The sequence below is a fragment of the Trachinotus anak genome, unplaced genomic scaffold (genome assembly GCF_046630095.1).
Source record: "Trachinotus anak isolate AG129_WGS33_773 ecotype Australia unplaced genomic scaffold, CSIRO_AGI_Tana_v1 ptg000002l, whole genome shotgun sequence".
In the NCBI taxonomy this organism is placed as follows: Eukaryota; Metazoa; Chordata; class Actinopteri; order Carangiformes; family Carangidae; genus Trachinotus; species Trachinotus anak.
The window spans coordinates 6,927,683-7,071,253 of NW_027273853.1; the positions used below are offsets into that span (position 1 = coordinate 6,927,683).

A 143,571-nucleotide genomic window follows, 5' to 3' on the forward strand; every position below is an offset into this window, starting at 1 on the left:
AGCTATAACTGCTCTGAATCAGTCCATCAAGTGCCCCCATAATCTGCCCGACTGCTCCTGTAACTGTCTCACACAACTGACTTCACATACGTACACATACTGCACTACACCACCAAATAAGCTGTACAGCACACAGGGGTCCACTCTCATCCATTGTGTGTCACTGTCTGGATACTGTGCTCAGTATCTGTCCCTACGACACAGTGACAGCTGCTGTAATGAAAAACCTCAGGGTCGAAAACCTTCAGCCATATTGTGTTTTTATGACTTCTCTGTCTACACTTCAGTACTGTTGTGGTTTTGTTGCTGCATCGCACATCTGAGCCATTTCTACTACTTACTACTGCCAGACACTGTTTATACTGTTTACACTGTTATATGCTGTTTATACTGTCTGACACTAACTAGCTACTCCTCCATACTGGATTGGCTTTGCTTCTGTATCATACATCTGAGCTGTTGCACGATTTATTACTTAACTTTCTGTTACACTATTGTTGTCATTTCATCTTATTTATCTTATCCTTTGCTGTGTTTTCACCTCTGCCAAGAAGAATTTGTTTTCACTGGTGTCTGTTTGTTGGTCAGCAGGATTACGCAAAAAGCACTGAACTGATTTGCACCAAACTTGTTGGAGGGACAGGGCAGGGGCCAGGGAAGAACCAATCAGATTTTGGGACATATCTGGATCATTTACTAAGAAAACAGATTTTTTTGACATTAGCCTTGGCAGAGTTCTGCGCTCTCTGAGTGCCCATCTAGTTACCTTATTTATTGTTTACTTAATTTTGTTGTAGGCCTACCTCTGAAAGGACAATAAAGATAAGCTATTCTATTCTATTATATTAAATTCTAGTCTAGTCTAACAAGAAATTGCAACTAACTTGATGGTCTTGAAAAAAACAGATGTTTGTCATCCTCCCGTCTCAACCTTCAACTTCTCACAATGGTCACTTGGGGGCATACTTGAACCGACAGACTGCTCTTTCTCACAAACTCTGGCTTGTTGTGACACACACGTGCACACACACACACACACACGCACACATACACACACACACACACACACACACACGCCCTCACTCACAGAGGGCTCTGACATTCACTCTCACACAGGGAGACACCCCCTCTCTTTTGAAAATACACAATCACCATTCACTCTGCAAAATCCACACACACCACGTCCTGTCTGCTCGGGTACACTTTATCAACACACACACGCTCCCACACACGCACTCTCAGACACACAAACACACACACACACACACACTTCACAGAGGGCCCCTCGCCTTGTTGCCTCTCCATTTGGCTGGTGCCATTTGTTCCACACATTTTGTCGGTGGCTGAGGGAAAGCTGCTCCGAGCTGGTGGTGCTGTGAGGCCACATGATAGAAGTGCTTGTCCTGACTTGTTGAAGACTTATGTCATGACCTGAGACTCAAGTAAGCATTTATCTATCAGAACTAATCCTTTTCTAACAAAGGAAAGTTTGATGAATCTTCTGTTAGAACAATGAAGCTGTGACAACACGAGGATTTCAAACTTATATCACTGTTACTGAGAGCATCAGTGCCTTTCTCTGTCTGGAACAAAGACTGAAATTAAAGAGGAAACCGCATTAAAACAGGTGTTATCTTTTTTTACTCCAAAACACATCTAATCATGTAGATGACTTGACGTCACATAAAGATGTTCCCAGCACTATAACAACCACGTCGCAGTACATTTTGTCATGCCACTGTTAAATGTCAAATTGATTTAACTGATCTCAGAACCAAAGACTGTTACTGTGTAGTTCCTGCCACACTTCACTTTTTGCTCTCTCCACCTACTGAATGCAACAGTTCAGGGCCCTTCTCTGGGATTGTTGAAGGCCAGTTTGAGAAGTGTATGAAAATGTAGAGAATAAACAAGATGAACTGAAGGAACATGGGTACACCAAGGGGAAAAAAAGGAAGGGGAGTAGTGTTCCCTGCATCCAGAAGCAAATCTGATGTGGCTGTTTTAAGTACACTTGACCCATTTGATAGAGTTGGAATGAAGGTGCTTATGTATCGTGTAAGTTGTAAAATTTTGCTGCTTGACTTTCTTCAGAGCTCCAGAGGTGGAAATCACAAATGTCTTTGCTGATTTAAATCATTATCTTCGTCTTTCAGTTTCACTTCTTCTCAAGTGTGACTGTTCAAATACACTTCAGTGAGTACAACTCTGACTGACTCCATCACAGTAACATTCAGTCCAGTACAATACTGGCGCATACAAACACTGTACATAAGGTTAATAGCTCAGCAGCCAAAGATTAGTTGTAGGTTTACTGAACAGATAATACAACTAAAAGAGTCTGTAAAACTAACAAGGTTTATGATTTTTTTTTTTTTAGATAGTGAGAATATTTAAGATTTTATCCATTTCATAAGCACTTCTATTCATGGTTGTGGTCCTTCTAAGCACACCAAGATGTCTTAACCTGCTATCTGTTTTTTGGTCTTATCATCACACATACAAACACACACCCAATTTCCATCACTGTCTCTGTCGTTATCTTTTCTCACTCACTGCTTGTGAAAAGCTACATTTATTGTTTTCAGTGTGTACACATGCAGGCACGTACAAGAAAACCTCCTGATTACGCTCACACGAACTGGACGGACCACACACCAGCATGCGTGCACACGAGCACATGTGGTGAACACACACACACCTGAGCCACACTTGACTCAGTGGGTGGTGGAGAACTCACCAGATTTAGCCCCTTTAACAGTGTGGCAATATTCAACGAGATGGAGAGGGGTGGTGCTGCTTAATCGGGAGCTTTGAGAGTGAGAGTAAAGAGTTGGCATCTTGATGAAGGTAAAACATGCTGCCGCCTCCACCGCCCTCTTTAAAGTGTTTTCAAATGTGTCTTTTCTTCTTTGTTTTATTTGCTTACATTTCTTTTCCTCACATGTCTTTCCAGCAGTAAACCTGTATACTTGCAGCAACGGATAATGCAACCACCACAATGAAAAGTTCTTGTAAAATGTTAAAATATTCCCATTAATTGATGAGAATTTAATAAAACGTCATCTTGTGTTCCTGAAAGAAATTTTTTTAAATAATAGAGACGCATTTATTTCTAACATATTACACACATAAGTTCACATGCATCTAATTTGCAACAGCAACATTCACCTGCAACATATATTTCCAGTGTGTTTATGTGGAAAAGGAGGCGTAGATACTGTCTTTCTGGAAAGCCCCAATCTGCAAACCATCCGGAGCAATGAGAAGATTCCTGCACAGAAAGTTGTATAGACTGAACCTAGTGACCCTTGGCTTGCACTGTCCCTGCAAAAACTATGTAAGCTCTCTTTGTCCTGGGGTTATGTGTTTCAGCGCTGTCTTGTTTTTGCAGAACATAAAAACAGGGAAGTTTCTGCATATTTGTATGAAAAGGAAAGGAATGCCTGTTATTCAGGGTTTTTTTTCATGCAAGAGAACCGTACTGAGAAGACAGTATTTGTGTTTTATAAATACAGTGTTTGACACTGGTTTTGTCTCTGTGTAGCAATGCCACTAAGAAACTGATTTGTTTACACCTGTCAGATGTAAAAATTTATCACCTATAACTAGGATTTCCGCACATGCTGATGATGTCACCTGATAAAACAACTTTTTTTTTTTAATTAGCAAGAATTCTGTTTTTAAAATGTCTGACACTGAAATCTCCTTTTCTTTTCTTTTTTTTGACACAGAGACAATGCATTATCTGCACCAGTGGTTCCAAATCTCGGGGTTGGGACCCTCTAGGAGGTCCTAAGAATGATCTGATGGGTTCACATGAGGATGAAAGGGACTTGGGAAATAATTTGTAACACAATCATCATGTTTTTTTCTCATAAAATACAGGAAACTTTAACTTTGGGCCTCTAAAAATGACTTATCATCATCATAATCATTCTTTGGTTCATTTTAAAAGGGGTCAAAAGTCATAAAGGTTGGAAACTGATCTAAATATATACCTTTTCAATAAAATACGTGTATAAAAAATACAGCAGCTCATTTTGGCATGATTTCAATCAGTTAAAGAGCAAAACAACTGAAGCAAAACTCCTCTTAATGTCCTAAAATGACTCCGGTGGATTTATGGAGCACACAAATCAAATGATGCTGATTTGTCCCTGTGCCCTCTCTCCCATCCCCACTGACTCTCCAGGAACGGCTCAAGGATCACAAGGAGAGTTTTTTGGGGGATTGAAGGTAAAAAAGGGGGAATGAATTTGGGGGAGAGACAGGAAAGGGGGGTGCCCACGGTGTCTGGGAGCAGATGGCGTGCCTCTCCCTCTCGCTCTCTCTCCTTTTTGGTGACGTCCGCTGGGAATTGGAGAGGCCTTTAAGCATTCCTTTAGAGGCCAGAGACAGATAAGTGAGTTATGCAGTTCACCACCATCTGGGCTCAGACAGTGCCTGGCCTGCAGCTGACAAGTGTGTGCGTGTATGTGTATACTATAGTAATAGTAGTGGGGAGGGGTATTGGGGCGTGTTTCCATAGCGATAGCTCCTATTCCTGGAGAGAGGTCTGTGCATACACTTGCACAGTGTCCTCCTCCTTGTTGCTGTGTCGTCATTGCTAACTCAGATGCTGACTCTGAGAAAGTTTTCTGTTTTGTTTTTGTTTTTTTGTGTTGTTTTTTTTTTTTTTGTTCCCTTTTTTTGTCCACCATCACTGTCGACAAATTTCGGGCCATTCTTGTGCAGCTGACAGTGTCTTCATGGAACACAGCATCTGTTGTGAAACAGAGGGAGGGAGCGAGGGATGATGGCAGGGGACCATGTTAGGTTTGCCAATTTCCCTATTCCCATCGTTGAAGGCTTTGTGTGCAGTGTAAGATGCTGCGCCGCGCTGCCAATTCTGATCTGCGCTTGACCTGCTGCATATCTGCCTGTTGTTATCCATGTCCAGGTCTTTTGTTTTACTCAGGCACAACACTGTGCAAATCTGTGTGTTCACGTCTGGAGACATTTTGAACACTGTGTTTTATCCTGTAGCTGCCCTGTGACTTAAAGGTCCCATAGTTTACTGTTTTACTGTGTTTTATTTGAAGTTTAATATCCATAAGAAGATATATTTGTGGTTCTAAGCACCCAAAACCATCTCAGTGTAGTTTTACATCTCCACTCTCAGACTTCTCTCTGCAGCTCTAGCAACAACAGGTAATTGAGCCAATCAGAAAAATGGCTCTGAGATTCTCTTCTGATTGGCTGAATAAAATATATGAATAAAAATATAAGGTAAACACTCAGAGAAACCAAATCCTGCAAGGTCAGATGGTGGGTCCAGGTGGGTGGGGCTTGGGGCATGGCTGAGAGCGGGGACATCACAAAGTTTCAGAAATCCTGACGGCTCATTTTAAGGCTCAGTTTCTGAATAAAGGCTGTGTGCATTTCTCATCAAGAAAGACATGGAAATCTCACTTTATACAAAATGGAACCTTTAAAAATTTTATCAGTGAGTGGTACTGTTGCAGTTACGGTGAAATAATAATAAAGGTACAATCATTGCTGCTGCTTTAATCACTATGACTAGATTATTACAGTGAACGATGATTCATGGGACAAGCGCTTCCTAGTAAATAAATCAAGCTAGTTAAATCAAACTCGCCAAATGATATAGGCCTACACTGAGCAAGGGAATCTTTGAACTAAATATGAGTTCACAGCCTGCCAAAAGCTTTGAGCAATTTAATGCTAAAGTGCTTGAGCAATTTAATATTGCATTTCCATAAAGTAGGGTGTCTTACCAGAGATGGATTAAATCAAAGAATGGTCCAAAATCTATACAGCTGAGGCTGAGATAACCCAACTTTCAGACATGGGTTAAGATCAAATTCCAAAAAGGCTAGATCCTACACTTCCCACAGTGCAACTCAACGTTGGCTTTTATGAAATCATTAGGGTTGTTTTGTTAGACTTTAAAAACTTCTGTCCGGAGCTGCAGAAGGCATTAACAGCAGTGAGAAAAAGTTCAAATGATGAGAAGGCTGTAAACCTTTATGTCAGAAATCAGTGGAATGCCCCTTTAATATCTAAGCAGTTTTATTACTGTTAATTATTAAATTGTTAATGACAACAACACCTTATCATAATGTTGATTTTTATATCATTTCTAAAACAATCGTTACAAAAACATTTGTGCAGATGATCAATAATATTCAAAAGAGATTGCATGTTCACTTTCAGTGCATTACTACAATATCAGTCACTGCCAACACATCGTGAAGGAGCTTCTTCAGCAAAAATCCCTACAAAAACACTACAGGACATTTGCATGGTTTCACCCTGTGAGGGATTTAAATTGGAAGATTTTGGCCATTTTCATCTTTGTCCAGCATCTGTTGGCATCCTGACGCTCTGCTGTGGTACAGTGCCATCTCTGTGAAGATAAGCTGCTGCTCAGTCCCTCGATACATTGATTTCCATGTACACAATATAGGCTGAATACCCACTGTGTAAGTACAAAACCCCAAAACACACATTGAGACAGTTTCCCTTTCCCTTCAGTCTCCCTCTCTCTTTCTTAAGTCCTCTTCAAAGCAGCCCACCGCCACATCACCTGCTTCTCTTTCTCTCCTCAGCCAACTCTTCATCTATTCATCTATCCATCCATAAACATTTATATGTGTGTCTCTATGTGTGCACACATGCTATGTGTGTGTGTGTGTGTGTATGTGTGTATCTAAGCAGGGTTTTCCTGCTGTGTAATTGCAGGCTGCGTATCAGCCCATTGGTGTTGCCCCGCATGGAGACTAAAAGATGTTGCTAATCTGCCAACAGAATATAGCAGGTCAAGCGGCCAGCGGCGTCTGAATTCAACTCCAGGACCACAGTCACAAATTAGGACAGGCTGACAAGGCCCCACGGCATTCTGGGTATTGTTGTGAGCTGCCAACGCGATTCTAAAGCTTCTGGCGCTGTGTGAAGGAACAGCCAAGGAAAGGTGAAGATTAATAGTGGCTTGGTGACCCAGGGGTACAGCTATAAATCTATATCGCCACCAGACACTCATAGACACACATAGTGCACGTCTGTCTAACTGTGTGTTGCACGCACGCACACACACACACACACACACACACACAGACACACACACACACATACTCTCATCAGAACTATGTGAAGGTTGCAGAAGGGCTACTACACCAAGAGATCCAGCACAGATCAAGATCAAAGTTTCTGAGAGCAAACCAAGCAGAACTTTGGATACTTCAGATTCTCCGCATCAACTTTTTTCAACTTGCAAGTAACTGTTTTTCCAAATAAAACAACCATGATTACAGGTCCCGCTGAAAAGACAACCATGCCCGAACATGATGCGAGCAAACGCAAGCAGCTGAGGGCTAGCAGGATGAACCCAAACTCTGCCACTCCTCGGTGCTTTGCTGTCCGATGAATGATGGTCCTTTGTTGTGTGTCCCATAAAGGGTGCCGTGGCCATCCCTTTTCATAGGACCTGGCGAGCAAATGTGAGGCGTGAATAGCATTAGTCCGAGTCAGTGCACCCATAGCAGTGTAGCCAGCCCTGAAAACACAGCCTGCTAGCCCTCCTCCCCAAGTTTTATGAGCCAAGATGATTGAAGGAGAAGAAAACTGCTCTGGCAGTGGAGAGAGACAGGAAGGAGAGGGGCGAAGAGGAGAGGTGTCAGAGATGGATGGATGGACAGATAAAACAGAGACAGCAGCCGCTCGACAGAGGACTCACATCCCATGCAAGAAGGGATGTGAAGGGGAACAGGTTTGGCTCAGAGGGACTGAAAAGGATCCAGACAAAGGGAGAGGGCAGAAGAATGGAGGTGGAGGACTCTGGCTGTCAGGACTGGCGCTGGGATAGAGTTAGATCTCATTTCTCAAGTGTCATCGCACTATCTGTGTCTCCTCCTCTCTCCTCTCTGTCCAATTACCCCAACAATGAAGCAGACCCCTTCCTGTAGAGCTACATATGGCTCTCTGGTTGTAAAGCTATCACTCCCAAGTAAAGCTATGCAGTTTTTGATAGGTACAGTATGTGTGAAACTCAAAGGGCCACAGTAGGCTGTTGTTTGACTGAGTGTGAGCTGCTGCTGCGACCACTTGTCTCTACATGATTTCCTCTGAATGCTGACACGCCGCCGCTCTATCGCAGACCACAAGTTACGGTGCAAGATTAAATCATTTACTGTCAGCCTCAAGGGTTGGTTTTATTTGATTTTCTACATTAATACACTTGCTTTTTTAAAATAGGCTGACCCTAAATTTGGAGAAAACTGCAGTTCAATAATAAAGGGCAGCTCTGAGGAAGAGCTTTTAAAACACTCTCCGTTGTTATGACGACATAACAGTTTTTTTTGAGCCACTTATGAGAAAACATATCACTCTCATATTTATAGGCCTCCATTTGAGTTTTGCCCACACTGTCTGTAGTTTCTCTGTGTGATTAATATTTAAAGGAGGGACCAGTTTCAGTGGCTGCAAGGCACTTTTATATTTTGGTTAGACTGGAATTCCCCTGACATCTGTGTGTGTGCAGGCATCCAATGATTGCATAGCATCACTGGCCGTGTTGATATGTGGCTTCTGTGGGAATGCAACACTCATAAACACACACACACACACGCACATACACCCAACAGATGCTGATGGTGATCTATTGATGGTGCCACAGAGACCAGTGTTTTGTGCGACTGGTCAATCAACGGGGGAATCAGTGTCTCTCTGAAGCGCAGTTTGGACACTTGGACGGCTGCTGACACGACATGCCGAGTTGTTTGTTGTATGTTTTGTATGCTGATGTCATTAAGAGTGTGCTGCTTTAGATGATGATAAGTCACCCACGTGTAACATTTCATTCATGAATTCATTTAAGACTATTTGCTTTAATTCCTCACACTATGCTGTCAGTACCAGGGTGGTGGATTTGTGCATGTGGGGCCACCGGCCATACTGTATATAGAAGTAAATTAAATGTAAGTACTATAAAAAGAGAATTTAAGGTACACCCTGCCATGACAAATTATAGTGTGTGCTTGTGTTTGTGTTGTACAATGTGTGTGTTATAATATGGAACATGTTAAAGAAGTGAAGATAAGGATATGAAAAAAAGCAAATGTACATTTTTCGTCAGTGTGAACATAGACACATTCACATTTGAATAAACTGTTAACATTGTGGGTTTGCCTGTGTGGGAATGAGGATGGTGGAATCAAGAGCTGTTTGGCGCCAAATCGATAGTTTGACCTTTTCACCTTCCCGGGCAGCAAAACAAGTGGCCCTGCAGAGGGCAGACTGATGCACCTTACACTGGAAAAAAAGTCCAGGTTGAGATTTTTTATTTTTCCAGATGCCAGCAGATGTCAGCCCACAGTCAGAGAAATACCTCTATTGCTTTTTCAGGAGAAGTTTATCTTATTTTTATAAGAATATTTGTTTATTCTTATTTTTTTTAAAGCCATTACTTACAAAGAAAAACAGAATGATACGGGGTAAATATTGATTAGCACTTTTTTTTGCAGTGTGCATGCATTGATTGCGCCAAATTATTGGAAAAGCCGCAGCAGGTTAATATTGACTCCTGCGGAAATGCAACGAGGTCACTGCAGCCTTTAGGCTTCTGTATAAAATATTGATTAAAGCGTAACTTCAAAAATATGTACTTTAATTGACAACTGTAGGCGTATTAATCTATTTTAACACAGGAGGGGAAAACTATGGTTTTATCCTCCACAGTGAGATAGAACATCGTGTCATTGTTTACTGTAGGCTACTGTGTACATTCCCACATGTACTCTGATCACATTTTGCAAGATTTATCTGCATAATTTTAAATCCTTATCAGTTTTCTGATACAGTAGCTGTATTTCTGCGACATTTAGCTGCTCGCTCCACCACATAGAGAAACATTGTAAAGGATCTGCTTTGCTTTTTTTTCTTCGTTAAATCCGATCCCCTTGATGCGTGGGGAGAGCAAAGTGAATTAGAGATTGAGGTGGGAGGCTGATTAACCCCCCCCCCCCCCCCCCCCCCCCCCCCCCCCCAACCGAGACCAAAGTCGCGATGCAAAGAAAGGGAGGAGGCAGAAAGGAGATGTTTGAAAAGCTGCCACGAGTTCCCTGTCACACCGCCTCCAGCGTGGATTGAGCCGTGCTCTTTGTTGTGCACAGGCATGAATACTGAGTGGATGTAAAGAGAGAGAGAGAAAAAAAGGCCCATGAGGAGAGGGAGTAGAAAAAAAAAAGAGGAAAACATTGGGGCACGTCTGCAAATGGAGGAACCCAAACTAAAAATAACTTGACCTACAATACTTCTGTAACACTGAATAAAGGTCCCTTCGTAATTCCTTTAATGGTATTCCCGAAATACTGAGCAAATATTTCAAGAGAAGATGACATAAAGTGTTGATATGGAAGCTCCTGTACCCTAATATTAAGAATGTATCATCAACATTGGTGTTATTATAACATTATAACCCTATGATAGTCTCATTAGAGAGGAGTGCGGAATAGTTAGAGAACTTTTACTTCAAATCGTTAAAACTTATGTTGTGTAACATAATATTTTTAGGACTTCATCAATGAAATTCGCTCGACATTGACTTTTTAGAGTGTGTATTGGACTGTATTACCGGATGCGTCACTGTCGTTTCTTGTTCGTGCACAGTTTATGGGTTTTCAAACGGTAAAACTCCTCTAAAAGTTCATATATACAGCTACCTTTACTGTTGTTATTGTACAGCATTTAGATTGATTCGACATACATCATTAATTCGTCTGTGAGACACACACACACACACACACACACACACACACGGATCCCTCCTCCGGATACAATCCACCTTTATGCAAACGCGTGGGTCTGTCTGCCGGCTCCACTCCTGAAGTGGAGGGGGGTGGGGTGATGGGGGTGGCACAGGTGTCCAGCAATCTAACAACCACCCACCACCCCCACCTCCAAACCGTCCTCTGCGCGCGCACACACACACACACACACACACACAGACTTTGATGTCATGACCGCACTACAGATCGCGGGGCTTCAAGGGGAAACAAGCAAGAATCATTTAAATATTTTGATTAAGAGTCTGAATTAATTTGGGGTTTTTTTCTGCACTAATAGTGACATAAATGTGAAACCCGTGAAAGAAAAGCGCTAAAGGAAGACAAAGCAGGCATTTTTGAGTGACTTTTTTGTGCGTTAAGTGGCTCCACAGGCCCGTTCCTTAGGAGGTCACAGCCTGCAATGAAATATATCCACATTTACATCATTCATTCTGTGTTTCAGTCATTAATGTCATTTTATTCCTACATACAACTGAAAACCATGGCCAGGTGACCGTTCACTTCCTCATTCTGCCTTGTTTCAGACAAAAAAGCTCATCTTTATTTTAGAAAATTCATGAAACCCACACAGCTGTTCTGGAAATGTGCATCTGGACTTCACGTTTGTTTTCAAAAAACAAATATTAAGACTCCATGAATGGAGAAAAAAAAAACGGATGCAGAAAAGCTATATTGTTTGCACTTTGTCAATAATTCCTGGACAGTGGAAGTCTGCAGCTCCTCAACATACACAGAGCTGAATTCGGGCCTCCATTCGTCACGCTATAGGTTAAAAAAAAAAGAAGTCTTTTTTTGGGGAGGGGGGTAAAGGGGGTCAGGGAGCTTTAACTCGGTGACAAAGCCTCATTTGCAGGTCAATGCGATGGCACACTCGCCTCTCCTCTCCATCCAGCTCGCCTTTGTTCCCTGTCGCCTGCGCCGATGCCAGATGGTCATGGAAAATGCTAATTCCCCCTGGCTGATTTTCCCCCTTTCTATATTTAATTGCAGTCTTTGCAGACTGTCCCGTTAATTGTGTGTGTTGAGTGGTTTAAGTTTGTTTTTTGTTTTTTTTCCTCTCTGAAATTATATTTCTAGTTGTTACATTTGCATGAAACCCATAAGACACCTAGTAATATCAGAGTGTCTGCAACTACCATTTTCCACTTCAGGCCCGTAAAGGAGCAACATTTTGGATGAAGCCGGCGCGTTTTACTGAAGACTGACAAGATGTTATTCGCAGTCAACACGATTAATTACCAGAGACAGAGTTATCACTGAGGGTCCCCTTTCATTTTAAAGATCGAACGACTCAGATTCATGACTTCAGCTAATTTATTCGTTCTTTTTTTCAAAATAAATGAGACAAAATAAAAGCATTTTGCATTCCTCTTTTTTTTTTTTTTAACACACATTTTCGGAGAATTTAACTTAGTTTCATTAAAATTTCACCTGATTAAATCAAAGAGATAACGGTCTGTATTTCAAAGAAAAAAGTATTTATTCTCTGAAATTAATATTGATACTGATAATCAGCTTTTTCATCACCATCTAAAAGGTCAACTAGCCTACATTTTTAATGCGGCTCTGAAAATGGCATAATTCCCGAAGTTGTAAGCGACATAGATGCAGATACTTCATACAGACCCTGAAGCTTTAAGTAACTGGTTAAAGCAAATAAATATGATTTCACTGATGACTGACTGTGACAAATGAAGCTGTGGATGTGAGTTAGTTAAAGGTCAGATTGGAGACTGAAGGGCCCATGAGGCTGATTCTCTCCATCAGCAGCTGGTTGTTTAATCATATTCCATGGTAATGGGCTTGTTAATGAGGTCTGTATGTTAGCTGTCATCTCTTTCCTTTTCGTCCATCGTACATACAACAGGGCTGAATTAAGTCATAATTGTCATACTGATGTTCTGTGGAGGCCATTTAAACTGTAAAAGCCCAGTCCAGTCAGAAAATATTAAGGCCTTGGCACAGAGGCTGGTATTATTTGTGATAAACTTCATTTATTATGCATGGACCGTCTGATTAAATTGATTTACTGTTTAAAATACAACTAGAATTATTTTTTTTTTATTGTTTAAATAGACCCTTGCTGTTTGAATTTCGTGCCTTAACCTATGACCTTTCCCACAATGGCTCGGATTCAATACCTTTTTGAGAAAACGAATGGGATTTTAAGATCTATTTATTGGGACAAATTCTATATAGTTACACAGCTGTAGAGACAAATAAAGGAAGATGACCCCTTTAACTCTGGAGGGGGACTTGAGCCCCCTGAATGTGTCCAGTCTCCAACATAGAGGGGACTTCATTAAAGTAACACATGAACAGCTGTTGTCTTTAACATGTAAACTATTGAGAATTTAAAACTACACTGAATGGCCTCGCAGCTCCCCGTGGGCATATGGGCGTTAATTAGCTGGATATAGCCATAGATTAATTATAATATTTTTTTCGCCCATTCGTATCAATAGAGCAGCCAGACAAAGTGTCTTTTGTTCTCTGATGCAGGACATTCTGTGGCTGACTGAATGGGTCTTGGCTATGTCTACATGGATTTGCCATATGGCAACAAAAAGGAAAGAATGGAGCCGGAGAGCGCTTTGTGTTGGAAATCAGAACAAGCCCGTCAGAGCTTATGGCTGTATAGAGCTGACAAAGTCACCCTGGCCATCAAAAGTCTCCATTTTCATCAAAACATTAATGTCAGATAGTCAAAGCTATTCAGACAAACCCTGGAGAAACTTATGGAGAATTATGAAATGTGGCTTTGTCTTCCGCGCACTGACAGTGAGTCCAGGCCCAGCGCGCATACACACACACACACACACACACACACACACACACACTCAAACATACACACACACACACTGCTGCTGCTGCATTTGGCTTCTTTCAATTAAGGGTAAACTTGCAAGTATGACCTGTTGAATGGTTTGTTTCAATAGACGAGGACAATTACAAAGACTAGTAGTTTTCTTTTTCCAGCTCTGGCAGGTGGCCTCCACGCCCGGTGTATCCACGGCGGGGTAAACAGTTGTGTGTGAGTGGGTCTTTAGAGGAGCTTGTTGAGTGCGGGTGGATGTGGGGGTGTCTTCGTGGCGGACAAAGCGGGGATCCAAAGGCAGCTGCTGCTTCTTTAGAGGGGCGAAAGGGCCTTTAAATCCCAGCCTATATCCCGCAGCTGCCACGCTGCACAAGGTTGCATGTCTGAATGCGTTTGTCCCCCCGCAAGGTAGATACGAGCCCCACAGGAGCAGACACACACACACACACACACACACACACACACACACAGACACGCGGAGCTTAATAGAAAGTAAAAAGCTACCTGCGTCATAGGTGGAGTCAGAAATGTTGTGATAACGCTGTTTGTTGTGCTGTCATATCATAAATCCTCCTCTAAATATATATTAGAGATTTTTTTAGAAGCCAATGAAGTGAATGCAGCCATCTTTAATGGAACCTACAATAAAGCCTTTGTTCTTATTTGTGTCTAAGTTGAAGGAACCAGACAATGTGAAGTCTCCTTTTCTCATTTTCACTTTCAAGACTAAATTTACCTTCAAGTAGTTTCAAAACACCCCGACCTCAACCGGACAAAAACATACCAACATGTCTGCTTTAAAGTTGAAGTGAAAAATATTTTATTCTCATCTTTTGCAAGACATAATTAGGGCACTTGTATGAAAACACAAAATAGAAACGGCTCAGAAACACAAAGAAACCTTTTTTTTTTTTTCAAGTGTGGACTACTATGGGGAAGCTACATGATTGCAAAACATCACAATAAAAAATGTAAATAATAAAATAAAATAAAATAAAATAAAAACAAAAACATGCCCTTTGGCTAAATCAACAAGGCATTTAACAAATATAAAGAAACATAAATAAATTATAAGTTAGAATAGTCTTAAAAATATACATTTACAGAAAAACCAGAACAGAAATAAACATTTATAGGCTATTGTCTCTATAAAGCTGTACACTTTTGGCCAGTGTAGACATTTTTTTTTTTAAAGTAATTTAGGATTGCACAGATGTTAAAACATTTAACACTGTCGAGTGGCTGTATGCAAAAGCAATAATGAATGCTACATTTGTACTGGATAGAAGTCATTCGGCGAAATTTCCTCTCCTCTCCTCTCCCTCCCCCCCAAACCGTTCAGTCCTGAGAGTCTGCTCCGGTGTTCAGGCTCCGCTCCGCCGGGGCGCACCGAGCCGGAGCAGCCGGCCGGGCCACCGGGCGTCGTCTTCCCACAGCACCGTCCCACCGTTTTCTATCCTCCTCTCCAGCGTTTAAGTGGCGGGGACAATCTTCCCAATGATCCTCAAACATGCGCAGGAAAATAGTGCAAAAAAAAAAAGACCAAACGACACCTGAAAGAGGAATAGAACACGATTAGTTTTCTGGAGAAGTTGTTCCGAAGAAAGACGCGAGTCAGCTTTCCGAAGAAACAGGAAATGTAGCCTCAGCAGCAGGCGTCACTCTTTACCCCAGCCTTTTCCCGCCATATCGTGACGCACATCCCCCTCCCCCAACCACTAGTGTTACTACAGCTACTACTATCACTACTACTGCGATTTCACCACCACAAACTCTCCCCACCCCCTCTCCCTGATAAGCCTGTCTGCGCTTTTTGGCTCATGTAGGCTAATCCTTTACAATTAACCCAGGAAAAACAGAAACAACTGGTTATAATGAAACAAAGAGCGTAAACACAACAAATGATATTCAGCATGATCAATATTTAAGGTGGAATAAAGTGGCACTGTCACATTAAACTAGATTTAAGTTTGTTAATCGGTTTATTAAATTGGATAAATCTTCATACCTTCAACGGATCCTCTTTCGTGGAGTTTGTTCCACCGGGATTGGAGACTTGGAGAGGTGGCAAGCGCTCATATCATTAGATTTTCTATCAGCAGCCTTCTTTCGTTTCACGAAAAAGTCTGTAGAGAAGAGAGGAAACCGTTAGTTCACACGAATCCACCAAATCTGAAATTGCGCACGGAGGAGCGACAGACAAGGGGATGATGTGGATGCGGGGCGCAGCCGAGCAGTGGAGCCGGACTGGATGTGAGATTCAAAGCGTCTTATATTCACCTGTGATGTGTGTGTTGTTGTCAGCAGCGGCTGTCCTCTTGCGTCTAACACACGGGACCTGCCGGTGAGTCGGCTTCCCTGAGTTGAGCTTGTCCGTGCGGTTCTCCTGGTTGACCTCCACCTGGCTGGGAGCGCCGCTGCTCTCGGGCACGGCCAAACGCTCCAGTACATCCATATGCGGCGTCTCCGGGAGGGCAGAGTCCTCGGAGGGGTCCTGCTTGACGGGCGTCGCGGGCACCCGGGTCCTGCCGTTTTGTACAGAGTCCTGATAAAACACCGGGGTCTTATCCACGGGCACCTCTTCCCACTTGTAATCCCCATCCAGCGGGGTGTTGGCCTCGAAATTAAAGTTCCATCTCTGCTGGTCGCGCTCGGAAATCTCCCGCATCTTGGCTTTCATCTCCCGGCTCAGTTCGTCGTGATCCACCGGTCCGAAGAGGTTGCGGCAGACACTAGTGCGTCTGTGGAGAGGGAAGGTCCTCCTGGCCACCAGCCTCTCCAGCGCGCTGCTCGACAACTGGACGTTGGACATCTCCAAAATCTTTCCAAGCAAGGCCCAAAAGAATACAGAAGAAGATGCACGATGTGGTTGACTGATCCCTTATGAGTGGCTGTTGTTGTTGTTGTTGTTGTGCCTGAAGATTGTGTGTGTCTTTCTCTCTCTTTCTCCTCGCTCCTGTGTCTCTCCACAGCACACAGATCGGTTTAAATGTACCTTCGTAGTGAGATGTGGAGTTTATAACCTCCCAACACGTCCTCAGTCGCAGCAGCCACCTCGGACGACTTTCTCATTGGTTGCTCTAAGTCCAACCCTCCCCAGAAACACACGCACACACAAGTACACACAAACACACACAACCCCCACCCTGATTTCCCGTCGGCCATCGGTGCCAATTTGGCTACGCGCCGAGCAGAACGCAGAGTTTTGATTTCTCTCTCGCAGTGTCAACCTCGGGACAACGCTGGACTTTCCCGATGTCAGCGTGAAACTGTTGGAGCTGGACTTTCAGGTCGCCACTGGGTACTTACGCTGACCCCTGCATCCATTATCGGACAGGGCTTCCTCCATCCTCCGCACAGTTGCTGCTGTGCTGCGCTGTGCCGTGCGTCCGATAATAGGACGATAATGTTAAAAAAAAAAAAAAAAAATTGCACAATCACTCCACATGGTTTATTATGACGTTATAAACAAATGAAAGAGACGTTTAATCGGGCCAGTTAAACTGCCCGATGTTTGACCCCTCACGCTCATGCACACACACCGTGACACACACTCCCCGCTTTTCTCTCTCACCACAATAACAACACCTCGGCTTCTCGGGTCGTGTAGTAGGGCTATCTTCACTCAGCAGAGAGCTGCTTTAGTTTTACGCACAGAAGCAAAGTAAACAACACGAAGGGAAGGCGCGGTCATACATGAAAAGATTTTCGGTGTAGCCATAAACCCAGCTGAGCAGTTTTAACCCTATAAACAAAACGAGACACCTTGTGAAGATCAGACCCTTTTATTTTTTAAAAAGATTACTGTAATCCAGTTAAGTAGTGGATTACATCCCTCTGCTCTCCAACACTAACAAAGACTCTGACTGCAGTGGAGGAAACACGTTTGACTGAATTTCATGTAAATATATATATATATATATATATATATATATATATGTTTTATATATATAACAACATATAACAAAGGTGCTCAGATGGAAGAGTAAGGTTACGCACGACGGGGTGTATCCCAAGAGCCTTTCTACAAACAGGCTGTCATCACCGATGTGTGTGTGTGGATTCACTTCATTGCGGGGTAACACACGATAACCGTCCTCCCTGTGTGAGGCTGCCTGGTGCCTGCAGAGTCTTCAGTCAGAGAGAGAGAGAGAGAGAGAGAGAGAGAGAGAGAGAGCACCGCAGTTTATAACAGGTGCACAGCGACGCCCTGTGGTTAAACACCAGCACTGCAGGATGCACTCGTTAACAGCCAAGTGACCTACGTTGTTAAACGTTTGGCCTTAAGGCAGCAGTTACTGATATGTTTGCTATGAAGTATCTTGATACTGATCTGGAGGAAACTGCATATTTATTTTATTTTTACCCGGTCTGGGGTGATAAACTGAGGAGACATATTCCTCCCCTCATTTGTTATCTGGGTGTATTTTTTACATTTCTCGTACCTATTTCTGTTTCTAAGACTATGGTCCGTTTCTTGTGCTGCTGTATGTTAAATTTCCCTCCTCTTGTTTCACCTTTTATTTTGAAGAAGTAATATATAAACAGCTTCTTTGCTGTAATTAAAGAAAATGACTCATAACACTTTTATCCAGAGGTTCGGTGAGGAAGTAGCAGCTCAGGAACACACTGTGTGATGTTTGAACCTGTGACCCTTTGTTTACACTCTCCTGTAAGTTACTCTGACCTTCATGTGACGCCGTGATGTCACGTGAGGATCAACATGGTGGATAAGGTCACAGTGTCACATGAATTACAGTGTGAGACCATGACGGGAGGGGACATCACTGTAAGCAGCTGCCTGTCGTAATGATTCACCCATTCCCAAGGTCAGGCGCTCTCTGGTGGTGATGTCCCTTCACCAGGCGATATTCTGGATGGTGATGGGATTCATCTATCATCTATGATGCTGCAGGGCATACATGACATTTCATTTGGTGGTGAGCAGTTCACCTGAATATGCACAAAAACAGTAATCTTATAAAGATTGCCCCTGGGGGGTGGGGGGCAGGGGAGGGGCTCATCTAATGTGAATTTTCTTATGTCTTTCAATTAAATTTAAGGCAGGTTGTCTTGATTGTTGCTGTTTTCGTTAAAACAAAACGAAAATGACCAGATCAGATTTTGAGTGGGTTAAGTTGAGCTGTGACTGATGCCACACCTATCAGGGGATTATCATTTTGCTTCTGATCAGAAAGATGAAACAGAATCATTCACTCTCTGTGATCAAGGAAGGTGAGGATCTCTGCGTGGCGTGTTGGCTCCCTCCAGTGGTGGAAGGTATTTACTAAAACTTGGCTTTTGTTATCAGCCTAATTTATTGCAGAGCGTATCTGGGTAAAAAGTCAATGTAACTCAGTAAAATAAACCAGAATTATTTTATTAAATACCCAGTTTGATCTTATATAATAATATGTCTTACTAATCAATGAGGTGTATAAACATTGTACACATTACGTATAAATGGATTACCGATCCTGATGATGATCTGTGAACCTCAGTTCATCAGTTTGATCATAACAGTGCTTTTGTTTTGATCATTTACATAAAACTCTACTCAAACACAAACTGATCCTCCCTGTCCCATCTTGTTATTCAGTTTCAAACCGGTTACAGATTTACTCTGAGAAGTGGGAGGAAGACTTCTGCTTCTCAGGGGTCATTTCTCTTTCAAGCAGATATTATCAGCTGCTGTTTGAGAGACCGTGAAAATGCAACAAGTAAAGATCTGAATTCATTACTTTAAAAGAAACAGATTCTATCAGAGCGACAGGTGAGGTCAGTCAGCTACTGTGACGTCCTCCAACCTGTTTGGATTCAGTATGATCAGCATTAGCAGTATGATCCTTTCATCTTTTAACATACACACACACACACACACACACACACACACATACCTGCACTGGATTAAGTTATATGTTTGAAACCATCCACCTTATCTAACCACTTATGAACCACATCTTTTTCTTGTCTGCAAACTGAAGTGCTTTGTGATCTTCTTTGTCATGGCTGCTGTGGGTGGGTGTTTTTGTTTGGTTTTTATTTTTTAATCTATCAAGGCATTAACTTAAAAAAAGGCCATTTCCAGGGTGTTGCTATCCACCCCCACCTAGACCCCTCACCTGAATGAACTCATCCTTTTGATGTTAAAGAGGGGCTGCAGGCATCGCCGCAGGGCCCTTAGGAAGAGGATAAATGGTCACTCGATCCCACAATCCCATGCGGCACCTATAAAACTGTTTTCTCTGCATGCTGCCTTTCAGCTTGAAGTTGGCCATCGTTTGACACGCCTGCCTGGGACGATTTCCTGGATGAGTTAACAGCTATTTCCTACATAATGACCCACTCCACCAAATTATACATGTGTCTACAAGCTCATCAGAAACTTCCAAAGACACACATCTTTTTAACAGCAATGAGCAGTGCAGACACGGTGACGTGATTCTTTCATTATGTGTTGTTGTAGGATGAAACTTCAGCTGTGCAACTGATACATTTGGTTAACTACAGAATCAACATTACAGCCCATCTGTTATTTTGTGACCACAAGTCTGCTGAGTTAAAGAAAGCTTAACCAAGGCAGTTCATCCGTTGCATATATTGTGTAATGAAGTGTGCAATGCCATCAGCATTTGATGCAAATGCTGCTTGAGTTTAAAGCCCTGCAGTTACTTTTCTGTGTCCTCTTTTATTTTCATTACATTCTGTTCCTTGCTGATGACTCAGGATTTTGTATGGGCTGTAATAAAGTGTGACCAAATTCTGCTGAAGTCTGGGTGTATTGATAATGACACATCCTGGCTCCCGTGTGGACTTATGTGTTATAATTTTTTAATCCAAAAAAACTGCTCATCAAAGGCAACAGTCATTGCCACTGCTTTTATTCACAGATCTCTCAATTAAAATAAAGCAGAAAATGCTTCCTGCAAAAGCTATTGGCATATTGTCCAACATACAACAGGCTGATGTTTCAGCCAAAACATGCACTGAAATAAACCTGTACCCAGTGCTTTAAGAACATCTTGTGCAGAGTTAAAAATAGCTCTTGAAATGTTTTCGTAACGTTTTTGCAGAGGCAAAGACCTAAATTAAAATATGTGATAAAGAGGGCAGTCATGCGCTGCTGGCACCTAACTTGTGCTGTTCCTTTCAAGATGACACTTCACAGCTGTGTGCTTTTGTCTCGCTGTCCCTTGAACTAGATTTGAACTCTGCCTCTCCATTACTCTAGCTGTGTTTTATGGTCTGTGAAGGCCAGACTTATAATGTTGTTGTAAGTTTCGTAGTTTTTAAATGAGTTTGTAATTCTGGGATTTAAAGAGGTATGTGCTCTGAATCTGAAACTGACAATATATTAAAAGAGAATCTGTTTGTTAGAAACAACAAATGTGTTCAAAGGAGCAGCATCACTCAAGGGGCTTTTGCTTTTGAAAGCAAATTGTTTTATATGCCATGTAGTCAGCCATTATAAACTGAGTTTAAACAAATACTAAAAGCCTGGGGCTACTCCTGCCATTCATTTACCTTTGCAATTACAAAACCTCTGTCCTCACAGTTTATGATCCACAGTGGCCCTTGTGTTTCTCAGCCCTCAGTGTGCCTCATCCAGCCTCTGGAGAATGTTGCCTTTGGCTGCGGGTACAGCAATGCCAGTCATTTTAAATACACACACACACACACACACACACACACACACACACACACACACACACACACACACACACTCATGAACAGGTGACAATAGCACTTGATCACACTTTTCTCTATCTTCCTTTACTTATCCATAAAATCAAAGGCTAATCACAAATGAGCTAATCAGCAAAGAAGACCACAAGTTAGAACATTATTTTAGGGGTTAATTCAATATACTAATATTTTTGGTGGCTACTTTGGGCAGAGGCTGAAAAAAAATCCTATAAAAACAACTCTAAAACACTTGGGTGTTGAATTCAAAACTGTAAACATACAGAGGTTTCAGCAATAAATCTACATCTATAACTAAACGTATTTTGAAGAATGTTTCGTTGAGCGTTGACCTATGGATGTAAAACCTAGTTTTGCAAAGATTCCAGATAAATGTAGTGGAGTAAAAGTGTAACAATTACCTCTGAGATACAGCTGAGTCAAAGTATAAACTCTCCCAAAATGGAAAACTCAAGTAGAGAAGAGCTTTTCTTTGTTCCTCTGGCCTGGAGTCCCCAACTCTGGTTATGCAAGAGGGAGATAAAGGTGGTTTTGCCATGTGTTTTTCCCAGTCTCGAGGAGGATCTTCTGAATGGAGCTTTGACAAACCAAACTTGATAATGTAGTCTAAGCAAAGGTAATAACTCAACAGTGAAAACTCTTAAAAGCCTCTGTAAGCCTCACTTGTTGAGGAACAGAGAGTGGCTCCATCTGTGGGTAAATCAAGCTGTTGAGGGCTGTTGGGGGAGTTTACACCATTGACAAAGATTAACTCTTCTCCATCAAAATAACTACAGTCTTACAGAGAAAGTAAAAAAGCCCATCTAAAGTGGTTCTGTAACTAATAGTTTAATTAAAGGTCGTTTCATACTTTACACATCAGTACGCCTTAATAAGAGCAAAATATGGGTTGCTGGGTTGTGAACTGTTGGCTGGTTTTGAGCATGGCTTGGTTTATCTTTCTACTTCTATCATCAGGAAGTCCCCATCCAAAGGACAACTTGCCTTGACTAGCTTCTGGAAAAGAGCTGCAAGGAATGTGAAACACAAACTATTTATTAACATTTACAACTGCAGGCTTGATGTTTCAGCAGCGCAGGGATCGACAAGTAGTTGATGAAACCCTTAAGTATTTTTCAAGATTTTGTAACCCAAAAGTTGTTTTTGTCAGTGCTCATGCCTGCTCCATATAGCATTAGAAAAAATAGTAGCATAATTATTAATAAAACTATTGGTTATGAAGGCTATGAATTAAAGGATGCTCATCTTAGCAAGTCCCTTGAAATTCATGTCCAGTCTGCACTGAGTTTTTCCTAAAGTTTCCAGAATTGTGAGTGTGACTATCAAATTATTTATTTGCTTGTTTATTTAAAAAAAAAGAAAAGTTTTCTATCTTCTGATGTCGGGTGTAGCTTAGACGGAAGTGACGACATAAAAATGACTCAAAACCTGTTAAGTACACTATTTTTGAAACCATGTTTTTACAGTATTGCCCATTAAAAAGCGTACTGTGGTGGATGTACATGTGGTCCGTCTATTATTACTATGGGATTTTAAAAGCTTTAACACCAACTCCGCGTTCATAAACAAAGCGTATAAACGGATGATCCTCAGCTAAACCCGACAGATAGGTCAGGCTGTCACTTTAGCGAAGGAGCGGAAATTAGTAGCAGTACCACTTCCGTATTTAACATTCAGATTTCAAAATAAAACCCTTTAAAGTGTGATTTTTAGGTGTGCGTTTTAATTTGAAGGGCTAGACCGGATGCGGTCTTGTTATCGCTGTCACCTTCACACTAACGACGCCATGTGATGCGTGTGTCTGGTGTGTGTGGACTGTACTGTGTCCAGTCTGGAGCTGTCTGTCTGTCTGTGGCTTCAGCAGAGGTAGTTTCTAGTCTAAGTGCGATACAGTCAACAGCTAAATGTCTTTTCTTTCTATTCACAAGGCGGGTTTCAAGCGTCTGTATTGATGTAGCGTTAGCAGCTCCTGAACTCATCCGGACTGCAGCCAGTAATCCCAAAAAATTCAACTGGTAAGTAATGTTAGCTTAATTTTAATACCGTAAACATTTTAAACACATTAATTGCAGAATGCAGTCTAGAAAAATGATGGCCTCTCGTCGCTAAATTGTAAACAAGCCAGTCAGTGGACTTTGCCTTGTCAGCATGGCTACATAGTCAAAAATAAAAACAAAAACCCTGCCACAAATAGCTAACGCAGTTAGCCGGGTAGTCTGTCATGAAGGCTTCGTACTCATTTCATTGCAGATACAGTGTTTGTGTAGCACCTTATATCTATCGATTGTATACTCGCACAGTGTTTATGCCACAAAGTGGTCGCCATTGCTGGTACATGACAATCTCCGTTTAGTTTTGTAGAAATGCGTTGGTTGATGTGAGTAGGCGGCATCGGGGAAGAAGTCCTGACTACATATCTAATCTGCATTAATGAGCCGAGCCGAGCCGAGCTGTGGTGAACAGTGCGGGGAGGTGTTCACAAGTCAACCTCTGCAACCACCGCAGGACGTGATTTTCAGGTTATTCTCTCCGCCCTCGTCTTCGTAACGCTCATTTCCTCCGACCACCCCAGGATGCTGACAGTCATATGGGTGGGGCTGACGCGGATGACAGCACACGGCAGCAGAGCTCAGGGATAAACCAAAACCGCGCGGGACTTTAAAGCATCCGGGGCGGTTGGTCTGCTGAAGCCATGACCAAGCCCGAGTCGAAGAAAGGCGGCGTGGCCGCGATCCACGCCACCGGCAAGTGCGCCACAGCGTCATCCGCCGCCGACCAAGTCAACAACGGCTCAGTTGAACCGGGCTGTCCGGATCACAGCACACCGAGCAAGTCCAAGGTGATGAAGCAGACCTCCAGGGAGAGCCTGCACCGGAGGAACACGGAGTGCGAGGTCTACGACGACGGGACCAACACCTTTTTCTGGTGAGTGCTGTCTGCCAATGTCAACAGTGTACATGTCTCATACTGAATGCTGCACCATCTGAAATGATGGGGTCGTGTTGTCGCTCAATACAAGAAAATATTTCCAATTCATAGTTCTTGCACAAAGATGCATGTGATTGGTAGCAGGGTGTGTTATAGGTTTCAAGGTGAACTGAAAGACAGGCCCAAGTGACCTCCATTAATCACAACAAATACCGTGACCTTGTTCCGTGCCTTTTAATGTACAGTGATTTATATTGTAAGTTTGAGATCAAGCTGAAATGTGTTTTGGTGAAACTGTTCAAATGCAAAATGATAGCGAGGAATCTCTAAGGGTTACTCCACAAGGTGTCAGTTTCAGAGGTGCTCTGCTAATATTTGCAGTGCTGTCGTGGGGGCTTACATTGCACATCCAAGCGCAGAGCTTGTTGCTGACATGAGAATTGCCAATATCCCAGCCTGCACCTTCAGCAGAGAGAGATCCATGACAGGCTGGAAGTCAAGACCGATATTCATGGTCATGCGGTAAACTGGAAGAGTGAGTTCTGTATGCATACTCCCCAATGATGCAAATTCACACACAGAGACAGATTCTGGTGACGTGCAGAATGCAGGTGTGTTGTGGTGAGGGCATGAGGCTAGTCTGGAAAAGTGACATTCTGTTCTGCAGCCTTCTTTAATTTATAGTTACCATGGCCCTTCAACCTGTCGCTCCTGTGTGTCAAGCCTCTGTGTTGTGCTTACAAGATGGGGCAGTAAAAAATCTGCTAAGCTGTCCACTGTCTTAGTTTGGAAGCAGAGGAAACTGGTTCTCCCAGAGAGAAACCATAATGAGGATTTCTCATTACTGTGATACAGCCTTGGAATCCAGATTTACTGTTATTCTAATATTGGAGGGATAAAGAGGAGCTAAGATGCCAAGATACTTTTGTGTTTTAAAGCAGCAGCATCCCGCAGTGTGGAGATCGGTTTCTGTTAGTGTAGACTAAATACTTGAAACGCTTCTTAGTTTATGCAGTATAATTTAACACAATCACAACATCCGACAAATTGACCATGTAGTTGAATCAACACCTCTCTGAAACAGTTCAACAAATTCTGAATATTATAACTTTCATGAAGGTAGGATTTGTTATTTATTTGTTGTATTGGACTGCACTAGTTTTAGCTAATAACTGAGTGTATAGACAGATACCAAGATGCAATGTGAAAATATAGCATCAAATTGTTAGGATTTTGACTAGGTTCTGCCTCAAGTTGGTGACAAATTGACCAGTTCTGGCTAATATGTGATTTATGTGACTGCTGTAATGGAATTTGGTCTCACGGTGGTTGGTTGGCATAATGGAGAACTGATAAAGAAGAATGGCTTTGTAGCTGTTTGCCCAGTGGTTAGTGTGAAAACTTGTGGACATTGTAAATCATATGACATAGAAAATATAACGTGTTTGGGCAGGTATCACATCCATAAAGATGTTGAAAGCAAGAAGCAAAATACTAGTCTCTGAAAATGTGTAGTATCTTAGCCTTAACTGTCAGAAGTCACCATAGATTTCTCCATCTCCTCAAAAAACAAACAGCTGTGTGAGAGTTATTATTAAGAACTGTTTGTTGATGATGGCAGATTCCCCTGGTTGTTAAAGAGGGTAACCACGTGTCATGTAACTTTGCTTATTAGCACAGATTGGAGCTGGGGAAGTGTTTTTTTTTTTCCTGAGAAAAGAGGAATCATGTAGATGGACCCTATAGAACTCTGAGTGATGAAGCTAAATTTTGTGCTGACACACTAATTCAGCTTTTTTCCTTAAATAGATTTTCTGCACAGTCATTTCAGTTCTAAGAGACCTCTGAGATTGCTTTGTGCATTTAGATTATTGATGGTGTCATGGAAAATTTTATGTTTTTAAATGTTATTTAAGAGAACTAAATTTAGGGTAGTAATATCACTCATAAGAAACTTGTGCTCAGAACAGGATTTAATGTTATCTAAGTGTCACGAGGCCAAAAAATCTGTGGTTCATAACAAAATTAGATCATGGAAATAAGAGGCTGTTGTCAAATGCACAAAACTGAAAATCGAGCATGTTGTATTAAATGAAGTCACATTTTTAAGTCGAGTAAAGACACAAACTGTATTTGTCAGCCTCAGGACAAAATTAGGATATTTCTGTATATGTTCCGATTGGTCAGGAACTGTGTTTAACCAATGGCTTGTTTTAACTGGGTAATCAGCTGCAATCTTACTAGCAAATTTTATTCTAAGCTTAACCTGCCTCTCACTTGCTCCAGGCTGGCATTTCCGCTGCGTCTTGTTGCTCCCAGTGGTGTCGTGTGGTTGTCAGGCAAGAGAGAAGCCAGATCCTCCCCCGTGTCTCCTGCCAAACAGGTTGGATAAGGAGGTAGAGCAGGGAGAAAATGCGAATGGCACCTGGCTTGTCGTCTCTGTGAGTCAGACACTGAGCTAAAGGGCTGGCAGAGGGGGTGATGTTCTTGAGTTTGATGGATGACGTCAGTAATCTAAACACAAATGAAGCTTTTAAGCCACTGATATACATGCAGTATCCATTAAATGATAAGACTAGTATTGTTTTATCTTTCTATTAACAACCTCCCCTGAAGAGACCATTGTCTGTGGGTACAGCCTTATTATAGCTTATAAGAATATAGCTCATACCTCAGTCCCATTGACCTCCACTGCTGTCCCAAAACTGTGAAAAGCTTAGAAAGGAGCCACACTATTGCACAAGGTGACATTTTTCGTTAATCTGTCTTTATGACAGCAAACACGGACAGTGTATTTATTTTGAAACAGCTACATGGAGGGTAGCTCTGTCAGTCAGACATCACTGAGCACACTCAAGGACATGGTTTCATGTTTATGCATTGCATTAATTATTTTTTTGGCCTCTGGGGAGCACAACAACATCTAAAGTAGCTGACAGATACACAGCCACCGCATATCGTTAGGTTTAGAGGTTGTTCAGGCATACTTGCAAGCAAACCAAAAGTTGTCTCCTGCTGAGACGGCCTCCAAATGTTCTCATTTTTGGCTACCTATTGAACGTAACGCCCAATATTCACTTTTCCTTTCGCGTTATTTTAGCCCCTTACCTTCTGTATGTTCTTTTGCTTATGAGAAAATATCTGAGTGTCAACTAGGGCCTGACCAAGATATGAGCATCGCTGATATTGTCAGCTTTTAGTTTATCCCAGATATATCAATATTGGCATGTATGTTGATTGAAAAGTAACAAGCAATTGCAGGACAGAAGGACATGTTTAACGTAATTGAGAAACTGAGTAACCATTACATAGTTTGTCTTCAAGAGAGTGAAGTAAAAGTAAAATGTTCACAATGCATGTATTGGTCACAGTTCTTTAAAGAATCAAATTTAAGGAATGTTTTGCTAAAGTTTTTGGCTATGTTATGGGTTAAAAAACTAGTTTTAGTATTGGCTGGTGAAGAGTTTTTGTAAACTTTGAAATGTCAGTACTTAATTGGCTGCAAAAACTTGATAAACTTTGTTGCTTGGTGCTCGACAGGTGCTATATAGTGGAACAAAATACTAAAGTTCAGCAACAGTTTAAATGTGTTACCTGCAAAAGTTACACATGAAATTACTTTTTAATTCTCTCTACCTGGAGCGGTACTGCTCACATCACTCACTGGTGCACATTGAAGCCTTATTATTAGGTAAATTGACAGTGCTGGCTGCTGTTTATTTACTTAACAATGAGCTTTAGAGTTCACTTGCTCATAGTGCTGTTTGGTGTTAGTCAGTGTTTCAACTGTGTTTTTGACAGCCTGCGTACCATGAACAAATAAAGGATCTGCAATAGGTCAAACTTTTACAAGTGACTGGATCGGCTCTGATTCTGTGGATTTCTTTGGTACATCCTGAATAAATGATAAAAAAAAAAAAAAAAAATTATACTGGCTGATTCCAAGGTCCGTCCGATCAATCCAAGCACCTTAAGTATGCTATTAAACCTTGACTCTGCCAATGCTCCCACCATCCACCTTATTTCTCTCTCTGTCTATGAATGATGTTGCTATTATTTCCTCATCAGCTTTCCAAACACCACTCAACTGCTTAATCGTTTCCCATCTTTCTAATTACTATTACCTTCTGTATGTTCTTTTGACTCTACTTGCAGTACATAAATGCAAGTAGATAAATAAAACTTTGCCCCCTCAGCTGAGATAAATCCCACAGATAACGTGGATTTATATCTGAGCTACTGGAGTGTGTAACTCTCTGTAACAAAGGCCAAGGTTTGTTTCCTGCCATAGGGTGATATGAGAGATATGAGCCTGTTGCCAACACCACAGCCTTCAAACAGCCTGCCAACCAAAGTATACAAATGTTATTAGTCATGGCCAGATACAAACTGCTGGGGATTTTTACACTCCACAGTCAGGCAGGTCAAAAGTTGTTCTTATTTTTTTTAATTCTTTTATTTTTGTTTTGATTGTTGCATAACTTTTTGTTACTATTTTCAACTGAATTAACACAGTTTCCCAGCAGAGATTTGTTTCAACACATGTGTTTTATCTTATCTCACTTTTCTTCACTTCATTTTTTCGCCTATATTTAGATTTACAGACACTTAGACACCTTGTGTGGTAATCACTGACCTGTTCTCACCGCAAATTACAGTGCTTTAATATTGCTAAACATTCTCCCTTGTTGACATCAGATAGCATCAGAAGGTTTTTTTTTCTCTCTCCTTTGGTGGCTTTTATTTTGTTTTTTTGTATTAATATCCCTCTCTCTGTCCCTCTTCTCCCTCTCTCTCTCTCCAGGCGAGCCCATACTGTCACAGTGCTGTTCATTCTGACCTGCGCTCTGGTCTACGTCACGCTGTTGGAAGAGACCCCCCAGGACACGGCCTATAACACTAAAAGGTCAGTACGCTGCGTTCGTCACTTCCTCTGTGTCCCAGCAGGCAGCCCCAAAAAAAATCCACTTAATCCTCTGGGGCCTTTTGATTCAACTGAAATGTGATACAATAATTTTGGCATGTCTTTAGCTTGAGAGAAAAGTTGCTTTATTAGTAATCAGCATCTCTTGTAATTTCAAGGTTTATTCTATTTTTAACTTTTGAATGTTTAAAGCCTGGGTTAGATGTTGATTTGTGCCCCTGTTTCTGTCATTTACAACAAGAAATTAACAGCCACTTTAACCTAGAGTAATGTTCTCTTAGTCTGAGGAAAGGCTGGGAAATTGCACAAGCGTGTTTGTCTATCTTTTGTGGGTCATGTCACATCGTCATTCAAAGCCCGATGAGTAGGTCATGTAACAAAACCAGCCAATAAGCACAGCAGATTTAATCATATTTAACAGCACTTAACACCGGTAGAATTCCCCTTGAGTGCAGCTGGGCCTCTTTCAAGGCCACATGTAGCTGGATGTAGCTTTTAACAGAAAAATAAAACCCTGATGACCATGACAAAGAAGAGCATGAACACCAGGTCACCATTTGATTAGATTAAAAACTGGCAAGTGTGTTTTATTCTTTAGTCTGTCTTTGGATAAATGCAAAATGGCTGATCCAGTTTCCACATAGTAATTGCCAAATCATACCAGAAAGTGCCACAGTGACGTTGGTGGCCCTGGAAGCTTGGTGGTGACTATACTGACAGGTTCTATGTCCCTGTTCAGACCTGGTATTAACGTGTGTTTTCAGTGATCCGATCACAAGTGGACAGCTCTAAGTACATCTGTTCACAGCAGTTGTGATTGTATCCAATTCCCCGCTTCATATGCAAATAAACAGGTATGTGGTGTTATTTTGAGAGAGCGGTATGGAGGGGTTGAGCGAATCAACGCCTTGCTCACAGCTCTACAGTGAAATAAGGGTTTAGCCATTAAAAACAATAAAATATTTTCAGTTCATGAAGAAACTGTGTTGTGACTAATCAGACTGTGACAGAGGATGTCAGTAGAGTAGGCGGTCCTTCATTGTGGCCAGGACACATTTGTGTTCACGCTGCTAAAAGAAAGTGGCCACATGTGGCCCAGACCACCTCCGAATGTGGTCTGAGTGATCGTATCTTAAATGTAGCCTGAATGTATCCCGGGTGCGTTCACACCTGAACTTAGAACTGTCGACTTGAGAACAGATCGCTCAGGACGGATGTTAGTACCAGGTCTGAACCGGGTCTATGCTTCCTGAAAACAGTAAAATAAAAAAGCAGCACATTTTCATATGTATACATGTATGTATCAGTACACTGACAAATGTACTGTCTGGCTACTTGTGCTTTGTGCAGTTGCTACCTATTGGTATTTTTAACTCCCCTGTTTCCCCTGTTCTCTGAACTCTCGACGTGGTTTGTGATTGGTTAAAGATGTGTGTCAAAGTTCACCAAAGTACGGTAGAACTCTATGGTAAAGCAGCATAAGATAAGTCAGTTAGTTCCTAGTTTTGCCACATTACTGCAGGTTTCTGTTGTGTCTGCGGATTGTTGCAATGGTGAAGAGGGAGAAGAGCTGGGAGGGAAGTGACTGAAAGAATGAAACTGTGAATGCAAGCAGCTGAAATGAGTCGCCTGTAAGGTGGCTGGACTCACCAAGAGGCAGGGTTAAGGAGCTCAGACATCCAGAGAGACCTCAGAGTAGGGCCGCCGCTCCTTCACGTCAAAAGGAGCCAGTTGAGGCAGTTCAGGCATCTGAGCTCCTTTCTGTTATATTAACTAATGATCTGGCTCTGATGAGTGTTTAGAGGCTTAATTATTGTAAGAACATGCTGTTAGTTAATGGATCGTGTGAACTACAAAAACATTCCTTACTTTGAGGCTTATGATAATGAGCTACATTCATTTTTTAAAGTTTCATTTGCTTTTAAGAAGTGGGGCTGTATGTGTGGGAGTTTAATTGGAATAGTACAAGCACAGGCGAGCTGCATAAATGATGTGAGTATTTGTGACAGAGACTGAGTGATTGTAGGTTGTGTTTGTGAAGGATTGTGGGATTGCTCTTAACAGGATTTGCTGCAGTCAGCATAGTCCGGCTCGTCGGGATAAAGACCCTAGATCTTCTTCCTGGCAGCGGCATATGCTCACACGCACAGTCTGAATCTCTTTCCTGTACTCATTCACACACTGTTGGGCACACTCATCCTCACACACTCATTTGAAAAAAATAAACTGGATTAATGGCTCACACTCACTAGTTCACACACATGTAACCTCATTTTGACACATAGTTGTACTCTCAGAATCATGCTCACTGTCCTACCTACACACACAATCAATCATTCAATCACACACACACACATGCTCCCACACTTGTTGGCAAGCACAAGCTGTACCGTAATCTCATTCCAGTCCGTGCCCAGAGTCTAAGCTTCTCCGTCCATGTGTCAGTTCAGAACAGCGTCTTCGTCTGGTCTCTGGTTTTCAGATCTCTGCTCATTAACAATTAGACAATTAACGGTGACAGAACCTGATGACAACAGGCTAAGAATGGCTTCATGTCTTGTCCATGTCCAGCTGCTGAGACAGGCCTCCAGATCCATGTTATATCAAATTATGCCCCATTACAACTACCCCCTTCCACCTCTTTGCACCTATGTTTAGACCACTTATATCACAGATTTAGATATAAGTGGGTCTTTATCCCAACGAGCCGGACTATGCTGACTGCAGCAAATCTAATTGTGCTCCTTTAGGGGGATCATAGCCAGCATCCTGGTGTTCCTCTGTTTTGGTGTGACACAAGCCAAAGATGGACCATTCACCAGACCACATCCAGGTAAGATGAGTTCATTTATCACATTAACAAATCCATTTTTCTAAACCTGCTTTTCCCACAATTCCTTGTCTTAATTTCAATTTATTGCCATACATCTCAGTCAAAGCACGTTTGTTTTCTCTGTCTTTAAAAGTTTCAGAGTTGGGACATCCTAGTGTAGCAGCTGATAGTTACCAGCAAAACTAAACAACTATTCCTGACATATCTGCATTTCATACCCCTCCCTCTCTCTCTTGGCTAACTGTGTGTCTGTCTATATAGTGAGTTGTGTGTGTAAAAGTGTAAAACGCCGAACAAAAACAAAAAAAAGAGCTGATAGTTTAGCTGAATCACATCCAGAATATGTCAGAGTGACTTTTGTTTGCCCTGTGTATACTTAACAGATAAGTGCATCTATAAACAGCCTCCTAAGGATTAAAAAGCACATGTTTACAAACTGAGTTATTGAAAATTCATCAGAATAATTGACAGGAACTTAGATCTGTTCATATAGCATGATATTATCAGTAGAAGCTCAGGTGATCAGTCTTTTTTAATGTGTCATTGATTGTTTCTCCTTTGCTCTCCTGTGTAGATGGGTTAGAAAACCTAAGAGCACTTACCTCTTACTCGATCAATAGCAACATCTGAGAATCTCATGTTGGCTTCTGATATGATATTTAGATCCTGTGAGCGCTGGGAATCAATACACAAAGGCTAGCTAAATGTAATTGACAAAGTAAAGGGGACATGTGAGTAAATGAAGGATTCTGTTAAAAGCAGGCGAGGTGTTTTCCTGGCATGGGTGAGGTCTGATCAAAACAAGACAGAGACCCGCAAACAAAAGTCTTCAGTTAGTTGAAGTCTTTCCAGGCTCATAGCAACGACATCATAAGGACTGGAGTGATCAGTGAATAGTTAAAACGTGGAAATGATGCACTTAACTCTAACAGGCCCTATTGAGTCCAGCTAAACACACAAACCTCTCCCATGGATCAGAGAGTTGCTGTTTAAATGCACAGCGAGGACAAACATGTTTTTGTTGTACCTGGGTGGTGCACGTGTGTAGTTCACCCGCAGTCAGGGTGAATATGAAAAGGTCATTTATCTATCTAACTCAATATTGGCTATTTAAATCACTCTTCTCTTTCTTTTTCCTCTTCTCGGCCCCTTTTGCCTCAGCCAGGTGTTGCCACATGACTTTTAGCCTTTGTTTCAAATTAAAAGTCCTCTGCAGAGTCGTGTAATTGGGACTTCATGACTTTGCTGCAGTAGCATTAATTTTGCAGCAGCGGGAAAGGAGACAGGAAAAGTGACTTGTCAGATAATATCCTGCACTTACACACACCCAGGATTTCCACGAACACAGAAATGTTGAAGGCTGTTAGAGCACTTTATAAACGCTTATATTGTTCATAAATCTATAATTACTGCTTGCTAGGTTGCAATAGATAAATCTTGTGGTTCAGGTTAACACAGAAATTAAACTGTATGGTGCCTGAATGCAGCAGAGGCACTGTGGCAGTTGAACATGTTCTCATGAGTCTGCATCATTATTGAATGTGAATCTTAATGTTTTTCTTTACTCTGGAGTTTAAGCTTATCGTTTATTGGTTTTTATAACAGCATCAGCTGCAGTATGTTTTTATGAGTATAATTATTTTCTAGACTTCATCAAAATGCTGATCCTGTATGACATGTTGAACCATAGTAGGTGTGGCTGTGTATAATAGCCAAACCATGACACCATGTAAATTTGGCTATTTAGGTTTTAACCAGGTCGTTTTGTAGGAGACACATCTCATCTCTCACACAACACATAACTAACTCCAGAGGGAAGGGAAGGGAAGGAAGGAAGGGAGGGAGGGAGAAAGGGAGGGAGGGAGGGAGGGAGGGAGATAACAGGGAGTGCAGGACAGCTCGAGGCACACACTGAATATTGTTGGTTCATGGAGGCGTGAAGTGGCCGGGCAAGAATTTGGGCCACTGTCGTTGCATTACTTGTGCTTGTACTTGTGCCTTCTTGCCCCCTCCGTTTGTTGCTGAAAGACAACGGGGTTTTGTTTTTGTGTGTGTATTGAGTAATTACGTCATATACCCTGACTTGTTGATCCAGCCGTTTAGGCTGAGTTGTTGTTCACGTTATTGCAGTTAGGTTGAAACAACACAGGTTTGTATCTTGGGAAAAGAGCCGGAGGGGTTTTCAGATTTACACCTAGCAACTCCCACTGGATCACCGGCTGGGAGTGTCACAGCAAACTGAGCTTATAAATATATATTCACAAGCTATGACAATACCAGTAACATTTGAAATAATTAATGTAGCTCAAGGTGCTATTAAAATAGACCTTGGCTTTAACCACAGTTTATATTATTGTTGAATTTATTTTATCCTCGGTAGAGAGAAAACACATTATAATCTATGTATTTAGATACAGTTCAGGGGAAACTCTACAAAATTAAGATCATATCTCAGAATATTGCTTCTGCAAGATTTCAGACTGTGTAACAGATACATATATTTTTAAAATCTATGCCCTTTAAACTACAGAGAGACTAAAACTGAAGTCATATTATTTCCCAGATGTGATTCAACATGTTTTGTATTTCTCTCTATCTCTCTCTATCTCTCTCTATCTCTCTCTCTCTCTCTCTCTCTCTCTCTCTCTCTCTCTCTCTCTCTCTCTCTCTCTCTCTCTCCATAGCTTACTGGCGGTTCTGGCTTTGTGTCACTGTCGTCTACGAGCTCTTCCTCATCTTCATCCTATTCCAGGTGTGTGTACTGATGATGTTAATAGCTGCAACACTCACATTAAAACATCAAGAGGAGGATATGCATACATCAAAATATGCTCATACAAATACATTGCAGAAGTAAAAATCAGATAGCAATCCATGCACATTGACAATTTTGATGATGCGGTTCCTACACCCAGAACAAAGCACCAGAGCTTTGATGCAGCTGTCAATTTTCTGGACGTTCACACCGACCTTTGGTTTTAATCACGGATTGTTTAGAGGAACCAAAGCAATGCAGCTACATCCTGAAAAACCATGTTGTGGAGCATCTTAAAACCACGCCTAACTCTGGCCAATATAAAGGATTTTGTTGAGAGTTCTGTTCCAGTCACTGGTGATTTATCTGCTGTGATCTGCTCCCACATCTGGAGCCCTGGAAGCCTCTTTTCTCTCTCTAGGTTTAATTAAAACGTCTATCAGTGAGCAACACTTTAAAGCTGGCAAACTACATCTCATCAGGCCTGGACACTGTTCAAGAAGTTTAAATACTTAAACCATCTGCCTTCTTGACTTGTGCAAGGAAAATTGGTGACGATATTCTTTTTTGTAATTTCCTTTGTAGTGCTTCACAGTTATAGCTAAAATTATTTTTCCTTTTCATTTGGTAAATTGTGGTTAATTAGTTAATAATCAGGATTATTAGACATTATGATTTTTGGAGCTGAGTTATTTTGAATTTTGACAGTATGATTATTTACAGCATCGTTTTTTTTGTTTTTTTATTAAGATTTTAAACATGTTGAATATGTTGTTTTCTTTAATGATTTGTTCAAACTACATTTTTCTTGAGCTCTCGGTCTGGCTCTGTGTCTCCATGAAGCTACTTCTCGGGGAGAATAAGAGCTGACAGTTTCTATGCATCTCCTCTAAACCCTTGTTACCCAGACGGTGCACGATGGACGACAGTTCATGAAGTACATTGACCCTAAACTGGGGGTTCCCCTCCCAGAACGTGACTATGGAGGAAACTGCCTTATCTATGACCCAGGCAACACTACAGACCCCTTCCACAACATCTGGGTGAGACTTTTAATTTGATTCATTTTATTATATTTTGTTTTATGTCGCCCTGTCTTTTCAGTTATGAAGGTCTGTATGACTAATTGTCATTGGTATTTCTGTTTGAAATAGATTTTGAATACTCAGTACCACTCATACTGAGAGTGTTGTAAGAAGAAATTAAAATGAAACTTCTGACTGGTCCTGTCATTTATATTGTGCTCAGTTATCACTAACAAGGAAATGACCCAGATCTCAAACATTGTGGGAGACTTAACGCGTCTGAAAACTTCCCTCTGCACTACTTTGAAATTGAGAGACTGCATTATTTCCCTCTTTCCGAGTTTCCTGTCTCTTTCTCCTTTGCTTTTTTTTGTCTTTTTTTCTCTCACGCATACACACACACACACACACGCATACACGCACGCACGCACGCACGCACGCACGCACGCACACACACACACACACACACACACACACACACACACCCAGAGTTAGTGTGGCTGTATGATGACTGGCTCTAGAGGCTTGTGTCTGATGCAGATTATAGCCCATCACTTAGAACCAGGCCTTCTTTGTCTGCTGGGGAGAGTCTGCTGCTGCCGCACTGACCAGGCCCACGTCTCCTCTGCTGGCCTGATTTCAGCCCCTCAGAGTGGGTCAAACCACCCACCACTTAATTACAGCCAATCTGTAGAAAAGCTTTTTCAAAATGTCAAATTATGACAAGATAATTAATAATGCATTTTATTTTAGAGAATAACTGGTTTTGGTTATATTTTATTTCTGTGCTTTATGATTTCCAGCCAAGTTTTGTGCCATTCAGAGACCCAGTACTCGCTGTGCTCATCTCTGGTTGGGACCAGTTTCACACTGGTTTCACTACATGTGGTGCTTTATTACAAGATAGATCATTGTAATTAAGTGCAGACCTGCAACTAATGACTATTTTTATTAATGATTAATTTGATCATTTATTTTTTCAGTTAATCATTTGTTCTATGTAATGTCAGAAAATAGTGAATACTGCCTGTAATTTCTCACAGCCCAGTGTGATGTGTTCATGTAGCTTGTAATATTTAACCAAATATGACAGTCACCACCACCTGCTCCCAGCAAGAAACCATGTTCAGCAGCAGAGAAAATTTACAAATGGCTCCTTAAAGTGTGTCATGGATATGTGTTTTTAAAGCTGAGTTATGTTAGAGACATGTCATGTTTTTACTTTGGCATTCAGCAGCTGACAAACTGAAGTTTCACCTTTTCATAGCTAAAGTTTATGGTAGTTTTATGTTAGGACTGAATTTGACATAATAAATAGGAGCTTAACGATATGTGTTAAATTGTTTTGTTTCTGCAGGACAAGATGGATGGCTTTGTTCCAGCTCACTTCCTGGGATGGTATATCAAGGTAAGCATGGAGCACTGAACGTGACTGAGCATTATACACTAAAGGTGCACCAGCTGACAGGCTTCAACTCCACTGTTAGTGCCCACTGGCTGTTTAAAGAGCAGCTTGGCAACGGTTCAACTGCCCAAACAGCAAAACAAAACAAACTTTCCATTTGCTTCACCATGAGAACAGCTGAGCATGTGACATAAAAATGATTAAGTCTCTTCGTCCTTCTTATTGGCACTCTGAGAGTGACAGTTTCTTAGTCAATAATTACAGATGGCACACGTAAATCTGATCCTCAAAGATTCCAAACACCTAAATCCTACTCATGTTATTACAATATTGGGATAAAACCTTTTGGCTGATCGGTATGTTAAAAAAAAAAAAACTGCCCTTTAAAACTTCATTACACTTTTCTGCTATAGACTGACAACCATTGTCTTCAGCCGGGTGTGGTGTGAAACACGTCGAAAGCACAAGTGTTCTCTGTGGCATTTTTCAGCAATGTACAATATTAACTTTCTATGGTCTATCCCCCTGACCTCCTCCCACTCCCTGCCATCCTCCTCCTACCCTCCTCTTTTGCTCTGTTTTCTTCCTCAGACTCTGATGATCCGGGATTGGTGGATGTGCATGATAATCAGTGTCATGTTTGAGTTCCTGGAGTACAGCCTGGAGCACCAGTTACCTAACTTCTCTGAGTGCTGGTGGGACCATGTACGTACACATATATTATTGATCTTCTCCTTTACATACATGCTACTGTGCTACACTCTTTTATTACTTTGGTTATTATGTCAGTGTTGTTTATGCTGGAGTCTGCACTGAGACAGTACAACATGTGTTCCCTCATGACAAACCTAATGCGAAGATAATGATGTGTTAAAACAGACAATAAGTAGATTTAAAATGTGATGTGAAGCACCAACATGTATGCTCACTTAAGTCAAACTGAAGTAGAGAATCATCTGACACTGTGACATATTAGAGACAGCAGATTGTTCACAACAACTACACACAAGCAGACACTAACTGTGGTTGCTGCAGACTTGATGCTGGCAGCACACTCTAAACTAAATCAAGTTTGGCATGTTTTCAGACTGGTGTTAGATGGAGATTCCTGTGAGCCACCACGGGAACAGACAGGGATTGAGCAGACTTAGACAAATTGTAGGGCTGGGGTGCAGCAAATGAGGCTGAATTTGAATAAGTAACACATTTTATACAAACAAGCTTATTATGTGCACACACTTTGATATTATAGCTAACCTGTAATTTCTTTGCATAAGCAGGTAGATGAAGACAGAGTGTGTAGCAGTGTCCTATTTTAAGAGCTGAGGGAGCGTTGTGATTTTTAAAAAAATCCTGGTGCCTGATGCCTGCTGTTGTAGCATTAAAGCTGTTACATTTTAGCTATTGAGATTTATGATAGCAATTAAATTCTCATTTGTTTGTATGATAAGAACCTTATATCATACCAGTGGGAAACTCTGCAGGCTAAGCAACACAAATGGTAGCAGTGAACACTGGAAGAAAACAACAGACAAATAGCTAGGGTATTACATAAGGATAAACTGTTGACTGTAAAAAGCATATTAAATAGACTGCGTCAGTAGACGCCAGGGCAGTTATTTAATTTGTTACACTAACAACTGCTTATTTACAGTTAATACATTACATTATAAATACACAGTACATACATAAATATCTACTATATATACTCTTGAAACAATCTTAAAGCAATGATAAAATGTGAGTTTTGCCTCCCCATAGTTGAAACAAAGCTAAAAGGAGCATCAGGAAGATTTAAGTCAAGTTCAGTCTGTACACACCCCCACACAGCCCTAAGAAAAAGTCTTAATCTCACAAACTTGTGTAGGTGGATCATGGTTGTGTAGGAGCATCCCTGTGCCCTTTTTTTTTTTTAAGCCCTTGATGAAATTGTTGCGTTTTCTCTCTCCAGTGGATCATGGATGTGTTGGTGTGTAACGGTCTGGGGATCTACTGTGGTATGAAGACCCTGGCCTGGTTGTCAATGAAGCCCTACCAGTGGCAGGGCCTGTGGAACATTCCTACATACAAGTATGACTTTACACACTCTGCACTAGAGAAACTTTCTTGCATAATGATATAATGTTCTCATTTACACATAGTGTCTAGTTTTTGACAGAACAGCTTCTTTGCCTCTTGAAATAACTTTAATTAGTGGGTTGGTTTTGTCCCTTTAATTACAGAAATATCAACATTGCTGTGTTAGAAGCTTATGTATGTTTATTTCTAACTGAATCTCTGCTTTGTGCCTCTCAGGGGGAAGATAAAGCGTATAGCATTCCAGTTTACACCGTACAGCTGGGTGAAGTTTGAGTGGAAGCCTGCTTCAAACCTTCGTCGCTGGCTCGCTGTGTTAGGCATCATCTTTATGGTGAGAAATATCCTGTGTTTTATTGACATAAAGAGGAAAACTTTGTGTCATAATGGCAACAAAGAATGAGATTATGATACCTGTGAATGGAAAATAAAAATTAAACATGTACCCTCATCATACATATCCTCAACATACTGCACATTACCATCAACATTGCTTAAGCTTCTTAAACCTAATGTTCAAATTTGTTTTCTGCAATGAAATTCAACAACCGCAACAGCTTTTTTCCATCATTTCTGCAAACTGATTTAGTGTAATTAAGTCTTAAGTGTAGTGGTCAAGCAATTAGTTTATTGGCAGGAAATTAATCAATGACAATCAATTTGTGTCTCTATTTCTTATTGTAATGGGATTACAGTTTTGATTGTTGGTTATGTAATAAGCTTATATCAGGTTTTAAAACTCACTCAGCTTTTTCCTGAAGCTATTCAGCTGTAAATAATCAAAAGCTATTAAGAAAAGTAATTAGATCATATTACTTATAGTACCAGTATTAGTTGTATTCTTAATTTATGAATGTAAATTTTTACCTTTTTTTCCTTTGTTTTGAAACAACATAACAAGAAGTTACACACATGGTCAAATTAAATATACACCTTTCTTATAGTGCTGTCCTGGGATGAACACATATACAAAACAAAACCAACCGATCAAAACAACCCACACACGAGAAAAAGAAAAAAGACAAAGTGGGGAGAAAATTACAACAACAGATAGTTCTAAATGAACAAATTAAATCTAGTCTAGTCCAATACAAGTTAATGCTGACCACTCACAACCAAAATACGTACTGAGAGAGGACCACTCTTGCAATACACTGGATAACCTTTCGTAGAAGAGAATTGACAGTAATTTATCATAATACATTGATAACGTAGGTGGATAAGAATTAAGCTGAACCTGCAGGATTGAAAGGCATGCAGCATACAACATGATACTTAGAAATTTAGCCTTTTGACCAGAAAAGGCACCAGACAAGACAGTTAACATAATTATTATTAACACATGAAAAAATGTTTAGCCATCACCCACAAATGTAAAATGATTAAGTAATTGGTGGAGGATGTTAAAGGTGTCTTCCTCTGTTTTATTCTGTTCAGTTATGAATTCATTACTCCAAAACTGAGATGCGTGTTATTTTGTCTTCTCTCTTCCAGTTCCTCCTGGCTGAGCTGAACACCTTCTACCTGAAGTTTGTGCTGTGGATGCCTCCTGAACATTACCTGGTGCTGCTCCGCCTGGTCTTCTTTGTCAACGTGGGAGGCGTAGCCATGAGGGAGATCTATGACTTCATGGATGACCCGTGAGTAACAACAGCAGCATGACGTTGACCACTGGAGGGAGTGGGGCAATGGCTGGATTTACAAGTTGATTACATGTACAAATAGAGTGAGTAGCACTTAGCATGAGGCACACATTCGTAACACACATGTACTTCAAGTACTTGTAACTGTAATGTTACTGTCATATAAACCAGTCTTGACTCGATAGCAGCTGCATTTTCAGGCAGGATTGAAGATGATAAGCAACACCATAGGGGGGGGGTGTAAATGAATGTATTACACAACTGGTAGTTGTATGTTGTCGCTCTAACAGTGCTGATATTTCACACAAAGCAAACCTGTAAAGTGATGTTTTCACTGACAATTACTGTATCTTTGTGGATGCTCAGTTTGTGCTGGTGGTCACTGTAGGTCATCAAAACTTCCAGTTCAGTGCTAAGAGAGAAATCATGCACGAGTATGCGCTGCATGTGATGTTGTTGGCAAACCTTCAGATCAGCTGAAGCGAGTCTATTTACCTGACTGAGTGGAAGCTTCTTATCACATCCACTTACAGAAAGCAAGCATTTCTGCTTGTCTGACAAATATGCAAACATTATTGCAACAATGAACAGCACTTTTTTTTTTGCGGTTGAGAGGTGCAGGCCGAAGGATTTTGGTCTTCGTTTTTTTTTTTTCTTTGAGGAAAGATTTTCCGTTGTCACACACAGTAGCACTCCATCTATGGCATTACTAGTAACAGAGTCCAACCAAAACAGTTCAGTGGAGCTTACTGTAGCATAATAACTGGGTTTCAGTTGGCAATGGAAGAAAGCTGCTGTATAAATACCCCAGTTAGCTCTATATTATGTGCTGGCTTAGAGCAGCTTTGTCTTAATTGATGGGTATAACCTTGCTGTAGCTTTTAGACAAGCTGTTTTATTTGAATGCACAGTGGGGTCCAAAAGTCTGAGACCACATTGAAAATCTTTAATATTTTCTTGTAAACCTGGAAACAATCAGAAAGTTGGAGGATTCAGAAACATTTAAGATGTATAAAATATTTAAGATTCTGCACCATCTGCAATCAAATATAAGCAAACAAGGGGAAACGTATCTCCTTTGTACATAAGGTCACATTTCCCTGAGATGTATTCTACTGAAGCATGCGTTCAGATGACACTCAGGTGGAGTTGATCTATTCATCAAAGGCTCATTCAACTTGCAGCCAGTGTTCACTTATAAATAAGGCTGTGCCTCAAGTTTTCAGCAGATCACTGCTGACTAAGTAGCATTGTGGGGAAAAAGGGCGTCAGAACTAAGGGAAATTGTATAATTGTTATTCTAAGCAAAGAGAAGCTTTCTCAGTGTCAAATCCCAGCTGGAGTAAAGGTTTGTCAGGGGGCAGTGCATGGAACAGGCAGACCTTAAGTGACCACACCATCAGCGGGTCAATACATCAAGCTTAGTTCCCTGATAGATAGAAAAGCAACTTCATCACAGATACAGAATTTGCTTGATAAAGAACTCAAGACTCCAATCAGCAAAAGTGCTGTCATAAGAAAGCTGTCATGTAGTGGTGTCCGAGGACCAGGAACAGTTTCCAAACCAGTTCTTAGAAGAGGCAACGAGGTCAAACGCTTACTGTGGGTTAAGAAATATCAGCTTTTCGCAGTGGGTGAGTGGAAAAAGTTGTTTTCACTGATGAATCCAAGATTTATGGCAGGAACAGAAAGGTTTATGTAAGGACACAAACAGGAGAGAGAATGACACCACAGTGTATCAAACCAACAGTAGAAATAGTCTTTCCTCCACAGTCACCTGACCTCAACTCCACCTAACATTGATGGGTGCAGTTGCAGACAGAGAAAGTTGAGCTTTGTGTAACATCACAAGAAGCTCTTTGAAACAGTGTCAAACCATGCTGAGATAACATGGGTCATCAGGTTTTTAACAAACTTGTGAGTCCATGCCAGTAAGTGCGTGCTGTCAGTAAAGCAAAAGGGGGACCTGCCAAAAACTAAGATGATCTGAAATTCATGTTCATTTTTCAAAGATTGAACTTTTAACTCAAAGTGTTAAACTGATTAATATTACATTCAAAGCAAATACAAAATAGCAGTCGTGACTAGTGGTCTCAGACTTTTGGACCCCACTCGATATAGAGCATTGTTTAGAAAGCTTCGTGCAGCTGTATGAGTCACACACTCAAGTGACCTTAAATATTTTGGTATTGTCTACATGATAAGCTTACAAACGGCAACAACACCCTCTCTGTCATATTACTTTTCCATAACAACATCTTATGAAATTTTCCCATCAGGAAGTTCCACAAGAAGCTCGGCCAGCAGGCGTGGCTGGTGGCAGCAATCACAGTGACTGAGTTCCTCATAGTGGTCAAGTATGACCCCAACACCATCATGCTGCCCATCCCCTTCTTCATCATGCAGTGCTGGTTATTAGGAATCCTCCTCATCTTCATCTGGACAGTCTGGCGGTTTTTCATCCGGTAAGAGGTGGGGAGGGTCACTGGGTAAATGAGACAAAATACTTTACAAACCTACTAAAATGAAGTAAGATGTGGATGCTGTCAGCTGTTTTGTCATTGCAGATTAGAAGAGCCATGCTTACTTTTGGTTTGACTTACCTTCTGTTGAGTAGTGTTCCTGTGAAGCATAGCCCTGCCCCAGCATGTTAAGCTTCTTGTCTGTTTTCTCCCCCTCCCTGCCTCCCCCATCCCTCCTCCCTCCCTTTCTCCTCCCCTTCTTCCCTTAACCTCCCGCTCCGTCCTGCTCATGCTCAGCAGTAATGCAGTAATGTCCAGTGAGGTAGGTATAGGAGAGAGGTGCTTGGCCCCGCCCACTTCCTCCTATCAGCAGTGTTGTCTCATGTTTTTTTTTTCTCTAATACATCACTATCTGGATCCGTAACTATATTCAGAGGATCATTGGGATCCTCTTGACAACACAGATGTTGCTCCACATGGATCCATCCCCTGCATGGCACTTTCCATCATCATTTTTAGTTTTTCCCTTCACGTCATTTTTATTCTCAGTTGCAGACAGTGAAACAATTGACCACCAGCTTGTGCTGACAGTGTAGAAGTGATAGACAGGAGACATGCAGGCTGACTGAATGAAACACAGAGGAAAGGTTCGCCCACCCTGAACACACACACTATGTGCCAGTCAACACGCCAGCCCCTCCGACTGACCTGTCCGTCATCTGATGAGAGCCAATCAGACCAGCGCCACCACTTCTCATGGTGCACCTCCCTCTAGTCATACTGTACAGACACTACACTGAAGCATGCCATGTTGCTCAGGTTGAAATAATATTTGCAAATAATCTTCATGGTTTGTTGAAGCCTTCTTTGGTTACAGATAGTTCAGCTTTGCCACACAGGGCTATTCAAAAAGCATTTTAACCATCATTTTGTTTTATATACTGTAATATGATATAATATACTTTCACTGGCAAGTCTCCCTGATCCAAGTAGAAATGGGAAAGAATTATCTGCAAATATAATTTGATCCAGTTGGATGAGCTCAGATGTGTCATATCCCTCTCCTTATTTAAATCACCACTTTTGAATCAAGGTGAGTATGACGGTGCTGGGTCACTTAGTTTCCCTGAAAACCTGGCTTCAAATCTGTAGTCAGTATGAGTAGGAGTGTTAAACTCAGCTGCCTCACCAGGACTGTGTGGTTTTGTCAAATTTGATTGACAGGGACTTAATTATCCACCAGCTGTCACCATGTGAAAATTCAGTGTTGTTGAAACCTGATTGGTGCACAGAAAATTATCATATCACTTTTCCCCAGCTGAGCCCCACTGACTTCAAACCACTGAGAAGAAGAGAACAAGAAAAATGGAAATCTCTCAAGTGAAGTAACCAGAACTGAAAATTTCACACAGGAGCCAAAGAGCCTTGAAGTTTTGTTGCTCCAGCATGAAATGTGCTTTCTCTCAGCGTCACTGACTGCTGCCAAGTGGCCCTCTTTTTGATCTCGGACACATAAATGTCAAATAACCAGGATGTGATACATCCTGTAGTGTCCACATCGGCTATCTGTATTGATTATCTGAGCGCTGTACAGTAATATGCTCCCAATTAAATCAGCAATATCTTGTGAAATATCCCTTGGAGATGATATTTGATGCTTACAAATGAACATCTCCATCACTGCGGAGTAGAGTGTCAGACACTTGGCATTTAACTGAGTTAGGGTCTGAGCCAAAGTCCAGCTCCACTTTTCCTGGCTGCAGTAGCTTCTGTAACACAACTGGTTTTCTCATTGAACATTTTGAGCATTTCTTTTGATATGTCTTCTTAGACACTTATATGGTATGAGGGGGTTCTATACATATTTTAATATAAATGATTGTTTGTCTATTTCTGTTTTGGAGCAAAAATCACTTTAAAAAGAAAAGACATGATTATTTTGAGGCTTTTGACACAAGAAATCTTTGTCTACAACTCATGAGTATGTTTCTGTTTCTTCCTAACAAATCATTGTTATCTTTCTTAAAATGATGAGGTTTAAATTGATCACCCAGTGTAATAATAGATGGCTGTAGCTTAGAAATGGAAGGGGAAATCTCGGGAACATGTTGTGACTTTTCAGAAAGACTGTTTCTATAAGTTTCTCTCTGTGAGAAAAGACAGTGAGAGGAACAGAAACTAGCTGAGGAGAAACGTTCCCTTGGCTTCCTATTAATAGCGTGTCTGTTTTCCTTTGATTCTCTCACAGTGACATCACACTCCGCTACAAAGAGACCCGTCGACGCAAACAGGAAGTCCCTGCTGACCGGGACCGTCCTCTGGGCAACGGCAGCACAGCCACCCCTTCTGGCCGCAGCAAACTGAACGGCAGCTCTGAGACGCTGCGGCAGAGGAAGTCCTGAGGAGGGGGGGGGGCAGTCGTGGGTAGGAGCCAGTCGTTCAGCAGCTGCTGCAGGTGAAAGGACAAGGTTTGATGGGAAAAAATGAGAAGAATGAAGGAGAGTCGTGACACAAAGACACACATAGAGAGAAGCAGATGGACATGTATGTGCTGTGTAGACTGTTTTTGTGCCTACATAAACCAAGTAGTCATTCAACAGAGGCAAAGGGTGAAAGGGGCAATTTTCATGCGGTGCATTGTCTAGTTATTGTCATACTACAGGGATTTACCTCATTCTATTTTTTAAGAACATATGGAAAATTATTCACATGACAAGATACGTGTTTGTGTTATTTATACATTTGGTGACGAGGGGGGGGGAGAAGAAGCTGAAGTGACGGGAGGGTGACAAGTGGGGGCAGGGATAAAGGTGACCAGGGAGGTAGATAGGACTATTGACCGGTGATCAACAGCAGTTTCCATTTTCTCAGCTGCACTTTGTCTCAGACGAGAAGAGATGGGCGTCAGGAACATGTAAACACTGTAAATATGCTTTGTTCTGTGTAGTGCAGTCGCATCAGTGCAGATGAGAGAAAGGAGAGCGTTTAGAGCAGGTTCTGTAGAAGTAATGACTGATCTGGATTCCATTCTTTCTCCACTGCTGTGCAGTCTTCAGTATCAATGGGATTTTGGCCACAATATTGACAAGCAGCAATTAAAATCAAGCTTGGTTAATAAAGACACATTTCCGTTTTGTTCAGTTAAAATGACACTTTTTTTGTCTATTGGTTCTCATGCATTTTTCACAGTTTATAGTTCTCTTTTCTTCTGTTTGGTTCCAGGTTTTTTGTTGTTTACATGTGGGAGACGATATCAGTTTTTCATTTAGAGTTCAGTTTCTGAATCCTGGAGGTACTGAGCCTGGAGGTCCTTGTAACTGCTGGGGTTCCTCCCTCAGTCACAGAGAGGAGATGAAAACTGGCCAAAGCTGTTCTCTCCTCTCAGGCTTTGTTCTTGAAAAGGACGAGTTTGTAAAAAAAATAAATAAAAATCAAGCTTTACCATATTCTAGGTATTTAACTGCTGATACTATACTGGATATATGAGCTATAGATTGGGTGTTTCTTTGTAGATGTTTTGTCATCACTGTTGTTATTTCTTTAGGGTAAATCAGTTATGAACACTAGATTGTACAAGGTGCTGAGAAATCCGCAGCACTCTAATGAACAGATCCACGACAATCACACTGACAGAAAGCTGTGCTCAGTTTCCCTCTGATGGAGACAAGTTGGCTCACACACAGCACAGATCTGGATGTTTCTCCGCCATGACAGGGCTGTAATTAGGGCTTGGCTCAACTGTCGGCTCATTCAGGCATGTCAGAATATGAATTTAATATCTAGTTCTTTTTATGCCAAATGTTTTGTGTTTTTTTTTCAGTTCAGCTCTTGGATTGTATTCAAATGCCATGTTCTGCGGTGCCTGAATTAGCTGAAACAAAATGAGAACCAACCTTATTTTGAGAGGGAGGATCGAAGGTTTACTGCAGGTTTAGTTGTGTTAAGGTTTGGGAAGTGGACCAACCTTTCAAGCTTTGTGAGGGCGAGGGCGGGGGGTTGCCATATTGCACATGCAATCAGCCAAAGCTTAGATCTCATTCTTGCTAAAGCCATAAATGCCACCCAGACACACTTGAGCCGCTCAAACTGCTGTTAAACCTCATTTATTTCCTTTTAATCCCAGCTATAGCAGAGTCTCAAAGCCATTAGGGTCAGTCACATCAGTATGCAGTTTTATGTTATAAAAGGAAATTGACACCTGGAGGTCAGGCTGTTGAAACCAAATTTACCTGGACGATGAAGTATGTATAAAATTGGAGACCCCCAACCCCCAAATTTCTGTAACACTGGGTGTCTCCGATGTGCAATCATCTTCGTTTCTTTTGATTTCCTCGTCAGTTTCAAAGTGAAATGTAGAGCTTAAACCTTTAGAGGATTAATTGATCCGTCGATCAACAGAAAATTAAACAGCAACTATTTTGATAATCAGGTAATTGTTTCTGTAATTGTTCAATCAAATACGCACAACACTCTCTGGTAGCAGCTTTTGTCTGATGTGATAGTGAACTTAATACGTTCGGGTCTCGACTACTGGTCGGACAAAACAAGGAATGTTAAACTTAAACAACCATTTTTCACGAGTTTCATGACATTTTACAGACTAGTAGATTATTCGGCAAAATAATCAGCAGATTAATTGATAATTAAATTAGTCATTGTTTGCAGTTTTAGATAAATTATCCAAATTTTTCATAATGATACAACAAAATAAGCTTTACACTGGGAAGAAAAGAACAAACTCCAACATGGTCAAACTGAAAATAACACCAACCTTTGTGTTCCAGTCTTTCTGGATGTTCACACCTTTCCAAAAGAGCTTCAGTCTTTGTCCTCTTCAGGTCTTGTGGCTGTCAGAGAGTCAGTTGTAAACGTCTTGCGTGTTACTCAGTGGCTACATACGACATAGTTGATAAAGTAGACAACATCTGTGAATCTAGCTCCAAATTTTCCTGTTGTAAACTAGGCTGGTGTTTAAAGATGATATATTCATTTTCTTGTGAATGTAATCCAGCAGAGTCTGCTGTTCAAATGAGAGGGTCTGGTCACCGTCTTATCAGTTTATTTTTGCTACAAACACTAAGCCGAAGCTCTGACATTTGTTATTTATGCAACACTCATTCTCATGCTTACCCCGGCTGTAACTGTTTGCATATTTCACCCTCTTTTCTGAATACAGAGACTCCTGCGCAAATTTAAAACCCTAAAAACCTTTAGCTGATATGTCAAACTTTGTACTTGTTATTCTGTGCTGTGTTGATTCAGTCGCTTGAGAACTTGGTAGAAGTTCAGAAAGTTTGCTTTTTTTTCCTCCTGTCTTAAATGAAAGCATTTTAGACGCGGGCTGGGGGGGTTCACTGTGTACCTGTGTTCATGCCTTGGATTGGTTGAGGTGCTTTGGTTTGAAATCTCTTACTTACACCAACCCAAGTCATGAATTTGCACATCAGCTCTGAAATCACAAAAATGGTGAATTCAGAGACTGAACTCATAAGTGAGCTGTTGAACGAAACAGGAATTGGCCAAAAAAAATATATAAACAGGACCTTTTCCTTTAGTGTGTTTGAGGAGTCAGTGTAGATTCACTTGCAGCCACATGGGGGCGGTAGATGTTTTTGTTACTGTCTGCCCTGTGTTGTTGTCTCCTTGACAATGGTCATTGACAACTTGCTGTAAAAGCCATGTTCAACTTGGTTTGTGTAAATGTGAACGTTAAAGATCATACAACTGAAATATGCTGCTGCACCACAGACTTTTATAATGTTTTCAATAAAATCTAATGAAAACCTGAATCGAGCACAGTCTGTGTTTCATTTTTAACCGATCACATCACAAGGAGGAAAGAGTACGTTTAAATTCTGCGTCTGTTCGTCGACTGTGGTTATGTGATGATACTGTATGTATTGTATGAGACTTTTCCACTAACAGAAATAACTGTTGTCATGTGGCATGTGTATATTTCTGTCACTGTGCAGGTTGGACCAGTACTGTAGATCAAGCAGATGAGCTCATCATGAAAACACTCCTCTTTGAGGCTGAGCAGCAGGAACTTCAGTCCTTTTTTCTTTCACACACACCAACAGAGATAAGCAAAAAAAAAAAGTTTTGTTCTGGTCAAATACCATTACTTCATTTTGTAGCTGATTGTTTTTCCAACCACCTTCCTTATCAGTGGGTGACTAATAGTTCAGGTGGTAGAACAGGTTGCCAATTGATTGCGGGACTGGTGGTGGTTCAATCCCCGGCTCCATCTGTCTGTATTTGAGACATTGTAAAGTGCTTTTTACGGTTCGAGGTTGATTAATTTAATTTACATGTCTCTAAACTCCTCAAAGTTCCTGTGAAGTAACTATGTAAGGTCAACTGGAAATGTAAAAGTTGTCTACAGGCAAACATAATTCAGTATATGAAGATTAAAATATCCAATAAAGGAATGACAAAAAAATATTAACTAGGGTTTAAAAGGAGCAGAATTCTGGAAATAAACATCTGTTTTTATACTAAATTAAAAGTCTCCAAACTTCCCTATAATTAATAACAAATTAAATAGTTCAGGAAATAACAGCCCCATAAAAACTGTTACCCTAGTGCAGCATGTACCATTCACTATTTATGAACGGAAGATTAGACATTTGTTGTCACTCCTTTTGTGACATCAGTTAACCTTGCTTTAGTTTATGACACAATGTATCCAGTGAAAAGTATTAGAAGCCAATTTAATAAGTTGAGCAGTGAAGTCCCACTTGTCTTTTATTGCATATAGTTTCATCCATTCTTCAACCGATTTTCTTAAAACCAACTCCTTTGCATACACATAAAACCGGTAAGAACAATCTTGCATAGCCAAGTAAACCGCAATAAACCCCAGAAAGGAAACAGATTTCTGAACTTCTGGGGTTCACTGTGACATAAACATCAGTACAGGTAAAACTCTTTCTGGACTCCCTGAAACAGCTGGAGTGGATTTAAAGATCACCCCCCAAAAATATTAGAAAAAAACGTTGCGATAGACACAAAGCACTGCATAGAAAATACTCAAAGTTTTGAGTGTAGATTGCATAGAGGAGTGCAGGAGTATAAGAGGAATCACTTCACTTTTAAAAAATATATAATATCAAATTTTAAGATCTAGAAACTGACTGCTTAGAATATAATTTATGCCTGAGATCTTCCTCTGAAAATGTACCGCAGCCTCTTGGGTTTAAGGTTTAAAAACTTCAGCCTAGCAAGCTTAATGTTCTTTGGTAATTTTATGGTAAAAGGCACCATTTGAATGTATCCAACAGTAAATACAATGCAAAAATGTGCAAAATAGTCTCAATGTGCTCAGTATCATCCCACAAACTTACATGTTTGACAGGGATGTTATGATTTCCAAATCAAACCTAAAATGCACATTGATAAAACAATTAGCAAAGAGTATAAAAAATGCTTCTAAAAAGACAAAATACACCAATCAGTAACTAAATGATTAGTTTTGCTGCAACTTAAAATGATACTGGTTAGTGATAAATCTATAATCCAGTAGCTGCCTATTTTACATGACTTTTAAAAATTGGTATGTGTGAACTTACAAATAAAAATAGGCCTGTTCATATTTCTAAGATCTGACCAGTTTGAAGCCCTGGCCAGTGTCCAGTATCGCTGGTGGAAACCAGTTGAGTTTGACTCTCTTGAGACACCGCAGGCAGACGCTGCAGACCCACAGCAGGTTCAGGCTGCCGCACCACAGCGCCAAATGGACCACCGGGTAGGTCATCCGGGGAAAGAACATACTCCAGTGGTTGGTGAGATCACTTCCCGTAGGCAGGTGCAGCGTGTAGTCGCCCCAGTGTTTGGAGATGCCGTAGGCAGCAGAGACCGCCCTGCCCCTCTCCGACCACTGGATGCTGCTGTTTGAGTTGCAGTTATACTCCACCCACTGAGAGGTGAAGTCTCCGAGCTGCGGGGGGTCCTGCAGCTCCACGTCCGTCACTCTGGCGAGCGTCGCTCCCTGCACGGCCACGTACAGACCCTCCACCTTCCTCATCTCCTTCACCCATGGCAAAGAGTTGTCGCAGTCGAGCACCAGAATGAGGCGTGAACAGAAGCTGCCGTTCTTCTCCCTCCACCAGTCCAAGATGTGATCCAGGCGGAGCGTGTCTCCTCCTGATGATGAACACACAGACCAGCACGTTACACATCACACTGACAGGAAGTGCATGAGTAGAATAAGCTGCTACTGATGAAGATGAGCTTTTAGCTACATCTGTAATAAATGTAGTGTGCATTGTCCCCGTTAACAATAATAAACAATAAAAACAGCACTACATTTACAACCGACAATAAGAAGTGGCTAAAGGTCAAAATGTGACCACACAAAAATCATGTAAGAGAGAAGAAATATGAAAAAAAATGCATTTAGATTGTGGATATTCCTTATCTGACTATTATTGGCCTAGTTTTAAACAGCAGACATGAGGAAATGTGTTTTCCACTTCCTGTTTAAGAACTGTTCCTCTTTGAACACAGCTATATTAAAAGAACAAAGTACTGTAAGAAATCTTGGTGTAACTCTGGACTCCACCCTCTGTTTTGACAAGCACATTACAAACATTACCAAAACAGCCTTCTTCCATCTGAAAAACATCTCCAGCCGCCGCCCCTCTCTCTTTCTGAATCTGCTGCTGAGACTCTCATCCAGGCATTTATTACATCCTTCAATGACCACTGCAATGCTCTTCTCGTATACCCACATGTAGATTAAATAGACTTCAGTTTGTCCAAAATTCAGCAGCAAGAGTTCTCTGGGAGCACATCACCTCCACCCTTCAGTAATTACATTGGCTCCCAGTTAAATATCTCATTCATTTTAAAATACTCCTGCTTGTTTATAAATCTCTCCGTGGCTTGGCCCCTCCATACCCATCCAATCTTCTCCATCCTTATAAACCTTCTAGATCAGTATGTTCCTCTGATGCCCAAATTTAATTTAGTAATCTGTGGAAATTTCTGTAGAATTTTAAGCTCTGAAAATAATGGCAGAATTTGTTTTTTCTAGATTAATGTTTTGTTGAAAAAGGGAATCACGTGTCCCAGACCTTCTCCCACTATTAAATACAGTATGAGGGTTTCTTCGTCCTGACTATGGCAGCTGCCAACCTCACCTACAGCATCATTAGATTTTATTTAGTTTCAGTGTCCCCTGGTCTAAATGCTGTTTCCAATGCCTTTAAACTCCATAATACCTCTGCAACACTACATTATTTATCATGAGTACTCATTAATTTTTATGAGATTTGTGAGACAACAGAACATTTTAAACTGAAAGAAAACTGACTTTCTTTCTAATTACAAATAAAACTAGACTGTAATGATAATGATGCCACCACAGCATGAAACCAAATACAGAGACTTTAACTTTACATAGAAAATACAGGTACATTAAACTTGAAGGTTGCTCATGTAGAAAAACTCATCACAATAAAGAACTTAATAAAACTCAGTTAGTTGTTACAATCTCATGACCTTGAACATGCATTTTTTTTAACATTAAAAGGTCAATTATTGACAGAATAACTGATGCTCCTCCCACCTGCCAGCGCCCACTCTCCAGTTCTGTGGGTGTGACCGCTGTAGAAGATCACGTAGGTGTCGTGGCGAGGCCCGTCTGTTGTGCGGAGCTCCAAGAAGGATTTGATCTTGGCCTGCAGAGCCTCCAGAGTCAACCCACTGGTGGAGTAGTCACAGCCGAAGTTCTCGATCAGGTGCTGGGCGAAGAAACGCTGCACGTTGTTCAACATGCCTGTAGAGCGTCTGTTCAGCTCCTGCACCTGGTCTGGAGGCAGCAGCATGGGCTGACCGTCAGGGCTACAGGACAAACACAAATAAAACTGTTGAAGTGAACGAAATATGTCTACTTAGATAATCAGTCAAGCAGGACAGGCAACAGGATCCACTTGGCAACGCCTTGGTTTTAAGTTTTCTGTATGCAGTATTTGCCTGATAATTAAATTTTAATTATAGATCTTTTATGGCCATTTTATTGTTTAAATCACACTCTACGGGAAATATCAGTATCTAGCTTTGTCTTATTGATGTGTGGCAAGAAACACAACAATATCAGGAATAACACGAACAAAATTTTGATTTTAACCAGAGGAATATTTTGATATTTAGCTCTTACAGCTGCCGTCATATAATGGAATTTTTGATTTATTATTATATGCTGGTTGGGTCACATAGCCAACCTAAATATGTCTGGTAACCATGTCCTAACTCTGCCAATGGTTATGCATTACACACTACCTGCAGTAGTTGGTGGGGATGACCACTGCGTAGCCCACACAGGTTCCTCCCAGACTGTTCCCGAGCTCGTGGAAAAGCCCGTGGAACAGACACTCCAGAGGCAGGACGAGCAGAAACATGCTGACAAAGATGCTGCTGGAGGCCTGCAGAGCACATTTACTAGTCAATTAAATACCGGTTTAGACTTGAATTGACAAGAGGACAACTTCACATGAATCCACAATGCAACAGTTTAGCACAATGCTCAAGTTTAGATAAGAATGACTGTATGCTCCTAACAATGCAGTATAGTGCTGATACAATTGATAAATAATTGAAATATATATAAAGTTATTTATCAAACAAAATACCGAACATTTGTTGTTTATAGCTCCTTCAATCTGGTGATTTCTCTGTTTTATATCATTGTAAACTGAAGACCTTTGGGTTTAAACCAGTGCTCAGGCAAAACAACTTGTGATCTGGGAAGCTGTGATGTGCATTTTCCAGAGCTGACTGAAAAATACTCGACAGTTTAAACTGTAATGGAAACGATGTTTTCTTTTTTGAAAATGCCACCATAAAGCTCTGTGATATTAAGCTATTCATATGTTATGTCTCCTCTTAAAAAGCACATATGTTGTCTAGCTGCCCATACCTGCCAGCAAAGAGCAGCAACAGCAACAGTTGTCACCAGCGAGAAGAGCACCAGGCGTTCAGAGATGAGGCAGAAGTGTCTCATGCCCTTTGAGGCCATGATCTTGTCCAGTCCGCTGATCCCTGACCCCTGGGATGAGCACAGCCTCTGGCAATCACTGAGCTTGGTGTGAAAGCCCCACACAGTGATCACAAACACCAAGTGGCAGATGGACCAGAAGAGAACACACACCACAAAGCCTGGGATCATGAAGTACCACTGGTCCAGGTCCGTCAGCTTCCGAGAGGCCAGGATGATGAAGGTCACCTCCACCACCAGCAGAGGCAGGAGGGACAGCCGGCGCCAAAGGCCCCCCCACACCAGGAAAGGCTGCCAGCGCTCGGTCACAGAGAGACCACTGAAGTAGACATCCAGCAGAGGGTCGCAGATGAGCTGGCTGAAGAAGCAGGCGAGGGCGAACGGGTTGGTGGTGATGTTCAGAGACTTGAAGAACAGCACCGCGGTGATGACAGCGAAGCAGACTAAGTTGGGAAGAGCCAGGACCGCCTTCATCCGGAGGGCAACCATGACCGTAGCCAGCGCCACCACCAGCACCATCACACTCAGGGACTTCTGGATGAGCAGCGCCGCGCTGGCTACGGCGAAGCCCGCCAGCTCCAGCCTCTCCGCCGAGGTCAGGAAGGCAGGGCGGTATCTAGCACATCCCAGCAGTCTCTCCAGCAGCGCCCACAGCGTCCTCAGGGCTATACTGGCCAGCAGCATGTAGTTGGCCGCCCGCTCCTTCACATCGCCCTCCAGGGCGGGGTTGTTGAGCAGGCAAAGCAGACCCAGCAGAAAGCCGAACAACAGGTGGATGAGACTAAGGCTGATCCTCTCCATGCTGAAGTAGTAGTACATTACACTTGCCACCCCCAGGACAAACAGAGCCAACACAAAAATGACAAGAAGAATGGACTCCGCGGTCCCCTCCCACCGGGCATAGAGCCCCAGACACAGGGCGACCAGCAGGTTGAGACCGGACAGGTAGCCCAGCCATCGGACCGACGACCACATGCTCACCTCTCCGTTGACCTCCTCCAGCCGGGTCATCGCCGCATGAAGGCAGTGGCTGACACAGTAGCGTAGAAAACGACACATTTTGATATGAAAGACTACCAGTCCGAATCCAAAAACAGTAACTTTGATGAGTTATAGTCGGTTTAGTGTCCGGTATGGCATTTGAGATCCCGCGACCCCCGCACCAAGTTGAGCTAACTTTGTTGAGTGGCTAGCTTAGCTACCGTTAGCTATCAGCGATGCATCTCTGCACCGGTCAGCGTTAGCAGCATTTACATTTACATCTTGGAGATGGTTGTTTTGCGTCCTTTTCACCTGGTGGCCGATACGGTTTTAAAACGCATTAGATGGAGCGCTCCGAAACTAGCTGTCAGGAGTGGGAGAGACATATCAGTTCAAAAAGTTTGTCACGTCAAAAGTTTTGAGTCAGATGACAGTCGCCATGACACTGGCTCCGACTACGGCGAGTGCTAAGGGTCAGAAGTGTTCCACCAACGTTAAAATCAATCCGTATTTTTTTTTACTAAAAAATATGGTCTTTTTTATACATAAAGTGTGTTTGGTTTATATATTATAATTGAGAATGTTTCTTTGACCAAAATGTTTTTTTCCTAGAAGTTTGAGCGCATATTATGTGGACCTTGGATGGATGTTGTGTCGAACCAGGCGCATCCCCAGGCCCAAGAGGTTAGAGGTGACTTGGGCCAGAGCCTCTGTATGAAGTGTATACTGTATATTAAAAGTTATGAAGCAATAGAGCTCAGTTAGAAAGACACAAAATGAGATGATGACCATAAAGACACAGAAAACAACCAAATACAGAGAGATGCAAAATGACTGTGAAGAGACACCAAACTACCAGGCAACTTCATTGCTTGTCATCATTTTGTATCTCTTACTGTCTTGGGGTTCTAGAAATTGTTTTTAAGGGTCCAGAACAAACTTTTTCACTGATATGTTTGTGTAAATTAATCCTACCCTTGTATTATTCATGTTTTCAGCCTTTACTGATGTTAAATATTTTCAGTGTATCAACAGACCTGCCAATCACTGACCCACTCTGTCTCCTGTGTCTAACCCTTCATAGCTTCATAAGCAGTAAACAAAAGTATTTGAATATTCAAAAATTAGGGCAAAGCACACAGAAAAAACTCACACAGACACTTTGCATTTACATTCATTTATAAAAGAGAAATACAACCATACTATAAGCACACATTGTTCTGCATTGTTGAAAACGTTGATAATGAAGATGAACCATCTCATGCAAATGAGCCAAAAGAAACACTGGAAGACAAATGCACCAGTCAGTCACAAAACACGCTTCTTCAGAGTCTGAATATGTATGGTACTGTTAACTGTCTTTTCTGTTAAAACAGAGGAGATATCAGCAGAGAGAGGTGCATTATTGGAAAATGATATGGGAATGGTAAGAACACACTGCATTACATCAACACTGGAAATGTTTCTTGTTAACTGGATAGTTTGTATGTACTGTCAGGCAAAAGAAGCTTGATATCTTAAAGAAGGTGTGAATTTAAGTTCCTCCGGGAGAATGAAAGTCTGCTTGCAACGTAAATGTGAACAAAGAAGGCACCTTAAGACTTACTGATGTTATGGGCCCATCATATTGGTTGTAAAATTGTCATCATAGGAAAATAATTACTATTCGTGACACCCTTTGAGATCAATGATAAAGTGCCACGGACAAAAAAAAAAAACACATCAACGTAAATTCATTCCTTCATTCACACTGACAAATCCAACCACACCCACACATTTGGCCTGCTCAGGGACACAGACATTTCACCTGGTAGTGTCTTCAGCCAAAACCTCCGCCCTCAGGATACAGTATCCTCAGATCTGGTCTTGCTTGCTATTGCTAAAATCTACAGTACTCACCTGTATGACAAAACAGTAAATTAGTGCAAATCTCTTTTGTCGAGGTGAATTTTCTGACTGTGAGGAGCTCAGATCTGGATATTTTTGGAGGCAGAGTCCTCACTGTATTTTCACAAAGTTACAAAATTGTGTCAAAGGATATTGGTGCTGTAAAGTCCATCTGATATGGGTCACTGACTTGCAGTGTTGTACTATTTCTCTGCTTGAGAATAAAAAAAAAAAATGTACTGGAAATCTAATTAATTATTAATAGTTGTGAGGAGAACGAGGAGGGAAAAAAAAGTGTAATACCTACTTTGAAACACTCGTACCTTGTTACACAATGAGTAAACACAGTTACAGTTTCACATTAGTAAATCTAGTAATACTCCTACCGTATGGTTCTGAAAATGTTTAAAATGCTACAAATACCACTTTCTTGTAAAAGATACACAAATCATTCAGAGGATGCCAAGTTAAAATGGCATTGCCACACTTTACACTGGACAACACCAATGTTTTGACTGTTGAGAATATATATTTCAAAACAATGAACTTCTTTTTTTTTTTTTTTGTCTTGGAAAACTAAATGCACATCAAGAATTTTCAGAAAGTCTAGCTGCATGACTGTGACAGAAGCAAGCGTACCAAGTCCAGTCGTTTCCATCTCAGTCTCTCCAGTGCAATCAAGCTCCTATCAGACTGCTCGGGTTGCTGTATTTGGCTTTTATACTAAGCAGCCTGCCACACTAGCTTATTCAAATAGAGACTGAGTACAGGATGTAGACAAGCTGACTTTTGTTATTTAGAGCTGATTGGAAGATGGGCTGGAAATCAAGGAGCAGGGAGTTAAGATATCTTAAGGGAATTCACTTTCCAACTCTTAAAAAACCTAGCTATTTATCAAAATATATCCATCTTAGTGTGTGTGTGTGTGCGTGTTAATAGGTGTGTGTGTGGGTGTGTATGTGTGTGCACTCTCAGAGGAGTGTGGATTTGAGAAAATAATTTGTAAACTTCTCTCTTTCACACTGTGCAAACTGCATTGTTTTTGAGGAGAGGGAGGAGAAGGTGGAGAAGAATGCAGCAGGTTAAATTTGGCAGCGCAGCAGTTGAAGGGGAGGTGACAGTTACAGTGGGGTGGGGGTGGGGGTGAAGGGGGGGTAGCTGGTTTAGCCTAGCTCTGAAGCAGTATGGGGTCCTCTAGCTCGTGGAAGCCAGGCACCGAGCTGCTCTGGCTCTCCCCAGAATCTGAATCATACGGTGTGTCAGGTAGCTCCGTGAAGCCCCAAGCCAGCTGGTCATCCTCAAACTCGGAGCGCACCTGCACGGGCACGTCGGCACAGTCTTCCTCCTCGTTGGAGTGGAAGTCCTGAGGGATGTAGAGCATCTCGGGGTAGTTGCGTGACACCAGGTCGCTGGTGGTGGCCAGAGACACCTTACGGAAGGCGATGAGATGCATGTGAGAATACTTGACGTATTTGTAGCGCTTGAAGCCCAGCGACTCAACCGCGACGCGCCAACTGCGCATCATCAGGGCGTGGCGGTTTTGGTGGGACGAGTCGGGTGTGATGATGAGCAGCAGGCCGTGCAACTCCAGCAGCTCGTGAGCCTTCTTGCAGCAGATCCAGCGCTGGTACGGTGAGGGGAAGTAGGAGAGGAGCAGCGAGAAGACCACCACGTGGAAGAGCTGAGCAGGCAGAGCATCAATGGGGTTGTGGAGCTGGCGGAGGAAGGCCTCGACCGCATCACCTGCCAGCTGGAGAGGCTGCTGGAGCTGAAGGTTGAGGAAGTCACACTTGTACACACTCTGAAGGAGAGAAAAGGCGGAAATTCAACATACAGTAAATCATGGTTCAAACGTGATCTTTTCAACCTACTACCAATGTCACTCCACTCCTTTAGTTTCATGACTTGCAGCTGCAGAACGTGAAGCGCTTCTTGTTCTGCTTTCTGCTGAATGTTTTCACACAGACTCCCCAACCGCAACACTGATACTCCTGCGTGAGTCATTTCTGGTACTGCTTTTGCTTTGTAATGCCAGCACTAAGACACCAGACAGGAAAACCTACTGCATTTTATTTGTGTCAACAAGAATTTGAAATATGTTGCCAACATAAAGTGGACAGAATGAATAATCACACATACCTCAACTGCAGGCACTATGTCAATACCAACTGTAAGGAATTCATCAAACTTCAAGAAAGGGTTGAAGCAGCTTCCCACATCAAGGAGACGCATTTTCCCCAGCTGGGAGATTGAACTGCAACACAAATATAGAAGAAGTGTCAACTGTAGCAAAAAGTCCCCGCACATAAAAAGAAGTAAACATGTAACTTTGGTATCCAAAAGGAGGTCTCTTTTACTTGTAAGAGACACATCAATAAATTTGAATAGCAACAGCTAACTTAGGTTATTATACTGATTATTATATGAAAGGGCTAACTGAAAACACTCATTTCAATGATCACAAATAATAATGACGGGATATTTTATTATATTAGTGAGTGTAGACACACTTGATAAACATGTCTTACAAAGCATTTCAAATAGAAGCTATAAACGAGTGGGTCAGAAATAAAGCACTCATGAGTTATGTTTTTGCTCCTGTGTTCTCAGATAAGATAGTGATGCTGAATTATCCGTCATTCTATCCAACAATTTCTAGATTTCTGTAAATTTAAGAGATCAACACTGAACTGCAGTGTTTTAAGAGAAATTTAAAAAGGGACTATTTGGAAGTTTTCTCTGCTGCTGAATGTGGTTTCACGCTCACTTCAGTAGAAGAAAAGACGTGATAGAGACAAGTGTTAACATTGGTGCTGCTTTCCAACGCTGAAGACAGCTGTTGGTGAGTTGGTGCTGAACTCACGTTTCTTCTAGACAGTTGTTAATGCTAACATTGGCTATGTAGCAATAGCGAAAACCAAAGAGTGCTCTAAGAATGTTTTCTTTTCTGTTTATATTACTGTATGTTTTCATGCTACCTGACTGAGGTAGGGAATCACCTTACTTTATATTCCATTCCTTAGCAGCAAGGCTCTATTAATAAGAAAAATATTCTGCACTTTTATATTGTGTGTAATATATACTGCAGACAGTAGGGGCCAGCAGTAGGCCTTTAAAATTTTAATTGTAACAAAGTCGTAGTAGGCTGTCTGGAAATTCATCTAATGCTGATAATTCAGGCATCTGTGTCAAATATGCTTAAGAACGACATACATTTGTAGAAGCCATAACAAACAGAAAAAAATCCATAAATAGACAGGGTAGACTGATACTCAGACAAGTTTTTCTCCTGGGTGATGGGTGAGAGTTCAGTTGCTCTAGTTTTTGCAGTTTTTAACTGACGTCAATCACTTCTAAGTATTAATTCTTTGCTGTTTGAGGACGTAGTGTGTGGTAAAAAATTTAGTATCCATAAAAACAATGCGAGCGTGCTGTTGGTGTATTGTACAATGTTGTCCCACAAGTTCCAGAAACATAAGCAGAACATTTTAGTCGAATTTACTTTGCAGTGAATTAAAAAAAGTTGCAGTTTAATTGACGTCAGACTGTGCACATATTTTATCATTTTGTGTCACCATAAAACAATAAAGTATGTTAATATCTTGTATACTAACAGCAGAACAGTATATTATAAAGATTAGTATAGAGTGTATACTTTTTACACTTAGTATGGAATTAGGATATATATTCTAGGATCAATCTTTATGCAGGATAAATAGATACTAACACTATAAGTTACCTGGGGATGGTCCTGTATGGCTGGGCACTTACAGATGCTGCAGTCAGACCCATGCCGAGCGCGGCGGTCTTCTCATCCTTTTCTAACATTCTTTTCATCCCGCCATCCAAAAAATATTCCTGACAGACACTGCAGAAGTGGAATCAAAACATTACATAAACCTTCCTGTAAGAGTGAGAATGACTTGTCACATAAGCGTGTCATCTGTGTTAAGATGAGTCAGATTTCACTGTCATGAGGTCTAAAACCGCAGCTGAGAGACATCTGCAGACATTTGAAGTCAGCCGTACCTGCGACACCACTCGATGCGTCCCTCTCCTTCGCAGCTTTTGGTCCAGTGGTTGTCTGCAAGATTCTTCATGGCGAGGGCGTACTCACTCAGCGTCTGCTCATCCTCACAGTGCTCGCGCCAGATCTTGTCAAAGTCGCCCACTAAAAGGAATATCAGGACAGAAATAACAAACAAAAACAAGATAAAACATAAATCAATTAATACTGTTGAAATTAGTTTAAACTACCGGTATCATCCACTCTCTCACAGCTGAAGTCCTTTTCTCCGCTTCTAGTCTGACATTTCTATCCACAGCAAGTAGCAAACATTGACAACCTACTTGCCAACTTTGGTCACCCAACTTAGCACCAAAACATGATTGTGCTCCTGTGGAAAAACCTGCTGAAAAACCTCAGGCCCCATTTACTGCTACACTGCCCACATGTTCACTCGTCTATGCCAACACAGAAGTGGATCTGTTTCTGTAATAAAAAAAATCCTCAAACAGCCATTTCACAGTAATAATAATGTCCACAAAAAATCCCTTCAGCACATCTTCACAGCTTCTCAGAAGTTTACAGCCAGAGGCATAGGCAAACACACTGATAAGGGAGATATCCCATGACCACAAGGAAAAACTCTTTATCAGATTTACAGAAATGAAAGGACAACAAGAGGAGTGGTGGTAAACAGCCACAGTGAAAGCATGACTACTGTGATTCAATGCCAAGCCTCCCAGATCATGCCTTACTTATTAACCAATCATGAGGTCTGTTAGCAGGACGACCTCTCTCTGCTGTCTCCAAAGCAAACAGCTTGTCTCCCTTACTCTGAATATTTTCTGATTTAACATGCTTTATTCAAAACATGACTTGATCCAACATCAATTTAAAGGATTTCAATCATGGTTATGTAGAGCTTTTGAGGGTGGAAAAGTGAAGCAGAGGCTGCACAAACAACAGCAAAACTTCACCTCTTTATGCACTGATTAGTACACAACTGATACGAGAGTATGTGGCCACATTTGCCGCAGCTCCAAAAATATTATTGGAACTGTTAAAAAAATTTGTATTTATTGTTTTAAAACTTTTTAAAAGTTTCTTTCTGCCTTTTGAGATTTAAGACCAGTGAATCCTTTAAATGTATATTTTCAACATTATAATTCAAGCAAGAGACAATCTAAATCCTGATATTTGTGGCTTTTATACCTGCTAAGTCAAATACTGTAAATCCTGTAGCCTAAAAACTGTTGTGCTGTTATTCTGCTGAAATTACAAGAATAAGATGAACTGATGCCAAGTTTTCTTTTCAAGAGAAAGACTTTGCACCTGCCGTGAATTCGTCTTTTTTGTGTTGCCCTCCTACACGGTCTCCAGCAGAACTGTGAATTTCCTCAGAAAGAGAAAATGAGATAGAGCGTAGCGACAATAAGAGCACAAAGCCTCTGTGTGGGTAGGCATTGTAGCAAGTTTTTTTAAATCCAGGCCACTTTGGCATTTGTGGTTGGCACTTAAAACAACACCACAGTCTTCAATTGCAAACTCATAACTAGAATAAACCCCTCAAACCTGTGCTATAAAGAGAATTGCCAGTTTCTTCTTCTGAGCGGAGAAGACTCTGAAGCTCAGATGTCGTTCGTCGGTGGTGATGAGTTGTGAAAGGGTTTTTCCAAACTTCCCATTTTACATGCTCTTATCCAGACTGACTCACAGTAGGACACAAGACAAAGACGACTCGCTCGGACATGAGCAATCGATTTAGCCTCTATAAGCTTCATGCAAACTTTCACTACCATGATGCCAGACTTCTTTCCATACAATACCATGTTTTGGAAAAGAAAAGCATAGAACAGCAGTGGATATGGTTGGGTTATATACTGTCACAGCAGAGAAAAGTGATTTTGCTCTTTAATCACTGCAGCTATATTTGACTATTATGGGCAACGTTGCAAATCAGTGAGCACGAGTTCTTTATGTGGAGTACCGTGATTTGTCAGGTATTTAGTCCACTGGATTAAACAATGAGTTATTTTATCTATGAAAAGTTTCTCAGGGTTTTCGCAAATTATACCACACTATGATATGTACTATTTATATTATGATATTTTAGCCACACTGTCCATCCCTAGCAGCACAGTAAAACCTGCATCAGTTTCTTTTGTTAGTAAAAACTTACTTTGGAAACCTCGTCTGGTTCTGACTCATACCAGTACTGAGCAACAAAGCTACTTTGGTTGTAAAGGTTGCAACAAATGTTTGTTCAGTCCACAGAGTTATCATTTATTGGCAATAGAAATTCATTCATTGACAACAGCCAGGCTCTGGTAATGCCTCTCATTAGTAGGCTATACAGGTCTCAGTTGGCAGAACACTGATTTTGGGAGAGAGATAATACATGTTTACAGCAGAGGCACAAGATTACAGACAGCAGCAGCATTTGCAGTGCATGTAATGTTAATGATAAGTAGCTTTAAAGGCCTTGCTTGCTGAATGCAACCCTCACTGCTGTCGACTGCAGTGTGCCTCCACCACAGCTAGCCAGCCTCAAAACAACACCGTCAGCTAGCAGGGCCAGAGAGCAGGATGAGTTATGTTCACGGAAAGGATTTAATTTGGTATTTCTGAGCTAACGCTGAGGGTTAGCCACTCGGCTGCAGGGCCACAGACAAACAGAGGGGCCCAGTGAGGCTGCTTACCCTCTCTGTATTTCCTGCGCAGTTTTCTGTGGACGTTTTTGACGACCCCCGACAACTTCTCCTGCTCCCTCTTGCACGGCGCTTCGTCTGGGATCGGCACGTAGAACAGCTCCGGGTGGTTTTCCGTCTCCCCTGTCTCGACATTGTCCCTGGGGTCCATAGCACCGCACCGCCGATGCTGCCTCCGCCAGTTGCTTCCCCTTTTCCAAGCTGCAACCCGACCGGCGAACCGGCGCACCGGCCAACAACAGGCAAGCTGATTGGTGGACTTTGACAGGCACGCCGCAGAACTGACAGCCCACCGTCCAATCACAGGCCTGGAAACGTACCTGAGCCTGAGCATGAGCCTGAGTGCCAATCATGGAGCGTTTAGGTGCATCCCGTAAATTATACAACTTCTAAAGTTAGCTGAACACCTCATGACATGACGGAAAATTAAGTTGCTTCTGTTATTTCCGTTTATTTTTACGTTACTAATTAAAATGTGTTTGTACGGTTCATGACAGTTGTTTAAGATGCTAGAAAATTCAACAGGTGCTACTTATCTCTCTATTTATTTTGGAATTGGACCCTGTCTCTTTTGGACTTGTGTTTTTTTTTATGAGATTAATTAATTATTTATTTAAACAACCATGTCACATTGTAAATGGTTCTTCATGTCACTGTTTTCAAAGGCCTTCATAACTCACACATATAAACCACATAAGCTATCATTTAGTTTGTTTACTTGCAAAACAGTTTAGCCCAAGAACATGCTCATAGAAGTGTTCAGTACAACCTGCAGTGATTTGGCACAGATAGTGCAACATAGAAAAGACCTTTGGCTAACTGCCTCAGCAAGTGAGATAATCTGATTAGGCCCAGAAATGGGATGTAGTCAGCACAACATATTTGAGAGAGTGTGACTGGACATGAACAGGATGTTTTGTCCTGTGCAAGGGGGGGATAGTTTGAAGAGAAAGCCTCAATAAGCAATGTGCAATCAACATCTCAAGTTTAGAAGAGGGAATACAATTAACCAAACATACCTTAAGAAATGAAAACCATGTACAAGAGTACAAACAGTCAGAGATTATTTAGAGTTAGGAACCCAGAGGATTTTGACATCAAATAAAAAGATCTGGAAAAAGTGATGAGAGCATTTCAGTCTAGTATGGTAACCTGAGTGTGGTTAATGTAAAAAAAAAAGCCACTGTCGTAAAAACAGCTGTGAAAATTGTAGGCTGCCGACAAATTCATTAAATACTCTACATAACCCTCACCATCCAGTCAGATTTTGAGGTAATGTCACCCGGAGGATGCTGTAAAACACCTCCACTGAACAAAAGTATGCAAGGGACTCTTTTACCAAGTGTATTCAGTATAAGGAGCAAACAGCAGTAAAACGAGAGATTATAATTACAAAAGTAGTATCAAACATCTTACATTCAGTATGAAAAAATTTACATCCCATAAATGAGAATTATATTTCACTCTTGTGTATCCAATTTGGCTTGTATTAACTGTGTAGTTTGTGCCACCCGATGGCTCCAGTGTTATTTACCTTGTGTGTACCCTGCATTTTCAAAAGCAATATACTTCTTCTATTCATTATTCTAGTTGACAGTTACAATTTTGTTTACATTTGTCAAAATTAATAAGATTGACAGGGTTGAGTTTAAAGGGGTGTAATGTAATAATTTGTGGAACAAATACATTTTCAGTTTCTCCACTGCTTTTGTCCTGATTTAACAGCTGAACTCGGTGTTAAGTAAGGACAATCATGGCTGTCTCTAAAGCCCTGTTATCCAGACTTTAGTTATAAATTCTTTTAAAAAAACTTGACAGAGCACCACTATTCCTCTCTCCCAAAAATAACACGTAGCACATGACTGCTACTGCACTGTTTATTTAACTGCAGATATGCCTGTGATACTTTCATGGATGGGATGTAATTACACCATACAACTATTTCAGTGTTAGTGGGTATTAATGGAGCGTCATCATGTGAGGTCTTACATAAACGCTACTAGTCGTAAACAGAAAAAGAAGTGAGATAGGCCTACTAAATTATAACTCATGTCATCGTTTTACATTGTATACCATATGTTTTATTGTATCAATTTGAATCCTGCTACAATGTGGCTGAGATCATCCACATTTTCCATGAGAATTTTTCATTAAATAAACAGGAACATGTCTCATTTACTCTCTCTATATGAAGATATATGAAGGCAGCACTACTACTTATTAATAAAATACTTCCTGACTTTAAACATTGAATCAAATACTCACAGTATATTTGATTTATCACCGCACTGAGTGATAAAAGTCCTGGAAAGAGATCAGACAGGCATCTGTTAGTGTGGAAATGAAGACAGTTGACTAACTGCTGTCTGTTGTAGTAGCTATTAACACCCTAGTCATCATCAGAATATGTAGTTCAATAGGTGCAGGGGTCAGTCAACATGCTCTGATGATACGTGGAAAAAGTAAGCTCCACCTGCACAATAAAAATTAATAATTATTACTCTCATGGGTTTTGCAAGGCCAACACATATCACTTCAGGTCAAATAACAGGGTGATTTCATGTTTATAAAGTAACCAAACCATACATGTCAAGTCACAGTTTTCCAATTTATAAAAAAAAAAGAAAATGGCACAGGCAAAAAGTGTTGGCCATAAACCCCTGTGGGCAAAATTTTGAATTTGAACAATAAGGAAGAGTCATTCATTAATGCTCTGTGATCAGATAGATATGCCCTTCTGTATGTTTGACTTGTCAAAAATGTTTTATGTTGTTGTGTCTTTGGGTGGCTAAAAATGTTCTTCTGGCAAAAGAGAGAGGTAATCCTCACAGCGGGCTGCCCTGGAATCCCCTGGCCAGTACATTACTGCAGCTGTGTTCAGCTCAAAACACAGCTAAAAGCCAGAGGTCAAACAGGGAGCAGGGGCTACGTGCTGCAGCTACAAGCCGCTTGATTTGACTCTCTGTTCATTTATTGTGAGACAAAATTACTCAGCCACTTTGAACAGGTATTGAAAGCTGTCGGAAGAGACCTCTGCTTTACTAGATTTATTGTTGTGGACTAACACTATGTCAGAAATGTACATGGCCTTGGCTCAAGGTTTTGTCCTCTACTTGGAACAACTTCATCTTGGAAAGGAGCCTGTCATTCTTTCCCAGAGAAAGATAAGAAAAGAAGCATGGAACAAGATGAGGAATAATTCATAAAAAACTATTTCCTCCTATTCTGTTTGTTCTTGCATAAATATTGACTTTCAAGCTGCACCTTGAAAACCTCGCACATGGCATCTAAATAGTATGAAAGTGCAGGTTAATATTCGTGTTCCTCAGCTTGATGCCAAACATATTTTAAAGCTGATAACAGATACCCGATTTGATCAGAATGCAGCCTGAGATAAAAACATTTCAACACTCCAGAAACACAAATAAGACTCCAAACTGTCCCATCAGGATCCGGTTTCTGTGTTGTAGACTTTCAGGGTATGATTGCACATCTTTGAAATAACATTCCCCTGAGGGCATTCATGTTTCCTTTTGCACAACACAGATATTGAATTGAATTATCTTTTACTAATCTGCAGACTTTGAGAGGAAAATAGAGCATATTCGAGGTATATAAAGGTTATTTATTAATTATATTAATTATTATTGTTATTTAAGGTTTTTTAAGGTTATTGCAAATAAAGACTGTGATATTAAATTGCAGTTACTACTTTTAGTCACTCTGAGCTGGCAACTATCATTACAATAAATAAAAAGTCACTGAACACACTGAATTACTTGTCTATAACACAATTTATTCATTCCAGACTGATGAAAACTAAGTGTAACCTACACAAATACCCAACACACACACACACACACACACACACAGCACACTGATGAGGTTAATTTACACCTTGAAGATGCATTAACGCTCTGCAGAAGTGATCAGCGTTGACCCATGGTCCGCAGCCTGTTGGCTGAGTCGACACTAAGTTTTATGTACAGTAAAGCATAAAGAAAATTGGTTCATACTCTTGACAACAGAGAGTTAACGTCCTCCCATAGGGAATACACAGTATTTATTCTGATATGTGTCATATATATCTAAAGCAATGCCCATTATTATTCACTGTTATATGATTTTTTTTATTGTTCTATTTAGACCATCACTAAATAGGGAAATATCAAGTGGCATGTAGCAAAAAAGGAGTTTAAATCCACCAAATCTATGACATTTGTGGGTGACAACATTTTCTATACTCATAAACCTCAAGTCCACGTTAAACATTATCACAACTGAAACTTTTTTTTTTTTTTTGCAATTTAATTCAACCAATTCTGTTGTTGTCCTTAACTGGTGGTCTCTCTCCTTGACAGCAGAGCCAAACAACTGAAATCAGGTAGAGCCCAAAACAGGCAAGAAAATCATAATGGTATGCCACAACTAAAAACACCACTAACAAGGTGGTGTATAACAATGTGTTTGAGATATTGTTGCAGGAAAAAGTCTCTCTCCACCATGAAACATTTCTACTGATGCTTTCCTGTCCACTTGACAGTGGCAGAGCCGCAATGGTGGGCTGTATATCTGTTACGTCTGTGCCTTCATGAAAGCAGCTGAGGGGTTGTTCTTCATCCAGAGACTCACTGATGGAAGGCATGGGTGTGGACAGCCGTTTGCTCCTGCTCACAGAGGGCCTTTTGCCCACACTAAAACCTGTGTCTTTGTTTCTGTCTTTAGCGGCCTGTTCCCCGGTGTGAACAGCCCTCAGACAGTGCATGTACAGCTCCACCTCATCGTCTGAGTCAGACTCTGCCGAAGCGCTGTCGAGGCTTATTTGGTCATTTTCAGGTTCATCTGTTAAAATGCACGAGTCTCCCTCTGCAGCGCAGGATTCGTTCTCAGCTTTTGATCGGTCATGCGGAACATTCTCGCTGCTTTGAAAATCCCCCTCTTTGTAAAGATGCATTTCAGTCGGGACGTGTGCACTTCCCCCCTTCCTTTCTTTGTCAATTACACTCTTGTCCTGCACACTCACTGGAGCAGATAAACCTCCCTCAGGCCTGCTTTGTGTGATGTCTAACCTCTCTTCAAAACACCCCACTTCATCTTCCCCATCCTCTATTGTCATTCCCCCTGAGTCTGCATCTACAATCTCTGAGTCTCCTGCTTCATCAACTACAATTTCCTCCTTGTGATTTGGATTCTCTTCTTCTACGTGTTCCTCCCTTGGTTTTACCTGATCCCCCCAAACCACACCTGCTCCACTGTTTGAATCAATTTCCATTTCTTCCTCCTCGTCTATCTCCTCTTCTTCTTGGACATTGGTCCTTTTGATACTGACCTCTTGCATCTCTTCAGAGCATTTTTCTTTCTCCACCTCTGCCTCCTCTTCTTCCTCTCTCTTCTCTACTTCTGTCTCCTCAGCTGCTTCTTCCTCTGCAGCTGTTTTTTCTGTCTTTCTGTCTTGAACACTTTCTAATTCTTTCTCAATATCTTCCCCATCTTTTCCAGCCACAGTCTCCCAGATTCCTTCCTCTCCACCCCTCTCCTCATCCTCTACCCTCACAGCCTCTTCAGCCTTGGTCCTGTTCTCTCCTGCAGCTGTGACCTCCTCCACCAGTTCTTCCCGTGTTTTCTCTTTTTCCATCTCTGTTGTATCTAATGCTGTCTCCATCCCTGCATCCTCCAACTGACCTCCTTGGTCGTCCTCCACCGCTTTTAAACTTATTGTCTCACTTTCCTCTTGATCTGTTAATATATTCCTCTCGTCTTCTTCAACCATCATTTCCCAGTTTTTTACTTCAGTGGTGTCTACTAAACTGAAATCCAACTGTTTTAAGACAGCTGCTTCCATTTCACGATGCTCTATTTTTTCTGAAACAATAATTGGTTCCTCTTCTAAAGTGTCTTTATCTTTCAACTCCGTAAACACGTCAGCATGTGTGTGATAGTTATTCATCATTTCTTTTGTCAGTGACTCATTTACCTCATCGCCAACCTCATCTTCAGCTGAATGTTTTGTTTCATCTTCATATGAATTGATAGTCAACTTATTTTGTTCTTCCACATTCTTAGTTACTTCCTGATTTTGCAGAGACGTGTCAAGTGTTGAGAAATCCTTTTCCTCTACAATTTCACAATGAGAAATGCAGCTGTTTGCAGTTTCTTTTGTAGCTGAAAGATTGATTTCATTAGGATTTAAATCATGTGGAGATTTAAAAAGGTTATCAGCCTCTGAAGATGCAGTGGGTGTTGATGCTGTTATGGTTTCGCCACTGTCGTCTTCCATGTTGGATTCATCTACACACATACCGCTGCTCCGTTGGTTTGTCTCATCACTAACATGCAGACTTAAACTTTCTAGACTGGCCCTGACTTCTTGAGCTTCACTTTGTGAAAGCGTTGTATCTACACTGGTCTTCATTTGTAAATATGTATTCTCTGGCAGCTGAGCCTGAGCTGTTTCTGCTGTAGTTTGGTTTTGGGGGTCACATGTCAGATTGTCTTCCTGTGCTTCTCCCTGGAGATGCAAACTCTGAGTGGGTATTTGTGCACTCAACAAATCCGCATGTAAAATGTCTACCGTGTGTGGATCTCCAGATTGAGGTTTTGGATCTTCAGATGTATTTGTGCATCTCTGCTCTGAATGTGTAATCTCACCTGGATCCTGCAGAGTATCTGCCTGGTCCAGGGCGTCTCCTTCTGTCATACTCAAACTCCTGTTCTCCTCAGTGGGAGGAGTGGCATCTAAACCATCTTGGTTCGATTCCTGCATCTTAATCACATTGGCCTGAACATTGTCGCTGTCATTTCTAACATGTGTTGGGACAGTGCAGCTGCTCTCTTTTCTTTCAGTATGAGGATAATATTGAGTTAAGCCTCCTGTAGTCAGAGTAGCCTGTACAGGATTTCCCCCGTCACCTACACTCTGACTTTCACTTCCCACTCTGCCAAACATCTGATGATACAGAGGAGCCACCACGGTTCCAAATGTGAAGCTGGTTGCCTGACTAACAAGGTTTTCGCTGATCACTGCTGAAGTAACACTGCCAACCGGTTCATTTGCAGGGCTCTTAGTACATTCATAACTTCTGCCTTCCTCCTGACCTTTCCCCTCGGCGTCAGAGACAGACTTGTTGATATTTCTGCATTCTCCAGGAGCAGACTCATCATCTGAATGCACTGGGTTGTCTGGGATATCTGTGGCACTCTCACCTCCTGTTAATGTGGCCGAGTCAGCCAAATTGCTGCTCTCAGATTTCTCTGTCTCGCTGACAGATGTGCTGTCGTGTGCTGGCGACGTGTCAGGTAGAGCATCGAGGAGGGATTCGCTGCATGATTCCTGTGACTCAGAGACAACCTGAGACCGCTCTGATTTGCTGCTCCCCTCAGAAAACAATTGCACATCCGAGTGCTTTTCCTTTGGCTTTTCTTCTTTTTGTGCTTCCAGTTTTGCCTCTGGAGGTGATTCATCCCTTTCAGTGTCATTCACTCCTCCATCTCTTTGAGCAAAGTAGTCCTTCACCCGGGCCATCCGCGCAGCCTTTCTGCGACTCCTCCGGCTGCTGTATCGTCTGCTCTCCGTCTGCCCATCAACAACAGGAATAGATTTATTTCAGCCTGCTCACACAGTAGTTATGCTACTTTAGGAAAAGGGACTGGGGCGACACTTAAAGTTGAACATCACACAATAACATTAAATACTGCACTGACTGCAATTTTCTTAAATATAAAAGAATAGAATGTGTCAAAATAGCATGCATGACAAAATATGAGACACCGAGGAACTGCAAACAGCATGAACTACGTGTCCTTTAGGTGATGTTACCCTGGTGCTACTCAAGCTGCAGTCATGTGACATTCTCTCAGAAAGTGCACCAGGGATCATGTGAAGCTTTCTGTTCCTGCTGTACCTCATAAACACACCATGGTACCTTCAAGTACTCTTTCATAAAACATCAAACCTGTCAAATGAAGTCTGAAAATAAATGCAGAGTCTGAAGGATATCAGATTATCAATTAGATTGTGACAGGGCATAATATTATTCTAATTAAACCTGCAAAAACAATTGTGCCGCCAGCAGAAATGTATCTTGTTTATTGCATATTTAGAAAATAGAAAGTCTGAAGGCAAACTATAAAGTGTCTCAGTAAACTGGATTGTTGTGTCTTGGTTTCTAAGTCTCAAATAAAAATGAAAAGGTGAGTTTTCACTCACCTTTAATTTCTGTCCATCTTCCTCTGACGTCCCTGCCTGCCTGTCAGGGAGTTGCTTGGCTTTCATATTATTCACTTCCTCTCCATGTTTTGTAACGACTGGAGAAAAGAGGAGACATTTGTACATTTATTTTGCAGCCGCGCGATTACAGCTGTATATTATTTGAATTTCACAATTATTTTCTTCATTTAAAAATCAGCAAAATAAATATTCACCTGCTGAAATATTCTCCTGAGGTGAAGCTTCCGTGGCTGAAATGTTTTCCACAGATGAGAAGTTCTGACTGTGAATTAACAAGATTGTCATCAGTCAGACTTAATTTATTTCTGTCTCATATAGTTTTACAACCACATGAGGCGACAATGCAGATATATGTATTAATCCCTTTGATTAAAAAATATTTCAGATAATTTTGCTTATGGTATTAATCAGAGCATGATGTGATTAAGGAAATCTGATGTTAGTTTAAAAGCTACTTTTGCAGCTCCCCATGCACAACCCCTGCACCTTAACCTGGTTTTGTTATAAACTCATACCTTCAACAATACGCCAGAGGAGCTTTCCACAAGGTACGTGAAATGTTTCGCTTCAAACTTGAAGAAAATATAGACCTCAAATAGTAACCACCTAAATGAACCTAAAATAAACCTGCTAGGTTTATCCATTGCTTTACATATAGAACTTGATGTACTTTGATCCCTCTTAAGAACAAGGCTTTTAACAAACTAACAGAACCGAAATCTACTCTTCAATCTATGACTCTCATAATTATCTACATTGAATTGCATCTGAAAGCACCATCACTGTTGACCATTTAAAATCCTTAACAGTAAAACACTTCACACACATCTTCACCTGACAGTCTTAAGGCAGCTTTTCTTGTTCACGTTTTCCCTCTGTGCTTTGTCTTTCGTTCTCTGGTGGCAGAACAGCACGTAATTCTTGTTGTTATTGTTGGCCCAGAACGTCCCCACAGGAGTCTCATAGCGTAGACAAAAATCAACCCTGGCTCCCTGCTCCCCAAATGGGGGCACTAAGGTGAGCTTGAATGAGAAACGGTCCATCAGGCCGTCACCGGAGCCGGGGATGTACTCCGCCAGGAGGTCAAAGTGGCTGGACCAGGCGTCCAAAGTGGTTCGGATGTATACTGCCTTACTGAAGGAGATGTTGAGGACACAGATCACCCCTCTCAGTATTGTGGTCCCGGGAAGTAGATTGATTGACTCCAACTCCACTTTCTGCTCCCGCACTCTGATGCACAGCTCCTCAGTAGACAAAGGAAGGGAGAAAGTGTGAGGAGAGAGGAAGTATTCCTCTGCCTCTTTACCTTCACCTTCGGAGGAGTCACACCCTGGCAGCAGGGGCACATCCCATGTGTCAAACTCCTTCACCTGCACCAAACTGAGGCCTTTGGCGTCTGCAAAAGACACTCTCCTGGAGCCAGAAAGGGGCGGCTCAGGCTCTGAATCCTCATCAGTGACAGAGCTCCTTCTCCGTGGGAGAGGGGAAGATTTGGGCCTGATGCCGATGACCACTTCACCCTCATCATCGTCCAAATCCACGGAGCTGAGGCCTGGCACTCCTAAGAGGTTACAGGCCCCAGAAAGTCTTGGTTGTCCCACAAACTCCATGGGGCTCTCCGTGAGAGAGTCAGCGGGAAAGGAACAGCAGTGCTTCTGCTTCTGGCAACTGACATTCAACATGCTCTGACTTAACAGACGGAGTCGAGTTACAGATGACATTGTTGCAAGGGCCAACACTATAAATAGGCCAGAAGGGACTTAAACTATGTACAGTAGTCTAAACTGAGAAGGAGAAAATATCATCCTCTTTGCTCTTTGAGGCAGAGAATTTACATTATATAATCTACAATATAGATCGATGATTAGCTAATTTTCTTACTGCAAAATTATCCCAAAAGTTTTGTGAACATCTTTGTTCGTTGTTTGACTCCACTAATTGCTCCCTGAAGAGTTATAATGTTATTTGCGCACCAAGCATGAGATCAACCATGGCAGCTATTTGTGTTTTGTTGCTTTTGGCCCACAATGGGTTACATAAGGTCTAAAATGGCCTTTTTTTATTTTATTTTTTTATAGTCCTGCAAAATAAATTCCACTGACCACTCACTCACTCTCTGGTGGTGCAATAACTGTGAAAGCCAGACAGAGTGAGAAACAACCATTCCACACGAGTTTACTCTTTTATCTGCTTATCCCATATCAGTATTTGTCTGCGGATACCAGAATTACACAGTTTACAGTTATGCATTGTGTTTGTGCTATTTCCTGTGTGTGACCGAGTGGCATGTCCAGCCCGAGCCATGACCAGAGTGGTCAGTTCTTAATCTTACTGAGCAAATAAAATACATACTTTAACAGGGTGGTAAGAGTGTTGTGTCTTAACTGAAGAATGATGAACCGCCCCCTCAGCTGGATATGAACAGTATAAAAGCAACAACAGTAAAGGCTGTCAGGGTAGATAATATCTTTGTCCATAGTTAAGTCCAGCAGGAAAGCAGGAAAGTGCACAGAGGATGTGGGATCTACTTTAAATTCCTCTGCAGTGCTAGGACTTGGAAGTTGCAGTAAAAGTAAACAATGAACACAGAGAAAAGAAGAAGAAGACAACATCTAATGGACACTTCATACCTCAAAGAACAAAAAGCTGGATGCAGCTTCACAAATGCATCTAAGAAAGAGGAGAGTAGGAGAGAAACTATTGCACAAGAAAAGGCTGCAACAATGGCAGATGCTGTCAGCACCTATGGGAGCATCCTCACCAACCCAGCCCATCCTCCAGATAATATGATGAGCTCCCCAGACAATCGCTCCTCTAAGGAAGCACACCTCCTCTCAAAGCCCTCGCTTTCCTACATTGCCCTGATTGCCAAAGTCATCCTGTCCTCCCCCTCCCAGAAACTCAACCTGGCATCCATCTACAGAGCAATGGAGGAGCAGTTTCCCTACCTGAGGAGCCGCAGCCCAGGCTGGAGGAACAGTGTCCGGCACAACTTGTCCGTGAACGACTGCTTTGTGAAGGTGAGCCGCTGCGAAGACGGCCGTGGCCACCACTGGGGTGTCCACCAGGCTCACCTGAGAGACTTTCAGCAGGGGAACTTCAAACAGTACAGGAAGGGCAGAGGGAGGAGGGAGAGAGAGCCGTATGACAAAGTGGCAAGGTGTCTGGCTTGGATGGAGAGCAGCTGCTTCCTGGGGAGGCTCTGTGAGAGTAGATCCCTGGGTTGGGTGGAGCCACAATGCCCTCTGCAGGAACCAAGGGGGTATCAGATGAGTTCTTTGGACTGGACTCAACTGTGCTGTCAGCCTTGGAGGTTCCCTGTGGGCTGGGTACAACCCCCCAGCTGGATGAGACATTACTGCCAGCCACACTCGTGTGGCAGTCTTACAGCTGAGAGAGGCCACAACAGTCAACCCCTGACCTCCAGACTGCACTGCTGGGAGACGAATGACCCAGAAGTGAAATGCATGAAGGAGTCATGTGACAGTGGGTTCATGACACCACCAGCGCAACCTATTAGTTTTCCTGGCTGCTGGTGTATGCCCCCAGTCATCAAGGATTTAATAAAACCATTGGCTTACAAAGTTAGCTTTTAATTTCAACCCTGAACTGTCCCTGAGCAGTAAAATAAAAAGTAAAACAAGGGGGGAACTAGATGTGTCTGTATGTCTACATACAGAGCGAATGTATATGACTTTTTCCTTCCTGCAGGGCAGATAAATACTAATCCAGTAGGTGGCAGAAAGTTACCTTGTTAACAATATCTATATTTCAGTCATTAATTTCTCTCAAGTCTGTCCTGCTTTAACAGGTTTTGTATGAGAGAGAGGATCTGTTTGGCCTCTTTGCTCGGATGTCACTTATGTAAATGCATATCTGAGTGCACTAATTTACATGATTTCATCTTTGTAGTTTACATGATTTTTGTGTAAATCCATGTTACTTCTTTACTCTTATGCCACACCATGAGAGAAACATTTAAACATAAAAGTATATAAAATATATATATATAAAAAATGTATTCAAGGTTTTTGTTTCCTTGTCTTGATGTTCCTCCCGTCTCACTTAAGGACAACAGCTATTGATGTTACAGCAGCCTGGCCTTTGCCTCTCATCCTCTTCCATCATCATGCACTTGCAGTCTGTAAAACATGTTTTTGGAATGAAGAGCTGACATTAAAAGAAACCGCTATAGGAGTGTGGCAAAGCTGGCATGTTTAAAAAAAGATAAAAAACAGCACAGTAAATAAAGAGTTCAAGAGAACGCTGAACACAAATGCTTAAAAACATGAGAGGGTTCAGAGAAGTCATGCACTGAGTTTATTACATCAGTCGTTTCAGGTGTTGTTTGTCGTTGTAGCGGTGTTGAACTTTCACACTCTTGGGTAGACTGTATTTATCGGCAGCCCAAATTAAGACACTTTTATTTGTTTTTAATAGATGTAGCGATACGCTATTCAAATAAAAGTGCAGACACGACTGTAAATAGCTCTTTGATAACAGTTTGACAGTTCAGCTCTTTTTGTTGTTCAAAATTCTTAGATACTGCAAATCTAAATAAAGTCACACACAACTATACTTGTCTTTTCTGAAACAAAACGAACCTTTGTTTTAAGCATGAAAGACAATAAATGATACCTGTATTGAGGCGTTTTGCCTTTTTTTAAAAATGTTGTTTATAATAGGATTGTGTATGTCTATGGATATCAACAAGGAAAAGCAATGTCTGCAATCACAGAATCGTGTTTTGCCTCTTTATTATGTTACAATATACATTATATTTTTACATTACTTCATTAATGTAGATGTGACGTTTATTGAGTAGTGTGAATTTATAGTAAACCTTTTTAAAATGCAGAAGAAAAATCATCACTACAAATGTGGAGACGCTCACCAGGCAAGCACTGCTACTTTTAAACCCCTTCAGCTTAAAATAAATCTACCACTCTGGCTGATTCATAACTATGATTTTTTTTTCCTGTTTTTCACAACCTGGTAATCAACTGCTATTCTCACTGTCTAATTTACTGACTGATAATGTTACTCCTCCCCCTCAGGTAGACACACAACTGTAGCAGTTCTCCCCCATCCTCACTCCAAACTGCAAGACTTAGAGACACCAACTCTGCCTGGCTGCTCTGAATCCGACGGTTCACCTGAACGGTACGCAGGTTTATTGCTATTCTGGTAGGAATAAAGGCATCGGACAGCTTTATGTTATCAGCGTGTGATCAGCTTTTCCTCTTGTATGTTTTTAGTCTTTAAAGTGAAAGTCGTATTTGTGCCACATTTTAGAGGTAATAGCTCTGTTGTATGAGTGTGAACTTGTGGCTCTGTAAATTTATCTTCAACCTTTCCTTGGATTTGAAACCTTGTTTTGTTTGCCTCAGCTGTGCAAAGGATTTTATATTTTTTTTACTGTATTTTTTTTCTTTCTCTTTATATGTCCTGGGACATACATGACCTCCGTCTCTGGTATTTTTTAAAAATAACAAGTTAGTTTTCTTTCCTGCTGTGTAATTGGTGCTAAGCAATACAAAGGGGTAATTTAGCAGTGATGCTGAAATGTATCTACGGTTTCTGATTATTGCAGCTTAGTTATTATTGACTATTTTCTTTCAGGACCTGAGCTGGGATGCCTGAGTCTCCTCTCAGTCCCACAGCAGCGCGTCAAAACCCAGCCAGCAGCCTCCTCAGTCACACAGACAACGGTGCAGGAGAGAGAGTAGCTAATGGGGACTCCTGCAGTGGAGTGAGAGGTGAAAACTGGCAGAGTCTCCACCACAAACAGGTATCTTCATTCCCCTCCTACTCCTCATCCTCCTCTTCTTCTTCTTCCTTCATTGCTTCCTCCTCCTCTTCATAAGCGGGAAATAGAACAGGCTTAGGGAAACAGATGTCAAGAGAAATACCGCAAGTCAGCTCCATATTAGACATCCTGTGACAGGACACCAAACCCAGAGCCTGCAGCTCTGTTGACAGTGACAGGGATTTCATATGAGATCTGATCCGAGTTGGGAGTTCACACGCAGAACTCTGTTTGTCCTTCATTATTAGTTTGCAAGTCAGAGCCAGGGAGGAATAATTGTCCACAGACCTAGGCCAAACAGATGCAAGTCAAAGACAAATAAGCATGGCCCAACATAATTTTATGGTTGTCTGTTGCGATTCCATCCCTGGGAACCTTAATCTAAGGGATCAATGAAACAACCAAGATAATGAATGCCCGGCCAGCACCGTTTCCTTCACTCTGTTCTCTCATCTTGTCAGTTTTACTCTGCTCTTTTCTCTTAATTCACTTTCAAAGTCTGCACTTGCAGTGGCCTGTAACTTCAACCAGCTTAAAGATTTTTAAAAATATAAAAAAATACATTGGTACTGTCAATAATAAATGCTCTGCTAGCACTGGAGCTACGTGACTTCAATTTTTAAATGTGTTACTTTTTTATTTTCAGTTGACACAGTGACTGTACTAAGTGACAATGTCATAATGCCTGTGTTGCAACCATCTGCCAGTGTGTGATTCCAGTCTTCAAAGTGTAATAATGACTTGTGATATGAAAGTTTTTCGACCTGCACACTCTACAAATGTTATAAATGAAGATATTTACAGTGGAGACTGGGTTTCTGTCATAAAAGAGAAGGACCTCCATCTGTAATCTATTGTCAAGTGTGTAGCATCCAACCCAGACACCACACAAATGGTGACCCAGTGATTTGTAAAGCCTGATAATGAAGCCAGCTGGGTGTCAGTGCCATTTTTAAAGGAGGATTCAGGAAGAGTCTAAGACTAGACCTGCAACTATTTTTGCTTTACCGATACATTGATTGATCATTTAGCTTAATCATTTTATAAATTGTCAGAAAATTGTGAAAAACATCCAACACAAATCCAAGGCAGCATCTTCAAAATGCTTGTTTTGTGAAACTAAAACTGCTGCAAAATTGAAGAGGTGCATGTGTATGAGCTAAGTCAGGCTACCCTGCATATTTTTGTACACATTGGTGGCTTTTGTTAGACACATTAGCTTTGTTGGCTGGTGCATCCAGTCCAGTGGTAATTAGTTATGTGATTTATTTCTTTGTAGAGGTCGAGTTTAGTTAGATAAGTTGAGTTTGGTAAATTTTGTTTAACTGATTTTTGCAAAACCATCTTCATGTTCCCAGCACGAGTAGAGAACTTTTTTGTGTGTATGTAAAGACTGTAATTAGTCAAATAAATACTGCACAGTTTCCACTAATTTCACCACTGATTATTATCTTTATTGTCACGTTACTGTCTCTAGTCCTTTCATCAACCTTGGGGCGGTAACACAGTCCAAAAATCAAAGATTTTAAATTCATAATTATAAAACTGAGAAAATCTTGACGTTGAAATGGCTGTAAATGCTTGATAAAAGCCTTTTGTATAACCCAATAAAATTGTTGATCAATTTTCTGTTGATCAACTAGTCAATTAATAGAGCAATTGCCCAAATTACATATGCAAACAAGCGATCCAGATCCATACACCAGGTGTGCAAAAACAGGAATTCTTCAACCTGTTTCCACTGTTCTTATCTTTCTCGTTCTCTTATCTGTCTGGTTGAAACACTGGAGGTTTTATCTCAAAGGACCAATGACAAAAATGACAAACTTGACATCCCCCATGCGTTCTTCTTTCATTACATCCAAGTTATTACACCAATATAGACATAAGGCTTCAGTGAAACCTGTGAAGAACATCAGGTCGCAGCCTTTGCACAAACGTACAGTGATGACATTTTATATGTAGAAAAGAAGGAGAGTAGCGAAACGCTGCATAAACTGTTGTGTTGGTATTGTTTGTAATACAATGTATTAAACTTGTAAGTGCCTTTTGTTGTCTCTAAATGCAGTCATGGCAATTGCTGCTGGCTCTGTTTGACTACAAAAGGAGACAATCACCGTATTATTTGTCACTCAATCACAAAGAGTGCAGATCAGTTATTATTCTGTGAGTGTTTGCCTTTATTAATACCCATACACTTCTATTAAGAGTCACAACAAGCATGTAATTGTGTTGCTAATTAGCCGGTCAGCCTATCTCCCATCTCATTTAGGGTCAGTGACACAATCCAACATTATGATGTTCACAATAGGTTGACAGCACTGTTTTGTAATTGGATTGGAAAGATTCCCATTGGATGGTTATTACCGTTTAACACCTGACACTTGCCTTCTGTCTCGCACACTTGTCCTCTTGCCTTCACTCTGTAGACTGTAATCCTGTATCATTTCATCCCTCCTCTTCCTCCTGAAGGTGTTTCTGGCTATGATGGCTCCTCAGCAGATGCAGCAGCTTCTGTCCCCCAACCAGCTACAGGCTCTGATCCAGCAGAAGCAACAAGCCCTCCTGCTCCAGCAGGTATTTATGCAATACTAACTCCAATGCTATTTATAATAATACACACTGCTCTGATTTACTGGACTGTACCTGTGCAGAATAGTGAGTTGTTTGTTTGTTTGTTTGTTTTTTTGTGAATACTTATTGGACTGAAAGTACTGTAACTTAAGTAATGAATGCAGTTAAGTTAAAATAAGTTAAACTAAGTTAAACTAAGTTGGTCTACTAAGGGAAACGAGCTAGTTAACAGAAAAACACAGCATAAGGCTACGCCCACACTACTATGTTTTTCGTTTTAAAAACCATGTCTTTTGCTACGTTTTCACCTCCCGTCCACACTACTGCAGAGTTTTCGAGCCCTGAAAACGGAGAGTTTTGGAGTTTTACTTAAACTCTGGGGCCTCGACTACAAGTGAAGTCGAAATGAGTAACAAATTACAAGCGTTACTGACCTTGTTGTCTTAGTAGTGCAGTTAAATTCTGCATTTTAGCATTACAATTTACTTGTTCATAGTATTTTCTGCAACTAGTCAGTACAATTTAGAGTAGACATCTGTCTGAGTGGGCACCAGCTCACTTATACCCAGTGTGAATGGTCACGTATGTATGTGTTTTCAGGTGTGTTAGATTGTTTTCACTTTAAAGCGCTGTTCTAAAATGAAAATGTATTAGTGTTAGCAGGCTAACCAGCTAGCCCCTGTCCATCTCGTACCTTTCCAATAGCAACTCACTGTAACCTTCAACCCTGTCGACGTAGCGCTGCTTATTATAACATCTGGTCTTGAAAACGCAACAGTGGATGAAGCTCTTGGCAAGAAAACCCTGTTTGGCAACAGAGAAAACTTACAAATAAAAATACAGAATTTAGATTTGACAAGTCAAAATGTCTGCTGTAGAAAAGGCTTAAAACTAATTAATTAAAGTAAACTAGTAAGCTAGCCTACTGACTTTACAATACCATGAATGACACAACCATGAATCATATCTAAGCATTTCACCCAATTTGTGGTTTAATGATCTTTGACTTGACCCTGGTTTAACGACCTCTGAATTTAAAAAAGAAAAGTGTAGCCTAAAGAAAATCTCTCTTCATCCTGAGTAATGTTCTTATCACTGCCCCATCTTTAGACAGAACCATATCTGAGTAAAGATCAGACTCAGGGGACACAGAATTTTAATGTTGGTTAATTTGTGACTTAAGTATATTACACTGTTTCATCTAAATGTCTTTAAAATAATGTTCCCTCGCCGTTTTTCTAGCAACAGCTGAAAGAGTTTTACAAGACGCAACAACAACAGATTCACCTGCAGCTGCTTCAACAGCAACCCAGCAAGAAAGCCAAGGACGTACGTAGTATTTTGTAGAAAATGTATTTATTTATTTCAGTTTGTCTGAGTGGTTTTGCACTAGGGCTCTATATCCATCTTGGGGTGAAAACATTTATAAGCTATCTCAATAAAAATTTAATAAATACATTTAATAACAATTTCTGGTGATGCGGTTGATAATTAATCTTTAACCTCTCTATAGAAACAGGTGTGCTTCACAATGTTTAATGAAGAAACAACATGTTTATGTGTTTAGTCTTTTGCTTTAAGGATTAAAAAACAGTTTAGTTGTATGTTTCCAACCTTAATAGGTGAGATGTTGGTGTTTCAGATGCAGATTTAGAGATTTCAACACCTGCTGACGTAACAATATACAATCAATACCCAGACGGCTCCCAGGAGAAAGTAGATTGTGAGCAGAGTTTCACGTGAATATTACCTCGCTTTTCTGTCTTGGTTTGTCCTCTCTGCTCTCCAGCTCCCTGCACAGCAGCTCGTGTTCCAGCAGCTCCTTCAGCTCCAGCAGCAGCAGCAGCGGCAGCAGCTCCTCCGGGTGCAGAGACCAGTCCTGTCCTCTCCTGCCCTCTCTCCAGGTCTCTCCTCTTTATCACCAAGCTTTTACAGAACTTTTTTTTCCTTCTACCTCTTTGGGGCAGCATCCGTGGAAAACAATGGCAATGTCAGTTTGTCATCATGTCCAGTGTACAGTGTGTTTCAATTTTCAGTACAGAATCTGTGTTTTTACTGTTGCATTTGAGATTGAATTGATATCAGAGTTCTTGTATTATGTTGGATCCTACCACAAGGACACCAAAATGTACATGAAAATCTGATACAATTTCGTACACAGCTACACACAGGACGATTTGTTTCTTGTTGATTTTATGTTCAGTTATATAACTACATAACGAAACCTGAAAGTATTATATTGTAGCCGTCATAATTATTCCAGGATTACAGTGAAGGGACAAAAGGAACTCATGAGAAAAAGCTGCTCTCCCTGTTTCTCTGAGTGAGTGGTGTGAATGTGAAGCTCAGAAAATGACGCTTCACTGTGCAGTAAATGCACGTAACCTTGAAAAAGTGCAAGTCTTTTTTCATGCAGGTTCCTCGTATTCATAGTTTACGAATAATAACCATTACAATGTACTGTTTCTTTACGTGTTAGTTGGTTTCAGCCCTGCAGAGATGCAGCAGATATGGAAAGAGCTCACAAACGGAATAACTGAAGATAAAACCACAATTAAGGGCAATCACGACTCTCCTGCTAACAGCATAACGTCAACAAAAGTCACAGGGAGACGGGCCGGCGAACAGCAGTCTCCTTCTCCTCGCAGGGCAGAATGGTAAGATCTGTCTGCTCGTGCTGCAAGAACTCAAATGATACTGCCTTTTTGTAAACATCAAAGACTTGTCATCTGCAGACATTTTCTTCCTCTCAAGGTGCAGGTGGGGGGGGGGGGGTGTTTGCTTTTGCAGCAAGACTTCACTTTTAATTCCCCTCGGGACGATATATTTTGTTTTGTTTGTTTGCTTTGTGTTCTACCACCTGAAGTGGTTAAGCAAAGAAAAAAAGTTTACATGAGAACATGTCCTAAAATCAAAAGTAAATAGTTTCCCATTTATTTTTCATTGCTCCCTTCCACCCCTCTCCCTCTCTCTGTTATTTCCTGCTACCTGAAAGGAAAAGAAAACACTGTCGTATTGCTGTTTTGCTCTCGTTCTGTTGCTGTTCTTTGGCTGCTGTGGTTTTTAATCACGACAACACTTTCACTCTGCTTCTTTTACCCTTTTGTCTAGCGCTGATTGCACCGCACCACATGTCCTCTACAGTCACGGTGTGTGTAACTGGCCCGGATGTGAGTCAGTCTGTGAAAACTTGAACCAGTTTATCAAGTAGGTTGTTTTTTTTTAACTCCATCCTCATTTGTTTCTCTTTCTGACTCTTTGCATTTTTTCTATTTATGATTTAAAGGAGTACTCCACTGAAAATCTTTTCAGTATCAAGAAACTCGCTTTGTGCCTCTTATGAATTATCATTAAATTTGAGCCACAGAACTAATCATCAGTTTTTCTTCAGCTCAGTTAAATGCATATTCTCAGAAATGTCAAGGAGTCTTCCAAACCATGGAAATAAAAATGTATGTTCTCCGCTGCAAATTTAAAATAATGAACATATTATTGTGCAAGAAAATATGAAACAGGGGAAAGTAGCATTAATATAGATAAAACCTAAATGATAGTAACACCTTTTAACTTAACTGAGCATGGACATATGTCATGTCCGACTGCCATTTTTGGAGGATTCCTTCGATGCACCTGTGTGTGTTTCAGGCACATAGGCAGTGAACACACTCTGGATGACAGAAGCACAGCCCAGTGCAGAGTCCAGATGCAGGTGGTTCAGCAGCTGGAGCTTCAGGTGGGCACGAGTCTTGTGAAGTCACACACCAAAAGTTAGAGCTTGTATGTGTGCGAGTGGCCATGCAACTTGTCCTATAATGATACAGTTTTTTTTATTTTACTTCAAACACGTCTCCCCTGATATTTATAGAAGCAACATTATTCTGCGACACTGAATTCTTTTCCCTGAGATTTCACCATATTTTACCGTCTAAACACCTTCTTCGCTCACAGTAAATATTCATGTAATGCTCAACCAACATCTCCTCCTTCCTGATGTTTGACACAGCAAGATATTGTGCTGTGCAAAATGTGTCTGGTTCACAGCCTCCTGTCTCAATAATCTGTGCTCAGTGATTCTGATGCTCTCTCTCCCCTTCATCTCCTCCAACAGCTCTGCAAAGAACGGGAGCGTCTGCGAGCGATGATGGCTCACCTGCATCTGCCATCTTTAGAGGCTCAGTCGCTCTCTGCACCCACGAGTCTGCAGTCGCCACAGGCGGATACGGCTGCTGACCCGCGCGGCCCACAGGTAGATAGTGTGCGGTAATAGCTGTGTGAACAACACGGGCAGAGGAAATGAGCCGTAAAAAGCAAAACTCCAAATATGTGGTGGAGAAGGAAAATAACACGTCTGGCTGCAAACATATCTTGTCCAGTACTGATGAAGACACCACCAGCCTGTAATTGACCTGGAGAACTTTTATGGTTGGATGAGTTGCAAAAATATGTTTTTATTTTCTTTGAAACAAAATATATATATATGACTTCGAGATATACCTGCATGAGATGGAGGTCTCATTTGACCATGCTCAGAGAAATTAGATCAGATCAGTTCTTGAGTGCATGTCTGAAAAAAGTTTTACTATCGTTAGCCTTTCTACCTGAACTCTCAAACTCCCACTAAGCATTTGCTTTCCTTTTGGCGCCCAGCTGTTGACATCAGATGGCTGCCATTGTGTCTTCAGACAGCAGATATGCTCTGATAATGTGGAAGCTAATCATTTGTTAATCTTGCAAATATTGCACCATAATCACAACACTCACCAAACAATTTCACCCTATAATTAACAATAATTGGCTTCCTTCCTCTCGTGATATTAGAGGAATCACCTCTGAAGAGGCGAATCAAATCGCTCTGTTCCACTCTGTTGAAAATCTCCCTCTCTGTTTTGTTTCTCTTTTCATTCCACTCGTTCCTTTGTTAACTTGAATCGTTTGCATGTGTCACTCTCAGCTCAGTTCAGTCGTCGCCACCAACAACCTAAAGCCATCGGACTCGGCAGAAGTCCCCCCCCGGCCTCTGGCCCCTGGCAGCACTCCAGCCCAGGGGTGTGAGGAAGAGTCGCCCTCTCACACAGAATGTGCTGGGGCCGTAAGGCGTCGTCACCACCCTTTGGTCTACTCGCTGTCCTCAGGTAAACCAGATACTGTGATCACTTTTACATTATGTTCACACCGTGAATAAACAGTTCGCTGCATATTTTCTACTCCACTTTCCACTCACTACATTTTGTCCTCTTCCAGAAAATGAATATGAGCTCTACAAGAACACTGATATCAGGCCACCTTTCACCTACGCAACTCTGATAAGACAGGTACAGTCTTTGAGTAAAAGTAGAAGATGAGTATTTGACATATTTGATGAATATTAATATTGTTTACATTATTAAATGCTGCAATTTGTATTTAGGCATCATTTTTCTCTTTTGTTTTCGTTGGTCCCTAGAATATGGACATTTTAATGTTGGAGGCCTTTGACCCCTTGTTGTGCTGTGTTTCTGTGGGTTTGTTGATTCCAATGTGAGCTCATTAATTTAAATCACCTGTCTACAGTTGAAATGTTTAGTTGGTTAAGAAATTCTTTTTGCAGATCAGACAAAAAAAAAAAAACAATAATAATAATAATTTAAATAGGTCAGCTTGGGCTTTGGGCTTTTTTCTAACCTTTTATAAATCAAACAAATAATTAACTGATCAATAATATAGTTTCCAGATTAATCAGTCATGAAAATAATCAATTCTCCACATATCTACGTGTGTCAGTGAGAAGGGTAATGGCTTTCATTCTAAAATAGGTAATATAAAAAGTGAAAAATAAAAAGACTGTCTCATAGTTATAAAAGTACACCTTTCCCCTCAGTCCCTGGATAAGAGGTGAAACAGTCGGGGCTTTAATTTGATCCTATAATGTGCTACAGTTTTTTACTTCCTCTCCATTTGCAGGCTATTATGGAAGCATCAGACATGCAACTGACGCTCAACGAGATATACAACTGGTTCACGCGGACGTTTGCTTATTTCAGACGCAACGCTGCCACTTGGAAGGTAGATAATTAACTGTGTGATCCCAGAGTGTGTGTCACACCTGATTTATGCAGCATGTGTTCAGTAACAGCTCCTTCACTCTGATTTTCTCTGGATCAGAACGCAGTGCGCCACAACCTGAGCCTGCACAAGTGTTTTGTGCGTGTGGAGAATGTGAAAGGCGCCGTGTGGACGGTGGACGAGGTGGAGTACCAGAGGAGGAGGTCCCAGAAGATCACAGGGTGCAGTAGATAACTTCCTGTTTATCACAGCGCTGTTATCTGGGTGTATTTCAGGTCAAATATGACAACATTCAAAAACATTTTAATACTTCCCAAACATTAAATGATGCTGTGTCTTTGGTAAAAGGGGAATGAGGCAGAGATTCTCAAGGATTTCCTGCTTTTCCCAGACAGTAAAAATAAGGCCCATACTTGGGCTGCAGGCTTGATTTCTTCTGGCCCAGTAAAGGCCCATTTCCACGGCCTGAATCTGTCTCCGACTCATTTTCTGATCCATGATCACCCACCCAAAAAAAATGCACATCTGTGGCCAAAGTCACACAGTTCAGTACCTTTAAATATAAATGTCTTTTAAAAAATAAAACTACACATTTTAAAGTGGCCTTTTATTGTGACTGGCCCAAGGCACACCTGTGCAATACTCTTGATATGAATGCTCACAAACATGAACATTTGTGAAGACAATTTTAGAGAAAAATGCCTTTTGTGCGCTTAGAGAAAGTCTTGGATCTTTAATTTGAACTCATGGAAAATAGAAATAAAAACAAAAATTTAATACTAACTCTCTAAACCTCTCAAAGTCATTTTTAGACCTTGAATTAATTAACGAAAAATGAAGAAGACTGAAGGTACGTTTGTGTACAATTCAAAGGGTAGAAAAGACTGGAGCCCATTAACTGACTGAACGCAACATTAATGAATGTGTCATGTGACCCTGTACACTGCTCTGTCCTGTGTCCCCCTGTCTACAGTATAGGCCAGAATTCACTCCATAGAGCATCTACAGTATTGCATGTTTTTTTGTTTTTTTTTAAATTATAGTCCTCAATAAATGAATGATAACCACAATCGGATCAAGTAACATGACAGGCTCCAATACGAGGCCTTGTCCTGATCAGTCATTCCAATGAATTATTTGTCATCATAACCGACCTTGCCTGAAACTATCGCTGTACCATGTTGTGGTTTGAGGAATATATACAAGTCATTGATTTGCTTGCCATGAATTAGACATGCGTTATGTCTATTTTGAAATTCTGTAACCTTTCTTGTTCCGCAGGAGTCCACCGCTGATCAAAAATGTGTCCTCGAACCTCGCTTTCGGGACCGTTCTGAATGCCAGCTTACAGGTGAGTGGATGTAGTTTGATTAAAGGAATCTGAGCTGGTTGAACCGTGGTGATAGTGAGATTTTTGGTCAATCCGTGCAGACGGCACTGGCTGAGGGATCGCTGCCAGGACTCAAGAAGGAGAGTGTGAGCAGAAACTCCCGGAGTCAGATACAGGAAAGCAAAGCAACAAACGGCAAAAGCCACAGTGACAAAAACATCTCTTTGTGAGTCCAGCAGTCAGCCATGTTTATTGTGAACTCTAAAACTCAATGAAAGGACTGATGTACCACAATAATGGATTAAAAGTGTTTTTCGTCTCTTGCAGGTCTCTTTTCCTCAAAGACGAGGTGATGAATCTGAAAGACCAACAACCACAGACGCTGACAGTGAAACCAGCCGCTGTGCAGAATGACGTGTTTGAAAATGACGATGAGCACTTGTTTGACCTTGAATGACCCTTGACGGTGGAAGTGTCTCAGACTAAAAATAATGATAAAGTAAGCCTTCATTGAGCATTCAGGGACGTAGGCCATACAGTTTACAGTACATGCAGTACCGATGTGACTTCATTTATGCGTCTCCATGTGGTGCCAGGTGGCCTGAAATTCTCACCAAAATCAGTATTCGATATTTGATCAAATAAACATAAACAATGAACTATTTAGAATTTTGATTATTTGTTATTGTTATATATTCATATACACTGAAAATGTGTCTGTCGGTGACTAAATGTCTCCACTTTTTTCTCACAAAGGAAACAAAAAGTGGAATATAGTAAGAACTGTGGTTTCTGTGTTCACTCACTACTTTTTCAATCAATCTGAGGCCTTTTTTTAAATATTCAAATTTATAGGTCAAAGAAATAACAGTTCTGACAGTAAAATGTGAGCTTTAAGTGTTTTTAGAACTGCTTGGTCATATTTCAATCTCTATATTTCAACATTTTCTTTTAATCAGATAATTGTGTTTGAATCTCATTTGCAAGAGAGAGCAAGGAAATTTCATTATGACAAGCATAAACATTAAAAGTCAAGTGATGTATAAGAGTGTACACAGCCAAAAGTACAGTTAAAATTTGATAATTTGTGGAAAATATGTTGTCATATCTATTTTTTTTTTTACTCCACTCCTTTCATGTGTTTTAAGTAAATATATTTTAAAGTATTATTTGTTACGATGCAGAAAATTAATGTTTTGTTTATTTGTTGTGATTGTCTACAAGTAATGGAGTAAAGCATAGCGAGGGTGAATCCCATGTTACTACAAAGACGTTAATGTTACAAACCTGTACAATTTGTGCTGTTCCTCCTCTCTGTTCCCTCTGTACATAGGAATATATTGTTATGTACTGTATATATGTTAAGATTCTTTCTGATGAAGTGGGTTTTATATGCTTTTGGTTCAGAAAATAAGCAATGACAGTGTGTCTTAAGTGTGTGTTACTTATTCATCAGTCATGTTTTTCCACTGAAGTAAAGATTGTTCCAAACAGTCCTCTTTTATAAAAGTCTGATATACAACAGTCTGTATTTATAAAGATGTGTTTGTCTGTAGTTGTATGTCCACTGGATCTCACTGAAATGAAATAAATATATATATAAACCAGTTTAATGTTTACTTTATTATTAAGAAACCTATGATAAATTACGCTGAGAAAACTCTGTGCAATCAGGCCTAATTTAAATGTTACACACTTAAAGTATATTTACAGACTTAACACCACATGCTTCCTCTGATCTGACAAAGTTACACCTGTGAAACTGTCTGTGGGGTATTTGGGATTTAAAGAAATGAATAAATGACTTTTCTTGAGTGACTTGTAGTGTCATGTTTGGGCCTGTGACATGGTAGATATAAATTCTGCAACCCCTGGAGGAGATCTTGTGGGGTCAGTTTGCTCAGAACCAGTGTTTATCTGGATACAAGTCTTGAGTGCTCATTAATACTCACAACATATCACATCAAAATCATTTTTCATATTTTCGACAACTGCAGAATAATTGATGGTCTTTGGTTACTGAAGGTGCATCTTATCAGCAACCAGGGAATAAATGCAGGTTTTCATTTACATTTCACATCATTTACCTCTAATATGATTAAAAACAAGATCTGCTAAAAATCTATATTAGATATACTGTACGGTGCAGTGAAAATCCTTCATAACACTGCTGTAATATGTAATTCTGAATGTTTCATTAACAGTGTGTCATCTGTATATGCATTCATATGTAGCCTGCACCTATGCATAATTTCATGCTAAATACTGTAGTGATTGTGATCAAATTAATGTTCTGGCATTAAAGGTGGAGAGAACAGGAGTTTGTTTTTCTCAACCATTAATTTTTTACACAGTTTTTGTTAATAAATCACGGTTGTTTGTCTCTTGATGATCACTGAGATAAGGTTCTGGTTTACTCTCCTGTTTAATTCACGACATCAATGTGTAAAATATTCAATTAATAATAAAATTCATGGACAAACAGTCCCAACTGCATCACATCGTCTCACCCGCTGATGAACACCGTGAAGAGAAGCCGTTACTGTAGACTTCACATCCAAATAAAAGAACAAAGGCCTCAGATTTTTCAGCTCCATGTTTTGACTAATGTCAGTAATTGTCTTTGCTGATAACGAGTTCGTTTTAGGTTTGCTGTTGCCTCTCAGGGCTTCCTTTGATTCGCTGTCAGCCCATTAGATGACATTTTCCTCTGATTAAATCTCCATGCTGCGTGTTTACTGACTGAAAGTTAGCATGGCGCTAGACAACTTCAACAGCTTCACTTATGTGTTGCTTTGATGTGCCATATACTCGCCGTGAGGCGGGCAAGTCAACATGTTTTTCAACGCAGCACTTTTGACAGCACTTAGTCAACAGCCCCTCCGAAAGGGCTGGTCTCTGCTCGATTTCTCATCAACATGTAACGATGATGCTGTCGCCTAACGTGTTCAGTCTCCTCAAAAAGTCCTTCTCTGTGGGAAAATAATACTTTTACAAACCAAGATAAACAGTAAATGTCAGTCACTGTCATTAATCACTTACTAATGGTTTCATTTTATTGTTTTTAGGGGTTGAAATAAGAACTTGATTCCCTTGAGCTGAAGGTCTAAAGCCACACTAGAGTCCGAGTAAGGCTGTTGCTGCATGGATAAAGAGTGAAGTGACAGCTGGCACCTGAAGGTTAATCCCTCTATACTGATCTTTGAATGACCAAAACTATCAGAGCAAATTAGCAGCAAATCTCATATCACATTCACTAAAGAAGACCATGCTTCACGTCCCACATCAACAATTAAGGTGAGGAAAACATCATTTTTCCACCATAGAAACACAGCTAAAGAAAGGCCATTTATAAATCAAAGAGGTGTTGAAAGACTGATTCATGCCTTCATTTCAAGCCGACTTGATTATTGTAATGCACTTTTAACTTAAAAAAACACTGAGAGATTTCAGCTCATTCAAAACTCTGCATTTAGGCTATTAACCAGAACCAAGAAGAGAGGCCACATTAGTCTAGTTTTAGCTGCTCTGCTCTGGCTTCCTGTTATATTTAGAGTTGATTTTAAGGTCCTCGTGCTTATATACAAAAGCTTTAATGGGCGAGGACCAAGCTACATTGCTAACTCCCTTGTTAACTATGTACCTCCAAGAACACTGAGATCATCTGCTGCTGGTTTATTTGGAAACAGGGGGTGCAGCCTTTGTTTTGAAGCTATAGATATCAGAGAAGCAGCTCACTCAGTAATTTTAAAAGAAAACTTAAAACTTATCTCTTCACCTTAGCTTTCAACTAGCTCTGAAATTGTGCACTTCGCGTCACACACTGCTTAGCACTTCTTTTAAATGCTGCTATATGTATTGATATCTATATGTATTGATTTTATGCTTGCTATGTAATCCATTCTTAAATTATTTTAATTATGTTTTTATTTTATCAATGTTATTATTTCATTATTATTATCATATTTCATTTTACACTAATGCTTTTCATTCTACAACGTTTCTAACATGTTTTTATGTTTCTTTTATGTATTTTCATGTGATGCACTTGATGCGTCTAATTTCTTTGTTGTAAAGCACTTTGTGCAGCATTTCTTGTATGAAAGGTGTAATACAAATTTCATTTATTATGATTATTATGATGATGATGATTATTGTTATATGAGCCACAGTGGCACCATGGGTTTGTCAGAGCCTGCAGGGAGTTGTGTGAAAAAAACTAAACATTGTGCTCTCAAATTTACACTTGATATTAAACAATAGTGTCCTACATAGATTTTAAAACATGATAATGGTTGTCAAAGGTAACACAGCATGACTCATTTAGATATTAGGTCGATGATGGAGCTTGCAAATTCCATCCACTAAAGAAGACCATGAGATTTTGTTAAGATATTATTTATATAATAATGATTTTTTATAATGATATATAATAATGATTCTGTTCATTTGTGTTTATCTGAAATGTTGCTCATAAATATATGTCACTTGAAAATAAACACATACAATGTTTACTGATATTTTTCTTTTAGTTTTGTAGTGTACAACTTTGACAGTTTTGTGTGTTTGTGTGTGTAAGAGAGAGCATCAGAGGGCGAGAGAGCTTGCCTACATACAGTATTCAGCTAACACACTTGTGGGGTATGTGTCTCCGTTGTGTTAGGTGACTAAAAGCAGAACAGAGGAGGCAACCTGAAGTCACACAACCAGGCCTCAGCTGTTTCTGCTGCTCTGTGATCAGCTCAGTGTGTTCACAGTGGAGATTCAGCAATCTGCTGGGAAGGGGAGTGTTGTTAAGACCCTGAACAACAACAAAACACACACACACAAACACACACACACACACTTACAGCTCACAGTCTGCTGAGCAGTGACTCAGGCCTGCATGTTGGGTGTTGTTGGAGGTTTCCTGACCCCGTGGTGTGGACAGAAGCAGGAGGATGAAGAAATTGACTGGGTGAACAAAGTGGAGCAGAGATCCTGAGCAGTCATGAGTATCAGACATGTTAGCTGGAGACCAATTACCTGTGGACGAGGAGGAAGACCAGAGCAACCTGACTAAAGGTAAGTACTAAAGATCACATTTTTAAAATCTATACATACTTCTGCTCTGCCCACTTGTTTTAAGCTTCAACAAGCGAACAAGGGACAAAATTTCAGTGTTTCCCTGAGAAACTTTGTACTCAGAAAGGTGATGAAGGCCCTGAAACAGCAGCGATGGCATCATGGGATACTGAAACTCCCTGTTGAACAATTTGTTAAATCATGTACACTGCTTTAATTTGTTAGACTGCTACTGTCTTCATGTGGACCACCAAATTACAAAACAAACGCAAAAATACCGACTTTTTAATGATGTAAGGTCAGTGAGGAATCTCTTCAAAACAAACGAGCTTGTCAGCTAACACAACTTTATTTTGATGTGTCTCAAGGTGGTGGGTCTTTAAAAACGCCACAGGAAATCCCTTCAGCACGTGAGCCTGTTAGCAGAGGAAATACCATCCCCACTGAGCTCATCAGCAGTAAGTGGAAACCCCCAGACCTGAACAACGAACAATACGGTGACCTAAATTATGATGAGGGATTTATCTGGAAAACAAATCAGCGTTGTCGATGTGAAGGTGGAGAAGGAGAAAAGGACAAGTGAGAAGGAATTAGTGAGAAACGACTCGAGTCTCGAGACTCCAGGTTTCATCAGCTCATTAACAATTCCATTAAGTGATAAATAAAACAAACGTTCACACCACATGTGCTTTTATCAAAATGTCTTCTGAAATCAAGTATTTAACTTTCTGTTTCTGTGAATTTTCATGTAATGAAAAATGCAAAATATCAGCAGTGAGAAATAGATTACCCCTCCCCCAAATGAGACCGGGCCACAAAATGATCTAATGACGTGGGACCTATTTGTCTTTATATTGTATTTTATTGGTATAAATTACTGACCAAATTACAATTAATCAAATTAGAAAAACAAGCCAATACATATTAACCATGGGCCTTTTGAGGCCCCTTGTGGTCTGGGGGCCGGGGGGGGGGGGGGGCAGATATTTGCTTTGTTGGTAATCCAGCCTTGTTAAAGGAACATCAGATTCCTTACTAACTTGTATTAATGGCTTTCTTGTCGATTTGTCAAAACCTATTAACATGCACTGACAATTTTTAATGCTGCAGTAATCATGATTTCCATCGTTGTGTGCCCAGCCCAGCCTCGGCCTGCCTCACAGGAGGCAGCAGGGCTGCAGAGGCCTCAGTGTGACCCCCAGAAGCCCACCTGCCCACGATGTGGCCTTACGGTCCCAGACCACAGGCTGCCTCTTCCCCCGAGCCTGAGCCGAGTGCAGGGCTCCAGCTTGTCAGTGCAGAGCAGCAGTAGCAGGAGGAGCAGGAGCAGGGGCAGTGTGGCCGGCTCACACCAACCTGCAGTTACACAACGTGGTAGGTACAATAATACACTGATAGTAAATAAATAATTTTTCATATTATATTTTCAGTACATGACAGTTCCTTTCTCAACTGGTTTTTCACATCTGGATTATTTGAAGTGTGACAGCACAGACTTGAGCTTTGGGCTCAATGATTGGTTGAGCAGTGGTTTAAAGGTGCTATATGTAAGTTTTGCTATTGCTACATAGAGACGTTAGCATTAACAGCTGTTTACTTACCAGTCTAGAAGAAATGTTGCGAGTTCAGCATCAAACTCTTCAGTCCTTTACTTGCCAAGAACAGTCTCCAGCAGTGGAAAACAACACTAATGTTAGCTTTTGTTTTGCTTCCATTTCTATCACTGCTTTTCCTCTACTGGAGTCATGGCCGCCAGTCTGTGGAAATATTGGATTTCAATGGCAGTTTGAACCTGGCAAACATTTTTGTGAGGCAAACAACAGACACGAATTAGATCATGAGAAATACCTTTGAATATGCAACAACATACAGTACTGTATACACTCCCCAAACAGTTCCCAAATGGATCTCCTTGTTGTGTCTATCCTTGGTTCAATTCCATGATTTTAAGACTCTTTACTGTAAGCTGAGAAGAGTCAGTTTAGTTCAGATGAAAATTAACAATATTGGTAATTTGAAAAATTTGGTTATTGATTCACCCTAAGCGAGCTGTGAACTGTGAAAAATGTGTGTATTCAGATGATTTTTCTGTTACCACCGAAGACGATGTATCTTTCTATACAAATGTAAAAAGTTTGCCTTGGAGACGTTCCAACTGCACTTTCTTCCAGTTTTATCAAAGCGTATGTTGGGCCACTCTTTGTTTATCATTGTGTTCATGTTGCTGTCTCTATGAAGTGATGCATTAAATCAATGCAGTAGCCACAGATAATGCTCCTTCTTCATCTACACACAGATATTAGCATAAGTTATGTGTGGGGGGTGTATAATGCGAGCAGTTAAGCAGGAAAATGCTGAACCCCACTCTCCAGGGAATTCTGCCATCTCCTTTTCATTTACTTCCATGAGTAAACAGGATAAAACAGCTCGATTTGCATGAGCTCACTGACTATCTGGTCCTTGTGAGGATGAAAACGGCAGCTGAGTAATAATACAATGGTTAGGATCGCGAGAGACGCACAATAACACACCGGCGAGGTTAATGTATGCAATTTCATCTGCACCTAATTTGGGTAGGCGAGCAATTATCTTGTGACAGCTTCTTCCTAGTTGTTGTTCATCACCGGCAGCCTCTGTGGCCTTTTTTATTTTCCCTCGAGGACTGCACGAACCTCTGTGATTAAGTAAACACAATCACACTTGATCACTGCAGCAGAGCAGTTTCTCTTTTAAGTTCTAGTTGGCACAACAAACAAACATACGAGAGATTAATTTAAGGTTAATAGAGCCATTAATCCCCATTTTTGATGGTGTCTGACAGGCTTTTAAACATGTAACAGCTTTTTGATGACCTCAGAGATGATATCTGCAGCGAAATCATTTCTCCGTCTCATTCCTTCCTCATTGTGATGCCCACAGACGCCTGTTTCCACCTGCTGCTGGCGTGCCTGTCGTGCCAGTGTTCGGCGCTGCTCCTGGGTCTGTTGGAGGCCTGCTCCTCCTGTCTCCACGTCCTCTGCTCCTCCTGCTGCCACGCCTGCGCCCGCTGCTGCTCTGCCATCCAGGAGGCGCCCGTGGAGGAGCTCAACTGCCACGCCCACTGCCACTCGGTCCTGTTCGAGTCCTGCTGCGAGCCAACCGAGTGTCTCGAGTTTTGTCTGGAGTGCTGCGAGATCTGCCATCGCAGCTAGGAGGCAGCCGGACTGCCACGCCTCAGGACTAATTCTCAAGACACGTGTGGAGACCAATGTGGGATTGGTTAGTACAACGACTGTGCCCAAACACCATCTTGTTGACCTTGTTGTGACCCTCATGTGTGAGCAGCACAAACTGCCATTCTTTGTGATCACCAGAGTTTCTGCTTGTTATTTTTGCACCATTTGCTGCTAAAATTATTACTTTTTACTAACTTCAAACCACACGATCAAGAGGAGAATATTTCTTATGTGCCAGATAACACACTTGAGCAATAGTTTGACATTTAGGGAAATACGCCTTTTCACTTTTAGCCAAGAGTTAAATGTGAAGACTGATAAGTGGAACTAGAGCCATGAGGCCATTTGCTTTTGTAGCATAAAGCCTGGTAGCGGGGGTACACTAGTCTGGTTCAAACTCTTGGGGAGTATTACATATGCATATGTGAAAAGTGTTGCGTAAAGCCTTTTGTGACTCCAGAGAGCTGCAGTGTCTGATTTCATCTCTGCTTCAGACGTAGCAGCTCAAGGCTACATTAGCTGCTACTAGCAAAACACATCCGAATCTCCGATGAACTGTCGGCGGACAAATTGCATTACGGATAATGTAGGCGTTTTGGAAGCACTTTGATAAGGAAGAAAAATAAAATGAGTAAACAGACAATATGTTTCATTCTGCTGCACAGTTTATCTCTGAGGTGATTTTTTTTTTTTTTTTGGAAAACAGATTCAAGGACCTTTTGAAATATTAAAAGAAATTCACCAAGGTGATTTGTTCTGTCTGTTAAATATGTTTAGATTGACAGGATAAATATATATATATATTTTTTTTTTTTAAATAAAAAGGCACAAATGGCACAGAAGGACCCACACCAAGTGTATACAAGCTACAGTACGTTCAAGATTCAGGCCTTGTTCTACAGAAATACATTTTGTTTGTACATTATGTTACATTCAATGAATTTGACCCAGCAAGACCCTGAACTAGAGGGGTTTACCTCTTTGCTCATGCTTGTTCAGGCTCTCATGTTATAAGATTGCAGGTTTGACTTCTCCCTGCGCAGCGCTTTGCGGCTGAGGAACAGGGCGACACAAAACTTGTCATCTCTCTCTTGAATCCCTTTTCATATTCGTCATATAAAGCACTTAGAACATAAAAGGATGCTTATTCTCTCCAGATCTTGGAAGATTGAAGCAGGCTCCTTTAAAGTGATCATGTGAGATGACAGCAGAGAGGCAGAGTAAACAGCCAAAAATAAAACAAAGCGGCGATAAAGACAACGCTGTCAATCTGTCCGGACGAGCCATGAGGCTCATTTAAATCACGCTAGAGCAAGTAAATCGAATTTAAGTATCTCTTTTGCCCACAACGCATTTAGATTCTGCCAGTGACAAGAAACAGCGGTGATGTCTAATTTAGAGCATGGCGAGCATACACCAACAAATAAACACTCAGGTTTGTTCCACTTGTCCCCCTCAATTTGTTATACCCTTTACCCACAGCTGATGTCTACCTCCACACATCACAAACAGCTGCTATTGTCAGAGTGAATTCAGATTCCTACATATGTTGCAGCCACACAGCAATAAACCGTTTTATGGTTGGATGGATTTATTTGCTTTTGAGTTTTGATTTGAAATCACCATTATAATAAATAATCACTTTGATGAAAATGACGCCACTTGGATTGTTTACAATGATATTAAATTTTATGTAGGGGAAAAGAAAAATAAAACTAACAGCTACAGGGAATGCAATGTTGTTTTTTTTTTTTTTTTGTAATGTTCTTTCTATTAATTGATTAACCGGCCAAAAGAAAGCAAACTGCTAATTATGTTAATTAACTGTTAAAGGGATTTCCTGAGCAAAATTACCAGACATTCCCTAACATTTTCTAAGTCTTATGTGATTGAATATGTTTTAACTGTTGGCTGGAAAATAACAAGAAGCAATCTGAAGTCACCTTCAGCACATTCTGATGGGAACTTCCACTATTTTTTATATACCAAATAATGAATTGATACATCAAGATAATAATTGGCACATTAATCGATAATGTGTGATTATAATAATCGTAGTAAAATAATAAAAAAGCAATTGCAGAAAAAGGGATAATGGAAAATGAAAATAACTGTTTAAAAAATATCAAATTTAAGTTGGTGACAACTAGTCAAAAGAAATTACTTGAACCACAACTGATGATTGTTGATATAAACTGCCAATATTGCTTTGTTTGGGATAAATTACATAGGTCATTACTTCATGCTAAAAAAATTTGTCTGTGCAGCCACGTAGGTCTCCAGCATTTTTTTGTTTTGGGGAATTTTTTGATTTTAGAGACCTAGTAGGAGTTTACGTTCTGCATTTTTTTCTCAATTCAAGTTTGACCACTTTAGGCCAACAAAACAACAAATAAATGAAGACTTTAGTATTTCTCCACCAGAACTTTAAACACGTATGACACAAAGTCTCAAACCTAAACCAGCTGGGGTCCACTGACTAGGTTGTTCTTGGTCAATTCAAATCTACTCCTAACTTGATCAGCTTTAAATTTCAACTCCAACATTTTCTCCTTGTAGATGAGACAGGAAATAGTCACATTAAACTCATGAAAAATGAATCACCTGTCCACCTCAGTCGGTCTCTAAGTGCAACCTCTGTTTTAGGTTTAAAAAGAGACATTTTAGTGTAAAGTGTGCTGTGAATAATCACAGCGCTCTTGGTGTTGACAACTTGGGCTATTAAGGTGGAATTTGCTAATAAAATGATATTAAATATCAATCTTAAATGGAAAATAAAGAGACACTTTCTATGCTCTGATTTTGCAGCTTTGCAAAAATCAAGTCCTAACGCTAAGATAAAGCTGAGACTGGGGAAAAACAAACATGAGGAAAAATAAAAATGAGGGAGGAGCATTATGAAGTTGTCTCACCCTTAGTGCGTACTTAAATGAACAAATAAGAAGACCTTTTAGGTTTCCGGTCAAAGCTCCTTAGTGATTGATATGGCCTTAGAAATCTTTGACTTTTCTTGTATCATTATTTCGTGTCATGTTTTAATTCGGATGGCAGTCAAAGTTTGAGAGATTCATTTGCACGTTTGTATCGTTGTCGAAAGATTTATAAATAAAATGGCCTGTTCAGTTGACAACCTCATCATGTGTCGGAGGCTTGAGGTTGAAAACAGACCCCTTGTTTTTCTGAACAGTTGTTGGACTGGCAGTCGGAGATAACAAGACTGGGCATCAGAGACGGAGGATGACCCAGTGTGGAGCGGTTTGTTTCATATCTGAGTTGCTTTTCAAAAACAACCCTTTCAACACTTTTTTATTCAGCATCTGTCTATTTGTATTCCAAAGCTTCATGACAATGGTTGTAACCTCCTCAATCAAAATAAGGTTTATGTGTAGCGTATGAAGAGGCGTCTGCTGAAAAAAGGGGAAATAATAACACCTAATAGTCAGTCTGTCAGGTGTACCCATCTCCTGTAAAGGAAACAAAAATAAATGTAACCAGATTTGAATATCTAACATTTGAGGCTGACGCAGAGAGGATGGATCAAAGGGAGGAGAGATGCACCAGAGGGGGGGCAATCATAAACACATTGTCTCATTTTAATAAGTGAGGGGAATGGTTTCTAAACCAGTGCATACCATCAAGTTTAATGTGTTTGGGTGTGTGAGAGAGGAGTGGGTGGGGGGGTAAAGTGAAGTGCATCAAAACAGAGCTAATGAGGTTTGGGTTAAAAATGGGTGTGCATGAAATATTGATGGCAAGCTGCACTTTTATCCTGAATGTAAGATACCTAGAATCTAAGTAAGTTCCGCACATAATAACTGCAGAATAAGGAATAATTCATGCATTCATAATTCATTATAGCCCAACGGAATTTAATAAGAAAATACAGATCTGTAATTATCTGATTGGTTATAACATTCATCACCTGTTTGTTACTATTGATATACTTCTAATCTATCTTCTAATCTATTTAAGGTTTTAAATAGGTGAAAAAACTCTTTAGTTCGTTATGAAGCGGGGCACCGGTCTTCTTTGTTGTTGACCACTGTGGAAAGAAATTAACTTTTATTGTTTGTATCTTTCATGCAATAATTTAATAATTTTTTTGTCTTGTCGTTTTGTTGATATATGGAAATGTGTTATTGTGTGTGTTATTTCATGACATAAAATCAAATCGCATCAGTCACATTTACAGACTCCCCAAGAGCAACATTTTACACAACCAAACAATACAGGTCCACTTGGGCCATTCCCACCAGCTGTTATAATGCAAGTCTGTACTAAGTGAATATTCATGCATCACTAAATTAATATATATACAAGATAGTTCTTCCATAGAAATTAGTAATAAATATTTCCATTCAGTAGTTGCCAGGTAAAACAACCTACATTTCCAAAGGACTGGCACTTACGGTAATTAAATATATCATTTGGCCTCTTACAACTCTTACTCTTGGCAGTTATGTAACTGCTTGCGATGCTACAGTGATTTCCTGTTTACATAGTTAATTACTTTTCACTGGTGAATGCTACAAATTCCTGGCAACCGATTTAGACATGACTCAAGTCTTGTGTATATTTTTTCAACTAACTACAGGAGAACTTAGGAAGAACTTAGAAAGGAATTCACACTTAAATTTAGTGATGGATTTATCCAAAGACTGGTGCAACCCAAGTCATTTAACTGGCTCTTATGTTTCTCATGTACCCAAACATCAATTGTTCACTCAAGTTCAGGGTTTTCTAGAATTTTATTTACCACTCTAGAGTTTTCTGTAATGTACATGCATCATTAATGTTTTCCTATATTGATTTTGTTACAGTATTTATGATTGAAAATAAGTGTATTTCACTTTTGGTGGCCCTAAAAACAAGCCAAGCGAAAGCCGATATGACAGTTGTACAAATGCAGTCAGTCACCCTGTTTCAATAGCCAGAGATTATTCCAGCACGTCATGTTCAAGTATTTCATGTTCATAAAAAAAATGAATAAATAAAATAATCAATAACACAATACGCCAATGAGTCTAATAAAGTAAGACCAAGACAGATATTGCACCATCTGATGGCACGTACCAAATGTAATATCTTGGCAAAAATTATTAATGATGCATACGTCAAATACTTATAAATTCAAATTTAGCAACACCAATATTCACAAATAAAAATCCAAACCACAACTCTGTATGTATATGTATATATATATATATATATATATATATATATATATATATATATATATATATATATATAGTGCTAATAGAAACAGAACAGTTACAGATTGAACAGAATTAGTCAGAAGGAACAAATACTTTCGAGGTTCTCTCTAATTGTACCCATCAATAATGCAACATATATATATGACTCATGCCCTTTGTTCCTGAGTGGTTAAGTGCAATGTGCATTATGTTTGCTTTCTTTCATAATAGATAAGCAAATAGGTACAAAGTTGGATTCATGTAGTTATGTGACTGGGCTGTCGCTTTGGCCTTAAAGTTGGTGCTTAAATGGCTGAAATGCAACATTTGAGTTCGAGTAAAAGCAGCTGTGATGTGTGGTCAGATCATATTGTTCTTCTTCAGTACCTCCAAGTACTGCTGCGTCGCCCTGCTGACGGGGTCCAGCTCCATCCTCGAGGCAGAGCCCACCGGAGACATACGGGCAGAGGCAACGTCCAGCTCTGCTGTGGCTGAGGACAAGAGAGAGACCACATCATGACGCTGCAGCTACACACACTGACACATACTGATACCATCTATTTCATGAGACTTTATAAGTCTGGTAGGATTTGTCATGTTTCTAGCCACAGTGCACTCACCATTGATTAATTCCTTTGATATGTTTCTATCCAACTCACTCTGCATCTGGAAAAAAAAGAAAGTTGCAGTTTGACTTGAGCTAACACTGAAAAAAACTGAAAAAATATTGCCTTAAAAATAAACATTTACACATTTAAAAAAAGATGCAGGGATGATACTTAACAACCAAACACAACACTATGGTAAATGGAGACACATGACAAATATTTGAACGGTGGAAAATCACTGCAAGAAAATCAGGACTATTATGTGAAACACAGCAGGACATGCCAAACATGCAAGCTCTGCTTTATTGTCAAGTTTCTGCATTCGGTTATTAGATGCTGCCTTTTAAATGTTACTGCAAGCATGTCGGTATGGTCAACTAAAGTCACATGCATCCATACATAATTCATATAATCTGTGCAAGATGCATTTAAACTAAAGATAAATGCTTTCTAGTGAACATCTGTATGAATCTTAATCTAAACAAACATGTTCTCAATATCTAATGTGTAAAACTATAGAGGTATGCACGCAACCTATAAAGAGAAAAGAATCCAGAATTTTATGTATTGAGCTATACATGTAATTAGATGTGCTTGGACACACACACACACACACACACACACACACACACACACACACACACTATATACATATGCATGTGTAGTATGTACACAAATACCGAGACATCGAAATTTGTGGATGTTACAGTTACTTATAGTATCTAACTATAGGTCATTAAATAGTTTCTTTTTTATTAGTGTAAATGTTAAAGCTCCTGCTTAACTCAACTTCTTTACTTGTGCTTCATTTATAAGTTTATAATCTTAAAAAGTAAAAAGGATCAATTCACTTTTCCAAACAAGATTTCACATTTTCTTTGCCAAAGGTACACAGTCGGGAATGAGGCTGGAAAGGGCCAAATTGCATTAAACTTTTGTAGGTGTTGTATCTATTCATGGTTGGTAGTATGTTTGCCAAGTTGTGTGTATAAATATGTCATTCCTCTCCCATATACTTATACAGTACAACATTCTATGTCTTGTGTGTTGCAGTGCTCTCCTGTGTTGTGTTGGACAACAGACTACCACATATTATTGATTGATTATTAATTCGATCCATGTAGGTTGTTTTTCCTGTTAAGTCCTTTAACACTTGGAGCTGGCAATGACGAGATGTCTGATTAAATGAACCTGATCTCCTTCTTAAATCAAACACTTACATGGCATTTAAGCTTTAGAATAGACAGCTACATAATCTCTACTCTCAGTCAACTGTGGAGATGAAGACAGTCAACTCAAAGCAGAGGATCAGAGGAAGAGGAAGGTTTAAGATTGAAGCAGTCAGTTATGTTATTAAACACACAATTCAAGAACCAGCAAATCCTGCACATTTCAGCTGTGAAATTCCATTATTCCTGACTTTTTGAATTTTATTTTTTGAACTTGTTTTTGTAGTTTTTGACATTAAATCTTTAAGTTAGGATAACATTTGTTATGTCAGTTTGACAATTTGTTATCTTACAACTGTGTGAATCCCTCAGGTAGCTAATTCTAGAGAGATGTAACAGGAAATAGCCCTTCGATTAAGTGGACTGCTGTAAAAGAAATCTAAAAAAACAATTCTCATGTACGTTTCCACTTCCTCGTAACTAATTTGATAACAGGGTTACAATTTTTGCAAGACGCTCCATCATGTGAAAAATAAATACATTGAACATACTGAACGCAGTACTTGGAATATTTTCTGTAGCTTTGCTGGTCTGTCTGTTTTTTTTTCACTGTGCAAATTGGGAACATCTTGGTTTGAATATGAACAGAGCTATAAATGTGAGCCCACCAGCAGGGTGAAGGGAAAACAGCCGCCAACCAGACACTGAGCTAAACACATCTACACACCTGGTTATGAGTCTGGCTGAAGAGAGGAGAGATGAGAGACAGACTTTTGAGCTAGAAGCTAAAAGAGTCAGAAATAGAAAACAGGTTAGAAGGAGTCCCTCTACCACTAGAGATAGAGTGAAAAAGAAACGATGTGTAGGAGGAAAAAAAAGGGATTAGAAATAACTTTAATTTCAAAGGTTTTTGGAGAGAGAATTTAGAAAGCCATCACATCAACTTCATAACCATCTATTTTATAATTCCATTTTCTCACAATCTGAAATGTTTAATGCGTAATGTCTCAAAACCCACAGAGTAATACGCCTCTGTAGTCAGGACAACATAACAACACACTAACTGCTCTATAAAAAGCAACATCTTTGAACAAAATGCCACCAGTTACACAATAACACACTGACAACCATGATGCCATGGAAATGAAAATGGCCCCAAATAAATGAACTTGTCTCTTTAAAGAATATTTATCTGTAATCTGTGTGAGTGAATGAGTGTCAGTTTATGGCTGTACAGACCTTGGCCAGATAGTCCTCCACTCTGCTGTTCTGTCCCTCAGTGGCAGGACTGAGAAGGGAGAGTCCCAGACCAAGGCTTCTGTTGAGGGGTCCTAGTGTGGCCCCATAGTTCATTGGTGAGCCCAAAGAGCCCACATCCAGTGAGGGCCCTCCAAGGCCACCATTTGCAATGCTGCTGGTGATAAGAGACCTGCTGCGCTCATTGAGCAACTTGGAATTGGCTTCTGCGAGCCGACTGTTGGCTCTGTGGATGGAAAACATAGTAAAGGTTAATCTTTGATACAATAACAATAGAGGTTTGTTGCCTTTGTCTAATGATACAATGATACTACATGTACTGTTTTTTAGACTTATTCAATATAGTAGTTTTGAAATTATCTTTATAACTTAACATGAGGCAACAGCAGTGGTGTTTACAGGGCGTTGTGTGGTAATTTCAAATCAGTGATCAATATCAGTTGAGGGGAACAAGCTGGTCTCACCTCTCTAGTTTGGCAGCCAGGGACTTGCGAAGCCGCAGCTCCTCAGTGTAGAGTTGGTGGTATCTCTCTAGCTCAGTTCGCGTGGACTCTCTTTGGTTGAGGCTGTCCTGCTGGGCGCTGCGGGTGCGACGCAGTTCCCCCTCCAACTCCTGGATTTTCTGCTCCAGCTGAGAGCGCAGGTTGGCCTCATTGGCCGCTTTAATCTGATCCAATGTTTCTTGTGATGCTGCCTGAGACTGGCAGACACACAGACAAAATGAGACTTAGTGATGTTTAAATAGACATACATTTAGCAGCAACCATAGCAATGATGTGATGCACATACTGTATATGCACAGTCTATTTTATATGCTATATTGTAATTCATGTGTTGTATTATTTGCACTGTGCACTCTGCAACTGTTGTTGAAAAGGATACTGTGAAATAAAAAAGGTGCTCAGTAATGTGTGTTCAGGTCAATTAGGGTGATGTAAAAAATTCCCCAATAAGGATTTTTACCTGCAGAAAGAGGTTGACCTGCTCCAGTTTCTGTTGTATCTCTTGACGGGCCCTCTCCTCTGCATCACGGCGGTAATGCTCCACCTGGTTCTGCTCCATCTGTGCTGCCTCCATTCGGTGTCTCAGGTCCAACACCTCCTCCTCCAGTTGCCTCTTACTCCTCTCCAGCTGGTCCGTACTGCGGCTGAAGCTCTTCAGGGAGGCCAGTTGATCCTTAAGATCCCCGTTCACCTTCTCTAATTGGCTGCGACGAGACATTTCCTTCTCCAGCTGCACTTGCAGGTCATCCACCTAAGACAGAGGAGAGGTCTGAGACCAAGGTCTAACAGTTGACACTACACACTTCATCTAAGAGACTCGTAGTAGTGGTTTATTATTTGAGAGTTAATACAGAAATTATAGTGTCACATCAGACAAACCTTTTCTTTCATTCGTCCAAAGCCACCCTCAGCCTGGCTGTGTCTACCCGGGTCCATCCGTAGACTGCTCATAAGAGAAACACCCTCAGCTCCACCAGTGTCCTGATCCCGCAATTTCTTCTTTGCAGTCTTCAATAGAGCGCGCAGCCTTAAACACATGGGCATAAAAACTTTAAGCAAACAACAAAATTAGGTAAAATCTAAGAATAATAAATGATAAAACAGTTAGACTCAAATGAGATTACAAAAACAAAAACACTAGACAAACACAAGGACTTGTTAAACATCAAATGTAGCCTAGTTTAAAAGAAAAACAGAATACAGACATTGGTGCACCACAGCCACGTAAGCCAGGAAAGACTGCACTCTACTGGATCCTGCTTGGGTCTAAATAGTAGGAGAGGGCACTGCCATAGGTGAGGAGGGCGTGCGGAGGAGGGCAAGAGTCACCTGTACATTTCTTTTTGAAGCTCTGTGTTTCTCTTCATCTCTTGATCCAGACGAGTGTCCACAGCCTTCTTCTGCTCTGCTATTTTCTTGGCTTTCTTCTTTTCTATTGCCATCTGGAACATCATGATATATTATCAGGAGGGGTTACTGTGTAATTTATCATACATTATAATATTAGCCGGAACGCAAATGCAATACTATGATCACCTGGGTGCTCAGTTCTCCTTTTTCCTTCTCAAGCTCTGCCAGGCGCAGTCCTAACTTAGAGCGACTCTTCAGTTCCTCCTCCCACAAGGCCTGAGAGTCCTGGGCTGTGTGAGACAGCATGCTTTGCTTCTGGACCTATGAAAGAGAAAGGTGGAGGCAAGAATTTAAATCATAAGAAATAAAGTTGTGAATATTTATTTTTTTTAAAAGAGCCCCAGTCAGCTTGTTACACTGGTCAAATTTCAGTTGACCCAGCTGACCTGTGAGAAACCCAGCATGTCTCAAACATCCTGAAACAATGTGACCTTTTTTTCAGTTGTTTAACCTGGCCTATTTTTTTTAACCAGAACTGGACTGGAGTTCTAGAGAAAATATTTTGTTATTGTGTTTATGACCAAATTTGTAAGTACAACAAAATCTGAAAGACTGGTTCTCATTCTCTAGGAAGAGAAATGATTTGCTTCAGTTGTTTAGTTTTGGCCATTATTAGTATTAGTATTATCAATACTGTTGAACATTGCACTGCTGCAAGAAAAATGTTCAAACCTTCCTCTTTTTAAGAGAGGGCTATTTTCTTTATTTATTTTAAGACTCAATTCAAATTGTTTTATATTTCAATAGCCTTTTTTTCCATAAAAACACATTATAATATATCTGATAGTTTGGCTAACAATGACAGGGGGATATTTTGTATTGTTTTTACTAACATTCCTCAGCTAGCTTCATGTCCTTTTTGGCTGGCTACTCAAAAATATAGAAACTTCCTACTCAGATGGGTCTGAAGTGAATTACATAGACAAAGACTACAAAATCAGAGTAAGAAATGTAAATCTAAGCCAAAGGTTTTCTTAGAACAGAAACAAAATATGCCACCAACCTCTCTACTGAGTTGGTCTTCCAAAGTCATCTTACTGCTTTGGAGGTTTGTAACCAAGTCCTCCAAATGACCTCTGACCTAGAGAAAGAAGAAAAGCATAGTAAAAAGTTATTAAAGAGAGTGTTTGTGTGGCTGCTTATTTATTTTTCGCAGAACATTTTAGAAAGTGGAGTAGACACTTTTGTCTAAAGGAAGTAACATGCATCATGCAGCTCGAGACGAAAAGGAGTGAAAGACCCCACATACTAAGGCTTAAGGGAGAAAACACATTTTGACGTCACCAAGAAAACCCCAAACCCACACAAAGGTATTACTTCCCCTTTAAGTTTAGATTCCAGCTTGTACAAAAACCCACAAAGCCCAAGTGCTTTTAATTTCGCAGAAGCACACAGTATGATTTCAAGATTTTTGTCAGTTTTTTTTTTCTTTTGGAAACAGAGGTAAACCCACACGAGAGAAACTAAGCCTACATCCACAATACCAACCCCTCCTCCAGGTGAGCAGTCAGATAGCTGGAAAAAGATTGGATACCTTAAAATATAATAAAAGACTTCAGAATTATATGTACTTGATATCATGAGAGTTTTCACTAAGTATGACAATGCTGAGATATTGTAAGATGGTTTTTAGTTAGAAAGAGGTAGATATGATGCCACTGAGATCCTGTGTACAATGTGTGCACGCAAGTTACTGGATCAGGTTTTTCACACTCACCATGGCAGCTTCCTGAGCTCCTTTCTGAAGTGCATCAATTTTGTTGGACTGTTGCTTTGCAGCTGCTTCCAGCCTGGCATTCTCTATCTCGAGCCTAATGTGACATTACATTGACAGTGTCGCACATTCATATTTTATATACTGAAACAAAGCGTAGAGTTGCCTTGTCTTTCAAGCTTTGTTTTACATTGATTTCACAGAAGTTTTGTATATATGGTATATGAATAAATTAACTGATCAATCTTTTAGTCATGTGTTTGCACATACCTCTGCACAGCTTCCTCCAGCTGTTTGATGGTGGTATCAGAGGCTACTGAGGCAGACAGCGCCTCTTGGAGTTTCCGAGCAGCCATGGTAAGTTCCTTTTCCTTTTCATCTAGACTACTCTTCAGACTGTTGATACGTCTCTCTGCCTGCACGTACTGGTCCTCGCTCTCCTCCAGCTACAGACAGAGACAGCACATGCACCTCATCAGCACTGTTAACAGTTTCCTTAACACAAATTATTGCCTCTTCTGACCAACTGTTCTATCACAATAAGCCATCTAAATTAAGCTTGACCTTAAGGTGTTTGCTTCAATTAACACAGATAATATCAGAGATGTGGTGAGAATATGCTGCCACAAGGTGTCACTGTTCACTCCTGTTACCTTTCCTTTAAGTCTGTCCATGTCTTTGAGGAGCCGAGTCTTCTCCTCCTCCAGGTCATTGCGATAGCGTGTGTTGACCTCCAGAGAGGCTTCACTCATCGACAGCTTCTTGAGTGAGTCGGCTAGCTCCTGCTGCAGCTGCCTTAGACTAGTCTGTGCTCAGTCAGAATCCAGAGAGAGCACAGGTTGTTAGATATAAAAGGAGATCCTGAAATGGCGTGTGGTAGAAAGGCTAAAAGTGGGTCTAGAGGAAGAGGCTAGGTAATCTTATTACCCCCTGCAGAGCTCTAATCTTACCTCTCTTTCGTTCTTCTCCTCCTCTAACTTGTAGATCTGATCCCGGAGATCAGCAGCCTTACTGGCGAGCTCCTTATTTCTTTCCTCCACTAGTTGTACCCTCTCTTCACAGTCAGAGCGCAGCTTGGATAGAATGTCACTGAAGCGCTCTTGGGCATCTGTCACAGCACGCTCCTTTGCAACGCCTTTGTTCTGGGCTTCCTCTAGCTGTTGCCGTAATAACATGCCCTCACTTTGGGCTTGGGCTAGCCGCTCCTGTGTGGTCTCTTGGCGAGCTCCAGCACGGCTGACCAACTCTCTCTCGGCCTGCAGAGCCGCTTCGACCTCCTTGACACGTGCCACTGCCTGGTCCTTCTCCCGCTGTAGCACATCCAGCAGTAGACCCTTCTCTGTCAGCTGCAGTGTGACCCGATGAACTTCATTCTCCATGCTGTTTGCACGAGACTCTGCCTGGGCCAGCTTCTGGGACAGGCTGCTGACTGTCTCACGCTGACTGGCTGATTCACCTGTAGAAATAAATGTAATAAGAGAAAAAAAAGCTCCCAATTAAAAATATTGTGGACAAAAAGATGCACACAGCAAACCCAATTAAAGCCAATGTAGACCACAGCAGGGTTGGGTATGGCTGAGTGTAATTTTGAGCTTGAAGCTGTTCAGTCATCCCAACCACTACTAACCTGCGAGCCTGTCTTTAAGACGCTGGTGTTCTTCTTTCTCCCGGAGCAAAGCTTTCTCTGTGTCTGTGTGAGCGGCCAGGCAATGCTCAGCCTCCTTTACTGCACCAGCCAGGCGGGTTCGAGTAGATTCCACCTCTACCTCCAGTGCTTCACGAGTCTGTCGCTCATTTTCGAGGCGGGTTGTTATCATAGCTAACTCCGACTTCAAGGTGGTCACCTGGTTATTGCAGCTGAAGACAGTCTGGGTCAGGGCTTCATTGTTAAGTTTGAGATCTCGCTGAGCATCTTCTAGCTGTTCTTTGAGGGCCTCATTCTCCTCCAAAATGTGGCTCTCTTTGAGACTGCTGTTGGCCTGCGTACGCTCAAGTTCTGTTCTAAGGATGTTCAGCTGCTCCTGTAAGGTGGCAGTCTGCTGTAGCAACTCCCGCTCCCTGTCACTGGCCTCAGTGAGCTGAGACAAGGCCTGTTTTGGACAACAGCAAAAAACATGTTAAGATTGTCCTGACAGGTTTTCTTTACAGTTTTGTCTTCAAAATATATTGATATGTATTTATTCCCAAATTTTATAGATACTAATGTGAATCTTCTATTTGCAAAACCATACTGCATCACTATTATTTTACGATATGTTCTAAATCAATCAATACCACAATAAATGCCACGATTACCTCATTGCTTTTGCTTATATTTCTTTTGTTCTCCTCTTCTATTTCCTGCTGCTTACGGAGATGGCTGTTGAGCAGATTCTCCTGCAGTGTCCTTGCACTACGCTCCTGAGCCAGCAGTCTCTGGGTCTCACTGTGGTCCTCTTCAAGCTGGGTGGTTAACATACAACTGACTAACGTAACAACTATGTATACACCAAACAACTGCACAAAACAACTCCTGATGAAATATATTATGAAATAAATTATTATAACAGTCTTACTAATAACTATCATACATCAACTAATACCAATACCATGAAAACAGCATAGCCAAATAACTGCACATTTTCTTTGGACAGAAAAACAAGTTTCAGAGGGTGCACCTGTTTCATGTTGTTGGCCAGTGCTCTCATCTCCAGCTCCAGGTTCCTGAGGGTGAGCTCCACCTTCTGTCTCTCCTGAACCTCTAACTGATGCTGCTCCTCTGTCCTCCTCAGCTTATCTCTGGCAGTGTTGTACATCATGGTGGCATTGCGGCGATTTTCCTGCTCCTGTTTCAGCTGAAATCTAAACCAGGCACAGAAATTTTAAGTCCGTAAAAAAAAAAAGATTGATAAAATAGGCAATCACATTAGGCATTATATCTACAGCAAGTAGGTATAATGCACAAAAATATGAAAAGGGAGACCAAGACAGTGTCAACAAAGGGATACTGAGCACTCTAGCTTTCAAGAAACAAAAGTAATTCTCACTTGAGGTTTGTGACTTCAGTCTGCAATTCCAGCTGGTCGCGCTCCAAGGCAGATTTAACATCCTTAACTTCCTCTAGAGAGCTCTTCAACTCCGCTCTCTCCATTTCCAACTGGCTCACCTTGTCTGCCAGGTACCCATGGCGACTCCTTGCTTTTTGGATGGAACGTTCATATTCGTGGAAAATGTTCTGCAGCTTCACCATACTCCTGGAGTCTGTCAGATGGAATATGTCCTTGATACGTGTTCTTATTATATATCTTATTATTACCGTATTTTCCGCACGATAGGGCGCACTGGATTATAAGGCGCACTGTCAGTGAATGGTCTATTTTCGAACTTTTTTCATATATAAAGCGCACCGGACTATAAGGCGCACATACACACACACTGTAATATTATGGTGAAGCACAGTATGTATTACTCCGCGACGCTCCTGACTACGATAGCCGTAATGCTGCAAGTGGTGCGGCTTTGCAGTTTACCAAAGTCGTACTAAAACATTTTGACAGAGCGCCGTGAGCGCCGTGTACCACACTAAATCGCTTCGAGGTCAGTAAGCACAACCAGAATTAATCCATATATAAGGCACTCCGGATTATAAGGCGCACTGTCGTTTTTTGAGAAAATTAAAGGCTTTTAAGTGCACCTTATAGTCCGGAAAATACGGTACATAAATTAACATTTGAATCAGCTGAATCAGTACCTAAAACGGCTGAGTCCAGCTTCTGAATGAGGAGGGATGCATGACGATAGCCTGAAGTGGGAGAATCAGTGTCATCTGTGGCTGTGTCCGATGACTGAGTTAGTTCATCAAAATCTTCTGCCATCTCCACGTCTTCAGGGTTCTGTACATGGGAACAAAATGTGATCTTAATGTTGTTCAGTTTCTCAGTTTCTGTTTTGTGTAGCTTAACTTCAGTCAAGCCAGTAACTGACAGAATTTGACTTTTACCTCATTTTTTTGTTGTCCACTGGTTGGCAACCTGAGACCAACAAGCACAGGGGAGAAAAACTGTGGTTATTTGGAAAACTTGTGTGTATCTTGAGAGCTGCATAGTGGAGCTGTTGGAAGTGTAATGGTATAATGCAGTATACAGTTCAATTTTTGGAAAATCAATGGTTAGTCATGCAACTATGTAGGGAGACAGAAATTTAAAATCAAGAGATATTGCAGCCTAATCATCACCCATCACCAGTATTGTAAAGGCCTGTTCAGACTGAAAGCAAAGCCAATTTTCACCATGGTTTACTCATGCAAATATTGACTGCTGAAGTGTTTTAGAAGTTTGTGTTTATTTGTCACAAACAATCAGTGAAAACAGGCAGGATTTCTCTTGTTTCTTGAGTCTTTCTCCTTTTTTCTGTATGTTTACTAAGTCAATTAGGAAAGGTTTTAGATGAGCATGAATTTTTTGTTCAATTTGTTTGAAATAATTCAGACTTGCACAGGTACCTTAACTTGCTCTCCCTAGAGCAAATCTGTGTTTTTCTCACTCACTCGCTTCTTTCCATTGACCTTCTATGTAACTGTGCTGCCTGTATTATTAACTTCACGTTCAGACTGCACCTTACAGGTTAGTGACAGAGAGGTGAAACCGATACACATATGTGGCATACTGCATATATACCTTCCTTCATCGTCCGACACTTCACTTAAAGTGCTATCGTCAAACACAGAGAGAGGATCTCCGTTAACATGGGTGTTGGTCTGAGGGGCTCTGCTGTGCTGGGCCCCTCTGACCAGCTCCAGCTTTAAGGTCTCCTCTACAGCTTGTCCCTCCTGTTTGTTGCTATTGTAGGTCTGCTGGAGTGGGAGATGCGATTTCACAGGTGCCCTGTTGGTGCTATAAAGAGCAATAAACCTGATAGTCAGCGAGTTGTGATGAGTTGTGATCTACACTTTAGGAGGTATTGCTGAAGAAAGAGGTCAATAAATGCAATCAATAAAAGAAAGTTTAGACTGGGATCTTCCTGTTTAATGCGTCATTGAAGAATAAATTCAGCTAAAGAGTGTGTCAACACAAGTGTTACAAATAATTTTTAAGATAACTACACACACACAAAGCAAAAATAAAATATTTTCTTGTAGATAATATCTGATTTCTAAATTTAGAAGATGTGTTGTTTTGAAATTATAAAAGCAATAATTAACATTAGCTCAGGGGCTAGAAATGTGCAGTAGCTAGACAATGCATACCTCTTGGTGGCTGCAGGCTGCTGTTCCCAGTGAACTGCTTCAGTTTGACTTGACAGGCATCCTAACCTGGTCTCAGGTTTCTCAGTACCCACTTTGTCCAATGTTGTTCCACCAGTATCCAAGGATGCACTGGTTTTTTCCACCTCCATTGCAGTCTTCGTTGTCTCTTTGCCAACCTGAAAAGACAAAGGCAAATATTTGATAATGGGCCTTGTGACATGTATCCTAACTGAAACAAGCTGGATCCAGCCTTTTAAGATGCAATTTGGCGCAGGTTCTTGTACACTTAGTCATACATAATTTAGTGTCACCCCTCCCTTCTGAGACCAAACACCTCAGTGTGGTTACTCTATTTGACATGATATTTTCCCCTAATTACAAGGACGCACAATTTTATCCACTGCAATGCTTGAACTAAGAAAATATAATCACTTTTTAGTCTGATATGAATGATAAGATGCAAAAACTAGATGACACGAGAGTCAAGCGACTAGAGATCTTCCCAAAACTAAAACCAGAATCTAAAGAAAGTATAATTATTTATTAATTTCTCCACATTAGGTTATATTAGGTTAGGCATTATTACTTCCACATGACCTCAACACTCTCTCTATTTGTTTCTTAAAGTATCATCTGTAGCAGCTTGAACTGTTTATTATTTACATTGCTATTTCAGTAACATATGCTGTTGTTCTCTGTGTGAATTAACATGTCAAATTGTGAAGCAAAGATATAGCACAAGATGAATATTTCCTTCTCTGCTTTCTGTCCACAGAGACACCTAAGCACTCAAAAGGCTGGCCAAAAAATAAATCTACTCATCCCATGAAGATCAGTCTCATCAATTTGAAGAAATACCTGCATGTAAAAAGACTAGCTTAAGCACAGCATGCATTAAAAGAAAAAAAAAATCCATCAATTACCATATCATTACAATGCACTTCTTTTAAGCACAAAGAAGGCTGTTATTTATACACTGTCAACACTACATCATCTAGCAAGAGAGAGAGTACTTAGTCAACATAAAGATACATGCAAAATCCATGCATAATGAAAAATAAGTCACAACTAAAGAATATACAAGTCTGGACTTTCTGTAGTTTTGGAATACAATCAAGAATGCCAAATTACCAATATTTTTGAACTGTAAGTCTGAACCAAAGGCTTCTTGAGTGCAGAGTAAATGATCCTCAACAAAATTTTATCTCAGTTCTACACGTTTTTAGGGTTTGTTAAGGAGGAGATGCAACAATGAGAAACATGCAAGATCGACTCTACTACTTGAAATCAAACCTACAGAAAATATTAAGACATGGACAATGAACATCAAACAGAGAGAAAAATAAGATGAGGTCATGATGTGTGGCCAGTTTGGCCCCTTTGAAAAAGCTGAGAAAAAGAACTGAAATTAAGTACACGTATGAAAAAGACAAAGAGAAAGAGGAGGTCTAGAAGGGAGAGGCGGCCATCCTCTACCTCTTTCTGAAGTTAGGCATTTTCTTTCTCCAAATCCAGGAAGACAACCTTCAGCATCCCTACCTCAAGTTTAAACCTTTCCATGTCCTCTTCCAGCTCCTCATCAGAGACACCTTGGATAGAGGCTGAACGTCTGCTCAGCAAGGGGGGGCAAGACTTAGTGATCTCCTCAGGATCCGCTTCTGAACTTGCGTTATTCTTCTCTGCTTCATCCACATAAGCAGTTTTGTCCTTCAAGATTAAGTCCATCTGTTGCTTGTGGAATGCCCCAAGTTTTCTTTCATCTTTTAAGAATGAGCTACAGCCAACATCAGAAATTGGTATGGTCTGACCAACAGTAAGAGCTGTGGTAGCTTGATCTATGTTGCTCTCTCTCTTTGCTGTGGTGAGTTGTGATGAAGGAGACCTGCATGCCCCCAGAACATCCTCAGTGAGAAGATCTGGCTCCTGATGCATGTTGCTGTCACTGACAGACAGAGGCCGACAGGCCTGCATCCTGTCTTCACACAGAGAGTTGTCAGCAGATTCTGTCAGAGAGTCTTCCAGTCCAGACTCCCTCTGCTCAGGTATGGTGAGAAGGACAGTACTCCTTGCTCTTGCTGCAGGGCGCACAATGATTTCTCCTTCTTCTTCATCACTTGACTCTTCAGCAGAAGTACAGTCAGTTGTGGCCTGTTCTTCTGCAACATCTTCTGCAGGACATCTTGATTTAAGCAGTTCTCCAAACTTCTCTTTTAATTCACCAGCAACATTTTTGAAGGTGGATTTCACCTCCCGTTTCTCCACCTCTACCCAGAGCTTCTCATAACGTTTCTCCCATGGGATGCCATCACCCACTTCACCTCCTTCTTCAGGACTGTGTTGATCTCTAAAGTCAATATCCTTTTCTCCTCTGTCAGAGCCCACACAGCCAGATGGCCGTGGGTTATTTAGGTCTAACTCACATGTATCTCTTGCATCATCTTTCTCCTTTGATGGCATGGGTGGATGAGGAAAAACACAACACAAACAAGACAAAAATGCAAAACACCAAGTTTTGATTTTAAATGAAATACACAATACTGATTCATATTTATACTCTTATCACTTCCTACTTATGATAACAACTTGCATTACATTTTCATTTTGAAACATATTTACCGTTCACGTCAAGAAAAGCTAACCAAATAATTAGAATTCTCAAACAAATTAGAAGTCAAACAGTGTTTAAAGGAACGATATCTTTCATAAGTTGCATAACCTGCTTGGCACTAAATTGTTATAATTTGAGGTCAACTTGGAAACACGCACATATTTATGTATACATATGCAATTATGATGAGTTTCTATTATCCATTGATGGGGAAAGCATGAATCATGCTGTTCTGTTTTATCTGGGACCAAATGCGGTGAGTGATGAGAAAGATGTTAGGATTGTGGAAGGATGGTATTTTCCAGGTATTTCTCACCTTATGCAGAGGCTCGTCAAACTCTTTGGTATTTTCACTGTCTTTTGCCATTGACGAAAGCTCAGGAGAGCCTAAGGAGACAGAGAATCTTTATCCAGAGCAGAAAGTATGTATGCACAAAAAGGCCTACTCAAAAAGACCAGTAAGCCTTACCTGGTTTAACCACTGCCTGAGGCTCGGCTATGTTTTGAAACCGATTGTCAATTTTGGCTGTATTGGAAGATGTTAAATTGTTTGGTTCCCAATCTGAATCTGGATGAGAGCAAGTCAAAGAGAGAAACAAAAATTATTTATATTATATCCTTTGTTTAAATGGTATAAACATGCATTTAAAACATGAATAAGAACATGAATGGTTTTACAACACTTTACCTTCTTCACTCTCTGGTTTCTGAAGCACTAGCTTCCTTGCTCGAGGTTGAGGATGTGGTACGAGTTGAGGGGGTGTGCTGGGCATTCTGAGAGAGCTGATGCTCTTCTGAGGTGTCAGTGGTGCTGCTGGAGTAACATCTTCATCCTGCTCTTTAACAGATGGACTGGTGCATTCTGGGAACTCCTCAAGTCCAGGGGAAGCCATTCTGCGGCCAGGCAGGGTTTTCTTACTGGTTGTACTGGCTGAGTCCCAGTCTGATGGATCTGTGTCATTAACACAAGAAGTTGTAGGCAAATTAACAAAACATGACAGTGATGTTTCTGAGGGTAGGAGGTCAGTCTACACTGGGATAACCATTACGTCTACATACCTGAGTGCACTTGCTTCCACTACATGATGCACTCATGTATGACAATGGAGAAGATCTGGGGGCTGTTAAACTATTGCCCACTATCAAACTGGGGTCTCAAAGGAGGAACTACAGTTCAACTTATCTAATCAGCTAGTTTATGTTTACCAACCTGCTTTTAGAGCTTCAAAAATGTGATGACAGAAACATAAAAAAGGGGATAAAAGTCAGTGTTGCCAGCAGATATACCACATTAATCAGAAACTTAAAAAAAGAGAGCAGATCCTGCATATGTTGTTCTCGGGGTGTTGTTATGAGCTTGTAATTTAATACTTTGCTTGGAGTAATTTTCTTGCTTATCTGCAGCCGCCAGATAAGCCATCAATGCTGGTAATTTTGTTTCCACAGCATTTTGTTTGAAGTTAAAACAAATGTTCCTTCACATAGTGGAGTGGAGTAGTAAACAACTTTCCACTGGGACTGGCTGTCACTCGCACAGTGTTTGCATACATATGAGCCTTTCTCAACTTCTCCCTGTAGTGTAGCTGGGCACTTGTTTAGCTCAGCAGGGGGCGCAGAGCTGCTAGTTCTCATTCACAATAAACAACAACCATTGCTGTCCCAGTTTTTAGAATCAAAAACAGCCACCCTCTAATCAAAAATATTTTTTGATTTCATTGTTTAACAGGCAAACCCAAAAACAGGCAAACCCAAAAACAAATAATTGGTCTACTTACAGATGAAAAAAGAAGTCGATCAAATATGTCATCTTACCTTCAAGATCATCAACGTCACCCAGACCAAGATCCTCCATTACGTCTGTAAAGAGAAACAGTAATAAGACAAAGAGCCCTGCTTCAAATAACTTCTCCAACATTTGGAATTATGAGAATCTGGATTATTCCATTTACCTGTCTTTCGTTCATTATCTCCTTCAAGTTTGCTCAAAACACTAAGTGGTTGCCATTTTGTCTTCTCAATCTGGTAGAAAGGAAAGATATTGCAATTCGATTCCAACGGGTCACAATTTCTTTTATCTTCTATGTCATTACTGATCTTACCTCTTTCTTTGTAGTGTCATCTTTAGCAGCATGGTCTCTTTCATTATCATTACTTCCAACTGCAAGAGACAAGACATGTCTGTTATACCCGAGACAACACAACTTCAACTTCTTCCGTAAGAAACGAAACAGTATTTTAACAAAGCTGGAGTAGTTTGCCAGAACATTGCAAAAAGCATTCCCATGCAAATGTGCTAATCAGCAAGTGGATAATATGGTTAGGCATCAGAAAAGCTTTTAGCTCCTGTTAGGACCTGGCATTAACATCTGTCTAGGTTCATCCGATCACAAGTGGACAGCACCAAGGGCGCATTGAGGACCCAGTTGTGATCCAATAATTTGGACCACATTCAGAGGTGGTCTGGGCCACATGTTCAAATGTGTTCTGAGCGACAAAGACGGACCGCCGACTAAACTGATATCATCTGCAACAGTATAATTAGCCCCACCACACTTTCATAATGAACTGGAAATATTTTACTATTTCAAATGGCTAAAACCTTATTTCATTGCAGAGCTGTCTGCAGTGCAATGATTTGCTCAGCCCCTCCTTGCCCTGCTCACTCTCTCTCACAAACACATTGACAATGGACCCATCTGTCATAGATTGACTGGCTAAGAACAGCAACGCATTTGAACAGAAACAGAAAAGCAAACAGAAAAGATGTACGTGTTAATTTGCAAATTGAGGAGATGTGGAGATACATTCTAATGTCAAGTGTGAACTGAAGTACTTCACTCCACTTGTGATCGGATCACCCAAGACACATGTTGATGCCAGGTCTGAATGGGGCTTTAGATTCTCCATTCCAGTTTTATGAGGACACAAGTTCAGCATCAGCCAAGAATGGTGGGATGAGCTGTAATTGTCTGTTAATATAATGTGAGTCAAAACATATAGGAACCAATAAGCCAAGTAGAACCTGTGGCCCTTTAAGTCCCAAATTTGGGAAAATGAGGTTCAAGGGTGGCAGGCAGGATGGAGTAGTGTAGGCTGCATGCATTTTGTAATGGTGATCATGAGGTGATTGTAAGGCCTCTGATATGGTCAACATGCCGTTCCTCAGACCTATGACAAGACATTCATTTACCCTGTCCCTGGCTGCCTCTTGGCCTGCCTACACTCCTCCGAGGCACTAGATCTGCCATCCTATTGCCTCCTTCCCCTCTTACAAAAGAGGGAATATAAAACAAGTCTACAAAAGAAATGTAACATATTGTTGGAAGACTGGCAATTATAGTACACTGCAAATTCTACACAATAATTAGACTGAAAACACAATGTTTGAGTCATTACTCACAGACAAAACTAATGCATGCATTAATAAACTAAAGCAGTTTTCTATGTTTCTAATTAAATACAATCACACAGTTTCTGCAGCATGAAATGGTGCCTGGAATGATTTGATTGCTTTAAAAAAGCCAAATAAGTAAGAAATAAAATAGACTTACTCTCTTTAATATCATCTTCAACAGTGGACAACTCTTCTTGATCCTGAGAATGCAAGCTTTGTTTCTCTTCATGTGGCACACTGGGGTTTTCAGAATGGGACTTAAAAGAGAAAATCAGTCTGTGACTATGTGTATGGTAAACATCTGATTCTACATGGTGTTCCAGAATTTGTCCTTGCTGTACCTCAGAGTCCCAGGAATCTTGCTCTTCCTCTCCCTTCTCTAGACCCAGCTCAGACAGGAAATCTATTAACAGATGTAAATTAATCAAGCTAAAATACTTTCCAAATAGTGATTGTTGAAAAACAGTACAGGATATATTCAACAGGGGCAGCAAATACAGAAAAAAACACCTGCCAGGAAATGCTACCTCACTCTGGGTCTTTTAAAAATTTGATTTGATTTCAAGTCATGGTACAAGAATTCAATTCAAAACAATTTGTGATGCATCTTTATTCATGCCAAGTTTATTTCTTATTTCTCTACTTTTTCTTGGTGGTATTTTAAATATACCAGCATTTCTGATTTTTTTTTAACCAATAAACATCAAGGAGTAAATTGGCTTTCTGGTAAACATTTTGTTAAACAGGCTGAGTGAGTCACAAACGTCGATATCTTGTTAAACTGTCCACTTCTCCTGCAGACTGTGACCTCAGTCACCTCAGTAGCTGGCCAGGCAGAGGCATGACAACTACTTAGACCTGCAGCTTGTGCTTGGGAAGCTCTCTGAATTCAGATTTAGTATGTTTTTCTTTGGTCTATAATACAAAAAATTAGTAAGCAATGTAATAGTGAAGTAACCTCCCATTAGGTTAGGGTGGGCAGGACTGCGCTGGTAATGTAAATGAAGTAAAAGGCTGCATATAAATACTATACACTAAGGTGTAATATTGTAATGTTTGGTGGACCAACATTTCTGTTATTCAAATGCAGAGTAACACATTCAACACATCCTTTATAAAGGATTTGCTGCTTACCTCTTTTTTTATCTTTTAAGACTTCTGTTTCAGGAACAGGTGAAATGGCATCACGGGACTCTCCACTCTCTTCAGGCTGATCATTTTCATCTGAGATGTCTCCTTCCTCCTCTTCCTCCTCATCTCTCACCTCCTCTTTTTTGTCATTGTTGTCGTCGTCATCCTCCTCCTCATCATCCTCATCCTCTGTGGAATCTTCTTTCTATGTAAAAAAAAAAACATTGCTAATCATGTTTAAAAACCTATTACCACAAGGCATATCCAATGAACAGAAAAGCACTCAGCAAGCTGAGAGCAACCATCTAAAAAAATGAATATGAACCTGATGAAGATGTTGGCTAGGGTGTTTGAGTCTCTTTGACCAACCACATTACACTACAGAAACTGCTACAGTGCAACTAAAATCTTTGTATTCCTGTTTTACCTGAATGACAGGCTCTTCAGTGCTTGAGGGCTGTTGATTTCTCGTGACTATGCTCTCGGCTTCATCAGCTGATTCTAAATCTACATTATCAATGTCAGTCTGAGGTAACGCTTCATCAGAAACTGTGTTCCTGTCTGAATCATAGTGTTCACCAACGGTGACATCTTCTTTTGTGGGTGGGCTGGAGAATATATTTTCCTGATTTGGTTCTTCATCAAGGTCATTTGATGACACTTTTGTCTGAGGAACAATGGCACTTTCATTTTCTAGTGGAACATATGCAGATAATCTAGCCTCATGTTCATGATCTGGCTTGTCGCCTCCACTCAGGCATCCATCATGCATGTTATCAGAATTATCTCCCACACCAGACACTTTGACTGTGGCACTGGCAAAATCATACTTCACTTTTTGGTCCATGCTGTCAGAGTCCTCACTTTGCTCATCATCTTTGCTGGGACTGCCACTCTCAACATCCACCATCTCTTTCTCCTCTGGCCTATTATTTTCTGACGACTCATTATTTCCATCAATAACAGACTGCAGAACCTCTTCATTGTCTTCATCGTCATCAATATCTGCTCTAACTTCTTCCTCTATTTTCTTGTCCATTGCACTTGTGGTCCTTGACTTTGGTGACTGTGTATTGGCCGGAGTAGAGGGACGTGTCTCCAAGATGTTACTGCATTCTACAACTTCATCATCCTCATCACTTTCATCTTCATCATCCCAGCTACTACCATCATCTGAATCTATATTTCCTTCCATTTGTGATGGCTTCCGAATTGAATCAACATCATCATCTAGTAATTGATTTCTGGTTGTGTTTTCATCCTCAGGTGATGGTGACACTGCAGGGGAGGGGTTAGCTGACTCTTTCTCAATACTTTCTTTATCTTCTTCACAAGAGCCGTCGGAACAGTGCTGCTCTCCGGTCTGGTCTATTACAATATTTGTTTTTGAAACTGTTGACACCACTTCACATTTAGTGAAGGAGCCTTTATCATTTTGGTCATTATTTTCAGATGAGGAATCCCACTCTGACTCTTCTACTATTGCTTTACCTGGTCTGTTTCTGGATGGATCAGAGCTTGTTGAATTTAGACCCGAAGAGGATTCAGGTTTCTCTATCATTTGCTGTGGTGAGACACATTTTGGAGTTGGTACCACAGGTGATGATGAATCCCATGAAGTATCAGCGTGGTCTTCGTTTGGTTGTGGTAATGTGCTTTCCTCTTGGAGGGTTGCTGCTTTTCTTTGTAAATCTGATGCTCGAACATCACTTTTCTGATCAAGCACCTCGTTCTTGACCTCATCATCTTTGGGTAGATCAATGTCACTGTCCTCTAATGAAGAGCCCCATGAGGACCTGCGTTTCCCTTCTTTGAGGACTTCATTTGATCCAGCATCATCTTCAGCATCAGACATAATGTCTGTATTTTTTGCAGCAAACTCAGCAAACACATCTTTGTGTTTAGCGAGTACAGTGTTGCGACCAAACCCCCCTGTTTGATTATCCTTTTCATCATCACTGTCATTCCACACTGTGTCACCACTGTTTTCTTTATCGCTCCAGGAGTCATTATCATCCTTTTCCCTTTCTCTTTCAAGCTCTTTGTCCTTGCTAGGTGAAAGAGTATCAGAGCCATGCCTGGATGGTATAGGACCTCCTGTTGAACCAGGGTCTGCACTTAAGTTTTGGTCTGATGGCAATATGCATTCCTTCCCAAGGCTGTCATCTTCATCAGAAAACTTTGATTCTACCCTAATGGCTGACACGACGCAATCCTCCTCTACATTTAATGTTGCTGGCATTGCATAACTTGCTGTTCCAGCTGACAAGACATGGTCAGTGCTATGAGTCTCTGTTTTGGCATCTTTCTCGGAGGCATCTTCATTACCAGGAGTAGTTGCACAATTAAAAGAGTTGTCAGTACCAGGTATGTTTTGAGTGTCAGCACTGTCAATAATCTTAGGGGCACCAGTGACAGAGGGTTTTTGTATATCTTCAAATTCAGTAATGTTGGCCTTGACAGAGGCCAAACAGTGGTCATCCTCCTCCTCCTCCTCACATTCATTCTCTTCTTCATCCTCTTCCCCATCCTCCTCTTCACTTTCCTCGTCATCATCTTCTTCATCTTCATCCTCCTCCTCCTCTTCCTCTTCTTCATCCTCATCCTCATCTTCATCATCATCGTCATCTTCTTCTTCTTCTTCTTCTTCTTCCTCCTCCTCTTCCTCACCAACTTCCTCCTCAGAATCCTGTGCTTCTGGGCTTCCCTCATGAGAGTCTGATCTTGCTTTACTGGTTGACCGCTGCTCTGAGTGTTTGCGTTTCCCCTGCTCAGCTGCCCTGTCTGCTTGTTTTGGGCATTTAAGAAAAAATAGAAAGAGAGAAAGACATCACAGAACTGCAACTAGCAAAGCTTTAACACAAATGTTTTACCTTTCTGTAGCTTGGAAGAGGGGAGGAAGTCATCTGGGGTGCTTTGGAAAGGAAGGAAATGGGAGAGGGAGCTACTGGGTGCTGCAGAGCGTTGCTGGATGTTAAAGCCTTTGGGAGGGATGGGATTCTCTGGACTCTATTTTCACCCTGTGTCTCAGATTCTGTATCGCTCAAGGATCTGTCAGGCAGTGCAGAAGCTATGGGGCAGGCAGGGATAAAAGATTACTACCAAAAACCACAAACTATGGAGGAACACTAGGGACAGTGACTAATGCTCAAAGACTTACAGTACCTTCTCCCTTTTTAGATGCAATCATTTTCCTTAGGTTTACTTTATGTGGTTTCTGAAAGACAGCATATCAAATGAAGGTTAAAAAAACTCCCAAAAAAACATCTGACAAGGGAAAAAAAATAAAAGAGCAGCACCAACCTTTTCAATTAAAACCGATTCATCATCATCTTCAGATGAAGGCCATTCATCAGCAGCACTTTTAGAAATCCTAACAAGAGAGGGAGAATAGTTTGAACTGGGAAGTCAATTCTAATTGTAACTTGCAGATCATGAGATGACTGTGCTCACCGACTTAGTGACTCTGACTGAGAATTGTCTTCAAAATCTGCAACATAGTAGAGGAACTTATTTTCAGCTAATCAGGACTTAACCTCACTTGAATCAAAGGCAATTTTAGAAATGACATATTATAGTATTAAAACTATCAAACTACAATATATTGAGAGAATCTAAATCTTAAAAAGCAGAAAAAGTATGAGGCACAAAACACTACAATCTAAGGCGGCATAAAAGTGTACTTCCTAAAAAAAGGGAGTAAATTGAATGTTTATCTTTAGTAACTGCTAATGATTGTCAGTGACTAGAAACTGACAGCCTCTGACTGATTTTGCTGACAAAGCTCATCTAAGCAAAGTAATACCTCCCCCTGCTTCATTTGCTCCATGCTCTAGATCCAGTCAAGAGGTAATGCATGAGGAACAAATGAAATAATCAAAGTCAATAATGAATAGACAAAAGAATATCCTCACACTTCTGTCATTCACTGTTATGTGAAGAAAACTTATCTCTCTACCATCTTTGTCAGTGGCTGGTCCTCCCAATGAGAAGCCTGCTTCAACATCTTGGAAAGGACTGCCCAACAGCAGTTTTTTCTTGTTTTTACTTGGACCTAGATGTGACATGGAGGGTCCATCGTTCCTCTGGGTGCCATGCTCAATGATCAGGAGGGAACAACTAAAATACAGCCAAGAAATAGAAAATTTTACAATGTTGTAGGCTTTAACATGTTTCTCTGATTTCGGGCTCTGAGAATATACAGTGGTCTGAAAGAAAAACATAAGAGTAAAACTGAAGAAAAGAAAAAAGGAAAAAATAATTTTTAATGAATAAAACAAAACTAATAAAATAAAAACTAAATAAAATAAATAAAATGACCCATTTGTGGGCTTTGGTTATTTATTTTGTGTAAGTTCTTTATTCTACTCTCACAGCACAAATGCATGACTTACAGAGAAAATGCTAGGACAGTAAGTGCAAATAAAAGAACAGCTTACGGATGATGCCCATTCATTACTGCGTAGTCATCAGCTGACCATCCTTTGGAATCCTTTAGTGTGATATCGGCGTTAAACCGTAAGAGTAGCCGCAACATACCGATTTGTCCATTGCCAGCAGCTATCATTAATGGGGACCTGCAGATAAAATCAACGATAGATGGCAATGTAACCAAGTGTAAACTACAGACGATCTTGCAATGCAATCCCACTAATCACAATGCCTATCAACATATTAACCTTCTGACCCATGAGTACTCAGTAAACATTTCTACATTATTACACCAGTACTCAATATTCATGGGTTGGACCACACTGCCTTTATTTTGATCTCAAATACACATCTGTAAAATTTCATAACTGCATATTGCACAGTTGTAATCATACTGACAAAAATCTGTCCACAGACAGACAGACAGACATATCAACACCTGCCAAAGACCTCAGGACCACTTCTGTGGTAGTTCCTGCCACAGGACTTGTCTACAGGACCACATTTTGCCATGGCACACCCAGACAGTCTCACAAGGTGAAAATAATACCAGCCACACACTGTTGTTGCTGGTAACAATGAATTCAGCAACATCAAAACTATTAGATGTGTATCAGAAATTGTTACCTTTGGTCTTGGTCCATCAAATTAACATCAGCAGTTTCTTTGAGAAGAAACTCAGCCATCTCTATATGGTCCTCACGGACTGCCACAGTCAACGGTGTGAATCCCTCCTAAAAAATTGGATAACAGTCAACAACCTCATGCAATGGATAAGAGTCATCAACATAACAATACCTCATTCTGCATGGAGTTTCATAAATTGGAGAACCATTTTTAAATTTCATTTCTGGATATCCTTTTTTAATTGCAAGACTTTTACAGCAGCCTACTCACATGTCACTGAATGTGTAAGATGTATCCAGTCACATAATACATCTTTCACACAGCAAATATTTTCACGTTTGGTGTTGAGCATAACATTTGTAGTGCAAAACTAGAAGACACTAAGAAGTCCTCCCCTAATGGCCATAGTTGGTTTATTGCAATAAAGACTGTTATGATAACAAGCTGTGGTGGCATGATGAATACTTTTTTAATTAAGATACAGGGACATGTAAAATAATTTCCAACCCCTAGTGTCCAAGCTGGATCTACTCACAATTCAAATATATCTGGTAACACGATACTGCCTTTGTATTAACAGAAGACTGTCCTGATGTTTGGCCTAAAGCTGAGAAAATGTTGTATGGATGACAGAAAGACACAATCACCTTGTTTGGGGCATTGATGTTAGCCTCATGCCCCAGCAGCAGGATAGCAGTGGAGATGGACGGGATGTTTGCTGCTAAATGTAGGGCTGTATTGCCATTGATGTCCACCAGGTTAGGGTCAGCATGACTCTCCAGCAGTATGTTCACACATCGCTCATGCTGGCCCTGCACTGCCTGATATTGTGAAGAATTGACACAAACGCAGAACAAGGCCTGAAACAAGGCTTAACACAGTGTACAAATGAAGTACCCAACTGTGATCATTACAATACCAACACATTTTACATTAAATTAAGAATCACTGTCTTCAAATCTCACCATCCAGGATTACCTTCATTAAGGCGGATCTATTTTGATTGTCGCATAGGTTAAGCTTGGCTTTGCTCTCAACAAGGAATTGCACGACCTCAACATGTCCACTGGCACAGGCAATATGAAGTGCAGTTCTGTAATAGTAAAGGAGAGAGATTCTTAAATGATACTGACAATTAGGAAAAAGTGTGTTTTTTTACAATGTGTATGGTGTACTTTAAAATTGGTTGATAAACATTGGGTAACAAAATATTTCACTGATTCTGACAAGTTCAGCTCTTACTATTTTTTCGTTATTACAAACCATTCTGTAAATTGCCTCATGTACTCAATTTACACCCCTCAGTTACTTCCGACACATGTTAATTGTAAATGGTAACTTGAGCCTACTCTGAAACTTAAGTAGATAAGAAACAATGGGGTGTCACGTACATGTTACCTGGGGTTTAAAACACCTGTTTTAAGTTTGCTGTTATCAATTAAAAACCTGTGCATCATTATACAATACCACAGACCAGCTTTGCTATGAAAAACAAATTCCACACTACATACTATACTCAAAAATATACACAAGGGCTTCCACAATAGCATTTTATCTCTGTCACTGCAATAATATACATTATTTCAAATGTGCTAAAAATAAAGAGATGCATTTATCTGAGGGGGACAATCTGCCAGATTTTTTCTTCAGTCAACCAATGCATTTATCAAAGAAAGCCCATAATTATATCCTATAACTAGAAGTCAAGGGTTAATGTGGCAGTTGTGGAACACTAACATATACAGATAAATACTGAGCAGTGGAAAAGTGGCTCCAAAATAATGTGTATAAGTTTCTGAGATTTTAATAAACTAATCACATGGACTGCATCCCTGCATAAGTATATTCTAGAGAGCAATGAATTCAGCATGTACTAACACTTTCAAGGATCTGACAACAAATGCTTCAATCCCACTTACCTGTTCTCCTTGTCAAGTTGATTGATATCATTCTTTTTAGCAAGCTGCTTCAACTTTGCCAAGTCACCCACTGAGGCAGCCTTGTGAACCTTCCCGAGATCCTTTTCTTTCAGTTCATAGCCCACAGAAAGCACACTCCCATTGTCAGGGGTACCAGACGGGTGTTTCTTTTTCTTAGTAAAGCTGAATATTTTCTTCATTGTACACAGCAGCACAACATTGCTTTTGCACCGTCACTACCTGCCACTCATCTGGTGCTGGAGGATCACTGCAGGCTGCTCTCCCATCCCTAAAAATAAGACGTGCAAAGCGGATTAGCCACCTATAAAGCCATGCAGACAGCACTGTGGTTTTGCTTCATATAATAGATATAACTAATTACTAGAAATACTGTTCCTCACACAGAAACATTAAATGCAGTAACGCTAGCTTTGTCGCACAGAAGGCATGTTGATCAAATTAATATGTAGGGAGGTATTACGCACAACGTTGAGTGTCTAATTACCTCAACATAGCGTTAGGTGACGATAAACACAACTGTCATGCTAACGGCAGCGTTTCAGCACAGGCTACACTACGTTTACCCTAATTTTCTTCACCCTACCTTACAGGACGTCCTCCAGAACGTTTGGGTTTGACAAAGCATGTCGACGTTTCATTAGTTCACCGATTGTTTTGCTTCTAAGATGCAGGGAACCGAACATGTCCACATTAGCAAACGTTACTCGGCGTTGTTTATATGAACGTAGTTAGCATTATATCTGGTGACGTGTTACCATGGTAACGGACTGTACAAATGGTATGCTAACGTAGCAGCCAGAGGTTATGCAGTTTGCTAATGTTGACAACTGTATGTCTCATTGCTTTTGGCGCTATTATGTAGTGTACATTAATATGTCTACTATCACTATGTTTACAGTAAAAAATACGTTTTGGTCAGTGTAAAAACTGTATTAAATTCGAGATTATTTGTTGCCTAGCAACATTACCTACCTTCAGTTGGCTCCGTGCTGCGCCTCCCACGTCGTCACTTCACAAATGATGCAAACCGCCACATTTAAACTGGATTTGTAGTAGAGCAGAGCACAGCGGGGATTGTCCCTACAGCGCTGAAACAGCAAAGCTTATTTGCAAGAGTCGGTTCATCTCAAACATACTTGTCCTGTTCTTCCAACAAGTGTGCAGGAGTCGTTAGCTAACGCTAACCTATGTGAAACAAACTTAACCCTGCTAACTCAGTGCTAATTAGCAAACGCTAAAAATCAAAGCTGGACGGGTAATACGTTACTCAGAATGATAACTTTAAATTTAATACAAATGGCGTATGTAAGTGTATGCTACCCCAACTCGCGCAAGCTTTTGAATTAATACCAACTACCATGTATTAACTCAAAAACTAACCTGTTGATTGTCGGAGTCAGACCTCTATCAGAGCTAAAGCTAATGAGCGTATGCTCAGAAAAGCTTGCTGGCTGTTGCGTTTTCGACGAACCAATCAGAAATGATTTCGCGTTAACAACTGCTTTCACTGACCAATAGGAGGCTTCAGTGTGTGTAAAGGGTTGGTTTACAGGCCACTGAGGAGTCTTTATAGCCATGTTTGCAAAGCTGAGGAGCCTTGTTGAGTAATGTCAAAACTTTACCACTTGATGGTGACATTTGTCTTGGAATCGTCATCTTTTGCCAGCGCGATTGGTCCTGCAGCACCAATTTTTAGTTTTTGGTATTTAGTAGGAGAACTTTCTTATGATTAATCAATTATAATAATAATAGCAAATTCATGTGTGCTCATTAAAAACACACAGACAACAGGCAGGGGCCTAAAAGACTTGTGGAAGTGGAAGACATTTCACTTATTTATTTTTTAATCTGTAAACCCTCCCAGTCGATCTGTCATCCAAAGCGAACTAAGGGGGTGGAGAATGAGGGCAAAATAATTATTTGGAAGTAATAGCAAAGGAATTGTAGTGCTGATTGTATGCTGCAAAAAGATCCGTCCTCATTCAGACCCTTGCATAGAATTGCATTTAAGTATCTTTAAAAACAGAGAGGAGGGAGTTACACCTCTAAAGGCAGAGAGGAAGTTGGTTATGATGTGGGTTGCAATACAATACTTAGGTAAGCGAATATCATATCATGAACACCTCTGCAAAATAATGCAATCAAATGTAATAACCCAGGGATAAATATTACTTCTGCAAGGCTAAGAATTTATTGTCAAGGCCGTGCCAGAGAAGTGATGGTTCAAGTTTTTTCTTTAACACAGTGTCAACAAAAACTTTATGTTGTACAGTTGAATGTTTACTGGATTGTGATAAGATTTTAAATGTGTGCTTGTCTGCTCACCACATGTAGACTCCTTTATGTTTAATGGCTGAATTATAGTCTTACACCTGGCAGTACTGAGGCGTCTAACATCTTTTTCTAGTGTTTCAAATATCTTCTGTGCTCAGCCTTTCCAGGTAAAGGTTTGCAGAGACATCTAGTGTTTGCTTGACAAAATCTAAGTAATCTCTTCTTTGTAAAGCAATGTGCAGAACTGCTAATTATTTTTAGTGGACATTAATGTAAGTCATAAAGGATCCAGTAAATTCCATTATGGCTTTTTTCATCTCAAATCTTCAGCAGATGCTTGGATGATGTTTGAGGACAGACATCCACAATCTCATGGTTCCACTAGCTAATGTTTTGCTTTTAACTGTGATTTGAGATGTTTTCCTGAAACATGAGGCCACGGGGGTATCACTGTTTCCAGAAAACCAAATAATTCATTTTAATCTCACCTGTTTATACACTACTGTACTTGCCAACAAAGCCCCTTCCATATGATAAATCAAAATAATCCTAAGTGCTTTTTTATTTCCAAGTAAATAGAAGAGTACTGTTTAATGCAAGATTTCTTCCATATCTTATCCTGTGACGTTACATGTGGAATTAATTGTACTTTGAATATGCATGTTCTGTGGCTTGTTCTTTGGACACTTGCAGCCAAGTGTCTCATCATAGCAGGGTTTAAAGTAAAAGCCACCCCTGACTGGCTTTGTTCAGGTGCTGTATAATATTAGAGGTTAATTACAATTATAGTGGTACAGAGCAGTGTGATACAGATCATTAAATTGGCATAAAATTCTTTCACCACCACTGGTGCACAGCTTGCTCAAAATAGCTTTGCACTGCAGCAGATTATGTCGTAACAGCACTGTCAGAAATTTCACATTATGAAATCATCATGCTTCTGCGTTGTAAGGCAATGTTATACTGTCTCAAGAGAGGAAATTGATATTGTGAGTTATACTTCCGAAAGATTAAGAGAGCTTTTGACCAGAAAAATTAGACAAATAGATAATGGAAATAAACAGTAACATAAGACTGTAAAAATAAATGCAATCGAAACAAAATGTATTTCTTTTCGTGCAACATTGCCTAACATTTCCATCACATAGAAATACAATACAGGGCTTCTTACTTGAGCACCTCATATCGACAATGAGGGATGAGGGATGCCGAGGGCCCACTGTGATCAGCCACCCAGTTATGGAAATTGATATCTGGAGTGAACACTCAATAACAATCCATGCTTCTGACATAGTAAGTTGCTGGAAGCTGGGATATTTCTGAGCCACAAATCAATGAGTCAGGGTCATATTTCAATTCAAATGCCATATGGCAGTGATCAGTGAACCAGTAACCAATCTTTGTGAAAGCACAGTGATGCCATATGACATATACATGCCATCAAATTACATGACAATGACAAGAACCTCAAATTATTACATCATTCTGCAGCAGCTTTGATTAATATGCATGTAAGTAATTTTCTAAAGTGTCATCATTCTGTTTTGTCATTAGGTAGCCTATATAAGAATATGATTTAAAACACTGTAAAGCGTTTGCCTAACTTGCTGTCCAGCTCTCTAACAATGCCCTTTATTGATATTTAGACATAAAAAAATCCTCTGTGGGTTTACGTTGTCTCAAGTTATCCAGCTAGAGTTTTAGATTTGCTTCAAATCATTCAGTCCTATTGTTTAAAGTCTTCAGTTCTGCTTAAAGGGGCTATTTGTAAGTTTTCTCTGCCATCCAACATGGCTTCCTGCCAGGAGTAGGTGGTGGTGATTGTCACTTGACAACAGTTTCAGCCATCTTTGTCTTTATAGTACAATATATAATCATCGATATGCCCTCTGAGCAGCGCTACGTCTTAAGGGGCAGCTTGAAGGCTACAGTGAGTTCCTGTCGGAAAGTGACGAGATGGTGCTAACTTTCAGTAGAAGACAAAACATGGTAGAAACAAGAGCAACATACAGACAAATAATGGAATTCATTGAGACCCCTTATGGTATTAATTTGATGTTAGAACATATGTCACAACAAGTTATTTGTGAGGTCAAAGACATAGGTTCCACTCTACACTAAATCCCCCCCAAATCCACCTGTAAATCACAGTGCTTTAGTTGGAGAGAATCAAATACTGACTCATAGGCTAAGAATGAGACAACCACCTCCACTAGAAAGCTTGCGTTCTTAGATATCATTTATTCATTTAAGCTTTGCTAAAAATAGCGTTTAAGTCATTTGCTTAGTGTTAATTTCATGTTTTTAAAAGATCATCTCTAAGAAGTTACAGACTGAGAAGTCTGAGCAACAGAACAATATTAACTAATCTGTACTCTCTCTGTTTGCTAAAGAAGATCTGACTTTACAGCAATTTTTCATGTCTTTGTCTGGATTACACCTGCCAAGCAATTATCCTGGTATGACCCCTTCATTCAACTGCAAAAGATATGTTTTTTGATGTAATGTTGAGTTGGACTGTCTAAGCCTCCAATATCTGCTGCAAAAAATAGGACAGAGTATAGAGTGTAGTTAATTTGTTAACGTCACACTCTTGCTCAACTTGCCACTTGCTCCTCCTGGACCAATTACATGTATCACAGAGTGGCAGGGGCCATGCCTGGTCTCTGTTATTATTCTTTATGTCTTTATGACCCACACACACACTGAGCTGTTTTCAGCCTCTTCCACATTTTCCTCTCTCTCTTTCTCTCCCTCTCTCTCTCTCTCTCCCTCTGAGTCTCTCGTCTCCCCTCCTTAAAGTGAACCTTTTTCTTTAACTGCAGCAGCACTAACTGCACTTTTCACTCCTCCAGCTCCTCCTAATCACTAACTATGTTCTCAAATTGAGAACAGCTTGTTTCAGAGCCACCCAGCTATCCCCACAGATGTGCTTTTGTATCTGGTCTACCCTCACTGAAGGTGTGTGATTTGATGGTATAAAGTCTGTTTCCCCCTTGAAAGAGTTATTTAATCAGTCCTAATAAGAAGAAAATTACATCATTGCCCACTGTTAAAAAGACAAGATAGAATGTTTTGCACTTAAGAATTATGAAAACCCCTCAAACTGCTCAGTACCATGCCATCCAGCCTCATGTAATGCTTGCTAAACCCTAGGAGGATGAGTTAGAGCGACCACAAGCATCAGTCTGCTACTGTGTTCAATATGTCACTCACCATTATGGGTGTGTGTAGAGAATGGCTCTCATCCTTCGTAATCCCAAAGAATATTTTATGCACTCCATCATGGGGGACTGAGTCCAACATCCTCTCTGCTGCCAGCCTCTCGGCTCTTCTGGATGCTTTATTTGTTTCCTCTGTTTTATTAACATTCCCATCTCACCCTAATACAAACAGAAAATATCTTAATTATTTCAACAATCATATTAGGTTATTGAAGGTTCTTCATGTGGCATAAACATGGTTTTAGCTCTGTAATGAGATTTATGTGGCCACCCTAAACCACCTTTTATTAAAAACTGCACTGAGTTACATAAAGCATATTGATTTAAGCAATCAATCCTAAACTAATAAATCACTGTAATTCTTGAATCAATAAAATTAAACATGCTTTTCTCTTCCTCCATTCTGATAACAGCTTTGATCATCATTAACTGTACCTATTTAGGGCTCAACAATCTGCATACACTGTTTTACAAGACTCACAGCCTACTCGATTTGCCAAAGTGGTGATTTGAGCTGATTTTGAGGTGAACAGCATGCTAACATGCTCACAATTAAAATGCTAACATGTTAGCAGGTATGTTTACCATGAACACCATCTACGTTTAGCATGTGTGCCTGTTTTGGTAATTAGTACAAAACACATCATGGTGATTTTTGGAGGTATTTCTGATCTTAGGCCACGTCCACACTACTATGTTTTCATTTTAGAAATAATAAAACAATGAAAATAAAATTGAAAAAAAAAATTATGAAGGGGCAACAGCATGGGCAGGATTTAATGGCACAACAGCTGCTAGCAAAGACAACAAGATCAGTAACACTTAAACCACTCAAACCCCTTAATTTTCAAACTAAAGTGTTTTTAAAGCATTTTGAAATATCTCCGTCTTAGGTGCTTGAAAACTCTGGAGTAGTGTGGACACCAGGCATAAACGTAGCAAAAGTGAATGTGTGTGCCTGATCTCATGGCAATCCTTCCAGCAGTTGTTGAGAAATTTCATGACAAATGAAATTTTAGTACGACTGAAAGGAAAATATGAGATCCCCCCTCTTTGGTGCGAATCTATACTTTTAACAGTTCTGTCTGATTCAATCACAAAATTTAGTTTAACATATTTTAACAAATCTAATACAAAATATACAAAATGTATATGTATGAGTTCATGACTTCTCATTAAATCAGGTAAACTTGACAGCGGTTGTACTATATGCCAGTCTCAATTATATTTCTACACGTGCATACCTGTTTAAAGTGGCCAAATAAATTAAACAAACTAAACAACTTGAGCTATTTGATTTATCTGACAGTGTTTACACAGACACAGCACGAACATAGTTCCATCCTGTTCACGTCATGGGAACACATACATGTTTTTCTGTCGAAACACTACCACTCTGATGGACCTGAGCACTGCCTCACAAGACTCAGCTTTTTCTCACAAGCAGCTAATCAGCACCTCATCAAATTGACTGACAGTCAACAAATGGTCCCTCTGCAGGAGCTGTGAAAGGTGGTAGTGTTAATGGTGGTTTTGAGCCTTGGGGGTGGGAAACAACATTCACATATGAATTCAGGATCAGTAACCTTGCCTGCATCAGTGGCAGATTGTCTATGAATGCATCTAAGAAATAACATCTTGGATTAAGTATGCAGCAATAATGAGCCATATTCAACATTAATATTTACAACCTTAATCTTATATCATCTTGCTTGCTATTCAGATGAATTCCTCTCCTTCATAGGGGCACTGACTATCAAGTTCCTTTTAAAACTAGAAAATGTTTTCATATGTCACATGATCTTTATGTTTCTCGCGATCTAGCAGCCAGCCGCTAAGCCTGACTGAACTGAACCGGGGCACAATATTCCCATGAAGATGCCTTTTGGTCTGAGGTGACAGGGTTTAAAGCAGGAAGTCAGTGATGTCCCTTATCTGGGCCATCTGCTTTACATCCAAGAGCTGATGTCCTTCTTGTTAGAGAGGCATTTTGTGGTAAGGTTAATTAAAACATCTCAAGTGCCTCTGGAGTTCAAGCCACTTCATTTTTAGCTCAGGATGGGGCAAGCTTTAAGGAAGTGGATGTAGAAATATCCCCTTCCACAAATTGTCTCCTCTTGCTCTCCCTCGGACCCCAAGAATGCATGGAAGGATATACTATGAATACTCATGTATACGACGTGGTGAAATTCAGGACAAAGGCTCATCTGCAGGGCACACTCGTTATGAAGTTAGAGTGCAGTGCTACTAGAGAAAAGTTACATCGATACATTTCCTGAGAAATACTAAAATGCTCTTTTCAGTGCTAAATTTGTCTTTGGCCCTGGGGTAAACTTTCTGGATCAAAGGTGGTCTGGTTGTGTATACTGTAACTATACATGAGAGGAAGAACTTTTGGCTTGAGTTACCATGTTCATCTAGTTTGATGAAACCCTGTTTAGACTCATCTGATCCTGGCTGAGCCAGGCTTCTGGCAAGGAGCTGCAAAATACTTCATAAAAACTAATATGAACTCCTTTTAGAACTTAACACTTGAGTGGCACTTCAACTGCTTTTACTGCTTACACTACACTACAACAAACTCTTTAGCTGACGGGACCAGGTGACAGCCCTGACACTTTAACTGATGTCTTGATTACATTCAGTGCTTAAACTTTCAGCTGGCCCTTGAACTCATTCTTAATGTCAACTTCACATCAAAAAGCTTCAGCCTTGACTTTGAGGTTCTTCAAAGTCCTTCATTTTGAACTATTGTTCAAATACATTTCCCAAGCACCCGATAACAAAGCAGTTTAAGCTCTTCAAAACTGAACATTTCTAGTTGAATTCTATTTTTTAATATTACCTTCATAAGGACCTGGTCTTTATGTGATTGCTTTAATGTAAATCATCTTTTATTGATGAGGTTGGCATAAAATTTGTTGTCTATTTTTAAGATCCCATCAGAAAAATGCCAAAAGAATTTTTTAGTGACCTATGACCTTTCCTCTCACACTGACATGAACCAAAGCATCAATATTGAAATGAAAGTACCCCCTGACCTGTTAATGACAAAAACTGTGTTGCCTAAGAAAGCTATTGACTTTTGAGATCCAGTGACCTTTCCTATAGTGTCATCACCAGGGTACCTTCCAACTTTTTCAAACGATCTTATCCTAATGAGCCTGGAACAATGAATGCACATAATCTGCTGTGTGCATTCATGAACGCAACATAAAAGATGTAGATTCTTATAACCCCCTGACTTTTCCTAGTGGCCCCAGCAGCAGGGCAAAGGTTTTGCTACCCTTAAATGAACTGACTTCTGTATCCTGTATCATGTAGACTGTGAAAACAACAGCGTAACTGGGGGGATTATTAGCCTTCAGCTCACTCTTCACTCTATCTTATTTCATCTGAAAGCCGAAATTAAGACAATGTTAAGAGCATGAATGCACAATCACAACCTAAACAATTGCTAGCTGATGCTCATAATGGCTGTGATGTTCATTCATCATTTTCAACATATTCATCGTATTTGATATTTCTGGGAAATGGGACATTTTTCAATGGGCAACTATTGACGATATAAAAGCATTGGTGTGTACTGTATAGTGGATAGAATGGAAAATTCTTTATTGCACTATTACTAAAGCAAACATGTCTGGTACAATAACAAACGCTTAAATTCTTGATCACCTGCTCTGGGATACTCTTTAATTATTCTGTTGCATATAATTGTTAAGAAGGCATCAACATTTTCCAAAGCTTGTGGCTCCTTTTATAGCAGGCGGTTTACAAGAATAACTAGAAGCTGGGTTTGATTTCATACGTTCTTTCAAACATGCTTGGATTCCTGAAGTAGGTGTCAGTGGAGTTATCTCTTCATGCAGGGGTGTATTTCTTTCTTGCCTGAGTACTTGACGCAAAAGAAATTCAAACTGCATTCCCAAGATAAGTTCCAACACTGCACGGTTCATTTTCTGAGCAAATCAATTATCAGTGTAAACGAGCAAATTGTTATTAGTGCAAAAACAGTCATGCAAAAAAAATTAACCAATGTGACACTGTGCACACAAAGTTGGAATGACATAATTGAATGCCAACCTACGTATGAATGTGAAATGCAGCAAAAACAAGTTTTCAGGATATTATTTGCATACCGCAAGTATGAAATATGATTGTACAGGTTTACTTTACTGATGAATTTAAGAACTGCTATGTTACTCATCTTACTTGATACATTTTATTTAATATTTCAGAACAGAAACAGCTATTTTCCAAAGATAAAAAAAACACTAAAGTTAGGCTTGGCTCTTTGATGTTTCAGATATAAAACATGGAGCTGGGAAGACTCTGCAAGTACTATTTTGAGCCTTCGCACTACAGAGAGCTTAAGTTTATAGCAACAATAATCAGTAGGCTATAAGCCTGGAAAAATAATTTTATCCACCCCCTCTTCATAGAGACAAGATTGATTGTGCTCACTGTTGTTTAGATAGAACACCAAGGAATTAAAGTTCAAGCTGCTTCGTCAGCAAGGAGAGTTAACCTGAGGTACAAGAACATTTGTCATTCTGTATTTGGATTGGAAGCACATCTTTGTTGTGTCACAGTCCATGACATTTAACTTGCAAATAGATATTTAAACTTTGAGTCAACACAAAGATGATTAACATGCTTTGTTTGCCATAAGAACCAGTTGCAACCAGTTCTGACACAAACAGCTTTCTTGAACTATTTGTAGTAATATTATATTCACAGATTTCTTATTAGTACAATTCACATGAGTGAGGCCAAGAAGAGCAATCTCTGTCTTGATTGATTGGTAACATTTGATGACTAATAGTTTACTAATTAGTGAAGAAACAAGAGAGATAAAGACTGAACTGAGTAACACTTATGCAGTGAAAGGTTGGAGGCTGAACAAAGGTTGTGCTGGCTAAGCTGCAATGGTGTCATGGAGTAGAAATGACTGATGGTGTTTACAACATGTTGCTGAGTTATCTCACTAGGCTTCAGGAGGCTGTTTAAAGAGTGATGATGAGAACCAGTAGCAGCTAAGTTGGGTGGTATGAGGTATCGGCTGCAGAATTAGGATATGCGTTCAAACACTTTCAACCACTTCCGGGCAATTTCTTTCTGGAACATCCTGATCGAAAACCTTGCTTTATCCAGGGACTCAGTTTTTTTGCACAAGAAATTTATATCGACTTCAACATTTGTGCAGTCATTTTGAGGAAACATTGTTTTTTTTAATTTTTTATTCCCCTTCAAAGTTGATTTATGATTTACTTAATATTACTGGTCTTACCACAAGGTTCATTAAGTAGCCCTTCTGGAGCTATTGACCATATCATAAGATCTTTAACAGCAGATTATGTTTGCCCATTTGTCATGGAGATGTAGATGTTAAAATTACTATTTCTTCCAAGCACTTCAAAGACTATTTGTACATGTTCATGTAAAAAAAAAACAAAGTTCATCCTTGCTCTCTATGATGTCTGGGAAGAAGATCATGTGATCTGATCAAAAGCCCCAGAGCAGCTACTAAATGGACCTTGTTATGAGAAGTGGCTTAAAAGGGCTGCCCACAAGACAGGGCCACAATTTCAGCTAATGATGCAGAACCCACTTTAATGCATATTGTTCATTAGTGATGTAAAATCCCTAACAAATTTCTGACTAAGCGGCATACCAAAACCCAGAGGCATACGGTGAACCTGGGACTTTGGGGGCTCCTAGGAAACCTAGGGCAGCTGGGTGTTTTAGTGAGACAGCCTTGATTGTAAAAATACAGAATATCTCAAATAAGTCATGAAACACTGTTTCTGTGTTAGACTGGTTCACATTGATTGTAAGAACAGTGAAAACATAAATGCATAATACTGACAATATAGCAATCACAGGTGACTGATTTGTTTACTCACACCATTATCACTACACACAAACACACACTCTCAAGCTGACCATAACTCCCTACAGCTGAGTAGTGTCAACTATGCAGCCAAGTTGGATCACAGCTCTCCTGGCTCTGCACATGCCAGCTGTTTACAGGAGTAGTGAATGGCTGCTGGGAGGGTAGCAGACAACGAAACCTCATTTCAGTCATCTTTGCGTAACAGTAATATGCATCTTTAGAAAATGAAAATAACATTTTTTTTTTGTTTTTCTTTGATTAACTTAATTCCTACCGAGTACACGGTTTAGGGTTTTAACCACATTAAAATGAGCAATATGATATTTTCCATCATGAAAAAAAACATTATGCTCATTATGAGAAAACATTACACACTCTTGCTTGACAGGAGCACGGTGGCATGCATGAGTGAGGTAGGAAAAGGCCGGAAATAGTAACACGAGCAAACACAGCTGGTGTAGATGTCTGAAACCACATGAGCGCGAGCCACAAAATCTACGGTTTATTTTTCTATAACATAAAGTAGGCTTCTTGGTTGAGTCTAAAACAATATTCCTTTCATTCAGTGAAAAGGTTCAATTGGATCAATCAATCAATCTTTAATATGTAGACAAAGTCTGCTGGTGGTGTACATTTAAGTGCTGTGGATTGATAGGGTGGTGTTATTCCAATTTATGAGGCATTCATGGGGTCAGTGAGTGAGGCCACAAACATGGCCATATATTTTCACCACCAAGCAGGGACACCAGAGACGAGTCCTGCTGTAGGAGGAAAGGAAATCATCCCTGTTTTTTTGACTTTTCGATAAATGAGGGCCATTGGTTGGAACATCTGGAAAGGATTTGCCTGTTTCTCATCGTCTGCTCGCCTGGGAACCTTGGCTTGCAGTCAGGAAACCACACTGCAATACCCCAAGTCACATCAGCTGAGAATCAAAGAGGTGGGAAGAAGTGTATGCACATGCAATTGCTCAGTGGAACCATTAATGTTTAATGAGTCAACATCGACCATGAGAAAATACGTTAAGCACAACAGAGCAGCAGGGTCTCCCAGGAGTTACAGAGACCATCGGTGAACAGGATAAACCAGGTTTCAGCCTTTAGCCTGACATCCTGCAAGCTTAATTGCATTTGGGCAGAACAATTAATATCAGTTCAATTCATTTGAACAAGCTGTTTGCGATTGAATATATTACCTTCCCAACTCAGCTGATTAATCCATGTTGATAGTAACATAAAGGATATTGAAATATAAGAATCAATACCTTCATCCAAAGACCTGGCCATCTAAACAAGACTATCAAATGGGATTTAATCAGATGTATCTGATAATAAAAATATAATACCCATATAAAGACAAGAAACGAGGCCTGTGTTAATTTATATAATAAATTAATTTAATTAATTAATTTTAATAGTAATGTATTCTTAGTTGTCAGTTTTTAAGGTACACCTAACTCCAACTAATGTAAAGCACTCCAATAAAAATTTAAGTTTATGGTCATTTTTGAAGGCTGTAATTCATAGTGTTGTAAAACTGTACCATTTTATACAGAGAGGCATTCCCAATATTTTGTCCACCTATTTTGTACACTCAAAAAACTGCTGGGTTATAAATAGTACAACCTTAACTTACTGCTACGTAACTATGGGACATAACACGTACTTGGTTGATTTGACCCCAGTGTTGGGACGCTCATTTGGCCCAACCTGGTGAGTGAAATTAATTAATACATTTTTAGCAGGTAATGCTGGCCAGTAAGGAAACAGTCAGTGTTTCATTTCAAATCAATATTGAATTTGATGGCAAAAATTAGCAGCTAATGTTACTTTAACTTGTTTGTTATCCCTTGACATTAGATTGCAAGAGGCCAAACTTAGCAGTTAACATTTTTTTTTTAATTCATTCTAATAGGAAATTTATATTTATTGGCTAAAGTTAGCTGCTAATGTAACATGGTAACAAATTCTTCATTTTATCTTCTCATTAAAATCTTGATTGCTAGCTAATGTTAATTGTTGTTGTTTTTTTGTTTTTTTTTTTGTATTTTATCTAAACATTAGATTTGTGGTGGCGAAAGTTAGTAGCTAATGCTATTAAAAACATACTTGTACAGCTACTACAATTACTGGCTAATGTAGCAGCTAATGTTACTGACAATTTTCAATTTTTCACAGTGCATTCACTTTAGAATCATAAAGTTATCATTATTTTTATTTTTTATCTCACTGTTTAAGTTTTTAGCAGGCAATGCTGGAGGGTAACATAACTGTCAGTCCTTCATTTCAAATCAATATTGACTTTGTGATTGCCACAATAGCAGCCAATGTTTTTTGTTTTTTATCCGTTGACATTAGATTGCTGGGGGCCAAACTTAGTAGCTAATGTTATTGAAAATGTTTCATTTTAATAGGAAATTTATATTTAATGGCCAAACTATCATTAGCCAAGCAGTTAATGTAACAAGGAGTTTTTCATTTTATCCTGTCATTAAAATCGTGTTGACCAAATTACCAGTTAATATTAAAGGTATTTTTAATTTGATCTAACTTTGGTTTTGTTGTGGCCAAAGTTAGAAGCTAATGTTACTTAGAATAAAAATGATAATTTATCCAAAAAAACGACAATTAATTGCCAATGTAGCAGCTAAGGTTACAGACAATTTTTCACAGTGCATTCGCTTTAGACTCATTACGTTGTGATTTCTTTTTGCCATACTACTTCCTTTTTTATAGGCAACCCTGCAAGATAATGTAACTGTTACTGTTTCATTTCAAATCAATATTGAATTAGCAGCTAATGTTACTTTAACTTGTTTGTTACTCCCTGACAGATTGGTGGAGGCAAAACTTCACAGTTAATTAGCAGGTAATTGGATCATTTCAATTTTAATAGGAAATTGATGTTTAATAGCCAAAAACAAACTTAGCAGCTAATGTAACACGGAATTCTTCATTTTATCTTCTCATGAGAATCTTGATGAGCAAATGAACAGGTACTGTTAATGACACTTTTTAATTTTGTCTAACATTTGACTTGTGGTGGCCAAAGTTAGAAGCTAATGTTATTAAAAAACATTACATTTTATCTGTATACTACAATAATGGCCAATTTAGCAGCTAAGGTTACAAACAATTTTTCGCAGTGCAATCACTCTACAATCATTTTTTAAATATATATATATATATATATATATATATATATATATATATATATATAAATTTTTTTTATTTTTCCACATTACAAAATTTTTAGTAGGCAATGTGTGAAACATAACTGTCACTGTTCCATTTCAAATCAATATTGAATTTGTGATGGCGAGATTAAGCAGCTAATATTAATGTCACTTTTTCCTTTATCCTGGACGGATTGGTGGAGGCAAACCTTAGCAGCTAAAGTAATTGAAATGTTTCAATCTTAATAGGAAATTTATGTTTAATGGCCAAACTTATCGAATCATGTCATGTGAATCTCTAAACACAAGATTAATCCAGACAGTTCGACAATGGCCAAGTGGCAAAATGAATGAACTAGCAGTTAGGTCAAAGTAATCCAACCAGCTGGTCTGTTGCGAATGAACCCCTTAAAACCCTTTTGACCCAGCATGGTCAACCCAACAATGTGTTTACAGAAACTTTTTTGAGTTTAAAAAGGGTAGATTAAATATTTGAAACTTTTATTTGTTTTTTGTTTTCTTTAGCTTTCATGTGTGTATGTATATATGTACAAAATGAAACCACATAATTCCAAAAAGATGCAAAAAACACAAAAACATGAGTGATATGCAAGACATTTTATGGAGGAATGTAATAATGTGTACATGTTCCAACCACCGACCAATTCCTAAAAACAAACAGCGAAACATAGTGTATCCTTGGCAACTAAAACATATTCCATATCCTCATGACATAAATACACTTGATGAAGTCCAACTGTTTCCACCTGTTGTGCAGAGTGGTCAGAGAATCATTCATAGTGAGATTCCAGGCTCAGTATAGAAGCAATTCATCCATCCACATTTTCTCATTGGAGGCCAGACTAAAATCAGAACATATGGAAGAAGACAACAATTCTCTTAGCAAATAGGAACCAAATGAAAACCCAAGGTAGTAGATGATGCATGCACACATCAAAGTTACCCTTGGAGACAGTGGAAAGGAATGATAAACATACTTTCTGGCTTCAGAGCATACTTTTGAAGAACTCACAAAGAAATCACTTGACACATTTAAACATCTATATTGAAAAATGTTGCCTTACATACATTAAAGACACGGGTGATTATCATAATTTGAATTCTAATTGGACGATTTTATCTGATTATGTCTCATATCTTACCTGTTTGGATTTTACTCCCATATAATCTGACAGACCAAGGCAAGGCCCAGCAAGAGGAGTGCTGGATGTTTGTAAAACAGTAATGAATGTGATGTAATGCTGTAGCAAGCTGAGGGTGGCTATAATGTGTGAACAACAAACAGAATTTGAAGTTGCATTGACATTCCTCCAGGTTTTGGAGAAACCACTGATGAAGCAGCAAGCGGGAATTTCATTTTCCAGTTTTCTGCTCTAAAACATATTTAAATATACTGCTTCTCTCTGTTATTGTTGGCTCCTTTTACTTCAGATGTAATGGACAAAGCAATGATTGTTTGGGACATACTGAATATACATTACTGGCAGAAAGCTGGACTGTTATTA

At 40.3% G+C, this 143,571-nt stretch overlaps 8 protein-coding genes across 16 annotated transcripts; 3 read left to right on the plus strand and 5 right to left on the minus strand.

Annotated features, from left to right (window-relative positions):
* Nucleotides 1–14,461: 14,461 nt before the first annotated feature.
* Nucleotides 14,462–16,658, minus strand: LOC139630003 (cyclin-dependent kinase inhibitor 1C-like). Its single transcript, XM_071492960.1, has 3 exons — nt 15,946–16,658; nt 15,674–15,791; nt 14,462–15,218 (listed from the first exon to the last, which is right to left on the minus strand). The coding sequence occupies exons 1-2, from the start codon at nt 16,475–16,477 to the stop codon at nt 15,676–15,678; spliced, it is 648 nt and encodes a 215-aa protein (XP_071349061.1). The 5' UTR covers nt 16,478–16,658; the 3' UTR covers nt 14,462–15,218; nt 15,674–15,675.
* A 7,350-nt stretch (nt 16,659–24,008) lies between these two features.
* On the plus strand, nt 24,009–49,209 carry ptdss2 (phosphatidylserine synthase 2). Its single transcript, XM_071492999.1, has 12 exons — nt 24,009–24,294; nt 29,102–29,203; nt 31,972–32,054; nt 34,739–34,806; nt 35,718–35,852; nt 37,192–37,242; nt 37,831–37,944; nt 39,191–39,309; nt 39,535–39,649; nt 40,810–40,955; nt 43,238–43,423; nt 45,669–49,209. The coding sequence occupies exons 1-12, from the start codon at nt 24,062–24,064 to the stop codon at nt 45,820–45,822; spliced, it is 1,506 nt and encodes a 501-aa protein (XP_071349100.1). The 5' UTR covers nt 24,009–24,061; the 3' UTR covers nt 45,823–49,209.
* A 932-nt stretch (nt 49,210–50,141) lies between these two features.
* On the minus strand, nt 50,142–55,866 carry LOC139630021 (transmembrane protein 168-like). Its single transcript, XM_071492984.1, has 4 exons — nt 54,342–55,866; nt 53,705–53,847; nt 52,992–53,266; nt 50,142–51,565 (listed from the first exon to the last, which is right to left on the minus strand). Exons 1-4 carry the CDS (start codon nt 55,476–55,478, stop codon nt 51,018–51,020), a joined length of 2,103 nt encoding a protein of 700 aa, XP_071349085.1. The 5' UTR covers nt 55,479–55,866; the 3' UTR covers nt 50,142–51,017.
* Nucleotides 55,867–56,561: 695 nt separating this feature from the next.
* On the minus strand, nt 56,562–64,333 carry samtor (S-adenosylmethionine sensor upstream of mTORC1). Its single transcript, XM_071493012.1, has 5 exons — nt 63,993–64,333; nt 61,317–61,458; nt 61,027–61,155; nt 59,427–59,541; nt 56,562–59,088 (listed from the first exon to the last, which is right to left on the minus strand). Exons 1-5 carry the CDS (start codon nt 64,150–64,152, stop codon nt 58,456–58,458), a joined length of 1,179 nt encoding a protein of 392 aa, XP_071349113.1. The 5' UTR covers nt 64,153–64,333; the 3' UTR covers nt 56,562–58,455.
* Nucleotides 64,334–68,288: 3,955 nt separating this feature from the next.
* On the minus strand, nt 68,289–73,878 carry ppp1r3ab (protein phosphatase 1, regulatory subunit 3Ab). Its single transcript, XM_071492972.1, has 4 exons — nt 73,063–73,878; nt 72,423–72,490; nt 72,208–72,305; nt 68,289–71,574 (listed from the first exon to the last, which is right to left on the minus strand). Exons 1-4 carry the CDS (start codon nt 73,836–73,838, stop codon nt 68,314–68,316), a joined length of 4,203 nt encoding a protein of 1,400 aa, XP_071349073.1. The 5' UTR covers nt 73,839–73,878; the 3' UTR covers nt 68,289–68,313.
* Nucleotides 73,879–77,117: 3,239 nt separating this feature from the next.
* On the plus strand, nt 77,118–89,971 carry LOC139627097 (forkhead box protein P2-like). The gene is made up of 16 exons (XM_071487757.1): nt 77,118–77,391; nt 77,851–78,019; nt 80,510–80,614; nt 81,854–81,940; nt 82,401–82,515; nt 83,091–83,268; nt 83,723–83,818; nt 84,257–84,344; nt 84,720–84,857; nt 85,563–85,743; nt 85,853–85,923; nt 86,552–86,653; nt 86,753–86,874; nt 87,935–88,004; nt 88,085–88,209; nt 88,311–89,971. Exons 2-16 carry the CDS (start codon nt 77,864–77,866, stop codon nt 88,438–88,440), a joined length of 1,764 nt encoding a protein of 587 aa, XP_071343858.1. The 5' UTR covers nt 77,118–77,391; nt 77,851–77,863; the 3' UTR covers nt 88,441–89,971.
* Nucleotides 89,972–92,623: 2,652 nt separating this feature from the next.
* Nucleotides 92,624–97,852, plus strand: LOC139627105 (myoD family inhibitor domain-containing protein-like). The gene is made up of 4 exons (XM_071487771.1): nt 92,624–93,047; nt 93,416–93,505; nt 94,188–94,421; nt 95,967–97,852. Exons 1-4 carry the CDS (start codon nt 92,987–92,989, stop codon nt 96,236–96,238), a joined length of 657 nt encoding a protein of 218 aa, XP_071343872.1. The 5' UTR covers nt 92,624–92,986; the 3' UTR covers nt 96,239–97,852.
* Nucleotides 97,853–101,484: 3,632 nt separating this feature from the next.
* ankrd26 (ankyrin repeat domain containing 26) lies at nt 101,485–128,983 on the minus strand. 9 transcript variants are annotated; one of them, XM_071493027.1, is made up of 46 exons: nt 128,854–128,983; nt 128,446–128,561; nt 127,453–127,741; nt 126,512–126,626; nt 126,181–126,354; nt 125,534–125,640; nt 124,915–125,052; nt 124,434–124,594; nt 124,281–124,307; nt 123,929–123,965; nt 123,779–123,848; nt 123,641–123,692; nt 123,349–123,545; nt 120,479–120,680; nt 119,686–119,747; nt 119,502–119,601; nt 119,141–119,245; nt 118,050–118,108; nt 117,900–117,969; nt 117,763–117,807; nt 116,639–116,902; nt 116,420–116,518; nt 116,267–116,337; nt 114,882–115,787; nt 113,343–113,518; nt 112,774–112,989; nt 112,098–112,128; nt 111,849–111,990; nt 111,145–111,358; nt 110,776–110,959; nt 110,414–110,560; nt 109,746–110,208; nt 109,069–109,574; nt 108,772–108,924; nt 108,389–108,564; nt 108,122–108,215; nt 107,878–107,919; nt 107,408–107,485; nt 106,531–106,665; nt 106,324–106,436; nt 105,874–106,021; nt 105,455–105,745; nt 104,956–105,191; nt 104,474–104,717; nt 102,078–102,123; nt 101,485–101,948 (listed from the first exon to the last, which is right to left on the minus strand). In XM_071493027.1, exons 3-46 carry the CDS (start codon nt 127,650–127,652, stop codon nt 101,818–101,820), a joined length of 7,227 nt encoding a protein of 2,408 aa, XP_071349128.1. In that variant the 5' UTR covers nt 127,653–127,741; nt 128,446–128,561; nt 128,854–128,983; the 3' UTR covers nt 101,485–101,817. The 9 variants fall into 9 exon arrangements, 8 of the variants coding, with proteins under 8 accessions (XP_071349128.1, XP_071349150.1, XP_071349139.1 ...); XR_011693092.1 differs by adding an exon at nt 103,962–104,019 and having other exon boundaries at nt 101,857–101,948; nt 128,446–128,935; XM_071493049.1 differs by having other exon boundaries at nt 107,893–107,919; nt 128,446–128,934.
* Nucleotides 128,984–143,571: the final 14,588 nt, after the last annotated feature.

Coding starts and splice junctions, on each gene's coding strand:
- LOC139627097 (XM_071487757.1), top strand. CDS start 77,864: ATGCCTGAGTCTCCTCTCAGTCCCACAGCAGCGCGTCAAAACCCAGCC. Junction 81,941..82,400: donor CCAGCAAGAAAGCCAAGGAC/GTACGTAGTATT, acceptor TCTGCTCTCCAG/CTCCCTGCACAGCAGCTCGT. Junction 84,858..85,562: donor CTGACCCGCGCGGCCCACAG/GTAGATAGTGTG, acceptor TGTCACTCTCAG/CTCAGTTCAGTCGTCGCCAC.
- LOC139627105 (XM_071487771.1), top strand. CDS start 92,987: ATGTTAGCTGGAGACCAATTACCTGTGGACGAGGAGGAAGACCAGAGC. Junction 93,048..93,415: donor CCAGAGCAACCTGACTAAAG/GTAAGTACTAAA, acceptor ATGTGTCTCAAG/GTGGTGGGTCTTTAAAAACG. Junction 93,506..94,187: donor CCCCACTGAGCTCATCAGCA/GTAAGTGGAAAC, acceptor TTGTGTGCCCAG/CCCAGCCTCGGCCTGCCTCA.
- ptdss2 (XM_071492999.1), top strand. CDS start 24,062: ATGACCAAGCCCGAGTCGAAGAAAGGCGGCGTGGCCGCGATCCACGCC. Junction 39,650..40,809: donor TGTTAGGCATCATCTTTATG/GTGAGAAATATC, acceptor TCTCTCTTCCAG/TTCCTCCTGGCTGAGCTGAA. Junction 43,424..45,668: donor GTCTGGCGGTTTTTCATCCG/GTAAGAGGTGGG, acceptor ATTCTCTCACAG/TGACATCACACTCCGCTACA.
- LOC139630021 (XM_071492984.1), bottom strand. CDS start 55,478: ATGTGTCGTTTTCTACGCTACTGTGTCAGCCACTGCCTTCATGCGGCG. Junction 53,848..54,341: donor TTGCTGCTCTTTGCTGGCAG/GTATGGGCAGCT, acceptor TGTGCTCTGCAG/GCCTCCAGCAGCATCTTTGT. Junction 51,566..52,991: donor TGGAGAGTGGGCGCTGGCAG/GTGGGAGGAGCA, acceptor GTTCATCATCAG/GAGGAGACACGCTCCGCCTG.
- samtor (XM_071493012.1), bottom strand. CDS start 64,152: ATGGACCCCAGGGACAATGTCGAGACAGGGGAGACGGAAAACCACCCG. Junction 61,156..61,316: donor CGCATCGAGTGGTGTCGCAG/GTACGGCTGACT, acceptor CCACTTCTGCAG/TGTCTGTCAGGAATATTTTT. Junction 59,542..61,026: donor CCATACAGGACCATCCCCAG/GTAACTTATAGT, acceptor TTTGTGTTGCAG/TTCAATCTCCCAGCTGGGGA.
- ankrd26 (XM_071493027.1), bottom strand. CDS start 127,652: ATGAAGAAAATATTCAGCTTTACTAAGAAAAAGAAACACCCGTCTGGT. Junction 119,602..119,685: donor AAGATTCCTGGGACTCTGAG/GTACAGCAAGGA, acceptor TTCTCTTTTAAG/TCCCATTCTGAAAACCCCAG. Junction 110,561..110,775: donor TGGCCAACAACATGAAACAG/GTGCACCCTCTG, acceptor TTAACCACCCAG/CTTGAAGAGGACCACAGTGA.
- ppp1r3ab (XM_071492972.1), bottom strand. CDS start 73,838: ATGGAGTTTGTGGGACAACCAAGACTTTCTGGGGCCTGTAACCTCTTA. Junction 72,491..73,062: donor AGCTGCCTTAAGACTGTCAG/GTGAAGATGTGT, acceptor GTTAATTCACAG/TCAGAACTTCTCATCTGTGG. Junction 72,306..72,422: donor TCAGGAGAATATTTCAGCAG/GTGAATATTTAT, acceptor TCTTTTCTCCAG/TCGTTACAAAACATGGAGAG.
- LOC139630003 (XM_071492960.1), bottom strand. CDS start 16,477: ATGTCCAACGTCCAGTTGTCGAGCAGCGCGCTGGAGAGGCTGGTGGCC. Junction 15,792..15,945: donor CAACAACACACACATCACAG/GTGAATATAAGA, acceptor TCTTCTCTACAG/ACTTTTTCGTGAAACGAAAG.